This window comes from Passer montanus, unplaced genomic scaffold, assembly GCF_014805655.1.
Source record: "Passer montanus isolate IOZ18808 unplaced genomic scaffold, ASM1480565v1 scaffold45, whole genome shotgun sequence".
In the NCBI taxonomy this organism is placed as follows: Eukaryota; Metazoa; Chordata; class Aves; order Passeriformes; family Passeridae; genus Passer; species Passer montanus.
Window position 1 is genome coordinate 2,544,119 of NW_024369373.1, and position 144,179 is coordinate 2,688,297.

General features: G+C 39.5%; 1 protein-coding gene across 1 annotated transcript; it reads right to left on the minus strand.

The window, feature by feature from the left end:
- Nucleotides 1–39,264: 39,264 nt before the first annotated feature.
- On the minus strand, nucleotides 39,265–99,131 carry CDYL2 (chromodomain Y like 2). The gene is made up of 7 exons (XM_039721418.1): nucleotides 98,811–99,131; nucleotides 66,266–66,860; nucleotides 57,955–58,172; nucleotides 51,007–51,179; nucleotides 46,169–46,379; nucleotides 45,321–45,464; nucleotides 39,265–43,775 (listed from the first exon to the last, which is right to left on the minus strand). Exons 1-7 carry the CDS (start codon nucleotides 98,832–98,834, stop codon nucleotides 43,617–43,619), a joined length of 1,524 nt encoding a protein of 507 aa, XP_039577352.1. The 5' UTR covers nucleotides 98,835–99,131; the 3' UTR covers nucleotides 39,265–43,616.
- Nucleotides 99,132–144,179: the final 45,048 nt, after the last annotated feature.

Here is a 144,179-nt window from a genome sequence, read left to right on the forward strand (position 1 = left end):
ATTACAACTGTCCAGCAAAATCCCTCCAGTTTTACCAGAAAAACACCTGATAACACTGTTTGTAGTGTACTTGCTGGAAAACTAAATGACATTCTGTTTTCCTTAATTTTTTTTTAATTTATATTTTAGTAGAAGGAAAAATATCCTGCTGAATAGCAGCAGCATGGTGTAAGAACAGCAGGGTGAGTTCTTGCTCTGGTGTTAATTTCTTTATACAGCAGGGTTTGTCTCCTGTTAATCTGCAGTGCTGTTAATATATTATGAATGTACCACTTGTCTTTCCCTGTAAACTTCAGTTTGTAACATCCTCAAGGAATTATGTCCTTTGTTGCTGATACAGATGATGTGTAGTTTCTGGACCTTGAAGCAAAGCCTTGATTTAGTTGAGCTGCCTGTACAATTTGGGAGAGGACTAGTCCTGTGAGTTAGTTATTCCCTCTGTTACTGGAAATTACCATAATGAATATTTCCAATGTGTTATACACTTTGCTAAAGCTCCACACCTCATGTATAAACTGTGTTCAACAGTCAGACATTCCTGAATTTGGCACTGTCCATGCTTTAAAAAAATTCATGACATCTACAATTTTTTTTCTGATATAAATGAAAACACACTTCTGTGGAATACCTAAAAGCATTTGAACAACTGGAAAACTGATACTAGATTCTGACAGTTGAGTTGAAAATGAATTATTAACATTAGTGCTTAAGCAAAGGAGATTCTTTACCTGGACAACATAATGGATTGTAGTGCTACAACTTACGTTACACACTGCGTTCTATTAACACGGACTGGAATGGAGTATCAGCAAATCTTAGAGGTCCCATTCGATTGTTTATTTTAGGCTCAGTGATAACCATGCTGCTCATCAACAGAACCTGCCTTGCAGTACATGGAGGTCTACTAAAACACTTGAAGGTGAATAGTAAATTCCCATCCTGCTCCCCAAACCTGCTTAAATTGGTGTCTACCAAAAAATACATAAATAGGAACAAAATATATATTTAGCCTGAAAATGGTTCTTGTGGACCATCATGCTTTAAAATTATTCTTTTGAATTATTTGGTGACATTTTAAAGGCTGGGAACATTCATATGGAGCTATTGCTTTAACTAATGAGACTTTTATTGGTATTCTTAGATAAAACAAGATGCATTTCAAAGATATAAGTGAGCAGAAAAATCTTTTGGGACCATAATTTATCTGGAAAGATATTGCTGATGGCTTGACAGAACTCATTCCCAGTACAGACAGCAGCCCTCCAGAACCTGGAGATTTGTTTCAGCTTGGCAAAAGCGTCAAATGCCTTGAAGAGTACGGGTACTTGTGACTAAGTTAGAGGAACGCTGATAGGACCGTGTCAATCCCAACATTGGGTTGCTGAGAGCAAAGGCCGTGTTTTGTTAGCATGACATTAGCGATGTAACTTTTACAAAAACCTTTGATCGGAAACTATTCATGACCTTTGCTGCCAGCAGCCCGACGCTTGAGTTGTTCGCCCTGAAGTAGATCTGATCTCCCCGCCAGCCCCGGGTGAGGCGGCTGCGCCCGCGCTGCCCTCACCGCGCTCCGGCTGTGCCGCGATGCCAGCGGTCCGGCACTGCCACTGGGAAGCCTTACAGACTGCCGGGAAGAACATTGGGAATGTTTTGGTATTTTCCCCGAGGGCTGGCAGAACTGCTCGCTGTCAGCCGACAGACACCGGCCGTGACCGTGCCCTGTGCGGGGCGGCGGCCGGTTCGGAGCTGCACAAGGCGGCCTGCGCTGCCTCCCGGGGCCAGCCGTCAGCGCTTGGCGCTGCGGGATCACCGCGGTCGGCAGTGCCGTCTCCGCTCGCCGCCTGGCAGCCGGGAACGTCGCCAGGATCGGCGGCCGTGATCCGGCATCCCGCATCCCGTCCCGTGTATCCCGCGTATCCCGCGTATCCCGCGTATCCCGCTCTCCTCATCCCGCATCCCGCCCGCACCGCGCGCTGCGGGGCTCGGCAGCGCCGCCCAGCGGCCGCTCCGTCCCGCGGGAGGCGGGCGGGGCTCCCTCAGGCCGCGCCGCCATGTTGGTGCTGCTTTTGCCGCTGCCTTGCGGTGTTGAGGTGTTGGTCTGTGCCCAACCAACACCGTACTGTGCTAAGGAATGGCCTCAGCCCCTGTAAAAACCGGGTGCTGGATGCTGGTGAAGTGCCATCGCGCATAGATTCTGTGCAGCCCAATCACAGTGTCTGCCTCAGGTAAAACGACATCCACACTCTTTCCTCATGAGCCAAAAGTTGTCACACCTGACCCCCGTGCACTGACATACTCTGGAAATGCTGCTGATTGCTCATTGATGCTGAATTCTGTTGCACAATCCTACTCCTGTTTATCACCCAATTTTTAAATTTATTTAAATGAAGTCCATGTTGTGCTCAGAACAGCGTGGTTGAAATTAGCAAATGTGGTTGGACTTTGCTGTGTCCAGCACTGAGCAAGGCTCTGGCACACTGCCCCACGTGTAGCCACAAACCACAGTGAGGATTGACACTGACAATACCAAAAACCCGTCCCTGTGGTGTTTGGTAGCATTAGAAACTACACCTCACTCTCTTCTACCCCTTGCATTGGTAGTTACAGCTGAGATATTTTAGAAGCAGCTATGTTGTGCCTTAATCCAGGCACTCCTGTTTTTGAAAGTTCAGCAGGATATTGGAGCTGCCTGATGCACCTGGCTCTGGAAGCAGCCAGAAATAAAAGGTCGTCCTCAAAGACAACTGGCATGGATGGAGTTCTGATTTATTAGCAATTCATTTTGTGTAGCATAATGGTTGTTTTGTCAATTGCTCTGGGTATTCTGTAATGTAATTATTTATCCAGTGGCACCTTAGACCATGCATGCAACGCACAAAACAATCCACCTCAGCTGTCTCTGTTAATTGAAAACTGCAGCTTTTAATTCTTAACTTTCCTGTAGCTTTCACAGCTACATATTTTTGTGGCTTATTTAGCTGTGTTTTGGTTTGGTTCATATTCTAACATTCCTCGTAATGAATATATAAAGTACTTTGTGTCTAAGTGGCATTAGTTAGACAGCTGCGGTTACAAACAGCCCACATAATCATATTAAATCAATATTAAATGTGTGCTACTGAATAGTTGTCTTTGGGATGCTGATGGTCCCAATTTAATTTAAACTCCATCCCACTAGTGCTCTAAAAAAACCTCAGAGGAAAACAAATCAAAAATCAAATCCCCAGATGAGTAACTCCGAATGGAATAACAGATCTTTCATAATTGGTCCATAGTGGCTTCATTTAGGTGGATGTACAAGTGTGTGGTGTGTGGCAGCAAGCAGTCCAAAACCTGTTGGCTGTTCGCTGTAAGAGAGGGAACAACTGTGAATAATGGGTGTCAAGATACACTTTTTTTTTTTTTTTTGGTGATAAGATAGTTTATTTGAACTAGGAAAGTAGAAAAGGCTCATTTGAGTTATTTCATGTGAGGAGAAGATACAAATACCAGAAGTTTCTTCAGAAAGCCAGTTTGTCCTCAGTGTGATGCAGCTGTGCCGCTCTTGGTTCTGTTTGCAGAATGGCCAAGAATAGATGGTGAGGGCTGAAGAGGGGCAGCAACAAGAAACCTGACACTTTCCTCTGGAGATGCTTGGTATTCAAAATGGAGACTCTTAAATCATCTGGTTATAACAAGAGCTAGGCATTCTCCTTTGGATTTTGTTTTGTGCTGGGCTTGTGTTCATGGCCTTCTGTTTCTGTGCTTGGGGCTGTGTTCAAGGGGACAAAAATGATTTAGTTGATCTCAGTCTCCTGGTTGGAAAATTGCAGATTATTGCAGGGTGTGGTGCACTGAGTGGAAACCAGTGTCCAGTACTCACTGGAGATGTTGTAATTTTATCTGTTGTTGTTAATTACGTCTTAAAATGTTTTAGGAGAGACTGCATACAGAAGTTGTGTGCTATATGTATTATGGGAGAACAGAAAGTGAAGATCCCTGCAAGGGAAGTGAGAATTCTCCCTTTGAACAGCACAGCAGGAGGGGAACCTAGTTTTCATGAAAATATATCTTTTAATAGATTGAATACCTGAGAAAGAACTTGGGACATTAATCATCGGGACTTTTATTTGTGGCTTGATGTAGTTACAGATCATCAGGCCAGTTTTAGTGTATTGTGGTGCTACTAAGGTGAAGTTTCCTTGTGCCCTTACACCAAAAATGATGCTTAAGAGATGGAAGTCAGGTGAACCTGGGTCTCTGCTGTGTTCATTCCTTAGTTGTGTTCCTTCCACTTGCTGCTGCTCCAGAGGGTGCCCAACAATTCATGTCTGGTTTATGCAAGGGAGCTATTAAGGAATGGGAAGAGGAAGAGGTAAAGGCAGAAATGTTGGACTGTCAAAATTATTAGTAGCATCTAAAACTAGATTTGGGGTAGTGCTGTGTGTGTGCATGTGCACCTGTATCTGTATGTGTAGCTATGTATACATGTATAAAAATTGGTGCAGTGGTGAAAGAAAGGAGGTGACCCATTTAGCCAACATTTCCAGTTTGGAAGGGTTGTGGTTCTTGTTCTCTCAAGCTGTCTGATGGATCAAAACCCAGCAGTAATACAACAGTACAGCCTTAAGGAGGGTGTTCACTTTTACCTGGGGATTTTGATTCACCATATGAAAAGTGAAAAAATATTACCAAAAATCAAGAGTGGAAACAAAATACATTAATCTTTCTGTTGTCTTTTGAGACATTGCAAATAGGCATTTTAATTTAGGTGTGTTTGACTTGGCTTTGACAGTGAGAGAAGCTAAAATAATTTAGGAGCAGCAAGAAGTTTTGAATTATCATCTGCCTCTGTGCTAACCTGCATTTTAGAATTATTTCAGCTAAGTGCAGAATTATGTTCTGAGTCTTAGCGTTCTCAAACAAATCAGATCACTGATGTAATGACAGATGTGAATAGTGTACAAATACAGCAAATAAGAATTTTGCTATTTTTCAGCCCATGGGAAAGGATGACTGACTAGTAGATTTGCATCTAGACTACACAGATGCTAAGCTTTTTTTCTTAAATAATTACAATCATTTATTGTAATAAATGCCTTTATTTCAATTTTTGATCAGCAGTGAGAAGTAATGCAAGTTATTTTTGTTGAAGCTATAAAATCTTTAAAGTAATTATGGCTTACTCTTCAAAATTAAATCACCATGTTTCATCTTCATTTGAGCTTTCTACGAAAGTGGTGATGGATAAATACTTGAGCACAGCCTCTTGGGGTCTGTGGTACATTGCAAAGATCCAGTATTTAGCAGATAAAGCCAAAATCAGCCCAGGGAAGCCTCAAGTCGATTGAGTCCTTTAGATTTGAGCTAGTGATAGGCTCCTCCAAAAGCCATGGTCTCAAGCAGCTGGGAACCTGAGTTCTGATTCAGATCTGGTTTTGTTTTACGACTTCCTCGTATCTTTGTAAGCAGAACCAAAACCATGGTTTCAAGTCTCTTTTGTCCTAAGATTAGATGGGCATTCATGCATGGGCATGAAACTTAAATCCAGATATGGTGGTTTAGGCTTGTGCTAATTTTTTTCTCTTTTTAAAATGAAACAAAGTATGAACAACCACCTCAGCAGCTGGCCACACAAGCTGCCATTTTACCATACCTAAATTGGGATTCTCAGTTTAGTGTAAAATTTGCCTTTAGGAAAGGGAAGAACACAAGATGCTGCCCTGAGACAGTTGGCAGGTGGCGAGCTGATGGAGAAGTTTCCTCCAGACCTGTGCTGGGCTGCTCAATCTTGACTTGAAACCAAGTTCTGGAATGATTATGTGTTACTGCTGCTGAGCAGAGAGTGCTTGCAGCACAGAGAGCAGTTGTACACCTTCAGAGTGGGTGAAGGAATCAGAGTGCATACACCAGCCATTTTCTCTTACAAGTGAGTATATAGACAGGAATGTGTAATTGCTATTGGTTTTCTGCAGAAATTGTCCTCTGCTATTACATTCTTTTCACAGCAGTGTTAGGGAATTCTTTCAGTTAAGCATCTTTTGAAATTGGTTTAAAAAATCAAATTCTTCTTAGTTTACAAATAGGCACTGGCACCAGACTAGTGGTTTTGGGTTTTTGCATGTTGTGGGGAATTGTTTAATTCTCCTTTCTGGGTCCCTTCTCTAGGTCAGCAGCCAGCAGCGAGGAACATCAAGTAAAAATAAAACTCCTATTTTTAGTTCAGCTACATAATGTCCTATTTATAATACTGAAATTTCAGCTACTACCTGGCCCCTTTCAATTCAATGAACCAGCTCTTCTCTGTTAGCCCTCATTGCTCTTTTTTTCACATCTGCCCCTTTTGATTCTTCTGCAATTATTTTTGTAAGTTTGGGGATGCTTTTCCAATGGGGCTTTTAATTCTGCACAGTGCTGACAGCGATCAGTTCAAGTAATTTGACTAGAAATAAGGACAAGTAGCAGCTAGCAGGGGATACTCAAAACTTGACAAAATTCATCCTCAAAATTTTAACAGCATGAAACTCTTGGGTGGGGGGAAGCAGCTGCAATCATAATGGTGTATCACTTGATCCAGATAAATGTTTGCTTCTGCTTTTAATCTCTCATGACTATGAAAACATGATACTTTAACTTCATTTTCCTTAGGATGATTCATGACAGTAATTTTCTTCCTCCCCCCCCCCACCCTTTTTGTTTTGTATAAATTTTAACACAGGCCAGTGAGAGTGAGACAGAGAAAAGCACATACACAAACATCTCCTGGCTAGGCAATAAAGTGCCTAGGATCTGGAAGTGAAATGGTTAAAAGTGTGTTGAAAACCTCAGAGTGTAGCTGAAGTCTGGGGTTTTGGCAAGTAAAAGATGGCTCTCAGCACAGGACCTTAGGAAAAATGCATTTGTCTGAAGGCAGTTTTCACCCTGCCCGCAGTCTTGGAGATAAGGGGGGAATTGGAACAGGAATAGTTCCAAAACACGTTTGTCAGCTCAAAGAGCAAGAAGGAAATGTTGGTGTGCCACTGTGTGAGGTTCTGCTGCCATCAGACAGTGGGCTTCAAAATGGGGATTTCACTCTGGTTAAACCAAAACTAATGTAGAAAAATTTCCAGTTAGAAGCAGCTTATGAAATCAGATAGACCCTATTATCCACTGGGGACCAGACTCTGCAAACATTTTATTTATTTCCTCCATATGATGTATCTCACTTGAAAGAAATGAAATGACTTGTAAACCTACAGCTTTTCAACGGGGTTGAGTCATGCTGGAGACTGATGAGAAGTTGGATGGGGGTGGAGGAGGAGGGAAAGTAATTCTGGTAATGTGGAGACCTTGTCATTGTGTGGCAAAGTTTGAGTTTTAAGAACCACGATTATGCTTGAGCAAAATTTTTGCACGATGTGTATGATACATGGTGCTGAGCTGTGTTGGAAACTGAATAAATAGATTGAGCAAGTACTTAGCCAGGCACGGTCACGTTGTTGTAGCAGAGGTAGCAAAGTCTGATGGCTGGAAACAGCCATTCTTTAGGAAAATGGGGAGCTGCTTTCAAAGAGCCAAAATAATATAAAAGCACAATTTAAAACCCCCGAGCAACAAACCCTGTAACCCACGGCATTCAGTGGCAGAGGTACAGAACACTTTATGTAATTAGATTCCAGGTACAAAGAGCTCTGCATTTCACAAAATTTCAGTTATCTTCTGAACAACAGCAAAAAGCTATTGTTTCTTCTTGTCCTGTTTCATCTTCTTGTTTGAATATAAATCCAAAGAGCGTTCCTCCTTCTCAGACAGCTCTTTTTTCTCTTCTTTAATATGCAGAATAAACAATATAAAGTGGAAATAAGTGAGGTATAAATAAAGGAAAAAGATCTATCTTATGACTGCTCTGTCTCAAAACCTTCATCTGTAGTTGGGTAAAAGATTCCTTTTGGAGAGGAAGGTGATGGTTGGAATGAGGTTAGGTGGGATAAAATATGTGATTCTATTGTTATATTTAGTATTGCAGTACCTGTGAGCCAAGAGAAACGTAGCAGGGTACAGATGTGCAAAAGAGGAATATTTGAGGGTTGTCAGTCCCTGCTTGAGGAGAGACCATATGAGTGAATGAGGTCAAGAGAAGGGTAAAAATAGACAATGTGAAAAAGGGATGGAGTGAGAAGACCCCCTTGGAAAATGTCCACAGGGTGTGAAGGCAGGAGGAGGAAGAGTAGACTACTGAATGGAGCTCTAAAAAGAAGGGCAAGGAGGAAGCCCAGAGTACCAAAGTGAAGTTTTAGGGAGAGATGGGTAATTTGTGATGTCAGAGATATCAGTGGGAGTGTGTAAGAGATTTGGAGAAGGCAGTGTTGGGTCTTGAATTTACAAAGGTCAGCAGTGATGCCTGGGACAGCTGTTCTAGCAGAAGCTTGAAACTACATTTCTGTAGACATGAGGTAGAGACTCACAGCAGCTTCCTGAGTGAAGAGGTTCCCATTTTTAACCTTCTTTACCTTTAACAAGTTATGATCATTTCATGTCTTGTAACAGACATCCTCCAGCTTTTCATTAAGTGACTAATTCTTGCTCTTTATACAGTCATAAATAATGTGTGTTAGATGTGACCATTCCTGGCAAAGCTCCTAGTTCTTTTTCCACAAAGTAACATTTTTTTGCCTTCTACCTAATAACAATCAAAGCAATGAAGACACTGCTATAGCATTCTTGAGGTATTTGGAGTGTTTACTGCAACGTAATACATTCACTGCTCATTGCATTCTCCAAATAATTTCTTTTAAAGACAAACACCCACCTCTTTCCTGAACTCCCTTCCTCCATTCACCTTTCACTTTGAGAAGAATCCTTTCCAAAGCAATCAGCTGGATCTGACCCAAGTACAAATATGCTAAATTATGCTATTGTTCTGTTTTCCTGAAATATTTTTTCCACCCCCCGCCCCCTTGTTTAATGCAAACCCATTTGATCCTGTCCCCTTGGCTTTGTACTATACAGCACATGCATTTAGTGTAGCCTTGCAATTATTTGTGTGCATTTAATTTCAGTATCACTTTTTGTAATTTGTTTTCATAAACTTTTAAGCAGTTTACTTTTAAACTGGTAAGCCTTTCAAAGCTTGTGCTTTCCATGTTTCTGGAGCCTGAAGTGCCACCTTAGTGTATCTACATCCACATATGCAATTAAATATCTTCACTTAGAGACTGGTTTAAGACAGGAGAAAAGTACTATGGAAAACTTGTCATTCATAGACCCCATGGTAATTCCCTCCATTTATATTAGAGAAGAACAGTTCATGGAGGGTGATGGCTTTAAATATTTTCTCTTAATTAAATGAATTAATTGCTCTAGAACATAAAACCACTGGTTGCTTTTGCAAACCTGTGCTCTGCCTGCTGTAGAGGAAAGGTCCTGAAAAGAAATGAAAAAATTGTGTGAAAACAGTTTACATCCATGGATCTTTGATTCTTTAAGGTCACCAGTGCACTGAATAGGATTGAAAATACTCTCCATAAGCACAGAGTATTTAGGAATGTAGATGATGAATGATTTCTTATGGTGATACAACTGTTCAAGCCTGTCTCTGTCTTGGACATTAATGGAACAGATTGGGTTTCTTCCCTGGGAAAAGGGACCAGGGCCTGTCTGTTGGGTTGTATCAACCAGAATTATCAAATAAAACTCAAGGTGAAATTCCACCAGGAAGGCAGCTGATCCTCTTTTTCTGGTGTGTGTGAGAATTATGACTGCAACAGTGCCTTAAACATCTTGATTAATTTTTTTTATTAATATGCAAAAAATCACTAAGATACATGAGAAATACAGATTCCATTTGATATTTGAATATGTATGAGAAAGAGAAGGCTATCGTAGGGGACATCTTCATGTGAGAGAGTCTTATTCACAGGAAATTGGGAGCACAGTTCAAAAAATATATTCGAGAATGCAGGATTGAAGCAGCCAGAAGAGGATGTGTGATGAGAGGCTACTGCGCTAGTAATAAATAGAAATACAATGCTACTGCACCCGGTAATGACATGGAAAACAGAATAGAACTGTCTTCCACTGAGATGGAGATGGTGAAGCAGAGATAAAGTAGGATTTAAGCTTGAGATACAAACTGTGCCTTCAGAATCCAGAGGTTGTTCATTCAGTATCTTGGATACTGAGAACCTTCGAGATACTGCCTCGTCCTTGAATGGTTTAGTAAAAATTATTACCAAATTATTGCAAAGAAAACTATTCTTCTTATTTTGTCTTTAAATGAGGAATCTCAAAAATTATTTCCTGTCCTACATGGAAAACTTCTAATTTTTATTCAATGCTATTCTATAAAGAATAAATGAAGAAGAATGTTGATAGAATTTTGTGGTTTGCTAGCACCTAATTTAAAGTACTGCTTTACTCTGCATCCTCCAGGTTTTCAACTCTAAATCTGGTAGTCCTGAATAGACCTGTTTTTCTGGAAATTTGAATGATTGCTGGAAGTTGGCAAGAGCAATTGTGTAATCACTTTTTTGCAAACTAGGTGGTAAAAAATTTATTTTGTGGAAGACAAAGCAGAGTATGAGTTTGTTTCAGAAAGGCTTTCTTTCTGCCACTGCATATCATGATATTTGTATAAAAATAGCAAAACATCTTGAAGAGAGACGTGCATAAACCTTTGGGCACATACAGAGGACCTGGTTTTCATCTGGGGGTCCATATAGAGGACTGGGAATTCCAAAGTCATTAAAACACCATGAGAGCTCTGGCTTTGAATACCTTTTGGCTCCTCTAGAGCCAGAAGAAGAAGAAAGATGAGCAGGCAGGACTTGCAAAAGGTCGATCCCCAAACCTCTGTGTGATGGTTTAAACACCAAGCTCTTCATTGGCACATTCTTCCCCTTTCAGCTGAAATGAAGCTTGGAGGAGCTGAAGGCTGGTCTGGGATTCTTGAATGCTCTGCTCTCCAGGACTCTTTATCATGTCCCTTTGTTTCCTGGGTTTTTTCTCCCCTTTGGGAGGAAAAAATCCCCTTAATTTGTATTGTGGATTTCTGTTTCCACATGGAGATTTTGTGTGCTTGAGCTCATGTTTCTAAGGGAGTAAACTTGAACGACAAGGAAGGAAAGACTTGTGTCAAAGGCTTAGCCATTAAAATGCACTTAGAAAATTATCTGTGTGAGAATACTGTGATATTGTGAAGCAAGAATATTTCTTACATGGCTGAAGTGAACTATTGACTTAAAGGGTAGAAACATATTTAACTAGAAAAACTTTCAGTTGGTTAAAATAGAATTTGTTTCCCCTTAAGAGTCGTTCTGAATCTGGCCTGTTCAGCAGACCCTTTTTTTGATGTTAATTCATGTTTTGCATATGTGTAAGTAGGACTTGTCTGTTCTGGTGTTGGATGTCCCAGGCTCTGAAGGTTCTCACTTCAGTGGAGAAACAGAGAAAAGCAATAAAATTATCAGGTATGTCTCTCTTTTAATTCAGCTCTGGAAAATCTGACTTGTTCCATCAGTCTGAGTGACAGCTTTGGACAAGAAATTATCATGTTTATTTTACTCACAGTCATCTTCCTCATTGTTAAAGGACAGGCAAGGAGATATTGTTTCACTGATGGTAATGTTCACGGCAGCATAGAAAATTAGCTTTAAGTAGGTGTATTTCTGAAATATATGTTTTTCAGTCCCTGACAGAGATTGGAATGTATTTGCTGTTATGGGTTTAGTTGCTAGTTAACATATTTTTGTGTTTTATTCCTGGGACCTGTTTCACAGATGTCTGTGGCTCATCAACAAGTGCTGTGTGCATGTTTTGCATGGTAAAATTTGGTACAAAAATTAGGCTTCTATACAAACTCCCATTTGTTGTGGGTTTTTTTTGGTTGTAAGTGAGAACAGAGCCATGGTTCTAATAGTTGTTGTCCTGATTGCAAATGGTTAAAATTAGTTTATTCTACACAAAAATAGAATTAAAACAGATAGAAATCCTCTTCATTTACTCTTCCTGTTGAGTTGTCTATTAATGATGGCACATTAAGAAAAGGAGGAATGTGCTATTCGTTGTTTCTTTCCTATTAACATAAGGCAGCTGTTCTTGACCAGAATTTTGAAAAAGCAGTGACATTTCCAGGGAATTATTCCTGATCTGATACTTAGTGCCCCTGAAAATCTAATTTGCAATCTCCTGCATTTTCTAAACTCACTTAGTTTTGGCCCTTTCTGCTTTTTTTGTGTTTGTTTCTCCACGACTGTGTATAAACATAAATAAACACAAATTAGGGGAGTAAGTAGTGTTTGATATGAATATGTGCAATAGAAAACTTCCTCTACCTGACCCTCTAAGGATTATATCCCACTCCTGATGTTGTCACTGAAGATTTTTAGGGCGATGTGATCCATTTTGATTTTCAAGCTGAAAGCAGTGAACTGTGTGGTTCCCCTCGCTGCTTTTCTTCTGACTAGGACCTCTTTTTAGACAACCACAATTCCTTGTGTAGGAGAGTTCTTACATTCCCTCCAGTGTGTGCACATTTTACAGGTTTATGAACCTTTCAGACAGACAGAACTTTTCCTGAGCAATGGAGCACACGGTGTGTAATGGTAGAGGCCAACCTGTGTAACCTCCCTTTTCTAGGAATGAAACTCTAACGACTGTTGGGTCTTTCATCCTTCTGTTTGTGTTGGTGCTGTTGCCTCTGTCAGTGATCTAGTATTGATTAGGGCAGCCATGGAGGCACATGAAGTGGTCAGTGTCAGCTGCTGTCCCTGCTGAGGGCACAGTGTGTGTGGCTGAGTTCTGCCTCCGTGCCAGGCTCTCCTCTAACACACTTCCAGACTCGTGGGACACCGAGCTGGGTAAGCTGTTTTCCTTGGGTAGTTGTGCATCGTACCTAATTCTCTCCCTATTTTTCCCTGAGCTGGCAGTGATTCCAGAGGCAACAAAGCAGCTCATTGGCAATCATCCAGGAAGTATTGCTTTGTTTTCTTTATTAAACTGTGAGTTTAGAAGAGAGAGAGTGGAATGGGCTTAGTTCTAGTAAGATAGAACAGCCTAGAGGGCTTTCTGTGCTACCCCAGCAGTCTCCTGTGTACCACTGGTAATGTCCCTACTGCAGTGTAAATCACTGGGTAACTCAACACACCTTTTATTTAGCTGAATATAAATAAACAGCAGGATACTTGAAAGAAATAACACTCCAGAGAAAACACAATCCTAGTGCAATTAGAGCATTTCTATTTAGATAATTGCTCACAGAAATTATAAGCTTGGATCTAATCCTCAAAGGATACAGAAAATTGGCAGTTCCAGGATGATCTTCTTTCACTCTTTTTTCCCCCTTAATGCATTAATATCTTTGTTTCTCAAACCCTAAATGCTGAATTTTTTTGGCCTTTTTCCCTACTATACTGAGACTGATACTGCAAATGACAAAATAGCAAAGGATGCCCTAGAGATAATCTAATTTTTGAGAGAATCTGTGTAGAGAGAGGAGTGATAACAAGCATGGTAATTTACTGCTGCTTAAAAGAAAAACATGACCTCATGCAGTTACAGAGGGGCTTGCCCTAATTATGGGTGCAGACAAGTTGGTCCCTGGGGTATTGGTGAGACAAGCAATAATCTCTACAAACAAGTATTTACCTCAATGAGACTGTTCTCTCCTATGCTTCCTTTATAGGAGTAGGCTTTTTGTGAATATTTTTTTTCCCATTTCTAAGAGCTGTACCTTGGTGCTCTGGTGAGGAGGGAGAATGAGGATTCTGTTCCTGACTGTCCTGTGAGTTTAGGCAGGTTAACTCCATTCCTTTGCTTTACCCATGTCTATGGAGTGGGGATTACCAGCTATGTGTAGGGCTCTTGGAGTTACTTCCCAGGCTTTAATTTGGTTTCTTTCTTCTCTTGTCTGTTGATTTTTTGAAAAAATTCTTAAATTTTCTGAGACTGAGACCCTTAAAAGCTGGAAAATTTGGAGTACAAAGAGAATTCCCTGTTACTCAGCAGAGTTCCCCAAAGGAATAGAGTTTTGGCCAGAAACAAATATTGGCATATATAAAATACTGGTGTATAAAACAAATCACCCCTGTAATCCAGGTCACCCCTTTGTTCAGTTGTGTTTTCTTCACTGTCTCCTCAATCTTCTGTTTTCAGTGCATTCTGTGAGACATATTTGCACTTGCAGTTTATAGAAACACTTGCTGCTTTGAACACCTGCCAAAAAGTAGATTTCTCAAGGATGAAACTAGAATAAAGATCTTAGTTTTTGTTGCAGTTTATCAGATTAAAGTCAGAAGTTTTTAAAAATAAAACTTCAACAGATTAATTGCTGAAAAATGATTGAATTCATTGATAAAGCAAAATGTGAAGTCAGTTAAGTTGTGTATGAAATACTCTTACTGGTATTGAAAACTGGCCTGGTATTTATACGAGAAGTTTCCAGATCAGAAAAATAATATCTTGCCACGTGTATGAGTAGGAAATACTTACTGGCTAGAGGGGTAAAATACGCCTTGAAGTAATTTGTTCTGTATGCCATTTTTCCCCTGCATATTCCAGAGCTTGGATTTTTTTCACAAATATATGAAAAAATGGGTAGGTATCCATATGCAGCTTCTGTGCATGAGGCCTCTTCCCCAGCTCTTTAACATTTAAGGGAAGGGAAATCGTGTGGGTGTGAAAGTACGGGGGCAGTTTGAGAAGGCACTCTTTAAATGGTATGGGATTGTGTCATTCTCCCTCATAATTTACATCCTCAAACCATCATTTACTTCTTAATCCTACTTTGAATAATGAATATTCATCTAATCTGTTCTTGGTTCTCCCTGTAACTGCCATTGCTGAAGAACATCTTCCCACAGCCACAGAATCCACTCTGGATTTCCCTCCTCAGGACCGCTGTGACCTGGGCTGCAGAGGCTGCTCTGCTGCACTTGAACAGCCTGGCAGGTCTCGGTGCACGAGAGGAGATGGAGCTGCTGGAGTGTGCTGGGGTAGATCTGTCCCAGTGCCCAGAGTAAATTAAACCAAATACAGGCTGAGCCTCTGCCTCAGTGACTGGGTTTATTGATTCAGAATTGTAAAATACAGGGACAGTCTGCTCCCAGTCCTCCCCATTCATTGTCTGTGTGACACTCCCAAATGGGTGCAGAGGAAAAGCCACAACAATTGAGGATTCTTCTGAGCTGAGGAAATGCTTGTTGACAAATTTCCTTGATTTTAATTTTGAATCATGCTGTTAGATCAGGGCACAGACTTAATGGCTGATGAAGTCATCCACATTCTCCATTGTTTGTTGTGGTCAGCTGAGTGTTCACTTGTGCTACGGCAGGACACAAGTTTATGAAGTTGATGTGTTGTTATCAAAGCCTTTTAGTGTGGCCATTATACACCTCCTTTTTTCCCTCCTCTTTAGCAGTCAGCCATCTGCAAGAGCTGTTTGTTGTATCCAAATGATTGTGAGAGGATTCAGTGAGGGTGTAAACAATGACAGAGCTGGTTCCATTAGCAGGGGCCATGCAGAATCAGTGTCCAGGTCTGATTTCTTCCTTCTTAAACTTGTATCACTGTAATTCACATTGAAGTGGTTAACTTCTGATTTACTTGAGCTCAAGTAAAAATAGATAGAGGTCCACACACTGACACTATTCATGTTGATGGGAAACCATTTATATTGCTGCCAAATTGTTGGGGTGTTTTATTACAGTGGCAGTGAATAAAAACCAGAGTAAATTTTGAATTTCACTACCTATTATATGAGAGAAACTGAGCTGTCTTGTAGGAGCAGCCCTAAACTAATTCACAGCAATCATTTATCTTCTTTGTTTTCTGCAGAGATTGGCTGAACATTTTAATACTCATAGTTTTATGTGGGCACTGATTATAAAATATTGTTACCTTTCTCACTGTTAAAACACTTCTCAATGATTATATAGTGTTTGTCCCAGAGAGGAAAACAGTAGAAGTGTTCTCATGTAAAATTTTTATTCCTGTCGCTTCTCAAAGAATACTGAAAAAAAATATTCTCATGAATCTGAGCCTTGGCTGTGAAATTTCCACGTTTCTGTGGGGAGTATATCACAGATGAAGCAGGCATTCTCAGGGGGAATTATACCTCATTACTTGGGAAAGTTAATTGGTACTGCAAACCCCACAGAAGCATCTACAAGATACTTGAGCTGTCCACAGTAACCTCATTTTCAAGCCTTAAAAAGGAAAAAACAGAAAGGCCTGTGGACTATAAGCTGCTGAAGTGAGTGATTCCACTTGATGCACTACTGAATGCTGGCAGGAATCACATTTCCTGTCTCCCCTCATGCTCCATGGCTGCTCAGCTTTCAGATGAAATCTCCTTGGGCCAGGGTCACAGTGCACAGCTTGAGGAACACATGCGTGGAGCGTTGCATGTGGATGTTCAGGGAGGGAGTTTGCCACCAAAACCAGCTGCAGGCTTCTCTGTGTCATCAGATTCCTGTGAATTCATGTCAAAGACAGTGGCACTGGAAGACAGTGACTTGCCTGTATGGAACATATTACAGAAGATGTGAGTCAGAGGAACTCAGACACACCACCATCCTCTGCCATATCAGGCTGCCTAATAACTTAGAAAACTGCCTGATATTTAAAACAGTATACCTGATTTTTCTTTTGGATAGGCTTTTTTTGAAATACAGTGTACTTTTCCTTTGAATCTCCTTTAATGCATATACTGATCTTGTTACAGGACAAACAGAGGCCTTTTATTTCTGTGTGTCTGTGAGGAAGCTCCTCATGTCTGTTCAGTATCCCAGCTCAATGGATATTAAAACTGGTGCTGACAATATCATGTCATCACCATTTCTCTGGAGCTCACCACAATGTTGAGTGTTTCTTACAGTACTGCATTCTAGAGGGCATAAAATTACCAGTGCAGGAAAGGGGATGGATTCTGTGTGAATATAAAAGCAAGATTGTATTAAAATAACACAACAGAGGCTTCTCAGCATTCACTGCTATAGCCATTGTTGCCTCTTAGAGACAAGTGGTTATTTCACACCTGGAAAGTCTGTGTCATCCTTCAAGGTTTTTATGATTTTTCTTACTGCCAGTGGTTAGCACACATCGATAGCTAAAACTGTTCTGAAAGAACCCTTTCTTGTTCAAACTGTTCAATCAGAAGAATAACTGCTGATTTGGGTACTTCAGACAGGTTTTGGGATGCAGGAGATGCTTTTGTGGCAAAGCAGTTTCAAGAAAGTGTCGTTCTCTGCCCTGAATTGTGGCTCCAGCACTGCTTGCTTTGTACCTGTGCAAAGTACAGGTGGAATGTCACTAAATCCAAAAGGCTGCTGCTTCCAAAGGGACAGATCTTGAGGTGGGATTGTTTCTTACCTCCACCTCTACTTTGCATTGCCTCTTTGTATGCTCTCCATGGTCACATAAGCAGCTGTGTAATTCCTAGATCCACACTGCAGCTGTTTCTGCCTTTATATAATTTCATCTGCTTCAGAAGTTCCTGTGCTATAAAATGAAGCTTATTTTTCTGAGCTACAGGGACAGTTTGCTGACCTCAGAAACTATTTTTTGCCAGAGGTTTCTGTGTTGCAGTAGAAGCTGTGTGAACATTCCCTGGGAAATTCTTCCTAGAGGTGTTAATCCACCTTAGCTGGAGGGCAAAGTCCTGGTGGATATTGGTGAGAAGGTGGAGGTGGGTGTAGACTTCAGCTGAATCTGGCAGAGATGTCTGTCTGTGGTTTCCAATAGTTTGTGGACAGGTGCCCATCTTCCAGCCCTGCAACCTATTTCTGTCAAGTTAGAGACCTCTTCTACAGCTTTTTCTTGTACCATGTCAGATTTAGTTGAAACATTTGGGGCAGTGCTTGCTAAGTGTGTCTGAGAAGATGGTGGTGCTGGCACGGTGTTGAAGGATGCAAATTCCTACTAGACATGTGTGTGTTCATAAGGCTTGTGATGTCAACCCTGTGTATGCAGATGTAGCCTGTGTCGGTTCACAGCAACAAAAAATATAGTCCATAATTCTGGAGAAGCAGGAAAAGCAGATCACAGTGAGGATACAGATGCTCTCAGTGTTTTTTCTCCTTTGCACCATTTAGATCAGGCTCTTTCTTCTCTGCTGGTGTCTGTTGTTGCTGTTCTTTAGACAGTAATGTAGAGAGTTTTGGTGTTAAAATATATGGTCAGGATCATCCAGGACAGAAAAAGAGGTAATGTTATATTCCAGCAATAATAAGGGGGCTGGAAGAGCTAAAGAAATGAAATGCTGTGCCACCTTATCAGCTCATCTTCCCTCCTCTCAGCTTGAACTGACACTCACAGCCATGGTATAAAGGCTCCTGGGCAGGGTTAATGTAAAATACCAGCTCCTGGGTAGGTAAATGTAAAATACCAGCTCAGGAGTGAAGAGGCAATGTTGTGCAGGTGGTCTCAGTTGTGAGGCTTCATTGTTTTGTTTGCCCAGCACCTAAACCAGCTTGTGGTGGGAGAGCTGAGGTTGAGTTCTGGAGTTCTGTACTTTGAGGTGACACAGATCAATACACGAATGTTGGTAACAAAGGAAGAGCTGACTCTTGGCTGTCACTTCCATCTGGCAGCTGAGGTCAGCGAGGGGTTTCTTGCAGCGGGGGAAGGGTCCAGTTCATTCTGCAGAACCACAGCACAAGGGGCTCTGGCAGGAGTGCTGATGCTGATTTGAACCACTGAACTGTTATCTCTTCACAGGCACTCTGACTGAGATTGGTTTCCTTGTTTCCCTTTCTGCCTCTGTGGAGCACTGTGCTTGCTTTGAAGAACTCGGGAGTGGAGGAGGAAGTGCGCACACGCGCACGTAAGCATGAACACACACGAGGAAATTAGGAGGAGTCAGCAAAACAAGGAAGAGTCAGCAGCCAAAAGTCATCACAGTGAGGAAAGAGTAGCATCTTTGAGGAAGTCTCATTAGGGGTCCTTTTTGAGTCAAATATATGTTTTAGTGATGAACCTATTGAAAGGCTTACTTATCTTAGAACAAAGAAACGGAAAAGGGGAGGATTCTAGATGGTGCTTTTTTTTTGGACAAAGCTGGCAATATTTGGATGAAGTAGACCTTTATTGTTTTGACAATAAAGTAGTGCTTAAAGCCATATTTGGTTTAGTACTCTTCACTGCAGTATTAAAATGTCCCTACCTTCTGCCCTGAAGAGCTTACAATTACATAGACCAGGCAGATGAATAGGGACGTATGTGAAATGATGAGGATTGTCATTTTTCAAACACAAAGAATAGATCAGTAATATTCAAGACTGTCTATGGTAGTGATTTTTTGAGGGAGAGATTGTTGTTTAAAGGGGCTACTTCCATCAGGGCCAAAGAATATATTGTTCCAGGATACTATATTTGTGAAGTGCCTCAACTGCCAGAGATACCTGTTGTATCTAGTCGTTGTTATGGTCAGTGAGCTCAAGCAGACTGACCCTCAGGGATCTGTTCTGCCCGTGTCCTCTGGATGTTATTGATCCTGCTGCAGTGCTACTTGTTCTTGCTCTTTTGAGGTATTGCTTGCCTGAATAATGCACTTCTGGCTTAATACTAATATTTTGGCACTTAAAACATTTCAGCTAGCCAGCTTTCAAGGAAGGAGAATGAGCTGATGTTTCTGGAATTGAATACTTAGGATATAGAGTTAAGCTGTTCTGGGTATATGTCTCAGAAGGAAAGATTAATGCTGGAAAGAGAAGAACTTAGACTCCAGGTATGGAGGGAGGGAAGGGACTGTCTTGCACTGTGAGTAACCCCCAATGCTTTATTTGCTACTTTAATTCAGCTCAGCTGTACCTCAGCTGTGTGAAGGGAGACAGGAATGGGCTGTATGGAGGGTTCACCTCCACCTGCCATTTCAGTGTGGAAGGGATTAGACATCTCTTCTTGGTTCCCATCACTATTATGTCCAGCCTGGTGTTTTTGCCATGGGTTACAAACATGATTGCTCTGGCCTTACCTTCTGCAAGAAAAGCTCATCCTGGAGCTCTGTGCAGGGCTGTTTAGTGAATGGGTTAAATTTGTCACTGCAGGATTTTTACATGTTTCTTTAAAACATGTTAGTGATGACCAACACCACTGGTGAGGGTTATCTATGCAGTGGGCAGGAGAAACTGAAGAGTTCAGAAAGTTTTGGTCCGAGCTTGTTACCATTGTGTTGCAGAAATGCACTTGCCACAGCTAAGGTGTAATTAGCTTTTAGGTTAATATTATTATGCAAAGGCTTTTGCATTACCTTCCCTAAAGTACACAACAGTTCTTCCTTTTGTTTCCTACCCCCCCAAATTAGACACTGCGCATCAAAAAAGTGCACTTACATGCAGAACACACATGCACTGTTTTTTCTCTCCTTTTTTTTCTTTCTTTTAACCAAGCAAACACTTGAACTCAGACATAAAATTAAATGCAGGACAAATGCTGTAGTTATTATTTGCATAAGCAATAAGTATAATTTTGAATATGACAGCATTATCTGTTGTACTCCAAAGCAGAGATCCAAATCTTTTCTACTCTGACAGAAGCAACAGCAAAGGTTAAAACATCATTTTTCAGGTTCTATAAACCAAACTGACTGATGTGCTGTCTGTTGAAATACACATTGCTTCAAAATTGATGCTGCTGTTAGTTTTTATATGTCTAAACTTTTAGTGATTTGTCTTCCTCAAAGACAGAAAAAAGGGAAGAGGTTCCTAACATCTGCCCATAATTTTTATTATTTTTAATAAAAAGAGGATTCTTTTTATTCTGTATTTCAAATCTTTCTTGATCAAACCCATGCCATTCTCTGAACTGCTTCTCAAGAAGGAAGATAGTGTTTAGCCTTAAAGGCAAGAATTAAACAGCTTGCCCTAGAGGGCCCTAAAGTAATAGAAAGGGTGAACACTTGTAATTATTCATTCTGTGTTTCAGGTTTGAAAAATGTAAGGTAAACCAATGTGAATAGTCTTTCTAAATGGTGAGCAGTAAAATATTTTCTTGTCATGAAAAGGATAGAATATTGTGATTCTAAAGGGGAGGAAGACCTTGGATAGTTTAGATCTGTCTTGCAGTATACTCAGTTTACACTTTTCTGGCCCATTCTGCGTTTTATCTGCTAAAGAGGAAACATTATGTTTCTCATTAAGTGAAATAAATTAACCCTCCTTCTCCCATTTGTGTACTGAAGATAAAGCCATGGCTTGCTGGTTACTTTAGTTCAGAAGACACAAAGCTGGCAACTGAAGAGGGCTTTCTTACTTTCCCCCTTCTGCTTTTTCTCCTGTTCAATAAAAAAAATCATTATTTGTCTATTTAGCATCCTGTGATGCCTGAAGGGGTCAGTTAAGTGCTGTTGCTTGCATGAGGGAGAGGATGAGTGGATTGGAGGGGGAAGGGCAGGGGATGTATTGCCAGCTTTCATTGGCATTTTTCTAACAGCATTAAGAGGCAGGTCTGTGCTAATCTACTTTGTTTTGGCTGAAGTGGTTTTGGTTCTGGTTAGAGGGGACAGCTGGGAGCTGCTCTGAAGGGGCAGAAACCTCTGCAGCTGATGGTGATGAACATCTGGGGATAAACCTTTTCCACCAATACAGTCTTCACAAGGAGGGTGTTCACACCCCAAATTCTTTTCTGCAGGGCTGAAGGAAGGGTCTGGTGAAAGAGATGGCTGCCTGCAAACCCTTGGGTACTCACTTGGTGTGGGAAGCTCTCCATGCTAATTTCCCATTCTCTTTTATTCTTTCCTGTACAGGATATTGGTTCATTGGAATACAGAACCCAAGGAAGTCTTGCTATGAAATGTCTCAGGAAAACACACTTGAACTTACTGTCAGTTAAAGGATTGGCAGAGATCCTTCTGCATGGTTGCAAGGAAATGTTGAGAATATATTGTGCTTTAGTTTCTTTTTTTCCCGTTATCTGAATGACATTTCTTCAGGAATTAACAGCCCCATTTTCCTTCTCTTCTTATCTCTTGATCAAGGCCTCTGAGGATCTGTAGTAGGGTAAAGCAGGGAAGAGCTGATGGCATAAGTTTTGTTTTACAGTATTGCCAATCTGGTGCCCTTAATGAGGCATTGATTAAGAACCTGTGGCATTGTTTTAAAAGAAAAATGAAATTATAACAAAGTGTGAACTCTTATTTCTTTTCTCCATCTCTGCCACCAAAGTTTTGAAGGGAACTTGGCTATGAGAGAGTGTTGGCTCTCACTGTAGTGAAGCAGCTGCTTTCTGCTCTGGAGCAGCAGTTGGAGGACAGATTTTGGCTGTCCCCAGCAGCACTGGGACACTTTCATGTGTGCCTGCAGAGCAAACCTGTTCTGTTTTTAAAGACTAGGAGCAATGTCCTTAAACAGCAATAAATGAAAAGTGTTCCTTTATGTGGCATCTCCTGTGGGTGTATAGAGTGTGCTTCTTAAACTTTGAGTTCTTGATCATGTCAAAAGATGAACCAGCATCTGTTATGAATGTTCTTATTAAGAGAATACTAAGATAAGTAATTTATATGAACTCCTGTCATTGCAGGATTTCAGTACACAATATGAAGCACACTTAAGGCAGGTTAAAAAAAATAGAATATTTTCTTAGATCATCTTCACCACCCTCTTTGTTGTCATGTTTTTGTTCTTGATTTTCATGTTTTGAAAGTACTGTAAAATGTCAAAAGCACAGAGCTTGGAAATTAAAACTTGGATAAGTGATTATCTAGTACAGCAGAAACTGATGTATTAAAAATTATGGAAGCAAATGTGTTTTAATAAAGCAGAGTCTTTGTGCAGATCATAGCAGCTGAAGTTGGTTATTTAGCCTTTCAGAGAGCTGGTATATATTTTATGACAGGAGATTAGAAATGTTATTGAAATGTGATAAAAATCAGCTGCATGTTTTGAAATTAGTGATACTATTTCATCTGGATGCTTTTTTTTTTTGTACAATTCAATGCCTTCTGTAGTGTAGTGCTCACTAGAGGACCTGCAAAATGAAAGCATCCTAAATTTGATGTTTGTATCATGACCAAGGGACAAAATATTTTAGTAGACATATGAAATGAACAAGATTCTCCATGGATGTAAATTGTGACAGCTCCATACATTTTACTAGATAATGGTATATAATTTAGGACTTAAGGATCTTGTTCTGAAGACTTTTTCTTACAATATTTGATGCCATGAATGTTTATCTTTCTTGCAGCCATGATAATCTAAATTATTTGCAAGTATCTACGTTAAAAAATATAAGTAGAAAATGTATTATTTGAGAAGTTTGAGAGAAGGAATAGCTAATCCAAGTATTGCCTTTGAGCTTCATACTTCATTCAGACTGTGAAAATGACAAAATTCTTAGCTGGGACCATGTCGGTTTTAAAACTGAGAAACTATGTTTGAGAAATTGATGTGATCTCAGCTTCCTGCTGTGTTCACTGACACCTATAAAAGGGTATTGAGTGTTGATGTGCTTGAATAGATTAGTGTTGTTTTTAGCAGATGATACAAACTAGTAAAAATCTGATATTGTTTTCTACAGATCAATAAGAAATGAGAACTGGGTTTAGAATTTGTTTTAATATTATATTCTTTCGCTTTGGCTTTCCTTGTATAAAAATATTGTGACAAAGGACTGTGGTTACCAAATCAACCAGCTTCTGCAATGTCATTTTCATCTACCCAACTTCTCAATTTCTGAATTAAAACATAAAAATGAAATAAGTGAAATATGTACAATGAACTGCATTTGTGGTCTTGTAAATGCTGCAAACAGCTCAGAGTGTCCCCAGCAGGTCTGTTTGAGTGTTGGTGCTTCCCAGTAGGTCTGAGGAGATGCAGCTGACTGGACAAGAGGCTTTGGGTTCATTCTAAGCACTGCTGAAGACCATGGGATTGGAATGCAGGAAGCTTTAGGGCATGTCAGAAAAGGAAAGTAAAAATCTTATATTACATGAGGAATATCTTCAGGAGGCTGAAAAAAATCAGTTTAATTTTATCTGTGGTTGTAGGCTTTGCTGCAGTAATCCTTGCACATGAATGCATGCATTCACAGCTGTTTTTTAACATAATAAGCTGTGCACATACCTTTTCTGTTCCACATTGTCTTTCTTCCTCTTCTTTTCAGCAGTAGTGGAAACTGTTCTTGCAGATGCTGATAGTACCCTTATACAAAGACTGGAGTAAGGAAGCCAGGTCTTCCAGTAATAAACACATGGTTCTGCAGGAGTGTATGTGTTTTCTGAAGTAGTTATAGTCAGAGTTCAAAAGAAGCAAGTTATTTTTGGAGGCTTTAGTGATACTTCATGGTTAATTTCTTCTCTCTAACAGCAAGAATTTGTCTGTACTTCTTGCTCCGTGTAGAGCAGAGTGAGTGCAATAGAGAAATTAGGTTCTGTTAAGAAAATAGTGATGTTGAGGGAGATCTGTGATGTAAAATATTCTGCAGCCTCCTTTGTGATGCTCAGAAAATAAGGGAATTTCAGTATATGCATGCCCCTATCAAAAAATGGAAGGTTTGATTGCTGCTTTCCAGCTCATTGTAGGTTTATATGTCAGTCGAATTTAATGATGAGTGGTATCCCTTCTGTAAATGTTTTATGCAAAATGGTGAAAGCACATTGGCAGTTTTACTGGAAAGGTCATCCTTTCAAGAGTGAAATTTGTGAATGAACTCCTTGTACATTAAAATGGACAGGAACTTGGTATTTTGTTTTTTTTCTAATTTTTTAGTTGACCTATGTACAACATTCACACTCAACCACATAGACAAGTAGATTAATTCCTTCAGAGGCTTTTTACATGTTTGTTCTTGGATTATCGTTTTTATTTCAAAACAGTCTGAGACGTGTAGCCCATTTTACAGGTAATAAACTGTAGCAAAGGAAATAAATGACAGTTTATGACTAATTCTGATGGCCTAAATTGTGACACCTAGAACTCAAGTTACCTGTTTTCAAGCCCATGCACTCCCTGATCAGGGAACAGCTTCCAGTGCCGTTGGTCAGTATTCAGAAACATTGTATTCAGTCAGAAGCACTGAAATTGTGGGACATTTGAGTCCAAAGATTTTCCAACGATGAGAAAGTAAATTAGAAATAGGGATGAAATCCCCTTCCATTCTGCAATATGCAGCTGTCCTACCATGTGACTTGCTTCTTTTTGCTTGCCTTCCTCTGCCCTCTCCCTGCCATTTCAAATGTGCTCATGACCTTGGACAATAACATGGCAGCCTTGTCCTCCAAAACCAAGCTGCATGTTTCTGTCCTGAGCACCAGGGAGAGTGGAAAAGAATATTATGAAATTACATAACCTAGGGCCATGTGGAACTACATTATATATGGAATGTTTCTCCAAATACGAGTTCTGCTGGCACCTTACATAGCACCTCCCAAAGTTCTCTGCTTTCCCTTCCCACTGAAGAATCTTATCCTGCCAAATGTGGTTTAGTTCTCTTTATTTATCTGCTGTTCTCCTCCATCTAGGCAGACGACTGGCTTGGATGTGTAAAGTCTGGCAAAGGCATTGGGAGCTGAAAGGAGATCTGCTGTGCTGGGCTTTCCCTTGCTGGGGCTGCCAGGCCAGAGGGTTCCTGTGGCTCAGCTGTGGCTTACTGAGCTGCTGCTGTGCGATTCCCAGGCATGGGACTGTGCAGGAGCCTTTATTAGGCTTCAGGTGTAGTGATTTGTTTACTTAAAGAATAAAGCAAACAATCAGGTTGAGTATCATTCTTAAATGCACTCACAGTCACTTTGTGTAACCTCTCGCTACTTTTTGCAATGAAACCTCTTTAATAGACAGGCTTGCTTTGGGAGATCATACCTTGTACCTGGAACAAGAACATTTAACTGCTTCAATAAAGGTGCACTTAGCTTAGAGTGTGCAAGACAAGTTTGATTTTTGTTCCAAATGCGAAAAATTCAGTTTTTCCAGCCTGGTAGGTATGGGTATGTGCTGTACATAGTCTCGTATGTAAAGTGTGCAACTGTGTTGACCCTGCAATTGTGAATAAAATAAGATTGTTTTAACCTTTGACTATATTTATATCCCTCTACTTTCTTCAGTGCATAAGAATAAAGAGGCATCCTGGAATTTTAGTGTTTAACAGCAAATTCTCTGCTGATTTATAGGTTTTACTGTGGGTTATAACTGTAGGAAAAAATACTGTGTATCTGTGGGCATTGTATTGCATTGATTGAGGAGCTGTATTGAAGCCTTAATCAGTGACACAGAAGAGTGAATTTTTCTATACAAATATCCTTTGGCAATTATTGTTCGCAGAGGTAACAATAGAAAATAATTATATTTTAACAGAAGTTAATATTTCAGATGTGTTGAGTTTATTGTGGGACTTGTGACTTTCTGCAGTTGTCCACAGAGCATCCCAGAGGAATGGTTAAGGTGCATTAAGCAATTCCTATTTGGTGTTTATTTTAAAACATTTACGAGCGGTACAGCACCATAGAAGAGAACATGGCCATGATCTGTGGTTTCATTTGCAGTATATTCAATGGAGAGTCTGCAGTTTGAGTTACCCTTTTCTAGTATAAATTGCCTTTGCTTGTGCTAAATGTGCAATTGAGCATCTGTGGTCATTATGTTTTAATTTGTGGACATTTTTAGTTGTGTGTATAAGTCAGGAGCTGCAAACTAGAACTCAGATTCACATGCCCAGTTTTGAGGACATTTATCTCCAGTGTTGGGGATATGAGCACCTGAACATTTTAAAAATGACAGAGAGAAGAGGGATGATTGCAAGTTGTTGAAATGTGCTAGTGGAAGGGTAGAAATGTTGAAGACTGTGAATAGCTTTACTTTCTTTCCCCTAAGTGAATTCTGTACATTGTAATAAAAGACCAAGTGTGTGTTGGGATGCATGAGGAATTCAGGGAACTGTCCCATCTCTGTCCCACTCCCCAGCCTGTGGAATTCACACTCAGGGGCAGTCAGCAGTGGTCTCTGCTGCAGGGCAGGACATGGGAAACTCCCAGCTAATCTGGCACACACACAGTGTGTTAAAAAATGTTTACTGACTGCTTCAAAGGCATCCCAGTGAACTCACACTGGGGTTCCAGCAGATGTCAGAGAACATTCCTGTTCGTGAATGTGCAGACACAAAAGGAAAAGGCTCAGTAAATAAAACACCAGTCTTGCAGGTGATTCTCAATATGGTGTTTGGTTTATGCACTTGATATTTTCAGGCATGTTCTGCTCAAGTGTAACTTCCTTCATAGGTCATACCAAAGCCCCTGCCGCTCTTCAGTTCAAAAGCTAAAATAGCTTGATGCAGCAAGGAAGCAAACTTCTGAGATCTAGAAAGACAGCCTGGATGAAGTAAGTAACCAACTTTCCCTGGGTGATGTGTTTTAAAGTGTGCTTGGTAATAAATGCTGTGGTTAAATTTAGACTTACACAGTAAGCCTGATTTACAAAATAATTTCTTTTCAGAAGATTTTTTTCTCATCTTGAGGAAGATTTTTTGTGATTTTAGATTTTGAGAAAGATTGCAAAATCTTTCTTTTCCTGTCTTATCCCCATGCCTCTTATCCACATTCAGACCAAATAATTTCTGAGTGCTTTTAATATTCATCAGGTTCACAAGCCAAGGCACATTTCTGATCTTTTTGGACATTTTGTTCCCCCAAACCTCACCCCATTTACTTTTGTGGCTTTCTTCCTTGTCCCTGCTTTCATTTCTCTTTCCCCAGGGTGGCCTCTCTCCATCTTGGATACATTTCTTCTAAACTGGGAACTGCTATTACCCTTCTGGAAAAGAAAAACTGTAGAGAAATTAGAAATTCCTTAGCTATGTAAAAATGCAAGCCATGGACTAGAATGTCTCCAATGATGTAACTGATGACATTTGAGTCTCTGAAATTTCCTGACAGGAACAGGGAAATGGGGATTTGGTGTGCCAGTAATAAAAAAAAAAAATAAAATGTTTTAGGAAATTTCAGCTTTCTTGCATGGTTTCCCCCTGCCCCTTCTACTTTTAGAGGCACATTCAATATTTCTGAGAAATACCAAAGACCACAAAGAAGCTTATTCTTTATGATTCATCCTGAAAAATGGTATAATTTTTATAATTCATAATACCTGAAAGTAGAAATTGCACTCAGTGCTCATGGAATCAGAATTAATAAGAAGGAAGTATGTAGCTTTGCATATGAACAAAATGAACACATAGCTCATATGTTTAGGGTAGCATTTTCAGTGTACATGTGTACATACACTGAAAAAACAAAAAAATTAAATTTATTCATTAACATGAACAATATTTCATGAAGAGAAGTTTGATTAATTTAATATTAATATTTTCTAATTTCCTGCTCTTCTGAGAATCACTTTTAAACAGGATATTGATTCTGTTTACAAAAAGGAGCAGGTTTATTAATATAAAATTGGAGTTGTGCCCAGATGGAAATATGTACTCCCTTGCAGCTCTCTGCCTTGTACTGGAGCTAAATGCTGAGGTTCACCCATCCACAAATAGTGTCTGTCTTTATAGTAAAGGACTTTGGGACTTAATTTTCTTTTAAATGTTTCTTTCTTTGTATCCTTGGTAGATTTTCTGTAGAGAGTACCTGTCTGCTGTCTGCTGAGGGGCTGATCCAGCACAGGTAAATGCCTAGGATGTCAGTGGGGGTCCAAGTCTCTCATCCTGACCTGTGGAAATCAGCTGGGCTGCATCACTGATTTCAGTGCTTACAGAGTTGTGCAATTTCCAAAAGAGATTTGTGGAGAATGCTAGACACCATTCATGTAATATGCATAATTTATTTACAAATATACTTGTTCAGTGACTAATTTCTTAGTCACTTTATTTTGCATTTGCTTAACTGTGGAGCTGGAAATTTGAATTTATCTTGTGGATGGATGAGTGGTTAGTCTGTGTGATAAAAAGGAGACAGAGGAACTTTTTGTGTGGGCTGAGAGTGACAGGACAAGGGGCAGTGGTTTTAAACTGAAAGGGCAGGTTTAGACTATATGGTAAGATGAAATTCCTTCCTCAGCAATTCTTTACTGTGCCTGCCCTGGCACAGGTTTCCCAGAGAGGCTGTGGCTGTGCCATCCCTGGAGAGGTTGGATGAGACTTGGAGCAGTAGTGGAAGGTGTCTCTGCCCATGGCAGGGAGTTGGAATGAGAGGATCTTTAAGCACCCTTCCAATCAAAATAATTATATGGCTCTGTAGAATTTTTGATGGACTAGGGTTCTTCATTGGTTGTCTGGTTTAGGGGGTTTCAGTGAAATGTGCCTGAATATTTTTCAGACTCATACCAAAAGCAATTCACGTGTCACACCATGTGTGTGGAGCACCTCGTGCTGGAGCAGAGGATTGAACCTGGGTTTCATAGAGCTAAACTCACCTCCCTGACCTACTTGTTTCTCTAAGCTGTCTGATTAATTTGAATTAATTTGAACTTCATTTGAAGTATTAACTGATTCACTGGAATTATTTGAATGCACTGATTTATTCAGAAATATGACCATGAGAAAAGTAAATAGCAGATTGCAACAATTGTATATTGCAAAGAAAGGGAGAGCAAATTTGATCTGCTGTGATGAGTCTGAGTTTAACTGTATTGGCTGGAGTTTCATTTGGGGAAAATATCATAACTATGATGATAGAGCATCTGATATTTTTCTGGGAAATAACTGGTCATGTAGAAAAACCTCTCAGCCTCCCACCCTCACAAATAATTTAAATTCCATCATTCCTTGGGGATTTAAACAAACTTCCAGTATGTTTAAAAGGGGCCATTGACTAGAGATGAGTAAGCAACCCTTCTCTTGAGATAAAATAGACTCTTTGGCTGGCAGCCCCTAATTCATTTGTCTTGCTGTCAGTCACAGTGGAAGTATCTTTATGTTTTTTGAATCAAATCTTCATAGTAGTGAACCCAAAAATCAATCATGTGATACCCACTAACAGCTCATTTGCTTATTAATGTAATTGTGCACTCTGAGAACACTCAATTTTCAGTATTTTTAAATTTCTGTGGTTATTTTAACAATTGTTGCTTCAGACTTCAAAATGCTGTGTAAATCAGTCAGTGCATTACTCTGTCCCTCATGTTCAGACTAGTCCCTACTTCCCTTCAAATCACTAAAAGCCCTCTTACCCAATGCCTTTCACTGTGCAGGCTGACAACAAATCCATGGAGTAATTCCGAGTCCCGATTTTGAGAGAAACATTTTATTTCCCCTAATTACCTTTATATAAAAATGCATTCAACCATCCTCTTTGCTTGGAGTAAATCCCTGTTTTCAATCTCTTCCTTCATTGTGCTTTACCCTGTTAGTTTCCAAGCTCTGTATTCATGAAGATGTTTCAGGGTTCTCTTCGAGTTGTAATGATTTGTATCACCTGCTAACCTGTGCTATTTCCTCCTTGTCTTTTGTCTCATTGTCTCTTGATCCCCATTTTTACATTTCATACAAACCTACTGTGTCTGTTTCTCTTTTGTATTGATCTTAAAGACCTCCCTCTCATGTGAGGATTGTAATAAATGAGACTGTACAAAGGCTGGGTAGAGGCTGATGAGCAAAGCTGGCAGATCTCCCATCTGTGGGCTTGATCCATTCAAGTTGGTGAAAAATCTCTTACTGATTTTAGTGCAGCAAGGTCAATATCAAATTTCCATGTATCTGTATTTATAACTGTGTTTCTGATGGTGCATTTTCCTCCTCCTTGGACGGGAACTATCTTTGTCTGCTTTACCACAGCATCTTGGCAACAGAGACAAATCTGGGTTTAGGATCTCATCTCTGTTGTAATAGAATCATAAAATCATTTAGGTTGGAAAAAACCTTTAAGACCCTTGAGTCTAACCATAACACCAAACCTGACATTGCCAAGTCCACCAAGTGTGTCCCTTAATACCATGTCTGCCAACATCAAAGACTGGGAAAGAAAAGAGAAAAAGGATTTGGGTGTTACTGATCACCTTGTTGCCACATTGGAAGTAGTGAATTTGCCCACTGTCTGTTCAGTTTTATAATTCTTAATTCTGTAGATCAGTGAGAGAAAGCAAACACAGTATTGGGATTTATGGGTCAGGACACTTGTCTGGGAGGGTGGGAATGAAGTTCCTGTTGTGCTTCAGCAGTGTCACTTTGTGGATTATTACATCTGGAAACCAAACTGTACAAGGGGAGTTCTAAAGAGATTGATGTGACTGTGTACAAATGGGTTTGAGCAAAAAGAGGTGCAGTAGATGCAACCTGGTCTCTGTTTCTTGGCTGGTGCTGCTCAGCAGTTTCCTTGATGACTCAGTTGCATGGTGAAATCAGCTTTCTGAATCCAAAGAACAGAAATGCCGTTTATAACAAGGGAAAGTTCTTTCTTGGTAATCTGTTCACAAAGTAGAACATTAACCCGCTGAATATCTTACTCCCTTAATACAAATGTCATCTTTCTTAATGTTCAAAGCACAGATTATACACAGGGAAAATTGGGAGGTCTTGCAGAATAGAAAGGTGAACATTTTAGAGCATTAGTTGACTTACAGGCTGAGAACCTCACCCCAAGCATGGGTTCAGCATTTTGTACTTGCTTGGTTATAATTCTTTTTATATCAGTTGAAGATGACCTATTTTTTCTAGTTGTGAGATTTGAATCTCTAAAAAATGAACCATTCTTGTCAAATGAACAAGACCTTCCTTCTGTTTTAAAAAGGCAGTTATTTTCATGCATATAATCTGTGGTCAGCTGTTTTAATTAAATAAAACAGACCAATGATTTAGTGGTTTTGTACATAGTCTGCAAGTAATACAAAGGCAAAAATAATCCAAATCCCTGCAAATCCAGTATCTCGGCCTGTTTTTTAAAAGGTGATAGGAGGGTTTGTGATCAAGAAAGAATGTTTTTAAACACACGGACATGTTAAGAATATGACTGTCTGAAAGGTGCATTACTGAGCACATGCTCACTGCCCTGCTGGACTCGGGCAGTGCTCATAAAAGCAGCACTTCGGTATTTTAAAAGGGATTTTTGTCACAGTTCTAGGTGAGCAAAGGTTTTGCCAATATACTGAAAGCTTGCCAGGGCAGACCCAAAAGACAGGTTCTCAAAGCAGCTCTGTGCATTTGGTACATAATTTCCATTGATGCAAAATTTGAAAAAAATCACAGAAGGAGATGCCTGGTATTTGACTTGGAAGGAGCCCTATTGCTGCCATGTCATTCCATGGATTCCCTAAAACACAAGTGCACCTCTGGCCTTGGGAATTCAGACGGGTTCAGTGGTGTGGAGATGTACTCTGTTAGTTTGCAACTAATAAAATAATTTATGTTGGAAGAGCCTGCCAAGCTTTAGCTTCACAGACAGTAAAATGAAAATATTCACAATTATTATCTATATTTATAAACTATTTGTCACTTTAGTAATTATATGAATGACACTTAGATTTTATTTAAGAACAAACAGGACCTTTTTTGGAACAGGGGCTCATGTTCATGGCAACCTGTCATTAGTCTAAAAGACACCAATGGCTATTATGGAGGAATTTAAAGATTTATAAAGAATATAAAGATCCTGCAAGCAATTTTGGGACCTACTAGATTGTCAGCTACTTACTGCATTTATACACAACTTGACAACTACTGTCATCACAAGAGGAGTTGCTAGAAAATCAAAATATCCCTGCTCTTGTTGTTACTGGTTTTTATCTTCTAGAGATAATAGTATAAATTATATCTGAAATATAAACATTTGTCTATGCAGTATTTTTATTTAATTCCTGTTATGGAGGCAGTCTTGTGCGTTTCAGCTTTACCCTTATGTGTTTTTTCCACTGAGCCTTTATCTTCATTGACACATTTTAAGTTCTAAATATTTGCATTTTCTTTTGGTTGAAATTCATTCTGGCTATGCCAAGTTCCTTTTGCCTACTTCATCTTTTGCTTACCCATGAAGAATTATACTTATCTCCCCACAGATAGCTGCAGCAGAACATTTTGGTACCTTCTCCACCAGGTTTACTCTTGAATTGTGAATGCCTGACCCTTAGACACGTCCTGTGGGGCAGCTCCCCTGTGGTGAGGTCAGTAAGTATTATCCTTCCTCACAGGCTCTTCCTTGTTTTCCTGGTGGTTTTTCATCATGACCCTGCAGAAGAGCTGCTGGCCTCACTGCTACTGCATGCTTATTTGTTCCTGTATGTGTGAAGAATATTTTCTTTTAATTTCTGTAGCTTCTGTGAGAGAAATTTAGAGTGTCCTTTTAAGTAAAAGCTTCTCCTCAGTGACTGAAAGTGTAAGCTTCACAGCTTGCCTGTGCCCTGGCACAGTGGACAGTGTACAGTGGACATTGGAATCCTTTCTGTTTTCAAATGGATTTGCATTGTGCATGAAAACTGAACGTGGTCTGTTGCAGAATGGTTTTGGCTCTCTTTTTTAGTAATTACATATCATTATACTGCTATTTAAATGCAACCTGCCTAAACATTTTGTTAGTACTTTACTACTTAATTACCAACTATTGCTGAAAACAGTCCCCATACTGAGACTCATTCCACTTAAGCATCCATACTAATGAAATGTAACACTCCTTTTGAAGGAATATATGACATTCTGTGGAATGTTTTTTCTTGGTTGGCTCTTGAAAGTGAGCCACTTATTTAGTGCTGAGTATCTGAAATTATTTTAAACAGTATCTGTTAATGCTTTCTGCATAAAAATTGATAATTATATAAATAAAATTCTCAACAATTATTCACATTATCTGGGTGAAGAGCCTTCATACAACAAGCTGTCAAGCTCAAAAGTGTTCAGATATTTCTGGTGCTAAATCAACAGTTGTGTTAGCCTTGTAGTGTCACTATATATGTAATTTCCTTTGCTTTCTGACTCTTCTGGTGTGTTCCATAGGTTCCAAGTGGTGTGGAATGGAATGACATGGAGATGTTTTAATTTCCCAGGGAGAAAAAAGAAAAACAAAAGGGTGTTTGGGTTTAGGAGAAAAGTTAAAGAATTTCCTATTTGTAAATGGATTTTTTTAAAAGAGAATTTTTAATGCAGGAGTGCTGGCTATATAAAATAGTGCTCTAGAGAGTTCTGGAGTTCTGTAGGATTTCTGGGAATTAGTGTTGTTATAATTATGGAAGATTACTTAGAGCCTTCTGCATACAAGAAAGATGTGTCTTGACTTTTTTCCATCAACTGCAAGCTTAATACTGCACACTGACAATCTTTTAAATTTCTGTTTGCTCCAAAATCTCAGATGGAGGCATTTAGCAGCATGCATGGGTAATTTGCTTTCTAAACTGAAATTCTGCAGGACTTGGTTCTCTTCTCACACTTCTGTAGGTCAAGTGCAACCCATGGCAGAATCCTTCACAGTGAGTGACATTGGTTTCTCATGAAGTTATTCTTTGGTCAGAGTTCTGGATTTCCAGTCTGTAAGATGATGAAGGGAAATGTGGTGTTTGAAGAGAAAATCTCCTTCCTGCTGCTGTGTTCTTCTGTGGGACATTGCCATCTTTTAATGTCCTAGATTCTGGTCAGCCATTTGAGCTCACAGTCAGCTCAAATTTATCTCCTTTGGCTCAGATGTGTCTGTGCAATCTGCAGCCCCTGCTGCTGTTGTTAACATCTGGCAGAAGACAGAGCTGAAGGATGGGGGAAAGTCTTTCTGGCTACTCCATCAGGGTTTGTCAGGCTTTGTCTCAATGCCATAGGTGATGGTTTTTTCTAAACTTTGACTTAGACTTTATGAGGGCCATTAGATGGGAGAAAAGACTTTCATAGATCTCTGAAGGGACACTTTCTGTGTTTCCACTGTGGACATACTTGGTGTCTACACAAACTAATTCTTATCTCTGCCATTTCACAGCCCAGGCTTAATCAGGGCAGGCCAAGCTAACAGCAAATGGGTGATACTGGCTGTGAGTTGAGTTCCTGGAGGAGATGGCTCAGGCCATGGAGGTCAGTGGGGCCAGATGTGTAAGAAAACTGCTTTCTGTAGGCATCTGTAGGCTCAAGCAGCAGAGCTGGCTGTCCTCAGCCATAACTGGGAACTGTATCTGTTCCCTAATGGGGGCAAGCTGTAAATTCACAGCTGCTCTATAATTATCCTTAACTAACACTGAAGGTAATAACTGGAGTCTTTTCTCCCCTCTCCTTTCCCCTCCTCCCCAGGTGTCCAAAGTGGTTATTTACACCTGTGAGGAGTGAGTAAGAAAGTAGGTATAAAATGCTGTCATTCAGGTTTGGCAGTGTTTAACAACCTTGTAAATGAGTGTTCAAATCTTCAGGTGGATCATTGAGTACTCATTCAAATATATATTTTTTAAATCCTCACTTTTTAATGCTCTTTTTCCATCCTGAATTGAGTACCTAGAGTGATCATGCACAGTGATGCTTCAGTGGGGAATTTTTTGCAATGGGTTAATTTAAAAATGATTTAGGAAATCTTGTGATTTCATCAACCACTCCACAAGAATACTGTGAAGCAAAGTCGTGTGCACAGATACTCCTTTGGGAATAGGACAGATGAGTTCAACTGTATTTTCATTAGGAAAATGTACTCCTTTTTTATCTGTGCAAGTATTAAATATTACCAATTCTAATGCTCTTGTGAAACCCTTCAGCATTCACTCTTGCCAGGGTTATCACTGGGATTTTGGTCAGAGTAAGGATTTTAGGGCTGCACTGGTATGTGTTCATGAACCTTTTTCTCATTAGTTTGCTGTTTGCTATTTTCTTAAGTGTTTGTCCTAATTTAGAATTTGAGAAATTCTGTGAAATTGCCTGCATTAGTGGTTAAAAAGTTGCAATACATTTTTGCATTTTTATAGCGTACTTTCATTCTGTTAATAAGAAGAATGTTCTCTGAGTGAGGGTTAAATGCCTCACTCCTGCCTTGATTCCCTCCCCTGCCTGCTGACTCACCATTTCACTGGCACACAGCCATGGTGCAGTTGTGGAGTGTGTTTACCAAGTGCTTGAATCACAAATGGAGAGCTGTTGGATTTTCTCATACTTGAAATGGTTGGGAAAAGTTTTAGCCTTTCAAATCAACCACATTGCAGACTGTTCCTTTAAAGCTCAGTTTTAATTTTTGAATATATTTTCAGATGAAAAGCATTTATTTAAAAAGCATCATTTAGAAGGAGACAGTGTCTTTGTGTTCTAACCAGTTACAGCCATATATGGAAGGTGAGTCCTACCAGGTCTAACTGCTTTGGGATATTCCTTTCCAACTGGCATCCATTAGCATCCATTTACTGCTACATGTAAATACCTGAAGAAGAAAATTTGCTGTTTTTCTGGTCTGATGAAGGCAGGTTGCTGGGGGTGGGGTGGTGTTATCAGCACCGTGTCTGGGGCTTTGTCAGATGCCCTGGCCATGGGCATAAGGAGCTTGTGGGTTGCTTTATAGTTAATAAATTACATGGCTTCAGACCTCATTCTGGGAGCAGCCCTATGCAAAGGAGTGATGAAAGGTCATTACATGAAAACTCAGGGCAGCACCACAGATCTCAGTGAGGCTTGCTCTCAGAAATAAAGGGAAACTCTGGAGCCCACAGTCCAGCCAGTGGGATGCTGCTGCCAGCCATCAAAGCTGTGCTCATCTGCCCTTTGGAGCAGGAGCATCCCTCAGCCATCAGGAGTTTGGAGTTGTTGCTCATTTTGAGTGTAATGGGCAAAAAGTAGATGGAAGGGAGTTGTTTATCAGAGTCTGAGCCCCTGAAAAAGTTGCTGCAGCTGCATATAAAATAAACAAGTGAGAGGCTAAAGTAATTAGACATGGGAAGAATTTTATGTGAATTCCTGTATTCATTTAATGCAAGTGATTACCCCAGAACCTGGTGGGCAGCATATGGAGTAAGCAGGCATCTGGAAGGGCAGCAGTAGGAAACTGTAGATCTTTTTTGAGTAATAGATAGTGTAGTACTTATTTACAGACACATCAGAAGCACATTTCTGGATGACTGTGAATAACTTATTTCTAGATGATAGTAATTAACTCAGTTCTAACGAGTCAAGATTGCTGCTTAGTGTTTAAATAATTTTTCATTCTAGAAACTCCAATGTTACATGAAGCTTTTTATTTCATCTTTGGAAGCAGCAGCAGTTCAACAGCCCTTGTTTCAAACATGACTCCTGGTTGCAAAGAGCATTTTTCACTTTTCTCTTCACTGTTGTTCACCAATATATTTCTATTTATGACCAATGTATAAAATCAGTTTCACAGATGTGTTAAACAGTCATCCAGAATTCAAGTTGATAAATGTGACTGAAGAGTTGAGAAAGGTTAAAACACAGCAGGGCATGACTTTCTACTCAGAGAAGTCAGCAAAAACATTGAAAATGTTTCTTTAGAAGCAAGTGAAGTCAGGAGGAGGATCTCCATTGATGCTGGTGGCTCTTGACTTGGATCCATGGGGTTTGTTCAAGTGACACCAGTATCATGAAGTGATAAGGAAAGGTAATACAGTCCAATATAGAATTTTTAAAGTTACTAAATACAAAATGTTTCATTTTCTCAAAATGAAAATTGCCTTCTTTCTCCCATAGTACTCTTAACTGTTCCAGATGAAAATTACTGAGTCACTAGACAGACTTAATAATTGGAATTTAACCAAGTTTTTAACAGTCCTATTTTTATTATATATCTGTAGTGACCAAATTTGTAAAACCAAGGAAAGAGTATAAATTAAAGCAAAGTGGTGCTAACAGAGATTAAATGGTTTGAATTCTAGAGGGGGTTGTTAGTCTGGCTTTTTTAGTAATCTGAAACTCTCCACACTATGACTGAAGATTGGTTTTGAGGTTAAGTCAGAGTTGTGAAGTCATGTTATGTTTGATTAAATTTTACTTCTGAGGGAGTTTCATGACAAATAAGACACCCAAGGAGCGGTGAATTCCTGAAGTTAATATGTCCAGAATGAAACCTGACTTTTTCCTTTGAAACCAAACTGTCCCCTAGTCCAGCTTCTGACAATTGTTTTGCTTTGAACTCCTCCAGTGTTTAAAATTGTCTTTCTGTTTTTTTCACATGCTGTCATTTGCTTTCAGAACCTTTCCTTGTTCTTGCCATGTGCAATATTGTTTCTTTTTTCAAAATGAGAAGTGGCACATCTTAGTGCATGCAGAGCTTTGTCCTGTTTTTATACCTTAATTGGGATTAATACCTTCCTGTTCTTTTATACATGCAATTACTTCTTTATATTTACTTAACAGATTCCTCTTCCATGTAATTTGTGTATTAATTTGCTGCAAAAAGGACTGACATTTGAAAAAGCTTGAAACCCCCTCCTCCAAATATTTGGATGAAGTTTTTAATTTTAAAGAATTTTGCTTTTTTAAAAAATGAAATTTAAAAAAATTAAAATTAAATTCACATGATGACAATTTGTGTCAAAACTAAACCAAACTTATCAATAAAACTGTTAGACAGGAAAGGTGTCACACCCTGTTCATCATGTGCATGTTGCTCACAGTCCATTGGATGCTACAGTAAATTAATTCCTGACAAGAGTCACTGTAATAAATAATTGGATTTGTTGATAGTGAAGCAAGATTAAATTGCTCAATCCTCTACTCCAAATAGCTGACCACAGTTTTTTACTAACAGCGCCTGTCAGTTTAAAGCCAACCAATATAATTGCCAGAACATAATTGTTTCCTTTGAGTGAAGTGTAGGTAATTTTTTCAGACCTCGTTATATAGCTGGGCTGGCTAACCTTGGCTCTCTGTAAAAATATCCTTCCTTTTCTGCCCCAGGCAGAAGTAATTTACAGTTGCTCTTCTAATCACAGGAGATACATGATTGCAAATAGCATTTGTGGGTGTTTTGGACAAAGAATCCCCTGGTGCACAAGAGCCCCTGGCAAGAGTGTTGTCTGGAGCCTTGTGGGGGGCCCACGGACTGATCCACCTTCTCCTGCAGCAGGCTGGGGCTGGCCTGAGTCTTGGCCCTCCTGGCAAACACCACTTCAAAATCAAATTCCTTCATGTGGAGCCAAAATCCTGCCTGGAGCAGCTGGTTCTGGGCAGGAATGCTTTAGGTGCTGTGCACATATCAAGTAGTGGGAGTGATAATGGTGTCCTAGAAGTGCCTTTGTGAGACAGTTCTTGCTGGTTTTCTTGGACTTGATCAAGAAATGGTAATTGAAATGGATCATAATTGATTTCTGAGAGTTCTTAATGCAGTGTCTCTTAGTGCCCTGGGTTTTGCCATTTGAAAAAAATTAATTTTCTTTGAAAAGCCCGCTGTGTTCCTGGTCTCTTTGGAAAGGCAGGAGCCTGTGAATAGTATTATCATATATCATGACTACCACTTATCACATTCATTCTGATTCTGTAAAACTGAAAATCACTGCAGTGAAATGAAGTTTCAATGTTTTTATTCAAAGCAGCTTCTCACAATGTATAAATACTGCATATTAACACACATGAAAAATACAACTTCTAAGGCACCCAGAAATGTGTCCATACACTAGTTACAGGACCATCAACAAATAAATTGTGTACAATTTGATCTAGACAGTCAATATTTGATATATCAGAAGATACAAGTCCCTCAGTACTGTACCAGTTTCAGAAAATATTTACAACACTGTGATATAGGGGTGCCTGTACCCTTATAATATTATAATATGTACTCATCATTACAAATATTAGAAACTGTTTTAGTCTGTTCCATGGCATTCTGACAAAATAACTTAAGGGCCTAATTTGCAAAGTTCTACAATTAATTATTTGTGCAAGTTCTGAAAATAAATTTACATTGACATAACTTGTGAATTTTTGGTTCTTTGCTTCATCTCAGAGGTTTGGTAATAAGCCTTACCAATAGACATGCCATCCTAGCTGAACATCACTCCTTTCCCAATAGCTCAGTGGATACATCTTTCCCCCTTACACCTGACATGGATGAGGATGCAGTGTTTGAAGCAGAAAGAGACTGTTTGATCTTCGGTACAAATGTCAAACTAGTTCACTGGCAAAGGAACTAATGCTTGATTAGAATAATGCAATTCTTTGGTCCTTTGTTTTTTATGGAAGGCATAACATTTTTATTCACTAAAAATCGAAATCCTGTCTGTGAGCAAGCAAGCTAGTGAATGACTTTCAGTGTAGTATTTAAAATAGCAGTAAAGAGATTTAATATGGCTTAAAACATACGGTTAATTGGGCAGACACAGATAACACATCGAGGATAGCGAGTACCCAAATGTACTATGATAAGATTGTCTATAAGTCTCTTATGTAAACTTCTTTAGTGTCTCCTAAAGAGTGCTGGCTTTAGCCAGATTTGACTTTTATAGACCCAGCCACACAAAGCCTGAGATTAAACTACCATGGTTGGGAGCACAAATGCACAGTTTATATATAACAAAGCCCATGCTGACAAGTCTACCTATGTTGTTCAAAAGAAACAACCCGTATTACCCTTTTCACAAGAAAAACTTAAGGCCCTGTACTCTGATTTGCTAACTTTCTTCCAGCAATTATTTGGGGAAGTCCTTAGTGCTGCATAAGCAATTATGCAGCTTTAAAGATTTCTTGTACCTAATGGTAAGGCTTATTCACAAATGCAATGCATTTATAAATTATATTTAAAACTGTAAAGGCTGGCAAAATAATTAAAAAACCCAAAACCAAACATAAAACAAACCCCAACCAAAACTGTTTGTTCATCCCTAGCATTAAAAGAGCATTTTATTCTAATGAAAAACTATTGGCACAAAACCATTATATTATAGATTAAAAGAACAGTTCATAGTAGTGAAAAAGATTGCCTAAAACGCATACCCTAACCTACCACAGAAATATAAAAGTTTATATTTTGAAAATATATACTGTATTAAAGTTTGTAAGCTTATTTATTTAAACAGAAATGTACTGAAATAGTAAACTAAGCAACACTTATCTACAGCAAAAATATACATGCAGGACAACACAAAATAAATTGCTTACCTTTAATATCTACAAATGCAAAACTGTAGAATTTTAAAGATTGTACAAAACAATTTACACAAGAATAAAATAACATACTTAAACAACAAATTGCATTTTTCATCTTAAATACTGTGAATATTAGTAAAGGTACCCAGACTAATATGTACAGTACATCTAGATATCTGAATACCTAGTAAGGATAGAAACACAAGAGAAAATTCAGATTCTGATATTTAAATACTGGAAAAGAAGCTTTCAACATTGTTATTACTCTTTTTTGAAGGGAAAATAGATTCCATGAAAACTAGATTGTAACTGTATAGATATGAATAATTAAAAATGTTAACTATGGTTAGCGCTTGCTTTAATGGAAAAATAATTATAGAAAATGTATTTCAACCATTCCTTTGTCATAAAAAATGCTAAGATACAGATATCTGAAAATTCAGATGAAATGGTGCAGTTTAAAAGATCCAACAATGTAAGATTCTTCTCTGTTTGCAAATCTCATTCGGAACGCATTCCTTCACATTGCTGAGCAATCTTGCTATATTTATCTACAAAAACTAAGCATAGTATTGAAATAAACTTCCTAAAATCTTATTAACACATGACTAGGATTTATGGCTCTCTGGACGGGAATAAAGGAAATGAAGGAAACTGAGGAACCGTGGTACTTTCCATTGCCTTTTTTGATTTTTCTGAAGGTGTATGCTGGAGGCCTGATCGTGCAAACTCATGTGTGTGTGTGTGTGTGTGTGGTTTTCACTCGGGGAATCCCTCTTTTTCCAGGTGACTCCATGTGCACCTGCCCCACCGGGGGCCCGGGGCTCGATCCAACGCACCCCGTGCACTGCTGGCAGGTTGTGGACCAAAGCAAGGGTAGCTATAAAAACAAGTGGTGCATCCATCACTTCAAATAGTTATTGAAAGAGTTCTCTTTCAGTCATTTTAAAATAAGATAATGGTTTAAATAAGTTTTTTTTAAAAAAAAACATTTTAAACAGGCTAATTAGAAGCCAGATTCTGTCTTTTTAATGAAGAATTTCCATGAGAACTTCTTCATTTAGGGTAATGATTTCCTTAAAATTTAGTGGTACAATCAGGGCATAAAAACAGCGCTTCTAATTATTTGTGAAAAAAGAAATGTTACATTAATATGTTGAAGGCTACTGTTTACTGTAGTCACCTGTTCATTAACTTTACAAAGGCTTTGTTGAAATTCTTTATGGAAATGCTGAGGGAGAAAGCTGAGCGGCCTCATTTGCAGAGGTTTAAATCATAATAAGTCACTGAGCTCAAGGATGGAGAGCAAGTGCACAAATTACAAAGCAAACAAATGTGCAAAGCTTCTGCTTCAAGAGGTTTCAATTTGGGCGTACTATGATGGCAGGTGAAGTCTCAGAGCATGCTCCTGTCCTTTCCACAATAACTGCCCATAGCAGGAAGGAACTGAGAGGGATCCAGTGTTCAGAAGTCAGTCAGTGTCACTGAACAGTACTAGGATCACATTCCAAAAGGGCAGATTGGATTTTCCTTGTTTATTGTGGACTGCTTTTATGGATAGCCATAAGTTCTTGTAACAGGTGGTGGGGTGGCCAGATGTGGAGAGCTGGGAAAAGCAAAACAAAACCTCTGCCTCCACTGAGTTCAATGCCTAGCACCTTGTATAAACTGCTGGCCCACACCCAAAGGCCTCCAGAGCAGAAATTATCTCACACCTGAGGAATCAGGCAACTAGACTAAGGCTCAAAAGGATTTGCTTTTAGACTTCAGACCATAAGGGGTGTTTAAACCTGAAAAACAGTACGATGCCACGCAACGGCACCACTCACCCTGTTACTGATAGCCGGCTAACAGAGTATAGTAAACTTAAATAAAGCATCTGGTTGGCGAGCCCTTCAGTGCTCCTCAAGAAGGCAGAAAGTGAAGAGAGACTTAAGGGGGACTCACTGTGTCAGAACCCACTTTTTTTCTCTTAACCCTGGTAAATGAATCTGTTTTCATACATTTTTTGTACAGTTTTACACATAGAGGAGCATGCACGTGGCTGTTTCATTTACTGCCCACAATATTCTGTGGGTTTTCTATATATTTTTTATTTTTCTACTCACTTTGCTGCTAAAAATGTGTTTGCATTCTCATGTGATACCTTTAATTCAGTCAAAAGGGTAATATGAAAATAAGATCTGTGATCAATAAACAGCTGAATATGAACACAAAATAAATAAGTTAAATAAATTTTAACAAAGAAAAAATTCTAGAAGTTTTTGTAAACTAACTTTACATATTATACATATAAATTATCAGATTTTTCAATTAAACTGTTAGAAAAAAATAATTAACATATTTCTAATGTATGGTTTTTGGGTCTACCAAAGGTCATGCTGACCCGGATTTTAGACTGAGCCCTCTGTGTCAGCCCAGATGTGCTGCAACAGCAAGAATAAGTTAAGAAGGACAGACAAAATAAACAAAAGGTGGGTGAGCCTTGCTGGGCCTCAGTGGTGCTTCTCAGCACATGGAATGTAGAGTTGGATGTGGATGAGCAATGTGAAAGATGCAGCCTCTGCACAGGTTACGTGCACTGAACGCCTGCCCACGTCTTGGTTACACGAAATCAAACCGGCTACAAGCAGCTGTGTAGCTCACACAGCCACAGGCATTGGGGTCACGTCACAAATTCCTCACCGATGCATTGCCTCTGCTTCTCAAACATGGTCATGTCTGACTCTGGTCACAACTGGAGCAATTTCTCTTTAAGTTAGGCCAAGATCTCAGACTTCATAAATTTTGTCTTGCAAGTAGCTGAATAATGAATCCAGTCCTTTGGAAGAACTCCACAGCTGTTTTAACATCTGACACTCCTTCTCGTTCACCTCTTCAAGTCCGGACTTCAGGAAGCTCCGCACGAGACATTTGGACTCTTCCAATACCTAAAGCCAAAATACGACTCAGTATTTTATTCTGAATCTGAAAAAATTACTATGGATAATGGTGTGACCAGCATTTTCAGACTTCTGACTCTGTTTGACAATCTAAATAACTCTTTTGGGCACAGAAATTACTTTTGATTTCTAGCCACAACTCCACTTGCTGATAGTCAGCATCTTTAAGAACTGAGGTTGATGGGCCAGTGCCAGGTTTTTAAAAGATTGAGGGATTCTAAAGTACCTTAGTTTATTGAAGGTCTGCCAGTAATAATTCCTACATTACTGATTTTCTGAGGACAAGAGATTTAATATAAATAACACAGAGTTCTGTGGGAAGGGAGGTGCATTCTCTTCACTCAGCTTTGTCAAGACCTTCATGTTAAGCCCAGTTTCTGTGTTGTGGGTTTCAACACTGCTATTGCAAAGTTAACTTGAGTAAATGGTGTTGATAGCAAATCAAGGGCCATATGCATTTTTAGTGGTCTGTTTGTGAACATGTCTTTGAAGCTTTATCTTTGTCCACAAGTCAGCAATGGTCTTTCTAAGACGTCTTGAGAAAATTTCATTGAGAGCCAATAGCAGTGAGGGAAGGAAGAATTCACAGTAAAGCCCAGAGGTTTTCCCAACTCAAATAATACATGTTATATCAGCATCATCAAATAAAATTCTGCTACATTTCCAGAGAGTTTCATTCTCAATGTTTTCTGTGAGATCTAATCTACACTTTGTTTAATTAAAAATCTCTTGTGTCTCTACCTCCTTTTACAGCAGATCTTTTAAATGAAACTGAGGGATGCTGAGACAGTTTCAGACATAGGAAATACAGCAAGAAACTATAACAATTTTCACTTTAATTACTACAGTTTTATTGCAGCCAGTATCACTTTCTTCACTGCATGTTTTTTAAACAAGGATCTGCCCAGAATAGAAGTACATCTGCCTGAAGGGAAAAACCTCTAGGAAGATAGAAGAGGATTTTCTTTCAACTTTTGTGTACACAAAAGGAAAGTTATAATACACTGTGACCAGAATGTGTTCAAATCCCTCTTGTCTGGATCTCACCTCTCCTTCACAGCAGAGCTTAGCTGGCTCTATCCTACCCTTCTGGGATGCTGCGTGGAACATTCTGCAGCAGCAGGAACTGTGCAGGTGCAGAAAGAAGGCAGATTCAGCTGAAATCCTGTCCTGTAGGCCAGGACAAAGTGAAGAGCAAATCTGTTTTCTTACAGGTTTCCCAGTACAGGCGTAGAGTTTCAGACTGTTACACCTTCATGAAGGAAACCTGTGCTAAAATCTTTCAAAATCTGGGGCAAAGAGATTGAACTCATTGAACAAATGCCAATATTGTGAAAAGAAAATAACTCCCCCCAACCCTGATCCCTGAAAAATGAGAAACTCCATGAGCTCACTGATCCCTATCCAGGTTTTCTGATGTCAGCCTTCTTTCACAGGAATGCTTGTGGAAACTGAGGTTCCACATGTGACGAGCCTTGGGAGCACACCTTACCTCTGTGAAATGTCATTTAATGAGGGAGTTTGATTTCTTACCACTGCACTGCAGGATGCCATTTCTTTCACTCGTAGCATCACTTCTTGGCTAAATGTTGTTGGCCAAAATACTTGTGACACCAGTCCTCTGCTGCAGGCTTCCTGTGCTGTCAGCTTTCTCCCACAGAACAACATTTCATTTGCCTGTGAAACCAAAAGACTCTGGTAATCTTGGGTTATAATTCCCTTCAAATTTTTCCCATACTTGCCTGCTATTTTTACGATTAAATTACAAATGTTCTTCTGTATCTTTCCATACTGCAAAATACTTTAAAAGGAGTTTCAGTAGCTATTTAAGGATTGTGCAGGTGGCCAGAGCACAGCATGGGTTTAATTTAAGAGAAATGTGCTGGCATGCATGGTGAATCTGTATTGCTGATCTTACAAGAGTAACTAACTATCAGTGATACTGTGTGGAGAGTCATGGAATCCAGTAGGAAATATCTGTGGGGCAAATTCTGATTTATTATACTGGTAAAAGCTAAGCAGTCTTACTGGAATCATTGTGGATTATCTTTAAAGAGCACAGAGCTGCATCTGGTTGTATTACTCCCCACTCCTAACATGATGCAGACAACTACTCTACAAGGTTATTCTGCTAATGTATTTCTTCACTTTTCTACCATGATGTTGACAATCTTTGCTTTTCAATCTTTCTTGTGTACAGCAGGTGTTGTATATTGAATCCAAGGTTAATTCATGATAAGAAGTTGGTAGTGATTAGATGAACTTTCCACAGATTTCATTTCCATTAAAGACAATTAAGAAAATTGTTTACTTTTTAAAGAGAGAAAGAAGATCAGGAATTTATGAAAGGTTCTTCAGCAATGTGAGGTGGAAAACCTTACCAGTGCAACACCCAGAATTTGTGGGAATGTGTATGATGAGCAGCCAGCTGGAGTGAGTCGGATTGTTGCATATGGTGTCTGAAACCAAGCCTTCTCACTTGCCCAAACGATATCACAGAGTGGTAAAATAGAAGCTCCTAACCCCAGAGCAGGGCCGTTGATAGCAACCACAATTGGCTTCTTAAATTGAATAAAAGCTTTTACAAAATCCCTAAAATAAAAAATAAAAGAAAGATCTTGAATACAGAAGTAACACATAAATATCCAAGTTTAAAGTACTTAATCTCAGAACAATTTAGAACCACAGAAGAACACAACAAATGCCCACTTTTATGAGGTCAGAACTGCAAGATACTTTCTAGTTTGCACATGGAAAAGTCTGCTTATTTTAGCTATTTAATCTTTCTGAGTACCTGGGCTATTGCATAGTTTTGTGTATGCTGTATATGGCCTGATTAAGTGGATTGCACTGAGTGTTGTACTTTTTGCAGAAAGGTTTGGTTGGGTTAGTTTTACTGCTGGACCAGTAACTCCCGAGTTTGTACACACAGCACTTCTTGGTTTGCTCCACAGTGGCTTGGATGGACCTGGTTTGGCTGCTGATGAAATATTACAGTCTGATTATTATTTTTTTTTTAAAGTTCTCTTAAGATCCTGTGTCAAAGGTTACTGCAAGTCCATCAGTGGATTGGGAGATCATCAGTGTTTATGGAACACCAGCAGAAAGAATAAGATGTGCAAAGAGGAGTCAGAGAAATGTTTGAACAGGACGAGTGATCTTCAGTTGAGTCTTCACTGCAAAAATCTTCAGCAAAGCCATTACAAAGCAGATGCCCTTGCTTGACTACCCCAGTAATGTGATGAGAAATAACAGGGAAGTTAAATGTCATCGTATTCATCTGGATGAATGAACTAGAATATGTTAAATTCTGTGCAATGAGAAGATCTTTTAAATAAGTTACCTACCAGCAGCTGTGGAAAGACATCTGTTGAATGGAATGGCCTTTACACCAATTAGGAAAAAGCAAGAGTGTAATTGTGGGCAAATTATGGGCTCCAGCAGCTCAGTGCACAGCAGGTATATGGAGGCAAACGAGATGCTCAGTTACTTTAGAAAAAAGACATGGATAAATCAAATTCCAACCAAAAGAGGAGATTCTGTCCCTGCACTGGGTATTTATTAGATCCAGAGTGCATCTTTGCTGACAGATTTTAGGAAAGAACATTTTGTCAAATATGCCCTTTGATGAGTTGCTGCTTTCCCACTGAGGTCAAAAGGATCCAGGCTTCTGTACCTGAGCACAGGTGGGCCTTGCAGGTTAGAGAGCACATGTGGCAGCTGGGCTGAAGTGCAGGGGCACTGGCTGTGTTTCAAATGAGGACAGAGACTGAGATGACCCAGCATTAAATTTTTAATTAATACATTCTGGTTTTGAAGTCCTCTAGTAAGGAGGACCATGGGAAAATAGAGAATTGATGCAGCTCTGTTCACAGTAGTAAACCAGGAGATCACTGCCAAGACAAAGAGAGTGAAATAAGGAACATGGTTTTTGTTCTGTACAAGACCATTTCTGTCTAGAGGAGAGTAGGGTTAAGGAGAGTTGTGATTCGTTTTCATTGCAGATACAATGCTGTTCCCTTATCTCATTATTTCTTTGGTTGTTTATGACTGAGTAGTGACTGTGGATCATTGCACCTCATTAATTCCAGAATTTTGAGAACCTCAGTAGTTATGTAAGTCTTTCAGACAGGACTGCAGTTGTGAATAGGGATGTGATGAATGATAGGTAAAAAGAAAGCAAACTAAGGATAAATGGTGGCAGTAAATCTGAGGACCCTGTGGAGGCAGATAAAACCAGTGTTGTGGAGAAAAGCAGGAATCATGGTGATAAACGGGACTGGAAGTGAATATGGAAAAGCAATTTGGGATGTGGAGAGGAAACATAATGTAGAGGAAGAACAAAGCAGAACATATTAATGGAGGGGAAGGGTTGAAGGAAGTCTTCATATGAGTGAGCAAGGAAAGAAGGACCTGGAGAGAGTGGAACATAACATTGAGAAGGTGCAGCGAGCCTCTGTTGTGAGGGAAGAATGGGGAGCACAGAGGATGGTAAAATGGATGGGTATGGAACATGCTACCTCTAGGGTGGAATGGAAGGCTACAATATTGGAAGATGATGAGGGGAACAAATGCCTGCCTTTGGTCTCCAGAAGCTGCAGTGACCAGCACTCCATTTGTCTTTGTTTCCTGTTTGATGTGTTGTTTCAGTGGGTTGTCTCTGTACCCTGAACCTGGCACGTTTCCTTGCCTCCAAACCATGGGTTCACACAGAGAGTTTCTGGGCTACAGGATCCTTGTTTCAATTCAAAGCAGTCTTTGAAAGGTTCATTTCACATGACAGCTGTTGTTGCACAGTATATCCAGATGCTTAAATATAGGAAAAAGTGTCTGCAGAAGGCTTCTGGATTTGCTAGAGCATAGCTGGGAGGCTGACCATGGAATGCAGGCTGGGATGCTCAGACACCTCTGCGCTGTTTCAGGTTCTTGCTGCTGGTCAGGGCTTGTAGGTACATCCAGGGCTGTAAAGAAGCTGAGCAAGTACGTTTGTCCTTGTCTGTTTTCTTCTGTGCACACCCAGAATGTTGTGGCTCAGGTCCCACAGAGCTGCCCAGCTGGTGGTGTGAGCCCAGTGCTGGGAATGCCTTCCAGGAGCGTGTCAATCCCAGGGCTCTGCAGCCACACTGTGCAGCCTGTCTGCCCTTTCCCTCCTCCAGGACGGCGTGTGGATGGTGGCAGCTCACACTGGTGGGTCTGGGATGGATCTGGGATGGATCTGGGATGGATCTGGGATGGATCTGGGATGGATCTGTGACCAGTGCCTGCAGAGGAGCTGCAGTGCTGCACATCCATTCATCGCCAACCCCAGTGGCTGAGGGCACGACACCGGTGACTGAACCATTCATGGGACAGGAGACTTGACAGGGATTGGAACTTCAGCTGCAGCTTGTGACTGGTACAGGAGAGAGAGCCACTCTTTGGAGAGTGGAAACACATGGTAACCAAGATTTCAATTTCACTTTGATACAAGTCTAACTTGATGTAAAGCAGTGGAGGCAGAGATCCATGGATGTATTTTAGGACATCCAAACCACTGAAAAAAGCAATGGACATTTTTTCTTCTCTTATTACAGTTTATTTTCCATGAGCTGAGTCCTTTGTTCACAGAAAGCACAGAGAGTGCTAAATGGAAAACGTAGGGTATTGTTTCCAGAAGTACAATAAAAATCTCTTTTCAGTGGGCCTGAAGCCGACATTCTTGACAAGGTACAAGCAGTACATTGTACCAATATTTCAAGAGTGTTCTGTGAGTCCAAGGGTGGAAAAACTGAGTATCACAGTCTGGCTTATACTTATTTGAATGTTGGATTGATAAGTACACCTGTATCTTAGATGCGTGCAAATAAATGTAAACTTATATAACAACATTTAATGGCACAGTTTTTACAAGAATAATATTAAATTTGTATCTTTTGGTGGGCGGTGAGTGTGCCTGTGTTTTCAAATAAGAATAGTGATTTTCTACCCCCACTTTTTTTTTTTTTTTTGGCTCCACTTTTTTAAAAACCCCTCACATTTAAAAAATAAACTTAGGCTGTGTCAGAATAGTGATTTTCTACCCTCACTTTTTTTTTTTTTTGGCTCCACTTTTTTAAAAACCCCTCACATTTAAAAAATAAACTTAGGCTGTGTCCTTCAAAGGGTTTCTCTTTTAAAAAATATCACTCCATTATATTTGAGCATATTTAGGGTCGTATAAACAGCTTGTAACTTACTGTATTTAAGAAGTATCTTTTAAAGTCTTCCAAAATAATTGTTACTTTGAGAATTTCAAAAGTTTTTAACCTGGAATCCAAACTGATCTGCAGTAGTTGTAACCAAGATAATTGGTGGTTAATATACTTTGTGTAATACCTAAACCTGATCTTACGTGATACTAATAAATCCCAAGTAGAGATATCTTGTAAAAAAATTCTTTAATATTCCTTCATAGAATAGCTGCATAAAGTTTTAAAGATCTCAGAAGAATATTTATTTGTAGGAAATGGGGGGGGAAAAGGGACCAAATTGTCTCCTGGTACAGACTGGTGAATTACCATTGGCTTTAATGGAATAATATTGATTTATACTGGAAAATCTGCCTAGTGGATAATAGAACATTTGGTGATGTGTTGTGCAGATTGATTTGCAGACTGCATGTCATAAACCCTGGAATTCTATTAAGGTGAGATATATATATATATAAGGAAAGTTGCATTTTAGTTACAAAAATAAAATTACATTTACATATATATTAAGTAATTTAAATTTAAGAAGAAGAGTGGAGACCCTTCTAGTAAGGTTCTGAAATACAGTGGCAGACTGCTATTTCAACAGAATATGAGTAAGCCATGGATTCCCATTTGGACTGAAATTAATTAAAATTATGAACATTAAAACAAGTAAAAGATCTGCCTTTCAGGAACCATTTTAGAACATGAAGCAATACTGAATTTGGAAAAACAACAACAAAGTTGTATTTGAATTTGAAGGAATGATTTGAAATATTAAATACAGAGAATTAGAATAAAATAAATCCCTATGGATATTTGCACTGGAATAAATGTGCTTTCTTTTCTAATACTGAAAGGTCCAAGTTTTTTTTTACTAAACAAATTTGCAGGACTATAATTAGAATGCAATCAACATTTAAATATACAACATTTTTGGACCTGATTAATATCTTTATCATCACACACTGCATTTCATAATTTAGAGATCATAGGTAAGCTTGGGTCACCTTATAGCTTCTGCAATCCTAGTGCTTTCCTTTCTTCTGTCATTGGATAACCTGCCAATTAAATATGAGTAATCTAGGCCACTACAGAATACACTTCCCACTGCGCTGAGAAGTAAGAGTTTACTGTCATCAGCTGATGCATTGCACAATGCTCTCCGAACTTCCTTCATGATCTGTGGATAAAGAAAAGTAAACAATTCGACATGCATGCCGTGGCAACATCATTTCCCTACTTTTACAAACCTTATTGATTTTGAGAGACTTAAATTTTGGGCACTATTAATAGTTACATAAACTATAGATATAATTTTAATATAGAATGATATTAGAATCATTAGAATGATAACACTGAGAGTTTGCAGAATATTTTATATTTGGCAGTGCTTTGTTGATGTTTTACTAATCCAAAGAGGTTTTAGGACTTGATGGTTCTTTTTTGTATGGGAAATTCTACCCAGCTTATGCTATTTGACTGCAATTTAATAAGTTCAAATATCACTTTTTTATTTTCATTGTGTACATCACTGTATCCTTGGGAACATGTTTATCACAGCAAAAGCCTATTATTAACCTCAACAGCTGAAAGCAAAATCTGTAAACCCCAGTTTTCAGTTCTTCAACTACTTTGGTTTATATGACTTCAACCAGAGCAAAGCAGGACAAGAGGACATCATATACATCAACATGACAAATATATTATTCATTTTTACAGTTTACAAAAGTTAAATCATAAAAGTCCCTTGGAAAGAGACATTTTGCCTTTGTTTTACAACTGGATCAAGCTATTAATTACACCACAAATCAAACCTAATCTGTGTAAAATTGAGCTGCTGGTATTGTAGGAAAATGGCCTTTCACCTGAGCAGAGAATTGTTTCCTAATGATTTTTTAAAGGAAATTTTATTTCATAAACTTCTGATGGGTAACTTGTTTGGTCACAGTTGGGTGTGGTTTGTGAGCTGTAACTCATTTCACCCCCCTCTCCTCTATAATGTGCTCCTCATTGCAAATAATTTGCTCCTCACTGCAAGGGCCCTGATTTCATCTAGTGTAACACCTCCCATCCTAAATCATACCCATGTGTCAAATTATTTCCTATAGACATGGTCCCGCTGTCTCAAATTTTCCTCTTTTGCACCAAAAGATTTGCTGTTGGTGTAAATTTAGGTAAGAGAGAGCTAAATGTGGCTGGGGATTTAAATAGAGTTTCCACGTGAGAGAAACCCAAGAATTTTAGCCTGTGATTATTTCTGTTCACTACCTTCTGTTTCCAAAACTTCTTTAGATCTCTGAAGTGCCTTGTTTAAGAAATGTCCCTGAACACTGAAGTTTTGTTGATGCCACCCCCTGGTTAGCCTTTTAATAAAAATCTTATGGATTGTGCTGCTTTCCCTACGGGTTTGTGTAAAGATGAGTATTACTGGCTGCTGGGACTGGCCATGAGAGAGCAGGTGGTGAACTTTTAGATGCTTCACTTCCACAAGAGCACTTCAGAATGCCTGTAATACTGAGTGTGTGACAGTGGGTGGAAGTGAAGTAATTAAAAGCTGCAGAATTTGGAAGTGTATTTGAAATTCTTATGCAGGTACAAAAATGTCATCAGCAATTTTAGGAGCACTGTTTATTCTGAGTGTCTCAGCCCTCAGCTGGAGAAACACAGCAACACTGCACTTATAATGGGGAAACAAAGGGGAAAACCCCCTAAAACCTTTAATCAGTGTTAAAATAGAAACTTTAGAATATAGTAGATATTAGAATAAAAAAAAAACCCATGTATTTTGGTTTTCCTAGTTCCATGTGAATGCAATGTTATTCTCTTAATTCACTGTAAAAGATCCACAATCTGCTCTTTCTTAGGGTGAATGTATAAATAATATTAGGGAATACATTTTTCTATCCAGTGAGGAATGTTGCATTAGGTATGATGCCATGATGATGCCCATACAGCAAGTTTCTTTTTCATTCCCCTTCCTCCAGTGGTATTTGCCTATCTGCCACCTCTTGCTGTTACCAGTGCTCTGCTTCACACACATCATTCCTGTTACAAACCTGCCTCTTTTTTTATCTTGCCTCTCACTGATCTGGATGAGTGAAGCCATCCACAACACATCCAAATTTTTGAGCAGAGAATTTTCTTGTGAGAAAAACCAATATTCCGCCATCACTGTGTTTTCAGTGTTTTAGAGAGGATGACATTGAGTCTGTTATTGGGAATCAATTTCTCAGGTATGGTTAAAACTGAGAAGGCTTTTGTTACTCTTTTTTGAGCAAGAGGGGAAATTTAGTTCCCCTGCTCCACTTGTTTGTATCAAAAGGAAACCATTATGTTTCAGCATCATCAGACTCCAAAAAGTATGTTTTTTCTAAAGAGCCTCAAGTTTGTCATTAACTTTATCATCCAAAGGTGCTTGGAGGCTCATTGGAATCCAGCAATGCCAGCCAGGTCAATGCTCACTCCCTTGGTCAGGAGCTTTGCCACGGTTCCTTTGCTGGTGCAGTCCGAAATTGCCCAGGTCCCTTTGTCACAACCTGGTCACAGCAGCTGCTGCTCACTGCTGCCTCTGGAGCCTTGGCTTTCCCGTGGGTTATCTGGGGATGGGCATTTCTCCCCAGCTATTTCTATGATTACAGGGAAGCTACAAACAGGAAAATAATTATAAAAGAGTTGTTTTGTCTGCAGGGTTGCATCACTGTGTGTTGAACTGTAGTACTGTAAAGTAAATATAATTTTAGTTTAGAACTGCTCTCTGTTTTTAGGGACAAATTTTTGGTTAATGTGGTAGTGAATTCAGTTCTCAAATACAACCTTTGTCAGATTCTATATTCTTTTTCTTTCTTCCATAGCCCTTAAACCTTTCCCCATCTTGCTAAAACTATGACATTTGTCCAATTAAATTTTATTTTCTCTAGTGGACCAGATCTAATACTACTATTTCCCGAGCTCCTTAGCAATATTCTCCAGATCCATGCTTTTATTAATTAGCCTTTTTATGGCCTTTTAGGTAATTTTCAGTTGTGGGGACAATATTTCTATTTGAATGCATTTGATGAAAGTTTCTGAGGCAGTATTTACAGAACAGTATGGGCCAGTTATTTAGGTTATGATGTTGACTGGATTGCAAATTTAGACCAGACCCAGTGTTTCACTTACTGCTTTATTGAAACACAAATATATAATAAAATTATCACCTTCTCAGAAGCTGCTTATATTTTTAATCCTGTCAAGTAAATAATCTCGTTAGTTCTTGAACAGGACATCTTATATTGCAAAATAAACATGAACCAGTTAAAAACTTCATTAAACTTCTAAGAGCTTATTTTAATGCCTTTTGCTGGATGTAGGAAATTTCCAAAGGTATTTGGTGCCCTTTGCTTTCCATCTTGCTTACATTCTGGGAAAATCAAAGAGCTAGGAATTTATCACCATAATTACACAAAGTATCTTGAACAGAAGTCTCTTGTTCACATAAATAGAAGCACTAGTTAATAAAAGTTAACTTTTCTGAATCTCTGAGGACTCACTGTGATATTCTTAAAGGCAATTATTCTGTATATATTACCGTAAACACAAATTTTAAAGCCATTCTGTTGTTCTTAGAACCTCTTCCCCACTTGTGCTTTTTTACAGAAATAAATTTTGTGTTAGTGATTCTGAGTCCTTTCTGTCTGGCACCTAAAGGACTTGGGAACCTCAAAAGCTGCAGCCACAAGCACTGGCCCAAGCCCACAATTTACTTTTGTGTAGAGAGGAGAACTACAGAGAACAGTAAACTTGTACCTGCCTCTTTTTTATTATTTCCAGGTTAAGAAAAGTGAAGGCAAACCAGTGCTCCATAATGTACCTGGCAGAACTTTAAACCTTGTTATTCACATTTAAAATGTGAAAGCTAATTCCCGTGTATGAGAAGGTACTTGAGGTAGTTTTGTCACTCTTGGGGGGAAGCACTGGCTGTTTAGAGAATGTTTCACTTTTAATTCAGGGGAATATTAACTTCTAGCTCTGTTAATAGTGTTAAATGAGAAGAGCTGATGGGTCCATTTAGTCTGAAACAGAATTTGGATTCTTGAGATGTGCTGACTTAAAACAGCAGCAGCATCATTCAAGAAAGAACTTCAGGAGCAGCAGAAGTCCCACAAGAAAAAATGCCCTAATGGAATGAATAATTAAATATTTCACAAATGTATTTAAAAAGCAAAAGTAGCAAGCCTAAGCTACTGAAGTAAGAACAAGAGGTGCTGATTCGTGACACTGTCTTGGAAGTTTTATAAGCTCTTGTAAAAAATAAGGAAGAATTTCTATAGTGCCCTGAACATTTTTGTAGAAAAAACTCAATTACTAAAGAAGGACTGAGCCAACATCAATCAGTGCAAAGGCTGCTGGAAAGTGCATTGGCACATGTCATGCTAAAATCACCCGCACAAATGGGGTTACTGATAACATAGGATGAAGAGTCATGTAGACTTCTCTAGACTTTAATTTTTTTTTTTTTATAAATAAGTTCTTTGCTATTTTAATTAAACCGGCATAAATACCAGGGGCCAATGGTTGAACACAACTATCAAATTTCATCTGAAAATTCCTATAAATCACAAAGGGAAGCAGAGATGTTGAGGGGTGAGTGGGATTTTGTATAAGCTTAGGTTAAAATGTTTAAAATGATGGTTTGCAGTGCACAACTTTTTTTTTCTTTAACATAGATGGCCGAGTATAACCAGGGCACTATTTAAGCACATCAAATAAACCTGGTCTGAATAAATGATTCATTTGCTATTTGGCAAACATAATTTACTGAATGTCTAATAAAGCTTGAAGTTAGCACTTCTTCACACAAAATGAAACACACTTTATTAATTTTGTAGGAGTTGTGTGTTTGTATTTCATATTCACTGGGGATAAAAGGCATCAAAACTGAAAATGCTCTAAACATCCCTAAAATGCTTTGTCAGTTTGCCTCACCTGTGGCAATGAGTGACAAACTGCAGGGACAAGTCATTCAACACCTTCCTCCTTTCAGTTCCTGAGGTTTTTGCTGTAATTGCCAGCAAGAATGTGAAATTGCCAGTCCTGGAGGTGCTGGATTTTGTGGTGTGAATGATCATGGGCAGCACCCTGGACTGAGGCCAAAGAAACTGTTTCGTGTTTACAGCCTTGAGTCTTCCAAAGGCAAGGGCCTGTGATTGTTCTTGGCCTGGATGAGGTTTAAACAGACAATCTCCACACGGAGAACTCAATACCTGATTAATTCCTGACCATCCTGGTCAGTAAAGTGGTTTTCTAAAATGTATTTCCTGGTTTTCAAGTGAGCTTCAATAAAGGGTCTAGAAATAGTCTACACTGGTGATGCAGGGAGAGGACTATTACATGCTTATCATTTATTCTTCCACAGAGGTGGCTTCCTGGCATATTGAAAACTTTCAAAGGATGAAATGGATTGGTTTGGCAGATCCAAAGAGCCTGAATTAATCCCCTGGTTAGAGCATCTGAACACTGCTGATGTGGAACAGCACAGCCAGCACTGTAAAGGTATGTCTGTATTCTGACTGAACACAGAGAGTCCATGATTTCATATTTTTTCAGGCCCTTGAGCTCCTTCATTTAAATTACCTGCAGTCTCAATTAGTGGTAATTAAGACAGAGATGGAGTGATGGATTTGATGCAATCTAATGCATTTTAAGAAATTAGTGTTAAAAGCGCGTGTTTGGTGTTCTGTGGTAATTACCAAGATAGTCCTTCTAAATATTAGCTATTTAAAAACTAGGAGTGATAAATGTTATGTACCATCAGTTTTAGCCATTTAATTTCACTCAGTGTATTCCTGCCTATGTGTACCTGTGCATTTGAGAAGGGGACTCATCACACCTACCCATTGTAAGTAATTAACTTGAAAGTTACTAATTTTCTTATTGAATAAAATGATTCGTCAAAGTTACAATCTACTCTTCCCTCAGGTGGTGCTCAAACTGGTATTTCATACACTCCTGAAGTTGCTGTGTAGGACACAGAGGGCAGAAAAGCCAAGATGCCCCCAGTGAGGGCAGCCCTTGGAGGAGCTCTGCCTGCAGGATGCTCAGCCAGGCCAGGCTGGTGCTGGGGGCAGCTCCTGGTGCTCCCTCCCTGCTCCATGGCAGCCCCTGTCCCTCCATCAGGCCTTTACTGCCCGTGTGGAACGGGGCTCAGGGGTGGAACAGGGCTCAGGTGTGCTCTCTTCTCTCCAGGACATCCATCCTGATGCAAGCACTTATGGACACCCCTTTTTTTCTGGCATGGGAATGGTGTAACAGGGCATTGCAGCCACAGGGAATGGAAGGAAAAGCCCCTCAGCCCTTCCAGTGATCCATGGGTGTGCTGGGGTAGTACAAACTGCAAGTCTGAGTTTGCCCTTGTGTGTATAATGTTTGGAACAAGGGAATTCATTTTCATCCTTTATATGTTGTATGACTTCATGCAATTCAGCTGAGGATAGAGCCCCTAATTGGTTAAGATTTCATAAATAAATACAGTGATTCAAGAAAAAGTAATTAGGGATCAAGATAGAATTTAGAAAGGCTGTCTCAGGATATAGACTGAAATTCTCTGTATACAACTGGAGCACTATTTAAATTAGTAAAAGGAAAGAGACCAGATTTCTCCTAAGGATAGTAAATATCAGTAACTTCAATGTGTGAAAAGCTGCTTCACACAATTCCATGCTGAAAATACTGATTCTGCCATTCCTTTAGTTACTTTTAATTTTTTTCAGCCATGTGAATTAAAATTTAATTTCCATTGCATTCTTTTGGATAGGAATCCCAAGTGTGAAAAAGTTAGATATGTCTGTACTCCAAATTTCTTTTCTAAGTTCATCAGTTGGGGAAAAAAATACATAAAATCAAATTCCAGTGCAGTGTTTGCAAGATAACCCACCCATTGGGATGGCTTTCTTTGGCTTTTAGGGCTAAACACTTACCTCTGGGGTCAGTGCATTGTTCTCTGAAGTCTGACTCGACAGCAAAATGTGTGTGAAACCATCTTCTTTCCGGACCACAATGTCCCTGAAGCGACAGTTACTTTCATTTTGTCGCACGCTGTATCTCAGTCTCTTATCGAAGACATAATCTTTCTCTCCATCCAGTTTCCTTTTCACAGTGCTGTGTAGATTCAAGCTTCCATTGGCCAGAGAAGAACCTTGCACATGGAAAAAATTGCAGTATAATTACCTCTATACCATCGAAGAAATGGAGTGATATTCTCTATTAGCGTCAATGAAAATAAATAAATATAAAATAACAGGAAAAAATAAATTAAAAAAATGTGCTTGGCTAGTCAAATGTGGCCTCAAGCCATTGTTCTTATTCTGTACTCCAACGTGCAGAACTTTTTGTTCTCTGATCAGACAACCTCTAGACTCAAGGAACTGATGCCATTTTGGAGAGTATCCAGCAGTAGGGAAAAAAGAGAACTGTGAGACGAAAGATATAATTCCTCCTTAAAAACAAGTAGGAGCAATAGTAAGTCAGTTTTAAAAGACAGTTTATTCTGACTTGCTCTGTGTATGAACTGCAAACCATTCCTTTGCTGATGATTACAGTGTTTCTGTAATAGGCAATAGAGGATGACTGGTAACAGTGCCGAGCGGGGGTGTTGAAGGAGCTTTATAAGGTTTGTATGTAATAATCCTTTTCTAATTACAGGTATTTCACTCTACTGCCATTAAAAATAAAGCAGAGACAGGTTGTTGAGGGACAGAGATTAAAGTCACTGGTTTTTGTTTATATAGATACCAGCCCACAATGCACCATTTTTAAGAAAGGCCAAGAGAGAGCTGAATGAAAACACCTTTGTTTGCTCTGTTCTTTACTCCTGCCAAAGCTGACCTGTTCCAGCTCCTGGTTTCAAATAGCCAGGAACTTTTAAAGGGCAGATGACATGAATATTAGAATACAGGTTTCAATTTTATATTTTATGTGACCACCAACCAATTAAAAATTCTCTGCTGGAATAGAATTGAACAGTGACTTCATGACAGATGCCTCTCAACCAAAATCACTTACCCTCATTTTGGATTAGCTATGTTTCAGCCTGATGCTTACGTAGGTAACTGATCTGTCTGACACCTCACAGTTGGCAGTGGCCTGTGGAATTGTTCACAGTGTGTGAAATCCTGTATGTGCACTGCAGTTGGGAGATGGGATGTGAAAACACAGCCCGTGCTCAGCGGTGTGTGACAGGGACTCATGTGGTGTGTGCATGTGGGCACTCACACCTCTACACACAGGGACCCGCCTTGGTGCAGGAGCCTCTTCAGTCAATCAGGAAGCTCTTTTTTGTTGTTGAATTAAGAGATACCATCTAAAGCATTGCCTGGGTTATACTGAATAGAGGATTTGCCTGGTGCAATACAAACATGGCCAAATTCCATTAAATCATCACTTTAAAAAAATCATTTGAAACCAAAAGAGGTGGAAATTTGTCTTCGTGACAAAAAGTGTCTACAAGTGTAGGAATTACCATGCACTTGAACTTTAAAAGCTATGAATAATTTCCCATGGCACTTTTCTTTTTCCTAAGGTTGTTTTTTGATATGTATTCTTACAACAGAAATCAACTTGTGAAATTACTAATAGGACACCCATGTCATTGGGAATAATGTACTGAAACAAATTAACCCTTTGACTGAGGAGGCTATTAAATATTGCATTTCTATTTATTCAGTGCTTAACCAGCAATAAGCTACTGAATTGTGGTGATTTCAAACTCTCAAAAAAGTGTAAAGAATTTAAAAAATCAGAGGCACAAATGCCCATTGAATGGAAGGTGTGTCAGACTAACTGTAGTGATTATCTACCTTGTGTTGAAGATTATGCTACATCTATTTTAAATACAGATGATAAGAGAATAGTAGAAGATTAATTCACTCAGATAATCCAGTTCAACAAAAAGCCTCACACTAATTTTTTTGGTTTGTTTTATTCTTTCTTATGTATTCAGTTTGTTAATGAATGTATGATGTAAGAAACTATGGATCTTATCACTGTATTTTAACTGTCTGGATGCCAACTGAAAGAGTTTTAATCAGAGGAAATATCTAAATTCAATATGAGAGAAACATAAATGAAAAAGTGCCATTTCCAAAAGTGGATCATTAACAGAACAATATATAGTGAGTAGCTGCTTGTTTCCGTGTCTCCAGTGCATCCCTGTAATCCTGTTTAATCCGATAAACTGGAGAAAATGATCAGCACACTCTAAAGACAGCACTGATGTGGAACCAGGCCAATTTAGCACGTCTGCTGTGTGGAGGTGGTGAAGCTCCTGAAAGTCTGCTCTGCAGCCACTGGGATTGTCCCTGCAGGAGGGTCAATAGCCAGCACCTGCTCAGTGCACACAAGGGGAGCAGCACCTGAGTATGTCAAGGTGAAAAACGACTCTGACAGGCAAAAAGAGACATTCAAAAACTCAAAGCAATTTATACTGCATGTGAAACAAATTAAGGATGTCACCAATTAACTAAGGAACCTTAAATACATCTAGGTGTGGTTTTCTGGCTTAATAGTGAGTATTTGATGCTCAGTCTAAGTACAAAAAGAAAACAGAATAAGAGAAAATGCTCTTTACTGGGACTTTAATCTAATTATTACTTTGTGTTTAATCAGCAGTAGAACTTGTGGAATACCTAAGCCAACATTTATATAAGAAGCTTCAATATTTTTTAAGGGAACCTAAGATGTTCCCAGACCACTGCTGCATGCATAATCCTTCTCCAAGAATGGCAGTAAAAGAGGGCAGTAAAGGATGCTATTTAAGGAGAAAATGCAAGCTTGGTTGCTTTCTGCAGTCCTTTCCCATAGTATCATCCCTAAGTGTTGTGCAGAAATATGAGAGGGCTCATCTCTCCTGCTTCCTTCAGTGTTTGCTTGTGGACCTTTTCATGGATTTCTCTAATCCCCTTCTGAGCCTGTTGATGCTGTCTGTCTCCACAGCTTCCTGTGGTATGAGTTTGAGAAGTTGGGTAGCCACTACAGAGAGAAGAGTTTTCTTTCATCTGTGCTTTTATCTGATGTTCCACCAGTTTCAGTGAGTGGTCTCCAGTTCTGCTATCAAAGGATTTCAGGAGCAACAGTTCTGCATTTAGTATATTTGAGGCCTTGATGATTTTGTAAACTTTGATTGTGCTGCCCCTCAGCCACCCCCTCTCCCAGCCTTTTATATTCCTGTAATCCTCTTCATTTTAGCTGCCCATCCCTGCATCTTCTACAGTACTGCACCACTGCCAAAGGGTCTGAGACTGGGGTTCCGTTCTACCAGGCACTGCAGAAAACACATTAGAAATTGATATTCTAAAAGGCTGAGGCAGACAAAGAGTGGGAGAATGTGAGGAAAGATCGCACTGACCCTCAGTGCTTTGGGGGACCTGGAACTCCACATCTGCTTCCTCTGCTTCTGCCCACTGCTGGAGGACACCTCAAGCCCCTGTTATTTTCAGATCTATATTTTCTGAGTGTTTCATCAGAGCCAGTTTACTGGTGCAGTCCCTGTGCCACCACCCTCCACAACAACCCCACTACTGGTAAGAGCAGCCACACCACGAATTGGCCTGGTGATCTGCTCTGGCTGAAAACTCACCCTGCAAAACTGGTTAATTTTCAAACAGATGCTGTTCACCTTGTAGCCTCAAAAGTATTAAAACTGGTGCAGAGGAAGGGAGGGGAATAACAATCAGGATGTCATGGGAAGGAGAGCTGGGCTGCTGCTTTTATTAGCAGTATGCATTTATGCTGAATGGAAAGGATGATGGAGCTGCGGCTTTAATTTTTCTAGGTGAAATAAGCCATGCTCCCTCACTCTCCCTGGTAAAGCAGCTTGGCATTCCTCAGTCTTCCCAACAGCCTTTAACTGCCTCTTTTCTGTCTTTCTTGTGGGTAATGGTTAATACTGTACATACGTAAAAGCTGTGTTCTGTTGATAATTTACTAATAATTTCAGACTTCTCCAGCTAAGGGAGCATCTGTAAGATATCTAAAAGCAATGAGTTTCTATCCAAACTGAGAGAGCAAGCATGTTTGCTTGTCTTTTACTGCCAGTATTCTTTCAGAAGAAATAAAACAGAATAAGCAAAAAAATCAAGAAGAAGCAGTGACTTAGTCACAGGAGTATTTAAATCAAGAGTACCCTGAGACTACAAAGATTTTTGTAATGGAGAAAAACAGTGGTTAGTGATACATGACAGGCAGAAATTCTTCAGCAGATGGTACAGAGAAAGAGCAATATAGAAAAGGAAGGAGAGAATTAAAAGGGGATGTTTTTTGATGCTGTCAAGAAACTTGACAAAACAATAACTCTCAATTACAATATCTGGAGAGAAACAGAAATGTGATAACAGAAGACAACAAATATCATCAGAAAGACCAGTATTGTTAGCTCCTGGGAGCATCAATGGATGCTGTTCACAGAATTTTTCAATATTTTCCAATCTGCAGACCCTTAAATAACTGTCAGTATAGATGATTCTGCTCTCCTTATGGCAGGACATGTAGAAAGTAGAAGACAGTTTTTTGTATTAAAGATCTGTCCCCACTTCCACAAGGTCCCAGGCCTTCACTGGGACATTTTGTGCACACACCTGTAGGTACACACTCATCCTTCTGGGGTAAAGAGCTTTCTGATGGGAGTTTGTCTACAGGCTGAAGAAGAAACACTTGTACCCAAGTGGATTTATACACTAAACCAAAGAGACTGGTGGACATTCATTTAAGGAGTCATCAAAAGCTGGTTTTCAAATAGCTGTTATTTGTTTGAACAGAACTGGCATGCACAGACAAACAAAATAGCTATTATTTGATTACTTTTAGTTTAAATATTACTGTCTATATTGCTTGGTTCAATGCACTGGTGGTTAAATATTATTCTAATATGAAACAATACTGGTTGAGGTTGGTGGGGTTTGGAGACCTTCAAGCATAAGCCCACAATGGTAGCAGAGCTGGGACTACAGCCAAGTTTTCAAATTGAAGGGAAATTTTAACTTTTCCAAATCTAGGCTTCATCTCATGACAAACCTTAATTTTCTATACATATTTTCTGTGCAGTCTTACACTTAGCTGTGAAATGAATCTGACATTAATTTGGGTTCCATACAGGCAATCTCAAAGCTGACACAAATGTCTGCTCCCTTGGATTCTGAACAGGGCTGCCCAGGAGCCACAGCTTCTGGGAGCCAAACCAGGTCCTCCAGGCTCTCTCTTTGTTCCACATCTAGTGCCTGGGAGCCCTGTGAGCGCTGATGGAGCACACCAGGCTTTCAACTTCCAGACTCAGTGGCAGACTGCCTGAAACCTCTGGCATAGCTGGCTGCCTCCAAGCTAAACGTGGGAGTCCTGCCAAGCAGGCTGCCACACTGCTCTTGCTCCCTAGGGACACAGCCGTAGGACCTTGGCTCAGATTTGGAGAAAGTTTTGAAACCCAAGATGTTTGGAACGAAATTTCAGTTATTCAACAAATTGGGCATTTTTCTCTGAAACTTTCTTCATTTGTAATTTGTAAAATTTCAGCCTGGATTTAGTGTGGGTTTCTGTGATAATAATGGGACACAGGGCAGAATCACACTGGCATCCTCTGTGTGAGTGTGAATACTGAGGGAGTTCAGAAAATTGTTGGACTTGGTGAAGAGTAGTGCAAGTTACTTCCACTTGATGTTTCAGACCCTGTATCAGGAAATGTGGCTTCTCTCAAGCTTGCAGGGCAATATTAAGAAAAAAACACAGTGATTTGATTTTGACCCTTCTTCACCAATTTCTGTCTGCTATTACTCAGGCAGTCTCATCTCTCCTCTTTGTGGTCTTCTCCACTCTGCATGTGCTGGATATCCCACAGCAGGACTCGAGGGATTTCTGACCTTGGCAGAGCTGCTGAGTATGGGCTTTTCAGAAAAGAACCAGACAGAGATTTAAAGATCTCTTCCTTTTGCCTACAGAATGCAAGAACACAAGTGATGGATTTGGAGAACACAAAAGCTGTCATAAAGAGCTGCTTGAAAGGAGCGCAGAGATCAGCTCTTGGGCCAGGAGAGAACACCTGGCTGCTCAGGCAAAGCAGCTTTCCACTGAATGAGAGCTCTCTGCCAGAGATTATTCAATCAGGGGTGATGGAGGCCATTCCTTAGCTCTTGTGGGGACAGAGGAGAGGCTCATTTGACCTCACAGTTCTTTGTGAGTCTTCAGTTATTCATTAAACAAAACATTCTAAAATATGGGAATTAATGCATTTCAAAGATACATTTTGTATCAGAACTTCTCCACTAATAACATAAAATAAATTATTAGAAAAAAACTTAATTAGAAAGAGTAAAAAACCACCAAAACTTTATACACATCTGTAATTAGATATGCAAATTGTCTTAAAGAAGCAGGAAACTTTTAAGCATTCTTACATAAGCTCAAACTCCTCAAAATGCAAAAGCCAAAATACACTTTTAAGTGATTTAACTTCAAATTTCATTGGCATCATCAGCAGTACTTATGCATTTAAATCTGACCATGCACTTTTCTAGTTTGGGTGTTTTTAATAGCATATCTGATGCCTAGTTTGAAAGATTCCAGTAGCTATCACATATAGCCAGTAAGACTGGGCAAGGTCAGTTCTCCTTCCCAAATCAAGGAGCATTTGCCAGGTTGCCAGTAGGATGGAAAATGGAAAGCAGGGTGATATAATTTATGTTGACTTCTGAAAAGTTTTTGGCAGGGCAATTCACCAGAAGCTGTTAAGGAAATGAGTACTATCATGGGCTATAGAAAGTAGCTAATAAAAATAAATAGTTGGAACAAATGGTTACTTTTCATCATGTCAAGTTGCCTGTCCCAAGGACCTGAAGGAGGATTAGTTTATTTAATGTATGTATTAATGAGCTGGGAAGAGAAATATGAGAGGAAAACTTGAAGGCAATACAAAATAAGTAGAGTGAAAACTAGGAAAGATTTTGAAGAGCTTCACTGAATCAAAATAAAAAGGTGAATTGGCAACAGTAAAGCAGATTAAATGCATAGTGAAAGGGATCATACATAAAGCTGTGTTCTAAATTAACTGTAACAAGGAAGGAAAAAAACCCCAAGAGCAACTGCGGATCACTCAATGAAAACCTTTATGCAGTGTGTAAGAGCAGAAAAAATAATTCTCCAAAGGTTCTATCATCACTGTATCAGTAAGCAGTGGGAAATCATTTGGAACAGCTCCTGCTGTTTTTAAAAGGTATTAAAACCACCTCCCACACCAATGGCACAAGAAGATACTCAAGACTCTCAGGAATCAGTAAAGCCTTCCAGGAGGTAGGAAGGCTGAAAAGGCTGGGGCTGCCTGCTGACTGACAGGGCATCCTCCACTTCATCCCTTCACAGAGGCTATTCAAAGAAACTAAAGGTCAACTCCCCTCCAACAAAATCCCAAATCCCAAATCCTGATTAAATAAAATGTGCATCTTATTGTTAGCTCCTGGAAATTACTGTCACAAAACACCCTTGAGGCTGTAAATTTGGTAGGATTAAAAACAAACAAACAAAGCATAAAGATTGGACACATATAGATAATGAGAAGCTATTTCATTTCCATGACGTTGAATAGTTTTTATAGAGAATATAAACCTTATTCTTTGAGAACTAAGCCAGTCAGTAAGTATGAGGATTAGAGAGAAATTTCCCCTATATCTTCTTGTTCACTTCAAGACTGTTTGTACCTTCCTCTAAAGTCTGTCTTAAGACTTTTTTGTGTCCAGTCACTGTCAGACACAAGGGCCTGGCTGTTCTGAGTGCTCCTGACTATGACAAGCATTAATGCTGAGGACTTGAAGCTTATTCAGCCACACTTTCCAGGGCACTTTAGCAAGAGAGGTATTAATTCTAAAATAATTCTGGTTTCTCTAGACCACTGGGTTTGAGCACACCTAACTGAGTAGTGATTTGTTACGTGGTGATACACAAACCCAAAGTTGCAGCATTATACATATCTCAGTTGTCATTCCTACTCCATGCCCTGTCCTCACTTCCCATAGGGATTTACACTGCAAATCTCGTGACAGAGCCCACACTGCTTCGCATCACTCCGTGGGAAAGGGAAAGAGAGAAGCCAACTGATAAAAAAAAGTGTATAATATGTAGGGAAAGTGTGGAACTTGTTTGTGTGCTTCTCACCATATCACTTGTGTGACAACAGTTTTTCCACGAGTGGGCCCTGTTTGCAGTTGCTGCAATTAACACCCCCTCCCGCACAGAGGAGTTGTTTAAATCACATACCAATTCCATTCACAACAGGGGAATTGTTACTGACTTCCAACACGCTGGGCAAGTTTTGTTCTCCTTCGTGATCATTTAAATCCACGTTTTGCTGCTGTGAGCCATTCCCAAAATGTCTAGAATCTTTGTCATGGCTGCCATCTCCATTCTGCAGGCCATTATGTGGCTTTTTCAGTGGCATAATCTGTAAACCGCTGGGAGTAGTTCGGTAAGTCACAGTTTTAGCAGCCCTGTCATTTGCAGATCCTGGCTTTGCTGCATATCCTCGTTTCTGTTTTTGATGAGATGGATTAATTCTCTTCCTTTTGTGTGTTGATCCTTTAGACTTCCCAGATTCAGAAGGTCTGTGTGATATTTTCTCCACAGACGACCCTCGGCTTTCCCGCAGTAATTTCGGTGCGCTGCCCTGTTTCCCGTGCCTGGATCGCTTCTCTCTGGTAACGTGTAGTCTGTTGAACTCATCAATAAATTCCTCACAATGGAGTAGGTGGTGTTCAGGTTCCCAGGTGTCTTCATTGCTCCCATAGCCTTTCCACCTAATGAGATATTCCCATTTGCCCTTCTTGTTCTTCCTTTTGTCTACAATCCTCTCTACCTAAAAGGAAAAACCAAAACTGTATTAGAAAGGGTTCCCATGAACAGACTTGGCAGTACAGGAGTGAAATGTAGAGCCCCAGTGGTATTTTGACAGCAAGGCCACTGCCCCTTCTGAAAACTTTGAAAGAGAAATAAACATATCCTCAAATCTAATCTGGGCACTTGCAATAGCTCCAATGTGAAGAAAAAAGACAGAGATCATTAATGAATACACAATTTCTTTGAAATCTGGTTGCAAAATGAGACTGCTGCTTTACATTCCTCAGCGACCTCATTTCAGTCCAACAAAGTGGTTTTTGCTGCTTTGTTTGTTACTGATCATTCTCCTGAATCCACACATGTATTTTGTCCCTAGAAGCTGCTCCAGTCTTTTTTGTGTTGAAACTACCTTGAACAGAGAACTGATGACACCAAATTGCAGTATTTTACAGCAAAGATCTTGTTTGCAGTAGTGTACATCCACTTTGCTGCTTCCAACTTACACAAATTTGTATTTTTTGGAATTCAATATTTCAATAAATACACAAAAATTTTGAATGGACCAACTACAAAATAAAATAGCAAAGGGCATTAAGGCAGGATTTTACATTGAAGGAATGAATTTTATCAGTCCGTGCTGGAGAATGTAATTGTAAGGAACATTTCTACACCAAGGGCTAATGGACTGTATTGGATTGCACCCTAAATGTGAATTAAGAGCATCACTATACTGTGGAACCTGGATGCTGGTCAAGCCTCAGCTAGAGGGAGAATGCAGAGGAAAATCCAAACACACCGGTGGCAGCAAATTGGGATTAAACTGCACCAAGTGAAATTCAGATCAAGTCATTGGGAAAAATGTTGTAATGGCAGTAGGAATTAAGTATTGGAATAATACTTGGTAATGTGAGGAATGTAGGGAGGGTTTTTAGAACAAACAGGTTTTGTTACATATATCTGTCATGAAAAGTCAATGCTGGAGGATCAGTTATGATAAAGAAAATTTCAAAGACTCTGGCAGGTTTTGTTTTTTCATTGTTTAATTTTTAAATTTTGTTTTCAAATATGTGGTTTATGAAGGATAAAGATCTCACAAATGAAAAAAAATCATTATCATTAACCCAAAGCAGTATTGTTAATTTAGAAGAGTAAATAAGTGGATAGATCATGTAACAGCTTTCACTGCTCCTCAATGAAAAAATCATCTCATGTGAAGAACAACAGCGGAATCTGTAAGGAGAATTTAACCTTGAAGAAGGGCAATCACAGCAGTGTAAGTAATTGTTCATTTTAGGTCCCTTGTTAAAGCAAACCAATGGATTAATTCTGTCTGTTCACTGGCTGGAACTGTATGTTCATAGAAATCTTGGTGGGTTCCCCAAAGGAGTCTAAATGTAATTAGCAACTAAACATTATACTTCTATCTCAGTTCATTTACATGGGAACTGTGCTAAGATATCTGTCTCTGAGTCATAGTGGACACCTTCCTCCATCTCCAGGGCTTCCACTGCAGCATCTCAAACAGCTCCTTCCTGTGCTCTGGCTTATCAAATATCTACACAGAACCACCTCAGAAGCAAAGCAAGGCATCCTCTTTACTCTGAATTTAGCACAGTCCCCTTCAGGGTTGCTCAGAGAGGCAAAACAATTAACTGAAGCTCAGCCTGGGCAAGTTTGAGATAATTTGTCTGAAAAGAGGGAAAAGCCTTCACAAAATGAATGAACATTTTTTTTCCCTCATGTGGGCTGTGTGGCTTTCAATTGTCAAACTAATAGTAGACTTATTATGATCTTGTTGACTTTATAGAGAGCAGCTGTCCAAATTAGCCTTGGCTTTAAAATACTTTCATCTTCCTATCAGGGACTAGCCAGAAAAACTGTACATTGAACCACGGAACTCTGTGTGGGCTGCCTATGGATTTGTTACCTTAATTACTGCAGCTTGCTATAGCAAGCAGCAAAACACATACATGTATGTCCTGGGGAAAAAATTAAATTGCTGCTAAACTTGGTAGACCACAGCTATCAGTACTGGAGAGTCTGGGTTACTGCTTCTCTGTCTGTACCAGATAAACAATGTACATGCATTCTCCTCCCTGTTAATTCAGGACTTTGCACTTGGAACACAAACTCTGTGTCAGTTTGGTGCTATTTGAGAGTTGTCTTTTTTTTTTGAGGTACTGCACCAGCTTTGTTCCCCAACTTGCCCACTGAAGGAAGAACCTCAGAAAGAATGGACAAATACTTTTTTGGGATCACATACAAAAACCATCTCTCCACCCTCACCTTTTTTCACTTGTGCACATATCTTTAACTACACAGATTTCTTATTTTCACATCATTGCCCCATGTGAAGAGGTTTTGTGGAGGGTGTTGTTTAATATGGAACACACTCAAGTATTTTGGTGATGAGGCATCCTGCATTTCAATTAGGAGGATAAAAGGAGAAAATATGAGTAGTCTTTGTTCCTGGGAAATAAAATAATGGCAATGGAGGATGTGATCAACCACTTAAACAGGGAGAAGGGAGAATAAAAGTAGTCATGAAATTGGGTCAAATTTAATAAATAGTTTCTGAAAAAACCTTCAGAAAGCAAATATATTTGGGTAAGCATTTCATTACAGCATTTTCAGAACAAAACTGTCAATGTTCAAATTTAACTAACTAAAATAAAGACTAAATAAACTGAAGACAAAATGTTTTGTTTCTGATCAACCCTCTTTTCAGTTATTATTTTGTTGGGGAGAAAATGAAAAAAAAAGTGGTATAATCCAAAATTAGTTTGTTTTCCTTGATTTTTTTAGTTCAACCATAATACCCAGTGGCTTGACTAATGATGCATTAAAAGTCTGAGTAGATATTTTCCTGTCCTCATTAATGCCTCATTGTTCACTAAATGCATCTGAGGGTAGCATCAAATATACTTGACCTCTCAACATGGTCCCTTTTCTATCACAGGGCTTTAAGTTCTTCAGTAATATTTATCCCCTTTAGGTGCCACTGGGAAGTGCTTCAGGGGAGGCATAAATATCAGGGTTTTAGCCACACCTGCTACTGTCTGTCTCATTTTCCCTATCCACAGTCCACAGTAACAACAAACATCACTACTTTGTTTTTTTAATGATGTGTATTTGTTTTAACAGGTACTATGTGAAATAATAATCTTTCTGTATTTACTTAAGGTTGCACAAATCATATCAGTTTTCTTAATGAGAAATAATTCTGTGACAGCGAGTGATTAATAGAAATAATACTTTAAATCCTCCCCTAGAATAAGCAATACATGTTTCTGAGAATATGCAGGAAATATCTAGGGCTTCAGTGTCTGATTTTCCATTTCCCCCCTCAGTTGCATCTTTAATCAGAACTGAGTAACATGTTCCCAAAAGTGACCCTGGTAGTTACAGTTGCCAAATCCATGATTTCACTATATTTGCTTTGGAAAACTAAGGAGTTAAATTTAATAAAAGTGCAATGACTACAAACAAACCTCGTAGAGGTACCACAGTTAAAAGATTGCTAGAAATGTCATGTACTAACACTTCCCTGGACTCTCTCTCCCTGCCCCCGCTGGCTAATTCTGGATGAACTGAGGTTCTGATATGTTACCATATAAATACTTTTAAAGAGAGCAAGTAGAATAAGAACATGGCATCTGTGCAAATGCATTTACAACACACTTTTTAGCTTCCAAGTAGCCTTAAACCTAGCTCTATACACAGCTGCACAAACTAGGATGAAAGTCATAAATAAAAAGCCTTTAAAATATATCTGCATTCTATACTTCATGTGAAATAAAAGAGTACATTAGTGGATTAAAGCACAACTATCTAGAGCTTCATAAACTTAAGTGTTTTGCTTAAATGTGCAGAGTACAACAACCCTACCACCCTTCCTTCACAGAAAATTCTGTGTCAAAATTATTTAACCACAAAATGTTATTGTTTGCTTATAAAAAAAATTAAATCTAGGCTTAGTTAAAAAATGATAATTCCTATGGAATTCTTTCTACAGCTGTAAATATAAAGTCAAAGCACAGCATACTCATCTCAGTTCACAGCTCTGAAGAGCATAAATAAAAATCCTTGTGCTCCCAGAAAACACCTTCTGGGAGATCAGTAAACTTCTAGAAACATTTGGAAGGTTGCATATCTACTTGGTGATTTCCAAAATAAATACATGTCATCTCCTCTTGCCATGCACTTCCATGTAAGCAATTTAAACTGTAATCACTGGTGTTCAGATGGTCTCTGTTAGTGAACTCTTCAGAGCATCACAGCAACTGCATGACAGACACCAGAAAAACTGCCTTTCATTACTATGATTACAGGACTTGTACTGGTTTATGTGGGTTTTTTTTCATTGGAGGTCTTTGTCCCATGTTGTGCCTGAGGGTGTTGGAAGGGTATTTGAAGAAAATGCCAAAGAAGGAAAGGCAGTAAGATTTCTGAGGGAGATAAAGGCCATCTGATTCAACATGTTTGTCTTTTAAAAATGCAGTATTGCCCTACCTTCCCCCTTTTTGTTACCTTTGCTTTGAGAAATACTCTACCTCATTAGCAGTAAATCTTTTGTCTTCTTCACTTTGTAACTTATTTTTGTTTTTCTTGTATTTGTATTTGATTTCACAAAATCTGGTAATTGGAGCATTTGTTCCAGATGTACAAAAATATGGCAACATATCTTCTGAAGCAGCCAGTATTCATGTTAGAAAAATAACAGTGGAATGGCTGCTGGGACTCTCTTCAGAATCTGACCCATGGAGCAGGTCCAGCTATGAAACCCCTTCAATACTAAATTTGTGTTGTTACCTGGAAGGTCACAATGAAAGTGAAAGGACTAGATATTCTTAAAAACAAAAGGGAAGCCATTCTTCATCAGAATTACTCTTAGGCAAAACATCAAATGACATCTTCCCAGGAAAATCAGTGAACACCCCATTAATCTCAAATACAATGCTTTTTATTCAGTTTCTTTTTTCTTTCTTTTTTTTTCTTTTTCTTTTTAAGCATATGGGTTTTTTGTTTTCTGTTTTCCAATTTTCTTAGAATCAGAAGAGATCTTAAAGCTTAGTAAGGGACTCCTGGAACTTCTGCATTTTCACTTGGAAAAGCCTATCAGCCTGGTATGGAAACTACTGGTATGGAAACCACTGCATTGGGTATATGTGTCCTTCCACACAGACATGGAAAGACTCACAACAGAACAAATAAATGCTGTGAGATCTCCTGCTGCTCCCTGTCCTGCACCTGTGATGTTCCCCTCCTGAGAGACAATAACACTGCAGAGGTGTCCTGCTGTGAGATTCCATGGTTGGGGTTTAGATGGAAAACCAGGAGTGCAATGCCATTAGTTGTATTTACAGCAGTGGTGCAGCTGTTAGAAGTTACTGCTCAATGTGGTGTTTTCACATCCCTCTTTTCTGGACCCAACACTTTGCTGCAGAAGTACACTTTGTAAATGTTCGGTATTTCCCTGAGCAACATTTGTGTAAGGGGCCTTCTGGCAGAGGGAGTTTCCCTTCATTAGCAGCAGAGATCCAATCTGAGGGCCTGAACCAACCACAGCTTCCATGAACACTCATATCTTCAGTGACCTTACACCAGCTTTCTGGGAAGTCTCATCTTTCTGTGAAATTCAGTCTCACTGAAACTGAAATTCTGGTATTGTCTCTGTTCTTTTCTGACTCTCTTCAAACGTGTCCTAGTGCTGAATCTCCACTCCCACACTGGGGCCCTGGTTCCCCCTTGGTCCCATCTGTCCCTGCTGCTCACTCTACCAACAGGACCCATTTTCATAACCCTGTCCTCTCATGTTTTGTTTCCAAAAGATATTTCCTGGTCAGAACTTAAGAGCGCTCAAATCTCTCAGTCTGTTAAAGCCATTTCAATCTCCCGCTATAAATTTAAGAATGTAATCTCCATCACTTTCTTTTCTTTAGGCTTTTAGGCTATTGAAGCATATGTGTATAAGCTGTACCTGTGGGGGAAGTGCCACAATCATTGTGGCTTTTGGAGCAAAGAGGAATAAGAATATACACAACAGTGTTGTACGAGGGAAGGTGTTTTTGTACAAACTAATACCATCCCTAGAACAGGAAACTTGACAGATCACACAGGAATCAGAGACTTTTTGGTCAACCAGTATAGTCCCTGTCATTGCAGGCAATTACATCATACAAACCTTTCATATTGGACATGTTTGTGATACAGAACATATTTCTGTCCAGGCCTATTGCTCATAGGCTGCACAGCAAACAGCTGTTCCTTCCTAAATGCATTAATTTTGTTAAAAAATGGTTCAGGCTTTCATTTGGAAAGCAAGCATGTTTTCAAAGTTGCAAAAGAAGTGCATGAAAAAGTCAAGATCTTTTATAGCAGCAGGTTAAGCTAATCTTGAGAATATTCCTTATACAGAGGAAGAACAGGAGTTTTTCCTTTGCAATCCAAGAGTGCATCCATGTCATCAAAAACTGTTATGCAATATGGGGGAGACCTCTTTGGATCTGTTCCTCCATAAAAGCTTAAATCCTTTTGACTTACAGGCATTATCATCACATACAACATTTTGGAAAGCCAAAAAACATGGGGGTATCTGTTTATTTTAAAGCACAGTGGCACATTTTATTTATCAAATCTGTTTTGTTTTGCACAATAAATCAGTTTGTTATTGTATTTCAGTGATAATTCTTGACAAGAAAGCAAGAAGCAGGACAAACCATATTCTTGGTGTTCTTTACGCTAAGAAGTGGTCAGTTCTGAACACACCCACAAGAAACTTGCTGGCACAACTCATTTCTGCCAAATTCAATGGGATTCTCCAGTTTTCTACTATCTGAGAGTGGGAAATGTGTGTTTATCAGCAAAGAAGGGCTCAGCACAACCTAGTATGGTTCTGATTCTGCCTTTACAGTACAAGTCAGCACAGTTATTCCCTATTTACTTATGTGCAAGTAAAATCTAAGTAGGAATCCCTGGGATGTAAACCATGAAGATTTTAGTGTTTTTTTTTTTAAATATTTTTTTTTTATTTTAAAGCAAGTTTATAGGAACAGGAGCATGACTTGAAGAGACTTCTAAGCAAACCAGTGTTTATATGAACAGATCACTGTTCTCTCAGTAGAACTGTTTGGAATTTGTTAAAAATACTCATGTTTCCAAACAGATTTTGAAATGTGTTAAGTAATACTTAAAAAATAAAAAATACGACTATCACTAAAGGAGCTCTTCAGCATTAAAGCAACTCCAGAAATGCAGGAAGCAATTATTAATTTACATGAAAATTTTACCTGAAATCATTAGAAAAAGATTAATGCTGTTTTCTTTTATATTCATTGGCAGTTTTTTCTTCTCTAACTTGTTCAGTTATGGCTTTTTTTGGTGTTTTTTGTACAGTTTACACAGTATTTTTCTTCACCATATGGGCTTCATTCAGATTCAACTCAAGGCCAGGACTTCAGTTCAACACTTTTACATCCATCTCAAAGCTTAGTCAGAAGTGAAGATTCCACATTAAAAAAAACACAAAGGTTTAGCTATAATACAGCATAAACAAATATTTGAACTATTTACTGTACTGCCACTCAGTGAGTCACTGCTTTCCAAATGCTACTGGTACGACTGTCATAAAAAAACCCACATGTTCTTGTGGGGTAGGTAGAAAAATATTTTCTTAGCCCTTTTACAGCAAAGTGGTAAAAGCACAGATTTCTGAAAGCCTTGGTTTTGGGAAGCCCTGCTTCACTACATGTGTCTATAGGTGCTGAGGATTTGGGATTTCAGAAGTTCAGAGAGGATTTACCAACTGAACAGGGAGACTTGCATAGGTGACATGGCAAAGGGGAGATGAGGGACAAGAGGGGGCTACAAGGGGACACTGGTCTGTCCTGTATTAAAGGGCTCAAAGTGGATTGTACAGCGGTATCTAAGGCGGGGTAATACAATAGTTTTGCAGAGATTTTCAAGGATTGAAATGACAGTTTGGTAAAAATGAAGGCTCTGGGTTGGAAAACAAGACAAATGGACAATGAGATGTAGTTACTCTAGATCTAGGATATGAAACAGCAGTTTTTGTGTAAAGACTCTCCAGTGGCAGTATGCATTTTGTAGCTCTTGCATACAGGGAGATATAACTATTTTTTAAATTATTGCCATGGCTTAGAAATTATATTCTCCAATTTAGTACTCCCACTAAAACCACCCTCTGCTCTCCCTCCCCCTCCAACTGGAGACACAAAAAGCAAAGACCACGGGTTGAGATACGAACAATTTACTGGAAACAGCAGTGAGATAAAAATTAACAGTAACAACAACAAGAGGTATAAGAAAATAAATAATTCACACAGAAAAGCTCCCTGTAAGTAAACAATACCAGACAGCTCCCTCTACCACATTTTCTTGACTGGAAGAAACCCCCTCTCCCTGGAAGAGTCCGGAATTGTGTCCCTGGCAATTGTGTGAGGGGGTACAGAAAAACATCAGGGTCCTGGCCATGCCCCTTCTGGTTACCTCAAAATATTAACCCTCTCCTGGCCAGAACCAGGACACCAGTAACACATACCTGACAGAGCAAATAATTTACCTCAAAATATTAACCCTGTCCTGGCCAGAACCAGGACACCAGTAACACATACCTGACAGAGCAAATAAAAAATAATCCTTGGGTCTGAATGTGAAGGAGGATCCCTCCCCATCACTGACATAGAAGGGAGAAGAAAATGCAGAACCTTGTCCATGTTATATGAGTGACTGGACTGGGATAAGGTGATATGAGAAGGATAAATCATATATCCACTTCATACTTTCTATCCAGACTGGAATAAGGGGCAGCTGGTTTGGAACATCCATATAGAAAAAGTAGTAACAGTCAAATTTGTGAATAATACCATGCAGGGATAGGTTTTAAAGGGAAAGGGCTAAAAATAGATGACTTTGTACAATACAGAAGGCCGAGGGGTGATCCTTTGAGTGAAAAGCTGAAGAAGCAGTTTGGAAAGTAGTGGGATAATAAGGGAAGAAAACTCATGAAACACAAAGGTTTCTTTCAGGATTCAGTAGAATTCTTCATTTTTGTGGTTACACAAATGAAGTTAATGTGGTGGCAGAATACAGGAAAGAGCCAAAAAGAAAGGTAGAGCAGAAAAAGGAATAAAGAAACATGCTTTAGGCAACTATAATGGCGTGACAGGAGCACAGAATATTACAACTAAGTATCCAGGATACCAGAGCAACATCACAGAAAAATGGCACAGAAAATTTTAAAAATTATCTGTGAAGAAGTAATTGTCAAAAAGGAAGAATAATACATCATTATCCCCATAGAAATAGTATTCAGATGAGTAGGGTCAGTAGGCCAAGTTTTGGCCTCAATTATTGTATTGGTTTTCACTGCAGATTTAATTTAGGTTTGAGATTTGAATTCTGCCCAGTGTAAAACCAACTTCCTACTGGTGCTTGGAAGGAACAAACTATCTTAGGGACAGCAGCAAAGGCAGTTATGAAAGCTGTCAATGTTCATCAGACAGATGCATCTTAAATCATCTGAGAGTGCAGCTAATGAGAAATCTGCATATAAAATATGGGACAGTGCTGTAAACACAGAGACGCAGGGTGTGCAAGCATGTCTATTGATTTAACAAAGTGTGCTTTGGAGCAATCAGCTGGGCTCTGAGGAGGCTGTTTGCTCCCAGGGTGGGTGAAAGGCACTGACACATCTGGGCTTGTCCCAGTGTCTGCAGTGAGTCAGGCTGACCACACCACACTGCATGGCACGCTCTGGCCACACGCTACCCTGAAACTCCTCTGGCCATGCAGAGTCCCCAGGAGCTGCCATCACAGGAGACAACACAGGTTACCCTCCTGCTGTCCTCAGGCCCTACATCTCTTTAAAGTTGCCTCTGGCAACAGATGGACACGGTTCCTTGATCTCAGTGAGTCCTCTGTCAGCCCTGGTAATTCACTCAAGCCAAGGACTTGTTAACTGATGAGTCCTGAGTTCTTTCAGGTCATCATGATTCCTGATGATAAGGTTTCAGCCAAGTGTTGGCAGTACTTCCAGCCAGACACTACTTCCAGTCACAGGGGTTGCTCTAGATTGGAATCCATTACTCCTTTCAGGGAGGTCCTAAGGAACAACACTGGGGTTTCTCAGGTGGCCAGGTACAGATCTTGCCACCCATCTCCAAATGCCTGCCAGATCACTCCAAGGGTTCCTGTGGAGGCATGTGCACATCTCCGTGCTGCAGCTACCTTCTGTTCCTGCTCAGAGATGGTGCAGACCCATCAAGCATCAGGGTGAGACTGGAACTCTGATGAAGCTGAGGAACCATTTAGAAATGTCTCTGCTCGAAGCACTATTGAATATGTAAACAGTGAATATATTACTGAGGAAATTTTCCATCTATTTGTTAGTCAGATTCCTAACTTGGCGGCTGTGTGAATATCTCAGCTGCTCCTGGATGCATTTGCAGCAATGTGGCAAAGGGCTTTGTTCCATGTCCCTCCGTAGAATAGGGCAATTACAGGATTATATTTTTATAAGTGTAGTTTTTTCTAAGATTGATTCCCGATATTTGTCTCACTGGGACTGGGTTAGTGTATGTTCTTTCTGTGGCACTATGCCAGTCACAAACTGGAGCTGGGGAAGGCTGCAGCTGTCTGCTTGTTCTTAACTGAGGGTTAGTTCAGAGACCAAAGCACGTTGGTGCTCCAACACCCAAACTGTTTTCCAGATACTTCATGAATGGATGCTTAAATTCCCACTTTAGTATAACAAACCTCTGAGTCACTTTTAATACTAAGATCCCACTTGCAAATGGTTTATGAGCTTACAAAAAGGACTTTTAACTTCTAGGACTTTTATGAATTGGATAGCTAATTAATCTGATTCTAATGAGTCAGTAATAATCTTCTGCTCTCCTCACTGTCATACCTAGCACAAACCATACATGTGGTCAAATATCAGGACAGATGTCCTGAGAGGCTGTGGAATATCCACTCTTAGAGATATTTAGAACTTGACTGAGCAAGGCTCTGAGCAACCTAATTAAGTCAGTGCTGCCTTAAGCAAGGGGTTGGATCAGATGATCTCCAAAAGTCCCTTCCAACCTGCATTATTATATGATTCTGTAATACATTTTGCCTAAAATATTTATTAATAACTTACTAATTCTTTATTAATTCTTTTTCACTTAGAAAAGCATCTCCATTTGAAAAACTGAGTTCTGTGCAATCTGTGGAAGTGTGTGTATGTGAATTGACTCAATTAATCTGAGTTCAGATACACCAGGCAGCTGGAAGGGAGCTTCCTACAAGCACCTTTGAACTTCTATCTTTCTTTGACCTGGTACCATTAGGATTTGTTTGACTTCAGTCATAGAGCAAGAGCCATCCACTCTTTGAGATGGACAAAAAGATGGGTTTGAAGACCTAGGTCAACTGCTCATGAGGTCAAAAAGATTTTCTCAGTCATTAAATGGATATTTTTTAGTACTGAGATACATTGTGAAGTCATTCTTCAGTGTGTTTTCAGTGTTTAGATGAACATTGGGTATTCATGGAGTAAGGAGAAGAAGGAATGTGCTAAGCTGGGGTGTTAACATATAACATGCTCCATGGCAACAGCTGTGTATTTGCTCTTTGTTCAATATGATGGAATCAAAGGGATAAGAGGACTAAGTTGCCAAACCTTTACCACAAAGCTGAGAGGAATTATGCTAATCAAAATACACTTGTGTGTCCTGTACCTGTCCTGGAGGTTTGTGCTGAAGTAGTAATAGAGTGTTCTGCAGGATAGGATGCTTAGATGGGGCTTCAAGGTCAGAGTTTGTGTTTCTACTCCTTGTCACCATCTCAGTTGTTCTCTTTGCTTTTATGTGCCTCATCCAAAAAGAACACCACTCTGTGAAGTAATTTCAGACCTGGTGTGGGAAATAGGAAAGGTGCATTGAAATAATCAGTGTGTAGAGCAGTGTACAAAATAAAAATTTTGGGGAAGCAGATCTGTTTTGAAGTGTATTGAAAAAAAAAAAAAGGGAAAAAAATCCAAAGATTACCTTGTGCTGTACATGTGCATTGTGTACTGGTGCTTGCTGCTTTCATGTCACAATTTGGGAGCAGAATATGCAATGTAATGGCCTGATAAGACCAAAAGGTTCCTGGCATGCTTGGGAGGGGTAAGAAACTCACAAGATGAATACATGGGAAAAAGACTACATCGGATTATATGGCTCTGGAATAACATATGGGATTTCTGATCACACTTCAACTGTTGTTTCTCTCCAAAAAGCAGTTGTGTACAAAGGCATACATAGAAAGAATATCACAGAAATAAACAATAAGACCTGCGATGGAGAGGTGCTATGTTCTTAGTACCTCAGCAGAAATACTGATAAATACTGTGAAAAGTTTTGCTTTTATTATGCTTATAATATATTACATGTGCTTATATGCTGTAGTCCAATGAAGGAACATAAACCTCACCCTTTTGGAATATTTTTAGGGCTAATAACTAATGTAAGGTATCTGGAATAAGTTGGTTCTGCCTTCTAGATAGTAAGAAAGTATTTTGTGTTTTGAAGATTTCAAGATGTTGTGCCCATGTTTAAGTTTTTAATTCCAAGGAAACAAGAAACTTTTTGTGGCCATGCAAGAAGGATTTAAACAAGTTTCTTTTTAGATAATCAGATTATTTCCCTAGAGAGTATATATTTCCCCAATTACCACTCCAAAATGTTATTTTCATAGTTACAAAGCACCATGTAAACCTATCCTACTACATGGATACTAATGATCATTACTGTTATTTAGCAGCATTATTACAGGTGGAGCTTAAAGCAGTGAGCACTTTCCTTTAATACTTTCCTTTAATATGTAGTGTGCCACAGCGTTTGACTTGTTCTTGAAATGAAATGGTCACAATATGTTAATCACAAAATCTTGTACAGAGTGTCTGTCAGGAAAGTGCTAATGATTGCCCAGTGTGCCCCAAAGACAGAAATGTTAGTTTTGCTGTGCAAAAATTCGGTGTTATTCTGGAAAAGACCTTGCCCTTGGCTGCTGAATGTCACATGGGCAGCACCGTATGCTCCAGGATCTTTACAGCTCTTGCCTTGCTGATTCCATTAATGCAACAATCATAAATAGTTAGTGCAGGTTTTAAAAGGCAAGTTTGCACCTGTGAATTACTTCTAGAGGGAATCACAGATATTTTATGACACGTGTAAGGATAAATACTGGTTAGATTACACTGGGGAAAAGCAGATGGAATAGTCTCCAGTTTCTCTCTAAATGGCTGGAAAGAGTCTTCCGAAGGTGACAGTAAGAAAAAAGTGTCTGAATCACCTGTACAGCTCCTACACTTTGCTGGAAATGTTCCTTACTCAGATGAGCACTGTGAGGTGTTTAATAAATTCATCTGATGGACACAGAATACAAATTTTTTATACAAGATAATCTGAATATCTGAAATCTTTCTACTTTCAGTTGTTTGGTGACATACCTTCTAATTTTTTAAACCTTTTGTAATACTATATGTATCAAAATGGACAGTCCTGTCCAAGTTAATCAATAAGCCACTTCAATTTTTTTGTAAGGGTCAGAAGTGCAATTTATCTTCAACAAAAAAAATCTATTTTGTCTCATTTTTTAAAAATAGGCTTAAAAAAAATTAGATCTTTAAGGAACAAAGATATTTTTCAGGTTCTCTTCACCCCACAATCTGCATTTTTTCATTTTGATTTGTCTCGGTTTTGAGAGAAATTTCAGGAGAAAACGCCCTGGAATGAGTGTTTCTTTAAGGAGAAAAGGGCTTCAATAGCTCCCTTTTCTTCTGTCAATGAGAGAAATGCATACCAGGGCATGAAAGTGAAAAAACATGTTTATTTAAAAAACCTAAAATCGAATAAATATTGAATTGTGTAAGTTTCCCCCCAGAAACCCAGCTGCAGCCTCCCCGGGCCACAGGTGCTTTCCCCTGGGCGCAGTTCCGGGCGCGGCCAGCAGGGGCGCTGCTGGCTCCCGGCCAGGCAGGGGGCGATGATTCCCCCGGGGCTGCAGGGGGCGCTGTGGCGCCAGCCCGGCCGCCTGTTTCCTCATGGGAATGGTGTGGGATGGAGAAGGAGCTTCCTGTACAAACCCACCGGGACAGCGATCCCCGTGCCCCCTCTGGAGAGCGAAAGGAGCAGAAAACATCAGGAACAGCAAGCTGGAACGGCAGGGCGGGCTCACCTGGGGCAGCAAGCAAGAGGCAGCAGAAGATCTGCAGCTGTAGCTGGACCACGGCACCTCCCAGACAGCGCCAGTGTAGCACAAAGCCTGGAGCAGCTGTGGAGGCACGGCAGGGACTGGGCAGCAGCAGCCCGGCTCCCAAACATGGCAGAGAGAGTCCCTGGGATTGCTCACTGGCGCTAAATGAGAGTGTTCCTGGTCCTGGCAGGCATGCACTGGCTCTGGGCTTCCCAATGGCAGAGCAGCAAAAGAAGCCAAGCTGGCAAGCTCAGTCACAGTGCCAAAGCAAAAAAAGAAAACCCAAACCCAAAACCAAAACAAAAAAACCAACCAAACAAACAAAAAAAAGACAAACCAAATCAAGAAAAAAACCCAAAAAAACCCAGAAAAATAATCAAACCCAACCCAACCAACCAACCAACCAACCAAACAACACCCCAGAAAAACCCCCAAACCCAACGCAACCAACCAACCAACCAACCAAAAAAAGCCCAAACCAAAAAGAAGCAGGACAAACCCACAGAAAGGGCAGGATCCCTGGTCAGAGATACCGGCTGCGTATATCCAGTAGAAGAGAACGTGCTGAAAGGGCTTCCTCCCACCCTGACCCCCAACTCCCTCTGGAAACCCCACCTTGGGTTCCAAACATTGTGACAGACAGCCCCAGAGCTGGGGCAGGGACAGCTGCCACTCTGGACATAAACAAATCTAAAATCCCCAAAATTATATGGGATAATAAACCATCCCCAAGACAAGGTTCTTTCCCTTTCTCGTGCCCATCTAGTCACAGACTCCTAAGTCAGCAACATTAAATCTAATTATGTAAGTAACTGTGGGCATTGTTCAATGAAGGGCATCCAGTGATAATCTAAATATACTGTGTGTACAATGAAAAAGTGTGTAATTCCAAAGAATTAGAGTCTGAAATCACTTGTTATTTGAAACAGCACAAAATACTGGAAGTTTCTGCTCCATTAGAGTGATCTGCACTTTATAGTTTATTCACACACTAGAACTCATTCTCCAACAGTTGGTCACCATGCCTTTCTTCAAACTATAGATTTTTAACCACTGTTTAACATAAAAAGCTAATAATATCCTGTTCATTAAATGTTGTAAAAATAATGGTGAGACAGACTCTGCATATACGAGCTTGAGGTTTCTAGCATTTTAGGTGTTCAGTGTATACTATAATCTACAATTAAAACGCAAAACTATTAAAATAATAGTGACCTGCTGTAGAAAATGACATATGATATCACAATATTTTTCAATGTCACCAAAATTTTCCTTTTTGACAAATGTTTATTCTGTGGCTATAAACCTTTGGGGATATAGTGTCCTGATAACATTAAAAACCCAGAGAAACACAGATTAAAACTCAAATAAAGATCTAGAACAAGTTTTGCATACCAGGGCACCAAAGATGTCCCAGAGCCACTCTGTTAAGAGGAAACCATGTTTCTTTTCAGTATGAGGGCCCAGATTTGTTTATTTGTGTGTCAGGACTTTACTTGCAGGCTCACAGTTACAGATTTGAACACCACAAGGGACAATTATACCCACTGAACCCATCCTGGGTTGCACAGGGATGTGTTCATCCATGTTCTGCATGAGGTCCCAAATTCTGATTTACTTAAACCACATTATTGCAAAGTCATCATGTCTTAATTTGAAGAGATTCACACAAAGTACACCATTGCTGGTAGTGAATCCAATCTCATAAATAGAATGCTATAACCTTAATGTTAAAAAGTGTGTCTTAACTCTGATTTTGAAGGGTAAACTTCCAGCCACTGGCACTTTTTATATCTCTTAGTTAATTTAATTTTCCAAACATTAAATCCTGAAAAGTGCTTTGCAACTTACTGAACAGATGGTCTCAGTGTTTCTTTACATTTTGTAAAATTTGGGAGCTAATGTGATGGCTCTGTCTAAACTTTTGTAGCTGCTTTAGAGTCATATTCTGAAACTTCATCCTAGATGTTAGGGTTCATCACTTGTGTTTAAAGTTCAAATTCATGTTATTTTGTACATTATTGGGAGAGAGCACTTTTATGAAGTGTGTAACTATAATAACTGCATTCACCAAATCAATATCAGTAACTTCTTTCTTAGTTTTATTCCTCAGAAAAACATTGCACCTCTTAAAATGGCACAATTTTGACTAACAAAAATGGAAAAATTGAATTCAAGGAAGATGTGCTCAGTTCTGTGCCCCAGTTTTATTTTTGGTAGAAGAAGTTTATTACTTATTGTCTTAAATCCGTACCCATGTGCTCAGTCACGTGGCCAAAGAGACGTTTTCACTGTGCTGTGCTGGATCACTGCAAACAACTATATAATTACCCACATCTGTCTACAAACTGCTTTACATCTGCATAGATCTACCCTGCTGGAAACAGGAAAACAAGAGCCTTGTTCATTTGCAAAAAGTTCAAGTCCTACATATGTATTTGGATTAATTTAGAGTCATAATACTACCTAAGTGTAAAAGCCTAAAAGGAAGTTGTCTATGAAAGATGTACCTCTATAAAAAATTAACAACTTACCTGAATTTTTTTTTTTTCAGTGTTAGGGTTATAAAAAATTGTATGCCATGAATTCAAAATACTAATTAAACAAATTGAAACAGAACACTCTAGAAGTGTTCTGAAAGCAGACACATGAAACATTGTAGGGAGTTAAATAATTTGAGTTAGTGTCTCATGCATTTTTTACCATAGTATAAAGTACATTCACATTTTTTATCCAAAGAATAATGTCTTTTGGATATATGTGCCCAAAAATAAGAAAGGGGTTGGTTTTGCTGACCTGACAGACCATTCACTAGGCACAAGTGATTCACCATCAGCTGCATTTGGGAAATGAAGACGTAACAGCATTTTCTTCTCAATCTCAAACTGACTAAATAGTTTGCTGAGCCTGTTGGGGTATGTAAAAGAGCTGCTGTCACTTTAGAGCAGACAGTGAACCAAAAATTACATGATTTTCTCAAATGAAATTCATGACTAGTGAATCAATTTCCACTGAAATAACCCAGATCTGCATCATCACGGAACTCCACGGGGTAAATTCAGTGAGTGTTTCCATTAGTGGCATGTGAGCTCCCTGGTCCAGCGCAGCCAAGTGTGAGGGAGACAGAGGGGGGACATCAGCAACACTTTCCTGTCCTTGCAGCACTTTTGTAGCCCATGTGACATTCAAAAATACACCCTGAGTTTAGTTTTGAGGTCAAGTTCTCTGTGGAGTCATCTGTGGATAGCCTGTCATCCTCCAGGCTTTCCTGTGGGGCAGCAGAGAGAGGCAGAGGGATGCCAGGGAGCTGGAGCTGGGCAGGGGCAGGGCAGGGCTGCCAGGGGACTTCCCAAAAACAAGGCTAGCAACATCCAGGGAAATGCCACTGGCAGCACAAAGGGAAGGGATGGGAAGAGCAATGGAGCAGGGCTGAGTGGAGAAGAAGTTCCTTATAGAGCCTTCAGAATAGAACAAGTGGTTTGGGACTAGGAATGGTCTTGAAATGGCTGTGTGTATTGCCCAAATTGTACACTTCTGATGGTGAAGTGACTGCCTTGTCCACATGCCACATGGGAGATTTACTGCTTGTCTGTGCTACACTCACACAAAAATGAGCAGCACAGATCTACCATAAGGAAAGATGCAGCAATCCTGTTGTGTTCTAGGATGCCATCCTTTTCCTGGAAGAGAGACACGACCTTTTGCTCCAGGATCATTCTGGAAAATTGTGAATATTTTCACTTCGCAGCCAAACCCTCAGGTATCTTTTGGTTTTAGATACCTGAAAACATTTTCAATGGCATGTTGGATATTTCCCTAATCATCTCAATCAAAGGCTGAAGATTTTTTATTAGTAGAAGTCACAACCTTACACCACTGGCAGATTATGATAAGTAATTCAAACAGTGTTGTACTTATAGCTGTGCAAAACCCAAGCTCTCCAGTACTGTAACAACCAAGGTCAACTTGGTTGAAGTTCTGTTTTTAAGTGACTTTTATAAAAATATTTAGCCCTAGGGCTTTTAATTTTCTTGGTATAGCTACCATTTGGTATTAAACCACACTGAAATAATTTTATAAAAGCAATTTTTTTAGTTTGACTGTTCCAAAGTAGACTGTCCAAGGATAGATAACTTACAATACACATCCATTAATGAAATTGTAACGTAGCCAGAAAACAACTATGATAGTACTTTAAAAAAAAAATTATACTAGTTCATCACCCTGCTTTGCCAAAAGTGAGATAAATGCTGCTGCAATGAATTTTTCCCTTTGAAGGTCAGTGTCCATACTGTATATGGAATGAATCCTTGCCATTCATGCTTTACAAGAACAATATTAACATTCATGAACATTGCAGCTTTAATCATGTGATGAGTTTGGTTAAAAAAATTCCAACTCCTTATCTTCTGTACTTCTTTCACAAAGCAAATAATTTTGTTTCTATGTGAGTGTGAACCTCCTGGACTTCAGTGAGTGCCTGTGACCATGGCGAGCTGTGGCAGTGGAAGCCCTTTGCAGCACAATGTCTGATCAACTTGATGCTGAGAACAGCTGCTAGAGTGGGTGAGCTACTTCCACTGGGGTTGCTGATGTTGCTGAAATTGGTGCAGGGTAGAACTGGTGCAGTTTTTCCAAGCTCTGCAGTGTACAAGGCTCAAAGGTCAGACTGAGAGCGCTGCTTTGCAGGACTGAGAACTCCAAAGAAACTTTCAGTCCTATATAGGATTTATTAAGCTCATTAAAATAACAGCCAGTCCTAGATGAGCCACAGCTTTACTTACTCTCTGTTGTGGCTCTTGAAACTCAGAGTGTGATTCCCTCACACAATAGCAGTGAGAAGCCACAGATCGAAAGCAGCTGCCACCATGTTTGCAGAGGGGAACGTGCTCTGAGCACTCAGCAGTTTCTGTCCCACAAGTGCTGCAGCCACCGGTTTACCCCGTTCAGAGATGTCTCTGTTTGAGTCACAGGTTCAAGTAACCTTCTCAGAAATGAAGCCACAGACTAGTCACTTCAAAAGGAAAAAAAGCCTCAAAACTGCTGTAAACCAGCCGTGGTTCATCCTCTGCCTCCCTCAGTTAGGCTGTATCTGTCTCTGCAAAGCTGTACTGCACTACTGTATAATCAGAGGGGGAATGAAAAGGTAGGTCTTGCTATCAGTTCTTCTGTGAGATCTAAGGCTTATCACACAGCTCCTCTGCTAACCCTGAGGCTTACTTCTCAAGTACTTTCTAAATCTTGAATAAGTGATATATCAACTGCTAAATATCTGTAGGCAATCCCCAGATATCCCCTCAATGCCTGAGAAAGTGTATGTATTTAAATGTACATCCAAAACATACCTTGGTGATTTCTCAGTACTAAACAATATCCTCAGTGTCTAACCCAGCACTTGGAAAGATCAACTGCCATTACACTGCAACTTTTAAGATGCTTGTTATCGTGGAATGGCTGCCTTTTGGTGGTAACAGGAGCAACAGCAGATGGATATGAAGTAAGAAAGATGTTTAGGAAAAGTTATGTTAAAGCTGTTCTGAGCTCACAAAATCCTAGAATTAATAAGGGAATCTGGACATCTTAGAAAAGTGTTACATTAAAGCAGAATTTATTTCAGTTAACTAAAGGAATTCTGCCTTGTAGTTTGGGGATAAAAAAAACTTTAAAAAATATTGTCCTTGGTTTGTCAACTGTCCTTTGGGCACATATTTTCAAATGGACTGTAGAAAATCAAGGGTTGTGTAAGCTAAGATATACTAGCAATGCAAACTGCATATCCAAAATAAAAACTATATGTAAACTACATCTCTTATTGATCAGTAAGCAAGACGTTTTTTTCTCTGTAAACTAAATAGGCTACAAGAGTAGCAGTTAATAGCAGGGGAGGAAATTGCATCATTCATGGTACAAATAGAAGGTTTAGTTCATGTTAAAAGGAGACCTGCCTTTCTTCTAAACAGAGCAGGTTGTCAGTGGTGTTTGACATGAGTGGATGAAGCACAAAAACTAACAGCAGCACAGTTGCAGAACAATTTGAATCACAGCCCACAGCAGCTTGTCAGTAAGTGGTCACCCTGTGCCGCTGCAATACCTGAGAGGAACTCACTAGAAATACTGAACGTGATGTCCTGTCAGAAAGCCAAAGCAGAGCATGGTCAAACAGTGCAGGAAAAAGATCTGTCATCCTTTGTGGTGCCCATGACAAAGCTGGGGAGATGCTATTCAGCTGGGAGAAAGAACAGTATTCCATCAATTCTGGCAATTTCTTAATGCTTCCTGAGGCAGCAAGAGGCAGCTCATAGGAGATTATCAACTACAACTGGTAGTCCACATGTTGAGCCATGCTGCTCCTCAATGAAAGCACATTCTCAGTGTAACAAAAGATTGATGAGAATAATAATGCAAAGCTTGGGATGTGTACAATGAAAAAAAAAAAGGGGTGTCTTCCTTGGAGTTTGTAATTTTTATTATCTTGATCCATTTGATAAATGCCATACAACAGACTGTTCACACAGGCCTTAGCCAGCAGGGAGAGATGACAAGGCCACCTTGGCATTCCTGCTTTAACCCATCACCTGATGCAATGCATAGGAATGGCAATGCAAGTCATTTACTGCTGGTGAAAAGTCTCCTTCCAATGGCCTCCAAATGCTGAGTGAGGACAGGGGAGGAGCACAGCTCTCTGATGCTCCTGAGTTCCACCAGGCCACACAGGCAGCCTGCTCACTGTATTCTGATGATGTATTTATACTTCAGCTTCCCTAAAAGCACTAACACATCAGCACTAACACATCACTGTGGTGTACAGAATGCTGCAGAAGGCCCGAAACCAGCAAAAAGTAGAGGAAGGAGCTGATCCAAATCATGGATGGGCTCTGAAGGTGTTGCTCAGCACATTGATACTCAAATATTTTCCTCTGAGAGACCCACACTTCCCACGGTTAATTGATGATCACCATTCTTGACACCAAGGGGCAAATAAAATGCAGCACTGGGAAGGCCATAAAAGCTGGCCAAGGGTCTCATCCTTTTCCTTTTCTTGAGAAACCCGAGAGTTTCTCTGTGTGTAGGGTGGAAGAGAAGCTATTTCATTGGTATATGTTAAAACAGATTATCAACCACAACTTTTTCTGGTGTTTCTGTTACACCTTCTGTGTACCATCAGTGCACAGATGATTAGGGCTTCTACTGCACATAAGATATTAACAAACCATAAAGTTAAGTTAGAGGAAAATTCAGTCTTATTGAATTTTGCTACCTGAACTGCCTGTCTATTTAATTACCTATTTCACACTGGTTTTATACACAAAGTCAGAGAAGTGGTCATTTTGCACTTCCACTGTAAAAAATGAAAGAAACAAAATACCCTAAAACCCACACACAAAAACACACGCCCAGAAATAATTTCTTTTTTATTTTTATTGCTTCTTTCAGTTTCCTGTCACTTTTATCACTGTTTCATACCATGCATTTTGCTGACTGTACAAACACTGCATACTGCAGTGATGTATTAATCTGCAGCAAACAGTAGCATAAGGTCTGTAATAGTGACCACACGAATAGAACACTGTCAAGTTCTTCATCATCTCCACCATGTCCTTTTCTGACTGTTGTAGTACAGTACATTGGTTCTGACTTGTCAGCACAGTACAAAATGATGAACCAGTGCTAATATTTACTGGACACAAGTTTTTTCTCAACTTTCCCAATTTTCAGATTGTGGAAAGCTTGAGTTTATGCCCCTGGACTCTATTACAGACTCTTGCTTCCAGTTACTGCAGACAAATCACAAAGTTCTTGCCCCTCCTCAGCCAGTATTTATCATTTCTTCAAGAACTTTCAGGTTATTTCTCCTGGAATCATGTGAAGTCATTTTTGAACATAAATGCAGTTTTCCCTCTAATTCCTGGTATTTAATTTGGGATCTAAAATTTCCCTCCTCCTCCCTGTATAGCTTTCAATATGAGTCACATTCCTATTTCATTTGAAACTTTGCTATGTTGCACCATTGCTGAACCCAAGTTTCCTACTTCCCCTGCTTATGTAGAGATAAATTCAGTCACTTCCCATCAACGAAGGTCTTCCCGTGCTGTGTCATCCTAAATTCATGCATTCCCATTTGCACTGCAGTCTGCTATTCCTCCCTTACATTAATCACCAAAACACTTTGTGATCAACATCTTTGCAGTTTCTCTCAGAACCCATTTACAAGCCCTGTAAGCATTACTGTGCCTTTTCCTTCCATGTGAACCCAGCATTTCTCCAGCACCTTTCCTGTCAGATTTCCTATGCTAAAATACCTGAACCTTATCACAAAAGATTTCTGGAAGACAAATTCATTAGGTGCATTAATGTAATTTCATATTATGCAAAATTGTCCCTTCCCCAAAAAATGAAAAATATGAGAGCAAATTCCAACTGTGTAACATTTAAAGGCAAGTCCATTAGCAGAGTCAAACAAATGTTACAAAGTAGTCTGCAAAAAAATTATGCAATGTCACACTTTATTTTAAGATCTCTCACATTACTAAGAATAATAAGATACATGAGCAACGCTCTTTCCTTTGTTGCAGTGACTGCCAAGTGATGTCACAGAAAAGTTCATTGTATATGTGTGAAAGAATTTGACAGGTCAGGCTGGTCAGTTAGAAATGAGACTGTTTATATGTCAGTATATTAATAATCACCATTTCTGGAAAAAACCAAACCCCCAACAACAGAATAGCCACTTGATGGGTTTGTTGAAAGTTAATTAAAAGTTAGTGGCTTTTTGATGTATATTCAGGTAAGGCAGACTGACAATTCTGTACAGTATTAAGGAAGTCTATGAATCTGATCCAAAACCATAAATGTGGGAAAGCTGTGGATAAACCCTTTTAGATGCTGAAATGCTTTTCTCATAGGAGAAACCTTGTTTTGTTCATCAGAAACATATTATTCCATTAATGTAACTTTCCAGTAACATTGACTCAATCATTTGCCTCATGCCATGCATTTACTGGAATGTTTTCTAGTTTATCTTTAACCCCTTAGGTCCAGTTATTAAGCAGAGCTACACAAGGAGCCAAAACTTCATTTTTATTACAAAATTTTGATTCAATATTACTTTATTACCTCCTTTCTTCTTCTACTCTTTTGTTGTCTTGTACCACACACTGCAACTTGTTAGAAGTCTGGAATAGGCTGCCCTGGACAGTGGAGGAATCAGCATCCTTGGAGGTGTTCAAAAGGTACTTGGGGTCACAACTTAGAGATGAAGATGGTGCTGCTGGGTTAATGGTTGGACTCAATGGTCTCAGAACACTTTTCCAAACTTAATGATTCTGTGATTCTAAATCTAGATGGTGAGGGCTCTAAAGCAGAAACCAAACCCACTATTCAGTTTTGTCTTTTGCTTTGCAAAGATATAAATTCACAAGGGTTAGGGATTAGAATACTGGGATTCAGCTTGTAAGGCTTGTGTGTTTGTGATCTCTGCAGACCATATCAACACCTTAGTCAATAACTATGTTTGTTTAATGACTGTAGTAAGTACAAAACTAAGAACTGCCATACGAGGTCAGACTAAAGGTCCACTTAGCTCAACGTGTTGTATATTCAAACAGAAATTAGTATTGGATGCTTAGGAAACAGCATCTATGGAATAAGTGCTGCCCTTGCTCTGCCCTCACAGTTTCTCATGATTAGCAGTTTAAAGATTGGTTTGTGCTGAAAAGTATAAAGGGATCAATCTGCCAAGAACCTGTTTTACCATTCTTTGAAACCTTTTACAATTCCGATTTTCACAACATCCCATGGCAAAGAGTTCCAAGATTTAAATACTTTAAAGTATTTCCTTTGTCTCCATCACTTACCTAATTATTTCCTTTGCCGCATATTTTTTCTTGCACAATGAGAAATAGCATTCATCTCTGACTTAACTGAACATCCCCCATCTGTCTTTTCTACACCATTCAATCACTTTACCCAGCCAGAAAATTTTCATAAGGTGTCATTTCAGTGACAGCCACTCCATCCCCTGCAACACCCTGATGGTCCTTCTCTGCATCACTTCCAGTTCTGTGTCTCCTGCTCTACTCTGCTCTACTGCAGAGGTAGAAGCACCATGTTCCCCAGGGACACAAGGATGAACATCTTCTCTTTTATTCTCAATAGCTTTTTTAATAACATACAAACTTCTGTTTGCCAGAAGTCTGGTCCCGTGGACAGGACACCCATTAGAAGCCGAAACACATTTTCTGGTTTGGTTTCATTGGAAGGGAGTGCAGCTCTCCACGACAGTGCTGTGATGCAAGCAGAGGGATCACAGGGAGATTCACTTCAAAAGCATGCACGTGATCCAAGTTAAAATACTAACACGGACACACCCAGAAACCTCCCATGATGACTCCAAGATTTCTCCAGAATAGTAACATGTTCTTCAGGGCTCATTTTTATGCATGTATAGTCAGGATTATTTTTCCTTTGATCATTAGCTTGCATTTGTAAGCATTGAATTTCAGTTGCTGTCATTCAGCTCTTCACTGCCAACTTTTGTCTTGACAATTACAATAATAATAATAATCTATAAATTATCAGGAGTAAACATGATTATTTTCAAGTAATTGATGGCTCTGTTTTACAACACAGGTCCCATTACCAGTGTCTGAAACCTCTATTCAAGGACACCTCTCTGTAAACCAGGTGGTCTAAGAGATGACCTAACCTTCTGAACCACAGTTTGGTTTTGTTACCAGCTGCTCCTGTGGGATCTTACAAAAAGGTTTTTTGAAAAACCCTTTACACCAGCCAGAGTCATTCTCCTCTAAATATTGACCCTAAGATCTGTGAGATGGCCTATAAAATGTTAACTCTTGTCCAAACCAAGACATGTTCACATGTATCTTCTAATTCTATTTCTTTTGACAGGTGATACTAATCTGTATGCAATGGTGCTCGGACTCAGCGCTATGTACTCCCTCATATTCCTTCTTAATCCATTTGGTATGAGCACATATAAGTGATTAATATAAGATGATTTCACCAAACCCCAACAAAATTTAAATAAATTCACTGAAGAACCTGAAGGAAGAAAATATCCTCATTGTTTCTGGTTTGCTCCGCTGAAGGAATGGGGTGCAAATTTTGTGGGTATTCTATGAGATATTCTATCTAGGAAAGCTCAAGTAGGGGAATTGCCATTTTCAGACAGAAGTGTCTTTCTGACAGATGTTTTAAATGGTTTTATTTTAGTGTTGTGTTGTAGTCTCCTGCTCATACTACCCTTTACCATTTTGCAAGAATCAGTCTAATTCCTCTTTTTAGCGAGGCATGAGAAGGATCATTCTTTTATACACAGGTCAATCATATCAATTTCTTGTGAAAGTCCTTAGAGATCTAATAGATTTGCAGGAATATTTTATATCAGGACTCGTAATGAGATAGTATTGAAATAGTATTGTAATCTACATTTGCTCTGTGTAATAGAAGAAAACAGACTCAAGTGTATTTCCTTTTAGTGTTACAATATTACCAATGTAGAGTTTTACTAGTAAACAAAGAGTGTGGCATTGTAATTCAACAGGCAGAAACGATGAATTTCCTTTTGTCAAAACCAAAATATTTGCATTTGCATGAATGTACATTACAAACATTTGACTTTAATTATATTGTTCTAATATTTTGAATACAAGAAACAGTTAACTATTTAATATTTTTTTTGCCAGTATCAGGATGCCAGTGCCATAAAATGTGCTGCAAAAATGATCTGAATAATATATGGAAAAAAAGGAACAACAAAAAAGGATTGCACTGATGAAAATGTACAAAGCCAAGAAACTGTACTAATGCTAGAAGTCAAATGAATGGACAAAGAAATGCTATTTACAACATAGCTGGCCATCACAATCACTCCATTGATTAAAAAAAAATAATTAGCCCATTTCCTTCAATATTACACCACATTTAAATTTTGCCATTATTTGAGCTGTCTCTCTCAAAATATTTTAACTTCCAGAAGCAATTACTAAGCAATGAGTTTATTGCTGGATTTTAATATTCAATCAAAGACCAGCCCAAAATAAAGCAGTGTATTTGTCATTCAGGAGGTATTACAAAAAATGATGCAATTTTAATCTTTGGATAGTCATGGGCACTGAACCTGGACACTGAAGGGAAGGAAGCCTGTTCAGTTCAGTGGCTTTGGTGGCACCTTCACTTCAAATGTTCAGGTTTTTAAGAGTGACAAGGGTGTATTTCAGTGTCCCTCCCAAGCAGCAGCACACTTAAGACTTATACCTTGAAGCAAGCTACACTCGAGCCAGATAAAACACTTTATCAAGATTGTAACAAGAAATTAATTGGTTTTGGGTGTCCCAAAATATTCTCAGCAGTTTACAGTGTAATGAGGAAGTTGGGCTTGTGGTTACAGTGATGATGTAGGTAAACAAGACAGTCATGGGCACTGCAATGTTCCATATGCAGCTCTGAACTGGAATTTCTTATTAAGACAATGAATACTGCCAGAGTTATCCAGGTCTGCTTTTGAACCTTGCTTGGTAACTTTAATTTAGAGAAGTCCCATGACGTGGGCAGAGGGGACCTCTGCTTAACTCTTTGTTACCATCTTTATACTTCAATCTATACCTCAGATGATTGCCCAGTTTAGGATTGAGGAATGCAGTCTGCACTGCAAATCACACCACATTTGGAACAGAGTCCTGAAAACTTTCATTAGGCAACAAAATTTCTGGATTTCTACCTACTGAAGTTAATACTGCTCTGAGGTTACTTGATTTTGAGGACAGTTGTCTTCTAAACACTGATTTTGACAACAGATCAGTGATAATGTATTCATAAATAGCTGACTGCCCAAAATAGTTGTTAGTAAAGCTTTTCCACTACAAAAAATTGAAAAGGTGTTACTTACAGACAACCAAATCTTAGAGCTTGTGAGTGCCAGCTCAGTATTACTGAAATCAGCATTGCATCCACAGTTTGCCAGTGCACAGAAGGAGTAGGTGCTTAACTCTTCTATGTTCCCCAAATCCTGTATCAAGCCACTGTTTTCTGCTTGTGAAGTCAGTCCTATTCCTTCACCGCAGAGCAGTTGTATCAATACAGAGGCTGATTTGAGAAATAATAACCTTTACTAAAATACACCATCTCCTTCCAAGTCACCTCTGTCTTAGAAAATATACATGTGAAATAATTAAAAAATAGATTTCTGCTTTTCAGTTCAATAAGCAGGTTTAAGCATGTATCTCTGCTAAAAAGTTACTCCATTGAAAGAGATGCAAGATGGAAAGCACAATGCCCAAAACCTTGCATTTCCTTGTAAAGCAAAGATTATTTTCTAAACCCTGCATCTCAAGCCAAACCGTGCATCCAAAAGTTCAACCCAGTTCTCTCCCATCTGCATGTCTCCACATGTCACAGGGATTCAGCAGCCCAAACAGTGCCATTATTATCTTCAAGTTTTGACTTTGCTGGTACCTGAGTGCAGGTATAAATGGGAAATGTTGCAATTATCTGGAAGTATGTTATCTTTCTAGTGGATCATGTGAGCTGAAATAAACTGCAGCTCATTCTTACACTGCTGATTAAACAGACTAAGATTGAATTGAAATGTGTCACTGTGGTGGACATGCTCCTAGCCATGGGCATTGCATCATTTCAGTGAGAAAATGCTATTTTAAAAAATGTCATTCTTGCCTTCAATGCAATAACTATTGAGTTTTAAAGACTGGTTTTGTTATTGTGATCCAGAAATGTGTACATGTTAAGTCCCCTTCAGAGAACTGGGTGTAATCTTTAGATCACTTATCAGAGGTGTAATACAATCTGACACAAAGGTAAAATACCACTTTAGATTTCAGCTTCCTCACCCCTGAAAGTCTAATGGTGTTCATTGCATACCACCCCCACCAAAATATTAAATTAAAAAAAGCATCAAGATGTGTTTAAAGAGCATCTCTGTAACACTGATAACTGGTTCACATATTCATCAGTAAAGGAGGTTTTTATTGCAGTAAAAAAGATGCTCTGGGCTCAGAAAAAAAAGTTAGGAGCACAGTTCATATGGATTTTTTTTCCCCTCTACAGCCATCTCACAGACTTAAAATACCAGAGTCTGTGAGATAACTGTCTAGGTTCAGGTAATGTACATGAAATTGTACATGAAAAATAAAAAATGTTACTTCAAGTTACTGTAAACTTTAATGTGAAATCAACAAAGTTGGGATTTAAAAGTAAGTACATTTCCCTTTCTGTCTGTTGCCGAAATGAACGAGTGTTTCCTGTCAATGTATCCAACAGAGTATTGAAAAAAACAAGGCAAACCAGGGCAGCCTTACTGAAGACTACTCTGAAGACCCTTTTTGCCAATCCTTTATTTTCAGATTATTATTTCTACAGAAACATGCACCTTAGGTCTTTAATATTTAACAGGTTACCTCTTAAGAGGAAAAGCACGGGGAAAAAAAAAGGAATAGTCCATGACACTTTCACCCACTCATAAAAGCTTGAAATCATAAGCACATGAAAGTCAAGCAAAGCCAAACCAGAATTTCATATAGCCTGAGAATTACACTAAAACATACACCATACTCTTTACTGGTAAAGGGAAAAAAACGTACTTAAAACCATCAAAACTAACACCTACATTTTACCATATAATGGAATAATTAGCTGTAAAGTGTCTTGGTTCTACCACACAGGTCTAGAACTGACCACCAGGAAACACAGAACTCCTAATGGGTGTTCTTTTGCTTCTAGAATAAATCGGTGCCTGTTTCACACTCCTAACCTAAATGTAATAGGAGGAATTACAGATGATTAAAAGCCATTTCTAACTGGAAAAAGGCACCTACCTAACCAAACACTGAGGTTATTTTGTCTGTGATCTTATTTTGCTTCAATATAAAGGCAGTAATTGAATTTATCTTTAAGTTTAGAAGGTTGAAAAGCCTTTTAAAATGACATGACAGTAGGAAATGAATGAACTGACAGGATAATATGCACATCTATGTCTAAAACTTCAAAATTTATAAAAGTTTCTTGGGCACCACCAAAGTATGATGAGTTCATACAGGCAATATACACACTGCACTTTTTCCATGTGCTTTATCAGGGCTTCTACGTCGTGATTGGCTTTAAAAATAATTTTTCAGCCAGTATTACATTCTCCAAATTGCAGAGCTAATTACTGGTCTTTCTTTATGAAGTTCAGTAAGAATCCTTGAAGGATTTGGATTTTACTGGATATTACTAATGAGTGAAAGGGGAATCAGGAGTGCACTATACCTTTGGAATGTCACCATTAGATCCAAATTGTTTATTTACACCCACAGTCCCAAATTATTTCAAGGTAAAATCCTGAAAATGTTTAATGGTTATCTTGTCATCCACATAACATTTTACTTGTTCAAGAACTTGTACTGCTCTGAGCACTTCATCTCACTTGCAAACTGGTGTGGGACATCCGAGCTCTAAGAGCTTCTTTCTAATAAATCCCCTGGGTGCACCTGCTTTTTGGGAAGGGGAAAAAGCAGGGAGGCAAAACTGAGTAATCTTTTAGATGAGCCACTACCATCCACACAGTTGCTACCTATTAGACATACAAACTCTTCAGCTTTCTAGACATTTCTTCTGACCTCTGTCATGGAGAACTTCCCAGTGAAGATACAAAATGCAAAATGCAAATGGATTGATAACTGAAGCCCTGCACACATTTTTGCCACATGCAGATGAAGATTTTACACTATGACCAGTTGAGGTAATTTTCCAAACACCTCACACAACAAGAAAGGAACAGCCATACTTCTTCCACCTACCTGTTCTGGTGGAGACAATTCTTCCATATTGTACAATGATAAGCAACAGTATTTCGAGTGGAGTAACAAAGAAAGGAAGTGATTCAGAGGCTTTGAAGCACAGTACCAAAAATTCATTCCTCCATGCAGATGCCTGCGAAGAGACTGCTTGCAAACTGGGCTGTTGGTCTGCTCCCTCACAGAACACACCAGGTGAGCACTTCAGCAACCTCACTTGGATGTCATACAGTGACACTGCCCACTTCCAGCTACCAAATGCCATCATCTTACAACACAAAGATCATAAAACAGCAGAATTTTTTAACGATGAGTCAGAGGTAAACCAGCATGGCTACCATTAGCCTAAGACATACTAGCTTTACTTCTTTCTAGAACTAATCTAAATGTCTAAAGAAAACGCAAACCACACCAGGCAAAGGTCTTCTATGCAGCCCAGAAGCTACTAATCCTAAAATTGTATCGCTAACTTTTTTGGGTCAAAGTTGTTCTTCACGGAACTCCCACTGGCTGTTCTGGAGTCACAACAGCAATACAGCTGACACACAATATCCTTAAAATTACAAATTAAATGACAGATACTGCAAAATGGAGGGGGGGTGAGGAGGCCAATGACACTATCCAGATCATCATGTACTTCCGATAATTTAACACCACGTAGAGTTTAAGTGCTGCTCACTTCAGAGGAGGTGTGTGTCACAGTAAAATACCACCCTAACAGAGCAATGTTATCCCTTAGCTGTGACCTCTGCTAAAGACTTTGAAAGACAATGACAAAGTGAAAACTGTCTACGTGAAACCTGTCAGATCCTGCACTTCTTGCACTTGAGTCCCTACAGCTGATCATCAAGATCATCAAACGGAGAGTAAGTCCAACCATGTCCAACCAACCACAGCAGCAGTTCTACACCCAAGCACACCCTGATGGTTGAGCAGCACCTATCACTGGCACACAGCTCCAACTGGAAGGTGATGTTTTCTGTCCTAGCTCTTAAACTGTGCACTCCAGAGAACCTCAATGCAAACAGCCATTTCACCAGGAAATGTGGAGCCTGAGGAGGTGCTCCAGACCACGAAGTGTAGGACATCCAGTCATGTTTGGTGTTTTTAACATTTCCATCCCGGTTCCGCTTACTGGAAGTGCATATTTCAAACACCCATGTCCAGCCTGTTTTATTTTTCATTTCAGCTCTCTCCCTTCTTCTCCTCTGGCGTGGCAAGAGTGCCTAGACTCGTTCTCATTTGGGGCATTGGAACTGGGTGCCGGAGGTCAAAATTCGCCTGGGTCTCGCCCGCCGGCTCCTTTTCCCCTGCCTGTCCCCGACCCGGCGGCGGTCCCCGATGCTGCCCCGCCGCTGTCGCGGCCGGGGGGCAGCGCACGCCGGGCTGCGGGGCCGGGGGCCGCCNCCGCCAAACTTTGCGGCCCGCGGGGAGCCGGGGCCCGGCCCGGCCGCCGCCCCCGCCGCCCCCGCAGCACCCCGGGCAGGAGGTGAAGCAACCTGGCGCCGGCTCCTGCACTTTGCACAGCGGGCGCAGAGCCGCCTCCATCCCTGCGCCTCCCGGCAGCGCTAAGGCGCATTTTTTCGCACTAATCTGCACATTCAGCACGTCCAGAGCGCCTATGACTTTACCTGGACTTTCTCCACTCTCCGGGCTCATCACACCGCGATCGCCTCCCCATCCTACCGCTAACTCTCGCTCTCCTTCACTCCTTCCTCCTTCCCTCTTGCAAGGCCTGCTAAGATCAAGCCCGATGGAAAGTAGAGAGAGAAAGAGAAAGAGAGAGGCAGCGGGAAGGGAGGGGAGCCGCTCCATCCCTCCCTGCCCCCCCCCCCGGGCACACACGCCAGCCCTTTTCCCCCCGGCGCCCCGGCCGGCGCCCCCCCGCCGCCCGCCCGCCCCGCGGCCCCCGGTACCTCGTAAAGGTCCCCCGAAGCCATGCTGGGGTGCGGGACTGGGCTCCTCCGCGCCGTCTCCCTCTCTCCACCTCTCCCGCTCCCCCACTCGCTCTCTCTGTTGAGTAAACTGTGTTTTGCAGAATGACAGGCTTTGGGGCTGGCTGTGCGCAGAATCAGAGGCGAGGAGAGCGGAGAGGCAGGCGGCGGGGCTGGCGTAACCAGCAGCAGCAGCAGCTCGGGCGCACAGCGCCGGGAGCCGCGTCTCCCCCGCGGCGGCGGGGCCGGCGCCCCCCGCCCTCCCCTCACACCCCGCCCGCCGCCGCCGCCTCCCGCGCCGGGCGGGGAGAGGCGGGCGCGGGGCCTCGGGCGGCCCTGCTGGCACCTTCCGCCCCCCGGCGCCGCGTGGCCGCCCATGGCCATCGCCGAGGGAGCCGAGCGGGCGGCAGCGCCCGAGGAGCGTGGGCCCGGGCAGCGCTCGGGGACACCTCATTGCCGGGCACGGCGATGCCTCTCCCGCTGTCCCCCAGCCGTTCTGTAGGTTCACCAGCCCACTCGGGGGTATGAAGGCCAGCGGCCTCCCGCCACCTGCCCTTCACGTGAAGGCGGTGGCCGGAATTTTGAAGTGACTGGGGGGCGTGCGGCGACACGCAGCCATCAGTCATCGCCACTTTAGAGCCTCCAATGTCATTTCTTGGAGGAAAAATGCCGCCTTATGGCCACTGGCATCCCCACCATGCTTACCTGAGAGATGGGGAACATGTGAAGGTGAGGCCGAGTGAGCCGGGCAGCGCCTTGCCTGACCAGCGGCCTTCGCCGGGCATCACCTGAGGAGCTTCTCTCACAGGAATCCGGGCCTGAGTGACCCGAGCCCGGACACATTCAAGAGCGGTCTGGATGCAATCCTGTGCCACATGCTCTAGCATGACCCTAGAGCAGGCTGGTTGGAGCAGATGACCCACTAGGGTTTCTTCCACCATAAGTGATGCTGTCAAACAGTGATTCTGTGAAGAGGAATGAGCGTATGGTGATGAGAAGCCGCACTTTGCAGCAGTGATGGACTCCAGAGGAGGCAGGAGCTGGGGTGTGGCAAAGAACCCTGAGTGAGATGCTGGGACCAGTGAAAAGGTAAGGACTGCTCCCTGTGGCGGCTGATGAACACCACGTCATGTTCCTGCGGCTTCGGGCTGTGGAGGATGTGCTTCTCCAGGTAAAGTGTTGAGTGTCCTCTCGATGTTTTATTTATTGGTAGGAAGGAGCACCATGAGGGTGTTCTCTGACCAGCTCTTCACACCTTGGCTCTGTAGCCAGCCAGCTCTAGTTGTTACTGAGTTTCAGAGTCACTGTTCTCACCTCACAGCAGACCTGTGGCAGCCATTCCCTGTAACCTGGGATCAGTGGTGGTTGTATGGTCTGGCTTTGCCACGGTTGTGGCGTTTGTTCATCTTCTTGTGTTTGTCATTTTCCCTTCTTGATTTTCCATGTGAATGTGAGAATTTGCACTGCTCAGAGCACAGGTTGGAGAGGGTTATTGAATGTGATAATCGTTAATAAAAGTCGCTGGTATTGAGCACTGAATTATTTCCAAAATTTTATTTATGACCAAAAATCCTGCTGTGGTTCAAGTGATGTGAAGCCAAAGAGTCTTCTGGCTGACAGGATTCCTTTTAAAAATATGAATATTGGGTATTTTGAGCATTGTCACTTTTTATTGTGAAAGTAGGAAAAACGCATGCACATCCAGCTCTTGCTTGACCCCATGTCCTGAACTGTGAATATTACCTCTGGTGATTATGAACTTGCCAGCTAACCAGTTTAGTATTGACTGAGAGTTCAATAAAAACTATCTAATGGTAATTTGGAGCTCAAAGACGTTTATGGTTTGTGTGGTCTGCAGAGGTGATGTTGGACTCCCAAGGACAAGACATTTTTTTTACCTGACTGTGGTAACTGGAGAGTTGTTCTTTGCTTTCCAATTTGCCAGCAATACTTGGATTGTTGGCATTTGGTATTTGAAGAGTAAAATGTTGAAAAGATAAAGAAATACTGTAAACTACCCATGCGTAGTAATTAATGTAGCAAATACTTCTTAATTCCCAAGCAGTGCATTATTTAATAATCACACCCCGTGGTTTCTTCTTGATAAATCAATTATTTTGTTTTATTGTAAAGTAACATTTATTGTTTACAGTAGCAAATCAGCTCATTGAGTTGAATATAAGAATATATCCATCAATAAGTAGGTGTTTTAACACATCTCTTCAATGTCTGCTTTATTACAACTACATTTTGCAGCTTTCCACAGCAGTAAACAAAATGGCAGTCAGAGCTGGTGAGTAATTTTTCAGATGCATACTAAAATATTTATTTTCTGAAACTGTTGGCTTCCTTCATGGTATCAACACTTTCCAAAGGTCTCTTGAATGAATTAAAAAAAGTCCCTTTCCAAGCTGTAGAAGAGTATAAGAGTATAAGACTTTTATTTTGAGACAGGTCTAATAATCAAACTGTTCTTTCTGGGCTTTGCTGTTCCCAGACAGATGAAATGAGACCAACTCACCCTGTGCCATATTGGAAGGAGTCTCCATGACCCGGTCTATATTTTTGACAATTTCGTTTGCATTGTACAGTGTTTACAGTAACATTGTCAATATTGTTGCTGTGAGATTTACAACCCAAACAAATGGTAGCTTGGAAGTTTTGAAAGGATGAATGCTTTGAAGAAGGGAAACATCTTTTTCCTGATTACTCACTCCTCGTTTCAGAGGGCACAGTCCCTTGGGATGTGGTGGTTTGTGAGTCAATAGTGAGGAGCATAAAGAGAATTTTTGCAATTGTCAAACCCAGGAAAAGTTGGTTATGGTTTTGGTGTATTTCCCTGTGAGTGAACAGAAGACAAAGTTTTAAGTTTTAAAAAATTCAAGTGACCTTCATTTGCCCAGCAGGTCTTTATTGTAACTAGACAGGGCATGCAGTGTTCCTCTGAGTCTTGTGTAAAAAATAGAAATGCTTAAGTTTATGGTAATATTTTAGGGTTTCTGATAATAGATTTTCTGGGAATACATATTTTCCAATTTTATTTGCCTTTCAATGGTAATATCTATGAAATGAAATTGCAGCAAAATCCAGATTGTTGTACAAATTTCAAGCTCTAAACTTAATGGTTTTGCTAAGTATGTGATTATTCATTACTCTTATTGTTTTGCTGCCTTCTCCTATTTCCCATCCCAAGAGAGAAATGCAGGCAAGGGAGGCATTCCAAGCAAGATACATCACATTTGAACACTTCTTTGGATTTGATGGATGCTCTGGTTTCCACTACTTTATTTGAAGGAATTATCTCTCAGTCTGAATAGACTTAAAAGCACAAGTATTCTAATTCCAGAAAGCAAAAATACTGCTGTCATAGCTGGGCTATTGATTTGTTATTGATCACTTAGTCAATCGGTCCAGGGCTATACAAATATGTGGGAACTGTACAGCCACTGACACAGTTCCCTCAAGAAGAACAAGGTGCAGATGAGTATTTTCAAACACCTTGTATGAAAAATTGCCATGAGGGGCTGCATTGGCTCTTGAAGAGGAACAAGAATGATGGGCAATAATAATTAATAAATGGAGAAATTGAGAGAATTCCTGTGCTAAGGTATGAAAATTATATGAGAGAATGGGGGAAAACAAGGCATGAGTGAAGAATAAGGAACCATAGGCGAATGCAAGGAGAAGGCTGTGCAAAGCCTTGGTTGTGTGAAAAAATGGGGGAGGCAAAGGAATATTTTAGCAGCAGTAACTGAAGCAAAAGCAGGGAACAAGGTAGCAAGATGTCTATCGCCAGCCTAAGAAGGGAGGATGATCAGAACATGGAAAAAGTCAGTGAGTGAAAAGGAAAAAAGTGTCTCCGTTCATAGAGTAGCAGATGACAGGAAATGGTGAGCAGCTACTGCAGGAAAAGGAGAATCCTTTATGGCACCACTGGCCTGGATGGGAGATGGGCAGGATCAGGGATTCCCCAAGGCTTGGGATTGTGGTGGCTCCATGCTCACCTGGTGGGTCTAAGGAAGAACTAGGATACCACAGGAAGCTTATCACAAAAATTATCCAAGATGTGAAGTCAAAAAAGGAACTGCAAAACAAGAGGAGGGTGTCCTTGGCATACAGAGAGCATCTAAAAATTAGAAATTTGATGAACGTGAGAAAATTAAGAAAGCAGGATAGTTTTTTTAATAATTGATTTGCATTATTTTGTGACAAGAACTAGGCTTGAGAAAAACCCAATGTACTTTGCTTTGTGCCATGCTGTCTTTGGAAGCAAACAAGTAGTTGTGATCATTTGATTCTGATGCTAAATTAATGTCTTCCTCCAAACCCTTCTTTGGAGCTTATAACATGTAATTACTTGTCATCAAGAGGAAACATTTGAAATAGAAGCTGAAATACCACAGTATAACGAAACAAACAGTAATATATGGAAAACAAAGTAATGCTTTTTTGTTGCAGTACATCTTACACCGTGGAACAGAACTTTTCTAGGGTTGACAGTACATTTTAATGGCTGCTGTTCTGAAAAGTGACTTTACTTCTTTCAACTTTATTAGTCTATTCAGTTCTCTTTAGTATGGCCAATACTGTTTTGCCTTAACTGGGGAAGGGGAAAAAAACTTAGACCCAGGATAAAATGACGATAACTTTGCCTTTCTGTGAACACATTGAGTACCTCCCAATATAGCACCAAAAATAGAATCTTTGCACATTCTTCTCCCTCTTGTTTGCAAATGCCTTTTTTGCCACTTGACATGTTGTCAGAGATAATAAGAAGGTGCCAAAACATTCCTGTTGGACAGTTTGCTGACTTTCCAACTAAGGTGAAAAAAAAAGGACAAAGTGTAGATCATGTATGCAGAAGTCAGTCTCTTTTGGGAGCTCTTGTGTGCATAGAACCTTCAAAACTGGAGCTGATTTTGGAAATCATGAGGTACATCTAACAGGAGCAAATGGCACACATTGTTTTCCTATATTCCTGAACAACAGGAAAGAGTCCAGTATTAGAGGTTTTGGGTTATGGCCTTATTTTTTATGTGGGTTGAAACTGAAGTGTGAAGTGGAGCTCCAGTGGCTTCTTCTGTTAAGCAGCAAATACCAACGTGTGAACACCTAAGAATCTTGTAAGTTGTAGTAGAATATGGGATTTGAAACTTGAAATGAAAGGAGGTTGGGATATGTTTTATTAGTTTTATTTATATCATTTATTTATTAGTTTTATTAATATTATTTATTTATTACATCTGCGCAAGATGTATTAGAACTGTTATAAAGAATCCACAAATAGCAAGACAATAGGAACAGACTAATCTGAGTGATTCTCTTAAGGGAAGACATCTGACATGTTCAGTGTGGTTTACACATAGAGTGCATGTGATATTCAGAGTGATCACAGTGTATTACAGCACATTAGTAAGCTAATTTTTTAAGCTGATTTTTCTCCCTGAATCTTTGCTCTATAAAAATTGCAGTGAACTAATGATACCCAGCCTACAAATATGCAGGGTGTTAGGATCTAGGTGCATAAATGGTATATGATAAGCAATACTATGTTTTGTGGCTTTTAATCATGGACTCAGCTTGCACCTCTGTATTTGCCTCTCACAAACCCTCTGTGCATAGCAGGCAGCTCATGAGGGTTGCCCAAGAAAAGGAAAATCACTGCATGATTTAATAATAACTCTGAAACTATGCAAGGACACATAACATTTCAGAAAATGAAAAGAGTTATTCCTTACTAATGAGAAAAAGTGTGGAGCTAGATCCACCCATGAAAAGGATTCCATAATGTCATTATTTGTGAGGATGGAGAGGCTGAAGCCACAAGGTACCTTCAAGTCTGGTTTTCTGGGCTTACAGGCAAAAACTCCATGATACACTGAGTTAAATACATACTTAAAAATACATTTTTAAGAATTATAAGAAAATCTAGAATAGTGGTGGCTGGAGACAATCTCTGTTGCTTGTCTACTCCAACATTGCAGCTCAGCCCTGGGTCATCTAGAGTGCATTTGCTCATGACTGTCTCCAGTTGGGTTTTGAGTATGGTTGCATAGTCAGGGATGAAATTGGTACCCCAGCTCTGAGGCCCTTTCTCCATCAGTTAATTGACATTTCTGTGGCATTGTTTCTGATGGCATTCTTTAAGGAGAGACTTATTTTTGTGCTTATAGGATTCTTGGGCCTTTGTACATTATGTTAGATTTTACTCAGGACAATGAATATATGTTGTATATCATAGTACAGCCTAAAATATTATTATGAGCTGGTCAAGGATTAGCTACTCTTTGCCTGGAAAGCTAAAATAAGAGCTTTTTGATCTTGGTAAAATGGGAGAAACTGAATGTAGTCCAGGAGAAGCAGCATTCCTTTTGTCGCTGGTCATTCAGAAATTCGTTCTGTGCCAAGTTAGCTGGAGTTTCTAATGGCACACTTTTTGAAAGATTTATGTATGCACAGGAGATTTTTTATTTTTTTAGAAGTGTGGGCACTAAATTTTAAAGGAATATTTTTCTTTTTTATTTATTTTGCTAAGATGTTTTATGTTTGAAAATAATACATGTTTAATGGTGCCTTATCATACAGTGTGCACTTAAAAAATGTGTAAATGTATCACACATGTTAATTATTTTTTATTATAGATGCCTTTAAATACAAGCTAGTGGAAGTCTCCATTTACATACAAGGGCTGCTGGTGGTTTGGTAGTGTCTTTAAGAAGAGAATTATACCTACTGTGAATGAATATGCAACAGGCTCTGCATTACAGTACACACTTAGCTATGCTAATCATTAGGACTGCTTTTTAGGGAGAGGGCTATAAACTTGGTCTTATGGGACTTAGTATTTGCATTACATTTATTTGCAGGAAAAGTACCCTTCCAAAGTGTTACTCATACCATTTTTCATAAAGAACTTGGAAAGTGATAATGTCTTGTTCTTAGACATTATTCTAAGTTTTTATATTGTCTTTTTATTTTTAGACATTAAATATTGTCAACTTCAGAATTGTCAAGAATTCAATGCTTTTTAGTTTTTTAAAATTTTTAAAAATTGTGAATCCATTTGCAATACTGATTTCCAAATAACAAACCATTTAACTTTTCTGTAGTGCCTGTACCAGTGTGTCAGTACAGATGAGATGGCAGCCAGCCCACTTGTGGGAGGCATGAGCTGATCCACAGCCTCCATTACAGTCTTTGTTAAACGAGGATGGCCTGTCTTAGAGTGAGAGAACTCAATGAAAAAAGGCCTAGTTTTAATTAGAAAGATGAATTAATTTATCAGTGTGAATTGAGAGTAATTCTTGAAAAATCAGATAACCTAAAACCCGAGGAAATATGAGAGTCAGGTCTGTACCTTTACACTCAACCCCAAATTTCCTGGTGGTCTTGTCAGAACAGAGCAGGCTGGGAGTGTATTAAAAACCAAAACCTGAAATCTGAACTTTCAGTGAATTTAAGTAGTGATGTCAACATAGAAACAGCAATTCACGTTCCCTGAAATTCCCACCTGGACTCTTTAGCTGGAGATAATGTTGGTAGGAACCAAGGATTACTCCCAACTCACCTCTCACACTTTGTCTTACTCAGTGTTATTCTAGTTCTATAACAGACCATTAATTTTGCTTCTTCATCTGCTCTCTTGGCAGTATGTGACTTCTTACTTTTCAGAGTCCCCTGAAAGCAGAAGTTGGGACTTGGTTTCAGCCTGGCATTCTGGTCAGTTGTAGTTGTACTTCTCACTAACTTGTATTGCTGTGTGTTCCCTCTGTTGTTAACCAGTTAACCAAACCAAATCAGCCTGTCTAAATGCACTGTATGGAAATGAGACCTGAGTTTTGTTTATTTGTGAGTTTGTGCAACTTAGTGTATGTGATACAGATAATTTTTCATTCAAGACAGTGCAGCATATTGGTGCTGATATCATCAGATGACAGTCTTGGTTTGTTTTTTGTTATCTTGAACAGCCTCTGAGTTACACTCGCTTTTGTGCACAAACCAGTCCATTCTCATTCTAATTCTGGGTAATGAAACATATAATCTTCTGTTCTAGTTTTAATAACACAGTTTCAGAGCATGTGTCAATAAGTATCCCCACGAAAACAGCTACTCAATTCCTTATTGGTGTTTTTGATCATTTTTGCTTTTTAATGCAGAAATCTCTGACACGTATTCTCTACCTTGTTGACCCCTGAACTGAATTTGGGTTCTGATGTGGCAGAAAATGCAGAGGTCTCAGGCGAAGGCCTGTCTTCACTGTGAACTTTAAATTGATATGGAGACTGGGACCTCACACCTGATGTCACTGTCCTGGGTAGGGATTATTTTCAACCCTCCCAGCCTTGTTGGTGCAGAGCAGGACAGTGTGTGAGGGCTGTGCTGTGGGAGCACTTGGGTCATTAAAGTGGCTGGAGTGACTGAGAACCTCAGAGAAGAAGGGGCTGAGGTTTTTTTAGTGCAGGGAAGAGAAGGATCTGATAGTGGTCCTAAGTGGTGGTAATAGGGAGGATGTGCCAGATTTTTCTGAGTAATGTATAGCAAAAGGATGTGGTGCAATGATCACAAGTTGTAAATGGGGAAAATATGACTGGACAGAAGGAAAAAAATAATCATAATGAGAGAGATTAGGTGCTGGAACAGATGCCTAGAGAGTTTGTGGGTTCTTCATCTTCAAAGGCTTTAAAGAGTCAGCTGGGAAAGGCCTTGGACTGCCTTATCTAACTTTGAAATTAACCCCTTGAAAAAGAAGGTGGACTGGATGACCCCCAGAGGTCCTTTCCATGCTCAGCTATTTTGTAATTTTATGAAACCAGAGGGAGAGATCTGAGATTTTTCTCCTTGATCTGTAACTTCAGTTCTAAGGATTTTACTCCTTGAAATTGCAACTGTTAACATCGTGTCAGTACATAGTTAGACGAAATAAAAGTGTTCAAATTACCTTGTGTGGGTGGAGGTAATCTGTGCAGCCTTGAACAGCAAATAGTAATTAAACCAGGGTGGTAGCAGAATGTATCCTGTTCTGGAGCTCCTGCTCTCTGCATTGCTCTTTCTTCACTGCCCTGTGTGCAAGTACCAGGGTGGCTTCAGCTGAAGGAAGGCAGGAAGCAAGAGAACCTGTGAGGTGATCATGGTCTGCCAGTTATTGTGGGGATGCTGGTGCTCTACTCAAATGTGTAGTCAAACAAACAAAGGTTAGTAAAGCACACCTGAATTTGGGCATGGCATTGCTAGGAGAACAGTGTTTTCTACATCTATGTGATGCAGATCACATATTTTGCCTTTATTATTTTGGTTTCAGGCTATTTCAGAGTCTGACCCTGAACTTTTCCAGAATATTAGCTGTACAAGGCACTGCAACCCAGGGACATGGTCATTGATGGCTCTTGGGTGTACCTGCCAACACTTGACATTCAGAAAGGGGTAGATTGGCTGATGTGCCTGGTCACTCTCTGCCTTCACAGTCTGGTGCTGTTTGTGGAGCAGGAACTGCAGCCTGAAACCAGAGTTTCTTGGAGGGTCCAGTACTGTTACAGGGGATGTTTCCTTGGCTGCCCAGAGCAGCAGAGACAGTGTTTGAACTGAGAGCTGTATTTACAGCCCCACTGGTTCCGCCCTGCCATGCCCAGGAGCAGCTTCTCTCCTGTGCACAAGTCTCATTCCCTCCCTCACTGCCTGTCTGAACTCTGCCTCACCCACCCGTGGTGTCTCACCATGGCCACGTGTGTGTGTTGTGCTGGCTGCTGTCATGGACTTCTCACAGGTCGTGGACAAGCTGGGCCATGGACTCTGCTTAACTCATGAGATTGCTTCAGTGGCTCTGCTGTCACATGGTGGTGACAGCAGCAGAGGCAGGAAATGCCTTTGGCTCCTTCTGGTGCAGCCAGTCCTGCTCAGTAGCTGCCTCCTTGCTGGCTCTGTCAGAGCAACTGAAAGACAGAAAAAGCAGCTGAAGTGGAGGAAGGCTCATAAAAACAGTACTCTGCTCCCAACTAGAAAAGGAAAATATGTCTATGAAATATGTTTGGAATCTTGAGTTTCAAGTCGAGGTGAACTGTTATTCATGTCACAAAACCAGCAACTTTTTCTATTGGTCTCAAAAGACTAATGCTGGTGGGTGTAAACCCAGAATGTCCCTGTCATCTGCAGAAGAGGTGTGCTTAGCCCAAAGGTTGTGTCTATCAGCTGTCTGCTCCCAAGAAATCCATGAGTACACTTCAGACTTTATGGCTGTTAACTATCACCTTTGTTGGGTAGTAAAATTGCTTACAGAGCAAACCTTGCCTCTACTTTCACATGATTAATAGGATAGAGGTAACTTGCTCATAGCAGACTTTAACAGAACACTGGGAACACTCTACTGATGTTAAATGCGTTGGAAGGTGGCACCCTAAAAAGCAGTACTTGCTCTTGACAGCTGGAAAATTTATTTCCACAGATGTGTAATGAGGAGGAATAATTTCAAAAGTAGAAGATTAATTTCAAATTGAGCTATTTTCCTTCAAATGGACTAATATTTCTTTCTCATGAGTGAAGGCAGACATGGAGGAAATTTCATATATGGACAGAGAATATGTGAAGTTACAGAAAGTATTTCTTACAAGAGGACAGAGACTACTGTAGCAGGAGCCACTGAGTAGTTGCTGTTGGGATCTACAGCAAAATTGAGCAATAACAGATAAAACTGACTCAGGAGAACTTCTGAATCGAATTAATAATCAGTTATGATATCAACTGCTCCTTTGACCTGTGGTTGATCTTGAAAGCTATGCCTGATGGCCTTAAAGACTCTTGCAATGTATTCTCACCTCTTTTCAGTACATACAGCTCTTTCCCTATTCTTTTAAAGAGAATAATTTGCATTGCTGCAGATTTCAGCTATCCAACGAGGGCAGAAAAGTGGTGATCTGTTGAAGTCATAACCTTATCCTTCAGCTAGGCTGGACTTTGGAATGTAATATTGAAGCCACAAGTCTCTTGCTTGCTAAAATGTATTGCTATTGTCCTTCTGTGACATCTTCAGAATGTGTTTTGTAAAGTCAGGCTGACACATTGTGCTGGTTAAAACAACATATAAAGGATTAATTTTCTGGTTTATGTGTCTTTCTTTGTGTGTGTCTGTGATGGATGCACAAGAGTGTCCCAAGTGCACTCTGAATACTAAGTCATTCATAAATGCTGTTGATGAGTGTTCATCTTTTAGGCTGGCAAATGATTCCCTTGCTCTCACTGCCCTTCTCCAGAGCTTCTCAGCCCTGGAGTTATGCAAAAGAAATGGTGGAACAGTGGTGGGGCTCCTCTCCCTGCTCTCTGGCATCAGGTGTATTCACTGTATGAGAAATAGATGTGGTGCCATTCTGATCCATCACCCTGAAATTCCTATACAGAGAGACACTCAGGGTGGAATTTAGAAAGAAATGTATTGGGTAGAATACAAAAAAAGCTAACGAAACCCAACAAAGAACGACCATCTAAAACCCCAAGAAATAGAAGATCGAAAAATGCTTTCTGTCAGATCAACACTACTCTGTTCATCCAGTGATTTTTGCCACCAACTTTAACTTTCATTGTTTTGCAGTTTCCAGGCTCTAGGAAATCATGAGCTTTTTCTAATACTCAAGCTAATTTTCCATGTCTTTATTTTTTTTCTTCATCAAAATCAACATTGACTCACCAAATGTGATTATATAATCTCTGGTTTTTTCTTTCCCATTTTTGATGTGGTATTTCCTCACTTCTTTTCCCAGAACTATGTTTATTATATCCACCAAGAAGTCCACAGGCAACATAATTACACCAGTCTTTGTGTACTATGCTGTTGCAAGGACCTATGTCCCATTGCTTCTGTAGTTTTGGCAGTCAATAAATATTTAAAACCTACCCCCTATTGGTTAAAAACCTTTTGAGAGCTTCTAGAAAATTCAGGCTGATTTCAGTGGCTTTTTATACAACACTTAAAAAACCCTTCTTGGCGTTTTCTGGTTTTGTCCTTAGATCACATACTTCCAGAATTATCAATTTCAAAAGAACCTGAGAAATAAAAAACCCAAGCTTGCACCAGTGCTGTCTTCCTTTTGTTCCCTGCTGGTGCTGAGCTCCAAAAATGGATGCACTGGAGGAGTTTTGCTTAATCCATTTCTTAACTGAAATTATTGATGAATGTTTAATGGTTTGGGCTGGGGAAGAGCAGTGTGGCAGCTCTAGGTTAGCCCTGCAGACCAGGCCCTTCAGGATGCCCATGGACAGTTCATTTTTGCTCTGCTCCTGAAGCTCATTAGGAGAGTGAAAGACCTGTTTTGGGATAAGGGACTGAAAAAGACTTGGCTTGTTCAGCATTGGAGGGGAAAACCAGAGACAATATGAATACCTGAGGGAATAAAAATGGGACAAGGAAAAGAACTACTGAGCTAAAGGGCAGTATTTGCTTATGGAAATAAATGGGTCTAAACTGACTGGAAATCAGGTTTTTATTTTTATGAGGTTCTGGAACAGCCTGAAAATGAAGTAGTGAGTTCAGAAAAAGAACAGCAGCTTTTAAGGTGGAGCTCAATACTTTTATGAAAAGAATTATATAACATGGTGCCTACAGACTGCATCTGATGACTCAGGAGATCCCTTCCAGTCCTATGTTCCTAAATTTTCCTGAGCAATTCAAGTATAAGAAGAAAATGTCAATTTTAAACAATTTGTAACTGGCCTCAGCTTGAGTACAATTCAATGGTATGAAGAAAAGGCACTTTTTATGCTTAAGGGCATTCTGCCTTCTGAGTTTCAAAAACCTGTGGCAACCATGGTAGCCTGTCAAAATGGTTGCAAGAATCTTTTAAAATAGAGGGTTTTAGACATTATAAATCTTGGACTGGCCAATAACAATAATGGCCAATAACAGGGTTTTTAAAAAACTTTCTAAATCCTTCCCCCTTAACCTACAGGAGGAGGAAGAAGAAGCTCCATTTTCATCAGTTGTAGAGGGAATGATTGGTATAATCCTGTCAAGGGAAAATTGGTATAATCCTTGTCAAGGGAAAATTACTGTGCTGCTCTGGATTAATTGTGGCCTGAGACTGGTCTGTAGCAATCCCAGGTCTGACCTACACAAGCATTGTGGAGACTGCACAAGAAGTTTTAAGAAATGTTCTTCATTAATTTGTTGGTAAAACACTTCCTATATTTTCCAGAGAAATTTTGCTACATTTACCAGGTCTGGAGCACTGTTTCAGTAACTAAATTCTCCATGCCCATTACTCAGACTTCCTTTATCAACACAGCTATCTTGTTACTGATTGGAAATGCTGTAGCACTCTGGAGTAGGACCAAATAAACTGGGGGGTGATAAGATGTGTATCAAACCATGTTCTTGTTTGTAAGCTTTTCCTTCAGCATTTGGGATTTTCTTGTGCATTAGGCTTACTAGAAACTCTTGCTCTGGCCTAGATTAATCCCTAAAAACAGAACACAAATTACTTTATACTTGTGGATTAAGAGTCAGTTAATGAGGGCAGTTGGTATTGCCTCTCCAGTTTGGCTGAGTTTCTTATGACCCAAAAGCCTCTCCAAGATTGCAGCTCTCACCTGCAAAAACCTATCTGGGAAATGACTAATCAGTGCATTTTTTTCCTGGCCTAATTGTATTTCTCATGAATCAGCTAAACCCACGGTGGGACTTCGGCAGCTATTTCTGGGTCCCTGAAGGGAGGTGGGGATTGCAGGAAGTTTGCAGCATTGCTCTGCTACTGCAATCAAATTTATCAGTGTCAATGGTTTCCAGGCTCTTAGGCTGAGCATTAAAACCAGTAGTTGCAAGTAGGACATTTTTCAGCAAAACTTTTTTTTTCCTGGAAAGAAAGTGGCTTTTCATTAAATACCATTTTGGACATGGAAGAAGAACTTTTGTTGGGACATCTATTTTTTTACTTAAAATCTGAAAACATGCAAATGTTCTCAATTCTGATAATCAAGAACATGTTTTATACAGACCCCTTTCCCAAATTTAATGAAATTTTTTTGTTGCTGATTAAAACTTGCCATGAAATAAAAAATATGGCTTCCCAGCTGCCCTTGCTCTATACTGTTTGGGTTTCCACAGGTGGAGTTTGTCTGTGGGAATTTTGAATCACTTACATCTGCAATAAATAGGGTAAAAAGCACTTGTAATATTTGCTGAGTGTCTCTCCCTCACCATTAGTCAACGCTTACACAGTCGCATTTCAAAAAACCCCCAATAGAAATGTAATATTTCTGTTGTTCTGTAGTTTAGCACTGACATTTCCTGCTGTGAAAAGGTTATCATTTTTTTTCCTGGTATGTTTCTATGTGAAGAATATTCCAATTTTCAGCTAAAATGCACTGAAAAAACTCCAGCTTTTCTTTTAACATCCATTACTAAGCATTCAAATTCTCCAAAGTGCAGGATGATGCTTTATGCTGGTAATGACTGACTGACCTTTCTATTAACACCACTTCGAAGGCAGTTTAGTGGCTTACCTCTTTACCAAAATTAATAAATTCAGGGTTCCATTAATGACTATTTTGATTCATAGTTCTGCTTTAAAATATAATTATATGTTACTCATAATATTGCTCATACTCCTATGTATTCTGCCTCTTCATTCTAAAGCTGGCCTGTGATGTAGCTGCATTTCCATTTTCTTTTATCCCTAAAGCCACATCTTGAAATCACTGGGGCCACATCATGGCAGCAGAGCAGGATTTGGCACTGCCTCGTCTGAGAATCTCATCTCTCCACACATTGTTCTTATTGTAGCTGGAAAACATATGTCCCATTACTTCTGTTGTGGAAATATCAAGTAAGATGTAGAACGTCAACTGCAGTTGTTCACAGAGAGCATAAAGGCGGGGGAAGCCTCTGGAATAAGTGCTGGGAGCTCAGGAAGAGCTCCAGATCACTTACCATGCCAAATGATGGGAAATTCTGAGACCAAAATCATGGTAGGTATTGTTTGCTTACTGGTACAGAACTTTGTATTTTCTAAAATGGTGAGATTTATGTCACTTTTTCTGTTTAGAAGCCTGTTGTTTGAGAACGTAATGAATATCTTTCCTTTTTTTTTTTCCGTCAGCAAGCAAAGCTCATATTGAGCTTTCAGGTAGGCAAGAAGGTAGTTATGCACTTAAATGTAATAAGTATTTTTATGTGAGTAGAACCAGGATGATAGGAAATTCTAATTCTGCTGCAGCTACTTAACTAAATAATTTCTCTCAGGCTTTTCTTCACACAACTAAACTGAAGCAGCCATGAGTCAGCACTGCATGCTGAATGACTCAGCAGTTTATCTGATTACAGGTATTTGAGTATGACTAGTACAAAAAAAAAGGCAAAAAAGGGCAGAAGAAATGAAGGTATATGACTCCATCGTTAGTACTTCTTTTGTCAGTGCAGGCAGAATGTTGTCTTTAAGTTCAGTGCATTCACTAAAAACTGCAAGGACCCCAGGTATTTGGGTGTTTTTTAATCCTTGTGTCTTGAGGTTCCAGCACTTCTATCTTGAGATGTGTTCATGGTAGACGGTATTTTGTGTCTGCAGACTGGATGTGGCCTAGTTGGAAGTTGGAAACTAATTTCATTACTAATTTCATGTATTTTAATCACTGTTTCCAACAAAGACATGATTTATTTTAGATATACCCAAGTATTTTTTATTTAAAGTTACTTCTCATCAGCAGGCTAAACCAATGATGCTGATCCGTGGTACCTCTCGCTATTGCTCTGTCCATGATTATGATATTTGGCATCCAGCATCACGAACACTTGCCCGGTGCCACAACAAAGGCCAACTGCATTAATCTGTTACACAACAGAGTTTTGTTTAAGTCCACGCATTTTCATTTTAAAGGTCACATTATGACATCAAAGATCAATAAATGGGTAATGTGCTATATTTGTGTGGTGAGTAAAGAGCAGATTAAGAACTGCTATAAAAGGCAATTGTACTTTTTTCAATGGTTACAGCTTTGCATTTTGACTTTTATTTATGCAATTGCCATATTCCCATGACTGCGTCATAAACGAGTTGGGAAATTCAATAGTGTATCCTGGCCAGGTAAATAAATGGGAACAAAACATGGTAATGGCTTTCACATTTTGTATCCTATGTGTTTTATCTCAGATAAATAGACTCAATAAATGTTACAGTATATGCACTTGTGCCACAAATATTGCATTTGATTCCTAATGGGTCATAAAATGCCTTTTGCAAACCTTCAAAAACTTGTCAGCCTGTTATATGGAAAATATATTTCAGTACTAAATTTACTTTACACTATTTGCCCTACTGAACTTGCTCTTGTCTTATGCTTCTGAACTATGTAGATAGTAAAATTTATGTTTGGGTTTGATCTGCCTCTTGGTTACAAAGATCTTAATTCCACTGAAGTGGTACAAGCTGGAGTCTTTACATCCTGTTGCGTTTTAATGTGTTCAATATTATAGTAACATAAGAATAATAATATCAAAACCTATTATAAGCTACATGAATTTTACTATTGGAACATATAAACCAAAAGTAATTTACAATATTGCATCAGAGTAAGTCTAAATTATGTTACAGAGGGCTGCATTATATAGAATGAATCCTCTGTTGTGTTTAACATTTGACCTTGTGGGATATGACTCATGGCATAAACGCAAATGATGATGGGGAAATAGAGGATAGATGCAGCATCAGCTATAGTCTTGTGACTTCTGATCACTTGAAGGAAAATTCAATGAAAATTTAGTGTTAGTATGGTGGTAATCTCTAACTAAGGTTGGTTTTGATGAGTTTTGTGACCATCAACACATTTAATGCATTAATGGTTAAGTCAACTTGGGAAGTTACAGAAAAGCTGAAAATCTAAATTTGTAAAGTAATATTCCATAACTGGTAACTTTAGAATAAGCTTGTTTCATCTGAGACCAGAATTTTATAAACGTTGTTCATGAAAATTGAAGAGCTATTTATTTTAAGTAGAATATGGCATATATTGATAGAGCCAAATGTAGCTACATCTAGATGGTGGTATTTGTTCCACATTTATGTTAGTATTAGGATGATGCAGTCCCAGATGATTCCATTTATGCATAGTGGGAAGTTACTCTAAGTTACAGAGACAAGGCTAATATACAATTTCTCTTAGGCAGTACCAGAATAACCAGGGAATGGCTGCAAGATGTCAGTAAATCTGGGCCACAGAATATTAAAAGTGTAGAATCTGAGTTAATGAAGATCCATCATGTTCACATTATTACATATGTGTTACTGAGGATTCTGTGTGTGTTATTTCTGTGGTCTTTGAACCATTTCTGGTCATCATAAATCTTTGAGGTAAAGAAAATGGATGGTTCAAATGGCAGCATAGTGAAGAGGAGCTAAAGCCTTCAGCTCTGCTCTATCCACAGTTCCAGGAAACTCCAAGGAAGTTTTCTTTAACTTTTATTAGTTTGTAGAAAGTTATTTGATGTTCAGGGTGTGTTGACCCTAATATTGTCACTTAGGTAAATATTTGTCAAAAAAGTGGAATGATGGCCACTCAACTGTCCCTTAGACCTGGTGTTCCTTCAGGGAACGATTAGGAGCCCATCCACTTCCAGCCAAATCTTTCAAAGACTTCCCATCAAATGAGATGGGATTCAGCCAGACCTTTTGGCTGAAATATTTAAGTGTGCTCTTCAAGCAGTAAATTTCAAAACATGACAGGAGAATTAAGTAGAAAAAGGAATATACTTGGGCAAATAAATGTATTCACATTCAAATTAAATTTTTGATCAGAATATTAAAGCCTAAATGAGTTAATTATACTGGTAAATCAGCTCAGGTGTCCAAAAGACAAAATCAGTTAAGCAAATAAATTAAAACATTTAAAAAGATCCACAAGCAAACACTGACAACTGAGCTTACCTTGAACCTGTTCACCCCTGCTCTACTCCCCAGGAGCTCTCCAAAGAAGGTTTGCAAGGCAACTGCCATCACTATTGCTGCACAGCAGGATGGAGATTGATTGGACTGGCTGTTCCAGATGTGATCTGTTCCACCACACAAGAGTAATTTGTTTAAATCCTGTCAGAAGTTCACCACTTTAATAAGAGGGATATTCGTGTAATCTGCAATAATAGTAATTAAAGATTTAAGTGTTGCTCACTTTTGTGTGTCTTACATACATATTCAGAAATAATTTATGTACAAAAAAGTGTCTTGAACTGACTCTCCTGAGGCCAGTGATGTATGTGCCATTCCTTTAGTGAGGTCAAGACTTGGTAAGAGAGAATTATTAAAATGAGAATTAAAATGTGAATTGTAGGGAGACTTGTGTTCACTCCAGAGATAATGTGATAATGCTGCTCCATCAAAGGAGGAGTAAAATGATCCTCAGAGATGCTGATATTTGTCTAAAAACTGGAATAACTCTTTTTCCTGTTTAAAATTAAAGAGTTAGAAAAGCTGTGTTGCTTTTTCTTTGGGAAACAAATAGATATCTCAGCTGAGTTGATCTTTTCCTGCATGTGGTGCTCCCCAAAATATGATGCATGTATGTCGGGGTGGATGCAGCCTGGGATAGAGGGAGGTCTTGCCCAAGCTGTTCATGAGCAAGCACAAACCCTCTTCATGGTGTGACAGATCTTTTGTTGTAGCAGCAATGCACTGGACATGCTTTATGTACTTAACTAGTCCTGAAAAAGTCAGTGACTCAAAGTCTTTTGTGTAGAATGCTCTGACTAGAAGAGTTTATGACGTGTATAATGTCTCATGCTCTGCACTTCCTAACTACCAGATTGACTTTTGCAGCTCAAATAAAATCTGACATGCTGGGTCCTCTGACACAGCAGCAGCTGAACAGCTCTCCAGGGCTGAGGCCAATGGGTTCCCACCTTTGTGTAGCTTAAAATGCTTCATGCACTGGGAGGTCAGGGAACATGAGGTTTTAAAAAGCAAGCGTAGAAGCCTGTTCAGTTTGATTACTTTGATTGTACTTTCTTCTCCTGTTTTAATAGGCAGAATATAGGCTGTTGTCTTGAATCCTCTGACCTAATGTTCAAGGAATTTGTTGTTTCCAGTCATTAATAAGGGCCTTTATTTGAGGTGATAGAACCATTGCTGCTTTAGCTCTGTAAACATTTGTGACATCTTCTTAGACAGAGTTAGCAGCTATAATTTCTAAGTCATTAATCACCTTCTCCAAGACCTGTATTTCTCTGGGCTTGTATTTTTTTTTTTAATATAGGCTGTTCTGAGACTTTTGAAGTTTTCCTTATTATATTGCTAGACTTTTATCCAGAATTTGTGAAAAGCCTCTTTCAGACTTGTTGCTATAGCTCATAGATTCAAACTGCATATATTGCACTTGAGATAGATGTGGATAGAGAAATTTCAAGTGTCATATTCCATTACAGTCTGAAATTTCATGAAAGCTAAAGCACATTGTAAAATTACATTGTCTCTCCCATCATTTAGTTTAAAGAAAGAAAGAGCTCACAAAAATGTCAAAACTTAGTAAACTCAATATTAAATATAATAAGCTTTTGATTTTGGTACTGCCAGAATCACTGGCTGATGAAAATGTTATTTAAAACCTTCACAGGATATTTCTCCTATTTTCTAGCTTGGGTTTTTCCAAGAATTGTTCATATTCCTGGACAATTTGTTGTTAATTCAATGCTGTCATATAGCAAAAATAGCCATTCAATGTATTTAGCTCTCTAATGTACTTCAGACATCAATCACAAACCTTTGCAGGCTTCAGTCTGCTAGGCTGAGCCTAAGTTCATTTAGTTTTCTTGTGGAAGATAAGCTCTGCCTTTCCCATTCATCTTAGTAATGATTTTCTGTGCTTGATCCAGTTTGTGTTCATTTTTCTCCAATGGGGGTTGCTGAGGCTGTGCATAACTCTGGGACAGACAGGAGTGATTCCAGGGTTTTGGACAGTGGCAAAATAGAAATCTTTCATCTGCCATCCCATAAGCTTGAATCCCAGACTCACTGAGTTATTGAAATTGGAAGAGACATCTAGAGAAATTATACTGCAACCCCCCTGCTCAAAGCAGGGGCAGGGCATCACTCAGTTGAGTGTCACTTAGTTCAGTGTGTCAGTTTAATACCCAGGATTGGTCAAAAAAAATATTGGATATTGACAAAAATCAGGAAAAAATAAAAACAAACCAGAACAGTTCAGTGTGTCAGTTTAATACCCAAAAAAAATATTGGATATTGACAAAAATCAGGAAAAATAGAAACAAACCAGAAAGCATTATAAAGTTGCTGCATGTTATGCTGTTTAATCCATAACACTGTAGATAAATTTTTGGTTCTGTGCCTCAAAGGAAATGCAGTAGAATTCCAGAAGATGGAAAATTGTGGAAACAGCATTCCAAATCAAAGGAGTGATGCTGCATCCTCTTGGATAATGAATGAAGAGTGGGACTTCTTAGCCTGTAAATGAAGGATATGATAGATATCCATGACATCAGAGTTGCATGGAAAAAGTGAGGAGGAAATTGCTCACAGTGTCTCCCAGCAAAATGTGGGGCATGAAATGAACGCAGCATCAGGCAGGTTCAGAACAGCAAAAGAAGGTGCTCCTCTAGAGCCATGGGATTCACCTGTGGAGCTCTCTGCCACAGGATTCTGCGGAAAGCAAAAGTTTTCATGAATTTAAAAGCAATTAGAAAAGTTTATAAAAGAAAAATAAATCAACAGCTATTACTTAAGAGACACAATATTTTGCTTAGTAATCTGGAAAAGTATTCTGGGGGAAATACCATTCCCTGCTAGAGTTGTTCTTTGCTGTCTTTGTGTGATAGTGTGCACAGCTTTTATAAGCTTTGGTTTTTAATTTAGAATGAAGTTAAATTTTAAAATCTTGAAATCCCGTGTAAATATTTTTTCTCCTTAGAGGTCTAATTTCTAGAGACCAGTCACTTTGGAAAGTTCTATTGAAGAACACTGGTTTTATGTAATGCAAGAGTATAATGGGCCTGATACTTGTTCCCTTTTACCACTATTATTTTATTGAGTTAATGAGGGTACCTTTAATTTAGAGGGGAAAATAAGACAGTATTATCTCTTAAGAGGGTGAAATTACAAAGACATCAGTAGGCACAAGAAATGTATATTTCCTCCAAAAGATACATGTTTTCTGAGATGTTTCAATTAGTTCACATCTGTGTCCTCTATAAGAAATAGGAAAATTGTACATGCATTTAATGCTCTGAGTTGGCCTGAAAAAAACAGAATAAAAGCTAATTATGTTAATGGCTGAGGGCTAAAATCTCCTTCACTTGAGTGTGTCTTCATGGCTGCTACAAAGGATTAATATTGTAATATTTAATGACCACCCAGAAGTCAGACTTGCCAAGAGTGAGGACTGAATATTTTCATTAATTGCCCAGTGGTCAATTAATGAAGATACGCCCCTGGTCACTCAGTCTCTTCACAGCAAGAGTTCACTCGAGTCTGTTCTGGGATGGGGCAGGAGCCACAGCCTCATTCACTCTGCAGCAGCTCCTCTTGTCATCCTCCTGCTGGTGACTTTGTATCTGACCTCACAGGAGGGAGATTTTGGCAGTGTTTATGTCTTGTACTTTGATAAATATAGTGCAGTAATGTCTTCAGCTTCTTAATAATCTTGTAGGACAGAAGAACATTTTTTTGCCTAAACCCAGTTAGTACAATCTGATCCTCCTGCTCTTTCCCAAAGACATGTCCTACTCAACTGTTCTTGCACTTATCAAGCTAAGTAAATATCTCTGTTTAGAGATAATAATTCTGAAAGTTTGCCTTTAAAGCTAATGGAAATAATTTTTGATTTTGTTTTGTTAAAAAAAAAAAATAAACAGGGAAACCACAAAATTTTTCAATCAAAAGATTTTGGTTTAGAATCTCAAGTTTTGAATTTGGAATTGCTTCCAGGGTGTCTCATTTTGCTATAGTCTTTTCAGAGTTACGTTTCAGTTTTCCTGCCATGGAAGTGCAAGACTCAAACTACATGTCTGTTCTAGAACCCTAATACAGTTTAAAGCCCTCTGTGTATTTCGCAATGATTTTTTTTTCTATTTTAATGAATCAGCATTTTATCAGGAAAAGCCAACACTTTGTGGAAAACTTTTTTTTTTTAAGTAGGAAACAAAAAAATACTCATTTTAAAACCAGATGTAGCCATCCAGTCTATAGAAGGACAGAAGAAGGAAATATTTTGCTTCCATTTTAGAGATTTTAATGTCACCTTTTGACTTAGGCAGATTAGTTCTTACCAAGCTAATTTGTGATTCTTAGGGTCGGTGTTTCCTGTAGCTTGTCAGATCATACCATTGTAGTATTACATCTCACAGTGAGCAGGAGTCTGTTCCCTAATTCCTGTTTTCCCTGTTTTCTGTTAACCTGCATCACCAATGGGATTGTCCAGAGCCAGCCCAGCAGCTTCTCCTGAGCCATCTTTGCTTGTTTCCTGCTGAGGGTCTTATAATGGCTTTTCACTGTTTGCCTGTTCCAGCAATTATTTCCTGGTTTCTAGCCAAACAGTGATTCACCCAGCGTATAAAGGTTTCATTCCACTTCTTTTTTCAGTTTCCAACTTTCTGGTGTTTTCCTGCAATTTCAGTTCCAGAAGACATACTACCTTTTTTCTTCCCTTTTAACCTCCTACTTCATTCAATTTACCATCATTTGTCTACTCCACCTCTTCCTTTCATGCTGTTAGAACAGAGCTGTGCTGCAGAGTTCAGAGGCTGCAGCAGCTTGCATTTAATTCTTCTGTGCTCTTGAAGATTTTTCACATTCATCATGGAGTTTTAAGTTTCACATATTCTCTTCTGTATGGAAAAGACATTGCAGCAGAAGACTTTCTTTTGATGCATGGTCTTAGCTGTGCAGAAGAACACAAAGAACAGCTCAGCTTTGCAAGGTCTCTTTTATGACACTTCATGCCCAGCAATGAGGGCTGGAGCTGGTGATCATAAGGAACAATACTGCACACTTTTTTTCCTTCTCTCCTTTGTTTTAAGAAGGAGGACTCCACTCACATGCAAATAGCAGCTGTTTGCAAGTGAAAAACAATGAATTATGGGGCTGTTCTGTTCAGGAAACAAAATTTTGCTCTAGAATTGATAATTAATTGCAGAAGAGATCTTAATACACACATCTGCTTTAGTGTAAGGCCAGAGGTTTTAAATGCATGACCCTCTAGTCAGAAGTAACAGGGACAAATGTCAAATCCCTATGATTTCACAGACATCAGGAAGGATTTCTTTCCCTCGTTTCAGAGTTCTGGTACTGCAGGTGGCTTTCAGTGGGCCCACTTGATCCCTGACCAAGTAACTTTTGAGGGGAGGAAGAAACATCACTAAAAAGTGGGTTCAGATGAGGCCCCACTCTTCTGAGTGAGAGGATCTTAACTTTGGGTCTTCTTAACAAAGCACCTAGGACTGAGGGCTGTTTTGGTACTCCAGCGTTAATTTAAAAACTGACACCCTCCTGCTGTTGCATCAGTGCCCGTGTGTGTCTCATCTCAGGGTAGTGACTCACCTCCTTTCTCACCTTTCTGGTCAGATTGCGTCACTGGATGTGCTGGAACCAGCTACTGCGATGTGTGGGCTGATCAATAACAGAAATCAGCCCGAATTTGCCTGCAGCAGGTGGATAGTCAGGGACAAAACCTGTTCATTCTGTCCTGAAAGCTGGCTCGGACCTCGAGGGGCTCAACATCATTTGTACCTTCACTGCATTTACAATTCCTTCTTTCTTTGCAGTAAATATTTGTACTTTTAGCTGAGTTAGAACCTAATGCAACAACTGCTGGAAGATGTTTTTTAGGGCCTTGGTAAGCAGAAGCAATTTATTAACCAGATCAAGTGCTGGTGAGGATTCAGTCCCTCACAGAATGGTGGCAAACCAAGCATGGGCAAGGGTGCCTCCACTGCAGGAGCAATCCTTCCCTTCCTGTGAATGCCCTTCCTTTTGTGCACAGGAGTGTGGACTGAAAATACAGTGCTTAATGAATTCTTAAACAACGTTTTTCTTTTAGGATTGAAAAGCAAAACTGACTTGCATATGATGAAAACCACTGGAATAATTTCCTTCCAAGAGGATAAAAGCACACACGTGTACAGCCTGTGAGTTTATGGCATTAATTATGTGGTAGTGATATTTTCTGTGTGACAGAAGAATGAAGTCACGCTTTTATCAGTGGCATTGATATTAGTATTCTTTTTCATGGAAGATACATGGGTGACAAAATGTTGGCATTGCTTAAGCTATTGTTGTTTTATTATGCCACTGATTTTGTTAACATACTGTTGTCATGCTAATGAGTTACTAGTGTTTGTGTCATGGAGGTTTGTTCACAAAATGTACCCTGAATAGAGAAAGTGCATGAAGTACAAAATTTTCATATATGCACTTTTGTATGATTAACGGGAGAAGTTGGTTTTATAATATATATGTAAAAAAATATTAAGATAAGTACTCTGAAGTGCTTACTCAGCCAGTGAACTTTCATAATGAAATGTATTTTTCAGTAACAGAACCTCCTCATTTGCCCTTTCTTGTTGTTTTGCAGTAAAGATGTTTATTTTCAGCTGTGTTGCAAGTTAATAATGAAAACCAAGGGTCACTGAAAGACTTTCTGATGATTTCAATAAAAGGTTTCTTAAAGTCTTTCTTAATTTTGTGTTGTGAAGGGTGAGACTTTGCAGGGAAGTTTCATTGCAGCATCTCCTACAAAACACTGCAGTTCCCTTTTCTGGTACAATTCTGCAGAGGGTCTTAATTGTAGCTGGAGATATGGGGGTATGGCCTGCCCTGAGAATTACATTGCAGACCCCTTCTTGGTTTAATTTCTTACCACCTTTGGAAACTGTGATCCTGACATCTGAAGAACAGGACTATAAATCAGTAGTTACTTTCATCTTATTTTCATTTAAATGTTTATTGGAAATCTTGAATATATATATATGTGTGTGTGTGTGTGTGTGTGTATTTGTGTATATCTGTATTATATATGTGTGTGTGTGTATTCAGCCTCAAATCCCTGTAATTTATACTGCCTGTGAGGCCATTCCTGGGTTATTATTCTGGAGGTGGCTGCCTTCTGTGATCACTGCAAAGCAGATTATGCATAATGCCTATAACTTAGGCTTTATCTACTTACTTTACTATTATTATCAGTAATAATGAATGTATATGAATTTTTCCTTCTAAAGTACTGAATTAGTTCAAAATGTGCATCCTGAGTTCACTTTCATAATTTCGTGCTGCTTGCCACAGTATTTTCACAGTATCTTTCCAACTGCCATTTGAAACTCATTGGGTCATAGTCCCCTTATGATGCTCATGTGCCAGTAAAGAGAATCCTATAAATTCCCTGCTCTTGAGGCAGGGATGGAGCCAATTAAACAAAATTAACAACATGATCAAAAGGGCTGGAGAAGATTTTAAATACTCTCATCAAATATACAGCTTTCTGCATGAAAGGGAGCAAGCACAGAGGAAATACCACTTTTCTCATCTGCTACATATTTTTTAGAAGTCTCACAGTCCAAGATAAGCCCAGTGAATTCTGACCAGCAGGCACACTTCTCTCAGTCTTTGAGATGTTCCTTGTGAAGTTGCCAGAAATGCAAAGCAAGAGTGATAGAATAATGCCGTAACGGAAGATCAAACTCATTCTTTCTGCTACATTACTCTAATTTTTGTAATGCCCTCCCAGGAGCATAAAAGATCCTTGATGCATGGAGCAATGCTGGTATAAATTATTAGCTCTCTGCTCCAATTTGTTCATCCTGGATAGTCATAAAATGTGTTTGTTTCAAACAAAAACCTCTGCTTTCTAATTAGATAACAGTAAACAATTTTCTGTTTGCTTGTTTTTCTTTTCTGTAAGAATATTTGAAGGCAGAAGCTAAGTTATTTTGACTTTTAAATTTATATTTTCAAGGATAAGGGTTTAGGATCCAGCTGTCTATATCAGCATGAAATTATTGAGATTGTTTGTTTGTGGTAGTAAACCAGTTTGTAAAAGACTTGAAGCATAAGCTTTGTGATAGATATTTCCAAAACTATGGTGATAGTATTTACTGTTAAGTCTGGCAATGTGTTGCAAATTAATGATGACTCAATTTTCCCCTTTAAATTCATTCATCAGAATGTCCAAATTAGATTATACTGACTCCAGGCTTTTGCTTTAACAGGCTGTGCAAACCCCTGTGGAAAAACAATAGGAAATTTAATAGGAGCATCTATGGTAGGATTCTACAAGAATTTAATAAAGTCCCACAAAACTTTGGAGATTACCCCTGGAACTAAAAAGTAAGTGATACCTCAGATACACTTTTGCAGTAGCTTGTAAAATTTGATAGCAGTGACACAGCTTCCTAGAAAATTATATAGGATTTTTGAGGGAAAAAAACTCTCAAAGAATCTGAAGACTATGATTTTTTAATTTCCAAAAGAATGTTTCCATGCAGGACTATTCAAGTCCAACCTATCATTAAGATATCAGATCTGTAATGGAAAAACCCCAGGTAGAGCAGAGTCTGTGTCAGTTATTTTTACATTCCAGGCATTGCCACCTCTTTTAGAATGGGGCCACACCTTGTGGCCGGCTTGAAACGTGGAACTAACCTCTGGCTTCAGCTGAGCCTCAGAAAAGAATTTGATGCTTATCACTTCTGCTTGAGCTATTTCCCAGTTTGTGGGGAGATTTCATTACCCACAGCCCATCCTTGGGACAATTAATTCAGGAATTATTTGAGGAGTAAGAAGATTTCATTGGAAAAAAGAGAAGGAGCTGAACTGTGAGAGAGGTACTTCCTTAGAAAGGGTTGGCTCCAAAGAAAGGTGAAAGAACATTCGTATGGGGCAATGCAGGTGGCACCAGAGCACTGGCGTTTGGTTCTGAAGACTCCTTGGTGGGATTCCTCCTCCTTCCCATGCAGGGAAAAATCCCTTCTCCCTGGCTGAGCACCTATTGTACCTTGGGATACCAGCAGGGCTAAAGACATGAGTAAGAAAGCAAAGCAAAAATCTTTCTATTGCTTGGGATGAATCACCTGTCTGGGTGTGGAAAACTTCCTCTGACCTCAGAAATAAAAAAAATCTCAGTGGTAAAATCTCAGTTTTCTGTTAAGTTTCATTACTGGGAATTTAGGGGTAATTCCTATAAAAATTAATAAACAAAAGGTAAGAAATTGCATCTTTCCTTATAGTACATGAACTTGTATAGTTTATAGGTGTATTTTCCAGTCATATTCCATACTGGTATAAAGGAAAAGTGATTCATGACTGTGTCATGCTTGTAGAGGTACAACATGGAACTCAGTGGGTAACTGATTCCAGTCTCTGCTGCCCTGAGCAGTTCCTTGGCCTGACATGCTGCTTGAACATTCACAAAAACAACAGTGATGTTCCTTCTACACATATGAGAAGAGTTGATCTTCCCCTGGAGCAGCAAAGACCTCAAAATATTAAAAAATATAAAAGCAAAGAAAGTGCAAGGGCATCTTAGTTATGAGATCAGTGATGAGAGGGGAGGGAAGAACTCTGTCCATAAGAAATATCTGTATCCATTGGAGCAAACTTCCCTCCCCAGCACAAGATCCAAATTTAGATATTACCTTCACTGCACAGCCATCACCCAAACTCACAAATTGCTGCCCTACCATTTCAACATTAGCACTGGGGGCAAAAATCTACAGAAACTAATTTTCTTCTCACCTTCCACTGCCTTAGGAAGAATCCAGTCAGGTGCCAAGAAAACCAAAATGACACAAAAATGAATGGACATAAGTCAACACTGAAATACAACCACATGTTTTGTCAGCTTCACCTGGGTAGGCTTAGAGGGCCAGCAAAGCCTCTGCTAAAATCATGTGGGTGTTTTGCTCTGAAAACATCTTCATAATTACATAAAAAAGCCCTCACCATTGCCTGAGGAAATGGGACACTCTCACTGATAGCAGCCAGACACTCCAGTCTGCCTTGCAGGAGGGTATTTGCACACTGTGTTTGTCCAAAGGCTGGCACTACTCTGTGGCTTCACAGCTGGAAGTTCAGCCCAGCTGAAGATTCCTGAGGTGGAAAACGTAAGTCCAATGTTCTTTGCTTATTAGCACAGTTCCTGATGAACTGGATCTGGAATTAAGGAGTTTGATCACACAAGATGCAGTTAAAGTGTGAGGAGTCATTTCGAGGTTTGAAGGCTTCTAAAATCTTGCTTTGTTGGGAATGGTTGTTGTTGTTTTTGGGGTCTGATTTCTGGTGTGCTTTTGGTGATGCAGGAGTTATAAATATAATGATTTTTTTAGCTTCATCATTGCTCATACGAGATGAGTTTTGCTGTCATGTTTTTAGTTTGCAAGATGATTATGTTGCATTCTAGGTCATTAATTTTATTTCCCATTTCATTCCACATCCCTATTTTGAAAGGTCTTTGAACAACTGTTCATGAACTTCGTTTTGTATATCCCTAATCACCTTTTTCTTTTCCTTGCTTAGATTTTTGGATTTTTTCACTCTTTCCTGTGAACAGTTTGAATTCTGAGGAGATATTAGAGTATTTTTTGCTCATTTCATTTTTATATTGAAGTACTTCAGTAGGGCTGTGGTTTTTTGGTTTTTAAATTACAGCCATTTCTATTGTTAATATTCAGAGAAGATGGTTTGACCTATAAGCTTGACTTTTGTGATTGTTTCTGGAAACTTGTGAGCCATCTGTTAGGCACTTTAAAGGAAAGTAGATGTCCATAAAACTTATGGAGGCATCACTGATGTGTGTAAATCTGTTTCTTTACTTCTGTATCTTAAAGTTCAGATGATTCAATATTCTGTATTTCCTGAAAGAGAAGCTGCACCTGAATTAAAAATTTAACATGCAGCAGATTCAGCAAAAAAACGATGAAGTGAATTACGAAAACAGAAGGTGTTTTGATAAAATCACTGTGCTGCCAAATGGAATGTGATTGAGTTACCTTAGGAAAGGTCAGCCGTGGGTACAGCTGGTTTAAAGGGTGGCTCTTCCTTTGCAGGCTCTGGTGTCAATAAAAGTAATTCTGGTGTTTTGTGCTTTGGAGGACGTTACACTGTAAGCACGGTTTGTGCAGTAATTGCCTTCCTCGGGATAGTCCCATGTATGAAGCACATTGCTCACAAATAAGGGTTTTCACATGCTGAGAGGAAATTGGCAAATACTTTGAATACATAATAGGAGCTATACCGAGGTTTCCATTAACTACTCCAGTAGAAAAATGTTGCAGTGGTCAAGTATTTTACTATTAAAGTGCTGACTACCAAGAAGGAATGTGATCCTGAAAGATATGACGTCTATTTATATCTGATAAAAAAATGAGGTCCCTGCTCAAAACCAAATGTAGGGGATGGCATTTGCCAAATATATTGTTTTTAGTTTAATCTCCCCATTTATGTCAGTGGTAGAATACAGAGTACTTTACTTCTAGCAGAATGCTCCAAACATGGAATCCCTTTAAAAAGTTACTAAGGAAAAAATGTTCACTCCCTCAAAAGATGCAGCCAATCTGAAATTATTTTTAATATTAGTCTAACTTTGTGAGGAAAAATATGCAGCATGAGAAAAATAAGATCTTATAATGATAATCTATTAATTATACAAGGTGAAAATAAATTTAAATTATTTAAAATATCACAAAAAAGTTATTGCAAGTAAAACATTCAGGAAAAATGGTGAAATACTCAAATTCTCACACATACTGAGAATAATATTATTGGTATTTCTAAAAACATGGTAGAAATTAATATTTAATTGTGCATGACCTACTCTTTTATCTTGACTCTGCTGCTGTCCTGCTGCTTGGAGCTAGAGAAGTAACCTCAGTGGAGGAAGTAAAGTAGACTCTTTCATACTTATTCTCCAGCAAAGCCCAAAGCCTTCATATAAAAGTCATCAGCTTTTATAAATTATGTAAAAATGAGTATCCTTGTTAACTGTTATCTGGAAAAATCCTTGGAATGGATTCTGACATCCTGGTCTGTGTGTTCCATTATACAAAGGACACGGGGTTTGGCCACAGCTGGCTGGGACAGAAATCCTTTGCTGTAGGAGCATTCCCTGCTGGGGCTGCAAAGCTGGCCCTCAGCCCAGGAGCCCTGTCCTGACTAATATCTGCTCTGCCTCCTGCAGCAACTTGAGCTCTGGTGAGGAGGGGATCTGTTTCTGACCAATAGTTTCCTTACTGTGTTCTTAGTCTCCAATACAACTGGAAAGCTATAAAAAAGGAAAACGAGTTCAGAACAATATGTCTCCTCCGACCTTTTTCTTTGTCCAGTTGTGAGTACTGAATATCTTATCCAGAATTCTCATGCCAAGGTTAAAATAATTTCTTCTTGAGCTAGTCCACAATGATGAAGTAGAATTTTTCAGGAGACGGATTGCTCTGAGAGTGGAAGATTATTACATGCAATTCACTCTGTTAAACTCAGCAATAAGCATTGCTAAATTGAGATTTCTCAGTGCTGGGTGGTCATTCTTCTAGTTCTATGGTGAAAAAAAAGGGGATTGGAAACAAGTTCCCTGCTTGGATCTGTTCATCATACCAATCCCTGCCATCTGAGCTCCTAATTATGATTTACTAAAAACTTGGCATGAATCCCAGATCTGCTAAGGAACCAGAATGGAGTGTCCCTGCTGGAATCAATTCACATGTCAGACCATGTAGCAGTTGTGGATCCCAGGGTGTGACACTGCTGGGTGGTGTGACACTGCCCCATTTGGAAATAAAAGCACTTTAATCCCATCATCACCACCCCTGGCCCTGCTGGGTGCTGCACCAACAGCCTCTGCTGGGATATGTGGTGCCCTGCTTGGGGCACTGCCATGGCCACCCTCCTGCCCCACAGCCCCACATCCCCAGTGCAGCTCAGGGCTAAGAGAGGATCCAGCTGTTTGTCGCTGACTTATGGGGTCTGGGAGCAGGGAAGGAGCAGGGATATTGACCTGAAAGTGTGCATAGCATAAGCAAGGAAGCATGAGACAAAGCCCTAGAGGTGAACTTTGTATTCTGTACATGAAAACTGATGTCCAAAAGTATGGTAAAAGGACTGATTTCTGCTGTTTGTATTAGTGATGGAGATGTTTTTCTAAATATTTCACTTCAGCAGCTTTCTGGAAAAATGAGATTGAATGCTAAATTCTGTTATATTATCTGGTAACAATATTGATGTTCAGTCAACTCTGAGTCATAGAATTATGGGATATACTGAGTTGGAAGTTGGGACCCACAAAAATCGAGTCCAACTCCAGGTCCTGCACAGGGCAACAATCCCACCGTGAGCCTGAGAGTGTTGTCCAAGTGCCCTCAGCCACTCCTTTCCACTCCAGACCTTCACCATCCTCATGTTTCTCCTCTGGACACTCTTTTGTGGCTTTGTATCTTTCTCATATGTGTTTCCCAAAGCTGCACACAGGGTTTGAGGTGAGGCTGCACTAGAACAGGGCAATCACCTCTTTTCATTTTTCCTCCCAGTAAAATGAAGCAACGTCATGTTTTTGGAGAATCTTTTGGTTTGTAGTTTCTTGTAAACAGCAAGGTTGGATGGTTTTCAAAATATTCCTCAGTCAGACACCTAGCAGCTCAAAGAACTAAAGAGCCATCGTTCCTATTAGTTATTAAATTCTTGGTTATAGTGTTTAAGAATTCACCTAAACTTTCTGGGACTTATTTTGGGGACAGCACCATTAATGTGAATCTTCCAACTGCGTCACACTCTCAGTTTCTCAGTTAAACAACATGCTTCCGACTGCATTTTTAACATGTATTTAGAAAGGGAAGGACACAAAGCTTACTGTAATATCCTTTATGGGAGAAAAATATCAGAGTTCCTTTTGGCCTAGTGTCAACAGAAGGAGATGACTCCATCTGAAGGAGTGGCTGTTCACTGATCTAAATATTAACCTACAACACTTGGCAGCACAATGAGAGTGTTCAGCTGACTGATTCAAGACTAATACCTTGCACTAAACATATCAAGAAAAATGTGTATTTGAGGTAACTTATGTCTTTTGTTATGCTTTAACTTCATCAACCTTTAAAATAATGAAATAATTTTACTTGCCAGAAAATGTCTTGATGGGCAAAGCTTTCTAAGATTTTTAAATACCTGCCTTCTTTCATAGTTGTAGATGAGTTCTGGAAGACTCTTCAAAGGCTGGGCTCCTCAGATGTATACACTTATAGAATAACTTCAGTATAATCATGCAATAAGTATCCAAAAGCTGATGAGAAATCAGGTTAGAGATATTTTCTTTTCCTAGCACAGGGCCAGTTCTGCCCTTTATATGAAATGCAGGTGACTTCTATGCAGCTGCAGTGGAATTTGACCTTCAAGCAGTGTTTTCCCAGCAATGATCAGGCACCTTCTTTTGTTTTCAATACAGTCATATAAAATTATCACCTTAATTAAAAGGAAGACTGTAAGCACTCCATCTTCTGCCTAATTTCAGAACCCTCTTGCTCCTTGCTTTGTTGAATGAAGATACTGTGTTCCTTTCATACTGCAATATCCTCTGTGTTTGGTAACCCTTCCTGTTCCTTCAGACTGGAGTTATCAGCACACTCAGAATTAGGGCTCACTCATCAGACAACATGGATTTTATAAATTCATTACATTTTCTTCCTCAAATATAATTACATACTTTTGTCTTAATAAAAACTTTGATCTGTAGAAAGAGTTTAAATTGTAATTTGTAACTGTACAAAAAGCAACATTTAATATCACTGTAAAAGTCTCTGGATGCAAAAAATAATGAACAAATAATCTTGGGAAAGGTTGGTGATGCCTACAAAAAAGATCCCCAAACTTCACAGTACTTCTTACCTATAATTACCAACTTTTTCTAGAATGTTGGTTTAACTAGACTTTTGTCTTTGTTGCCCTGTGAGATTAAAATGTGGCAAATGGAGAAGAAGTTAAAAGATTATCTAGCAGGAGTAGACGAAAATTTTGAAGCATAGCCAATAAAAAATAGAAGTAGGAATGCATTGACACTATTAGCAAAGGCATTTTGGGCACCAGCTCCTAGATAAACTACAATTTGGTATTTCCATTTCAGCATGAGAAACTTAAAGAGTTTCCTGCATTCTTAAGTGTAGATTTTGGTATTAATTTTCAGAGCCATCCACCACTTACAACATGCCGTCCTCCTCCTACACAATTTAGCTGTTTCACAATTGTATTGCACAGCAGACAAATTTCCCTTAAGTTTACAAATAATGCAGGTCTTTGGTGCTTTTAGAAAGAAGCCTTGAAGTCTGAGCTCACAGCCCCTCTGACAATTTCATTTTTTGTGGATGAAAATTCTTTGTGGACTTTTCCCTAATTTGTCAATGAGATGATCAAGTAAATGGTGTCAAAAATCCAGCAACCCTAGGAATAGTTTATTTCACACATTTAATTGCATTTCTTGAAATCTGTTTGTTGGCAAAATCTGCTTTTGGGGCTTTGAATAGGTGAAGATTAAAGTCATGCAGAGTGATCATTGCACTCTCCTAGTTCCTTTTTTTTCCCTTTTGAGCATTTTTTTGTGTTAGAAATGTCAACATTGAAATCAGATGTGGCTGTGCCTCCTTTTCTGAGCAGGTGCCAGGTGCAGAGTTGCCTGTTCCAGGGGAGCCTCCTCTCCCTGGCTCCCTGGGGCCGGTGCTCCCGAGGAAGGGCAGAGCCAGCGCCTGACCCAGCGCCTAAAATTAGACCCTGATGTCAACCCCGGAGCTAAGCCCTAACTACTCAACTTTCATAAAACTGCTTTTGTCGTTGCTTGATGCCTGCTGGTCCACTGAGCAAGCAGGTATCAGGGCTAATCCTAAAAATGCATGGTTATTTTTACTGTGACCTTTCGAAACAACCTGGAAGTGGTGCCACTGGGGTCAAACCAGAGCTGTTGGTAGTTCATTAGGCTCGTGTCACTCTGCATTTGCCTCCAAAACATTTCATCAAGTATTCCAAGCACTTGTTTAATGCAATTAATTTAACTCAAGACTACTTTTTTTTTTTTTCCCATTTGGAAATAAAATCATCGTATGTTTTGGCTTTGAAAAAAAGGAGAAAGTAAATGTTTAGCTTTTTTTGGCTATTTTGATTTTTTAAGGGTTGACATTACAAGGTCTGTCTTCATCAGAATGGAAAAATCACTGTTTAGTTGTCACTTAAACTTTACCCTTTAAACTTTAAATATCCCAGTGTTACTTTTTCTGATGCTGCAGTTCTTTCAGTTCTTTTCAAAATACTTCTGTGGGAGTTGAAATGGATGTAAAAACCCCATGTAGTATTTACAGAAATAACTTAAAACTAATAGTATTCTGAAAAAAAACCAAACCAAACAAGCTACCCTGTACTTGACAGCAGTTTGATAATTAAACATAACAATTTAAAAACTAAAAAAAAAGTGCAAAGCAATTTGAAAAGGAAGTAATTTGTATAACTAGCAAATATTTAAATAGAACAGGACTATTTCCTGCAGCGTAGGATCCTTTGCAGAGTGTTTCAAACAGTTGAACTCACAACAGGAAGTAATTTGCTGTTGAAAATAAGATCACATGAAACTCACTGCCTATAGTGATAAAAGGGAAGTGCTTCACTTGGTGGAACTTCTGGTTAATATGAGGCATCAGAGCAGGTTAGTGGCACTGTGTGTTTTAAATTAGGTTGGGATGTCTGAAACAGGAGCAGAGCAGGTATGACAATCCCATGGAACAAGCATTAAATGAACAAAGGTCTCACTGGGCATCAGATTATGTGAAATGGCTGTTTGAAAACATCAAAACCTTTATGGGGGCTGGGAGCGTGGAACCAATCAAACAAGGATGTTATAGATCTCTGCACTGTCACACGCAGGGAAATAATTGATGACAGTGAATAAAATTCTAAGTTCCTGAGCAGGCCAAGATGTAGGTATGGACCTTTAAGGAGAAAAATTAAACAACTTGAAAACCCATTTGCTTATTTCCTCTAAAGTAGCCACTCTCAGGATGACATTTGAGGATACCTGATCATGCAGCTGGATACAGTAAACCAGGATACTTCTAATTTTGAGGTACTGCCCTTTCAGGTGGCAATGGGACAATCTCTTTCAGAGTCTGAGGAAAAACTAAATTCTTAGTATTAGACAGTGCAGAAGGATTAACATTTTTTGGAGGTGATGCACAAAGTCACTTCTGTCAGCTGTATCAAGTACTCCTTGTGTCCAATCTACAAATTGCTTTGGTAAAACAGTGTATTGTAATAAACCTCTATATATTTGATGCTGTGCCTATTTAATGGGATTTTTTTACTACATTGTCACCCTTGAAGGACCTCTGAGACTTTCAAGACTGGAGCTGCTCCCTAACCCACCATCCTTGCATTCCTAGAGAGTTTGAGGCAGGGCTACTGCTTTTCCAAAGCAACTTATGTTATTAAATGTCTAATGCCAAAATCAGTAGGAAGTTTTGGGTTGACTTTGGTAGTGCATGTCTGAGACACATTTGATCTGTTGGTCCATCTTTGTAAGGACTCACTCTTAGGAAATATTTACCCTTATTTATTCATTCTCTGGTACTGCCAGAAATCTTTGACTGGGTGTGGATGATGTACTTGGGCATTCAACAGCAGATTCAAAAATGTGGTCATCTGCTCCAATCTGCACCTAATTCCCCAGTGCGATAGTGTGGTGTTTTACTGACACATCTGTCTCTGCTAATGTACTCTTTTGAATTCAGCAAAAGAAATTTAACTCTATGCTTCGGTGTTAAATTATTATTATAATCTGAATTTTAATTAAATCTCTGCTATATAAACATGACATTTTAATGCTCTCGGTAATAAAATAGTATTTTATTTTAAGTAAGTAGCAAGAAAGATGTTATAATAGTTGAGATCAAGTATATTTGCACTCATTCTACGGGGAGAAATGATATAACATAGTGCTATGATTTATCTTTTTTTTAACTATGTCCATGTTTAACTATGTAAAATAAATGCATTCCTACATTAGTCACAAGAGCTTTCTCAGTGGAAGTGGTGCTGCTTTGGGTCATGTGGTTCATTTGGCCAGGAGACATACAGTGTCTTCGTTCCTTGCTCTCACTGAGGTCAGCTGGACTCTGGCAGTGAAGTCCCTTGGAGTTACCTGACCCTTAATTAGCTGCTCCCTGATTTGCCCAGGGTGTTAATCCTGGAGGGAGTTTCCCTGCCTTCCTGGGACAGGATTGCTCTGCTGGGAGCTGTGCCTGCTCTAAAAGATGAGGATCTTCCAGGGACATGGACTTCAGTCCAGGCATGAATCATTTGTGCAGTTTAAGAAATTTGTCTCTTTTTGTTGCTTTGCCCAGAATCCCAAAACAACAAGCTTGGATTCTGCTACTGAGACGGTCTCAAAACACACATGATGTAAGGGTTTAATTCCCAAACTCCTGCACACTTGGGACTCTCATTAAAATGGAGATTACCAGTAGAGTGAAACTAGTTGAAGTTTTGCTTTCCACAACACTTGTTAATTTTGCAGTTTCAATTCAAAATCATCATTGTCCAAATACTTTCCTTTAATCACAACAGGCCATGCTGACACAGTTATTTACTTAGTAATCATGCCATACCTCAACATTTATGCATATTCATGGCACCACAGAAAAAATTATGGTATAAAAGTTGCTTCAGACCAATGCAATCACATACACTGATAATTTAAATGGGTATTACACAATTATTTATTCAGCCTTTAAAAGGGGAAATATCAGTTACCAAAGCAACTGCTATAATGTGTGTAACTAATGCTATTTTTAAGATAAAGGACATTGGTAAGGCACACATATCAGTATCTCTTAGAAGCATGGATACACTTTGCAAAGAGGAAAAACACCAGGACTATTATAATCACTTCATTAGTAAAAAGAAGAAGTTAGGACCTGTTTGCTATTTCCTTATGACTGAGTTTTATCATCATACTTACAGCATTGTTAAGTCTTCTGACAAGACTTTTAAGTAATATTCAGGAAAAAGCCCAAAGAGAAATAATAATATGCAACAGCAAGGGAAATATGTTTGTGTTCAGGGTAAGTCTAGTAGATCAAACAGCATTTGCAATCTAAAGCATGCAGCCAAACACACAACATTTATACCATTGCAGAAGACTCTACATAAATACAGGCTATGTGGATTCATTTTCTTCCTTTCTTTTCTGTTCCACCAGTAGAATACTGCCCTATCCTTGCTCTGAGAGTTGGGAACATAATGTGCTCTGTATTCCTTGTCACAGAGCAAATGCTTGAGGCTGAAGATGTTTGCATATCACTGTTATGGGCTGAACAACCATGATTCTGTGTCAGAGTGGAAAATAATAGTACATGACGTAAGCTTCAGTAAATCATTTGTGTCCTAAGTGCACTCATAACCAACTTACAGACTTTTAAAATGCCTGGTTTTACTTTTTGTTCTGGCAGTCCAAAGGGCACAGAAGAATATTGAAGAAGAGCTGGGTTTTATTAATCATATTTTAAATATTTTTGTTAACATCCTGTTCATGAATAGACTGACATTTCCTTGCACTCCAGAATTGTTTACAAAATAAGTTTCAAAAAATATCCTGGCCCCTGGCTCACTACAGCTGATACATTGTTAATGCCTAATGTTGATCCAAGTCCTTCAAGCGGGATAAGTGAAGTGATGCTGTGCTGAATGTTATGGCTTGCTTCAAATGCTTTTTGTAAACCTGAAGGGTTGTGAATATGAATATATCTTTCTTTTAGTATTAGACAAAAATCTGTATTCAGAAACCTTGGAAAACTTGGCTTGAAGAATGCCTGCAACTTGATTCCTGCAAAACTTTCTGTCTTTGAACAGCCAAGATACAGCAGTAGTGAAACTGGAGCTAGTGGAGATACTCTGATGGTCTACATTAAAGTTATGTACTGGAACAAGTGTTTTTCTTATGGGGAAAAAATTAATTATGAACAATTTGCCCAGAGTCAAATGCTGCTGCACCTCTTTGAAAGATCAGACCATTCAGACTCTGGGTTACTCAAATAGTTGCTGCTGTGATTCTGTAGCTGAAGAGCAGGGCCCGAAATGAGCCCCCAAGAAATGCTGAACTGATACAAAGCAGGGACCCCCCCCTCTCCCAAAGGCAGTTTTCTGGATTTTCTTGTAAAGGAACATTTTCCCAGCCCTGGGTGAGAAATTCAGAGCTGTGTAAATAAGACAACTTGCAATGAAAGAAGTGTGCCTGGGTTTTTCTACAACTCAGAGTGGTCCAGTCTGTTCAGTTAGAAATAGAGTTGATTTATGTGATATTATTAATCTATCCAGTAAGTTCTTCAGTCATTTCTGTTGCTGGCTGAATAAGGCTTCAAATCATCTGCTGTCCAATTTGATGAATAACAGCAATGTCTGAGCCCGTGGCTAATCCAGCATTAGTAATTTCTCTGCTCAGGTGTGGTATCAGTTTCTCAGTTCAGGGATAGTTGCCTATGGAGAGGTATTTTGGGAGAAGCACGAGCCATGGATCAGTGCATGCATCTTTTTTGTGGCTCAGCTCTGCAGAATACTGCAGGAGAACTGGTGTCCCTGATATCAGGATCAAAATCCACAGCAGGCAAGTCATCCAGGTCCTGCAGAAATCTCTGTTTTCTCTACAAATTGGATAAATCCTGTTGGTCTCTGATAGAAAGTGAGTTGAAATATAATATGCCTCCACAGGACTGGAAATGGATAATCTGGATTAGGAATCCAGGAGTGTGAGACTTTCCCCAGAAAGAGGAAGATGGGAGAAAGTGTTAGAAAAGATGCATCTGTTTTAATTTGTCTTTATTCCCTAACTGTGGATATGAAGAGCTTTTCCTGGCTCCCTCTGCTGGCTATGAAGCTGGTTCAGCTTTTTTTTTTTCTTTCCTTTTATTTTTTTTTTCCATGACAGTATTATTTTTGCTGATTAAAATAGCTATGGCAGCTTTGTGTCTGTCTCAGCCTCCCTCCCTCCCCCCCATCTTGTCTTACACATTCTTCTCTGCTTAAATACACAATTGTTTTTTTATGACTAATTCCTCTTTTCCCCTGTAAGATTATTGTATGATTCATGTTTAAAAATGAATCGATCCTTTTAAAAAAGCATCAATTACTCCAAGTACATAAACAAGGGTGAAAAAAAGAGAAAAATGTGTGAACTTCATAAAATATTAAACAGTAATTTCCAGTATGACCTAACTTTTTGTTAGTGCTGAATTTAAATAATGAAAGAAAATAATTACAGCAACATAGCAGCAGCTGCCCCAAACATGAAATGTTTGTATTATGCTTTATGTAGTGCCTGTTTTCTAATCACCTGAGATTTGAAATGCTGCACCTGCTCTGCAGTACTTAAGCAACAGTAGTACTTTGGCCTGACATTGAATTTCCATCTCTAGAAAATTTAGGTATAAACTGATTAAATCTGACAGTTCTCCTGTAGAGCAGGTAGTAACTACCATCACAGATGGATCCCAGAGCATCCCCAGCCCACAGAAGGGACACTGATCTGTTTAAGGTTTAGCAAAATATCAAGTCAAAGCAAAACCCAACACTTGCTCAGACATTCATTTTCCCTGTGAATTCCACCATCTAGGTGTAGTTTTCTGCCTGATCACAGTTATTATTGTGTGGCTGGGCTTTAGCACATTCAGAGGCATGGGGTGTGTGCTTGGGTTTTGAGTCTGCATGGCCACAGCCCCAGCCCTGTTTCAGGGCTCTGCTGAAGCAGCACCAACAGGGGCTGACCTTGCATGGAAAACCCTCCAGCACTGTGGCCGCTGCAGCAAAAACTGCAGCAGCCAAGGAGCTGCATGCCCCAACTGCCTCTGCTCCCACCTGGAGTGAGGCTCCAGGAAAAGCATCTCTTCCCTTCTGAGAGTCACCTTCCCAGAGATGGGCTCCTGCCTGTCTCTGCCTTTGGTGAGCCCTTTGTGTGGGAAACAAGCTCCTGGGTTAAAGTTTTGTTGTGTGCCATTTTTAACACTCCCTGGTGACTCAGCCCAAGTCCTGTGGGAATTCTTAAACTGCTTTGAGGGTTTTGAAAATGTTGCCTTGTACCTGTGAGGCTCCCTGTGTTCCCAGAGTTAATGGGCAAATCCGTTAGCAGTAGGCAGAAAATTCTATTAAGATTCTTGTGTTAGTCTTGCTGTTATAATATATGGATGCTGCAGGATCTTGACTGTTTCTGCCCTTACAGCTTCCTGCTGAGATGATAATATTGCTTGGGTTAAAAGCTAAGTGGCTTTGTGTATGTACACACTCCAGTCAAATATATGATTGCTAATAATCCGTGTAGATGAATGGAAAAGAGTTTCAGATGTGATAATGCAGAGCATCACTTCAGTGAGAAATTCATGTTTGGTTTGGGATTCAACCTCTGTTGAAGATTCCACTTTTGTCTTAAATTTAGGCTGTTGTTCTCTTAGCATTTTTTGTTGATTTTATCCTCATTAACAAGGGAATATAAACTCAACCTTGAAAGTATTTCTTGAAAATTTTATATAAAACACTTTTCTAGATGTTAAATTGAATTTTTTATGAAGTGAAAATGTTAAATTTCTCATAAAATAAAAGAGCTGCTATGAAAATTATCAAAATATAGAAAATTAATGAAATAGCTTGACAGTTTTAATTTTTTTGGACAAAAAGTCTATATTTTTTTGTGATTGGGGTAGAGAGAGAGAAGACAGCAAATTCTGAGATATTCCAACTTCTCTTCCACCAGTCATGGAAATTGATTTTGGGTGTTGCTCTTTTTTATGAATTGTGTCCAGGCATAAAATCTGAGATCCTGACCTGATCCTGCAGCCCTGGTGTGAGAGCTGGAGTGGTGTCAGCTGGACACTGCAGCCCAAGCTCACCCAGGAGAGTTTTAGAAAAGAGCATGGTAATATTGAGACAGGCTTTGCCTGCTAAAAAAGAACTTGATTTCTACATTTTCACCAAGAGGACAGTGCCATCAGACCTTAATAATCACTGTCTTTTCTAATTGACTGTAAACTTCCCTTATCTGACCTTTCACAAGAACAGACCACACTGTAGAGGAGGTGAGTTTATAAAGTTCCCTAAGTGTTGAATAGTTTTCCAAATTCACTTCTGCTTGCATACAAGGAAAGATTTTAACACCTCATTTGGAATTTGATAATAATCAATATATATAATGCCATAAATCAGTTTTCAGATATCAAAACAAAGTTAAATCAGTGAAGTTACATTGAATTGTTACTGAATTGTTACTGCTGTACAGATGCTCATGGTTTGGTCAGGTGTCCATCACCCCACCTGGTTGCCTTTGCCCCTTTCTATCAGGCATTTGCTGCACTGACTTTTGCTGGAAGAGCTCCTGTGTTTCCAGAGCCCAGGGTAATAGGATCCTGTCTGCTCAGGTAATGAAAAGCTGAAGCTTGATGACAATTTACATTCACATCAGTCTGTTTGGATAAAACATCATAAGTGGTGTGACTTTCATACAGTATATTTTCTACAAAGATCAATAAAGAGAGATTTAACCTGCTCATATTTTAGCAAGTGTTTCAAGTGCATCGTTCCCCTGACTGCTTACACACTTTCAAACCCTTATCATTGCATTTTCTTTTCAAGCCAGTGCAAGGAGCAGAGTCTGTCACTTGGTTGAAGATTTGTGTCTGATTCCTCACGTTTTTTGAACTTATTGGATTAAGAGTATTTCTGATGGAAACAAGATGGCTGGTCAGGGTCAAGGGCAACAATAGGCCACCTCTCAGAAAAGTGACTGTCTTTAGGTGTGTGTGTGTGTGAGATTCTTTCTTGTAATTAATTTTTATTCAAGGGGGGAATCTTTGAAATATTAAAACACAGCTCTTCCAGCTGCTGGGCTTTTTCTGCTTTCCATGGGTGCTGTGTGTGATAGAGCTGTCTTTTCACCAAGGCTTCTCGTGTGACAGATGATATCTATGTATTGCCCTGCTGTTTAACGTGAAGCAAATGGGATGGCTTATCTAATGTGACAGGTACAGTCGTCTGTTGTCAAAGCTGTGACAGGACTGACCGGGATTATCTGGATGAGTGGTCATCATGATGCTGCAGCATGGAAGGTGTGGGCCTCATGGATAAACTGCAGCACAATGAGATCTAGGGTCACTGGAGTGGAAAAGATGAGGCAGGCTAGATGCTAATGTGATCTATAAAGACATCAGACACTGGAAAGTGAAATTAGGATAAAGGTTTTGGGGCTGGAGGTAAGTAGTGGAGGGGGTATGAAATACATACCTCTTGGAAAATCTGGTAGGCATTATTTGCAATAAAATAGGATGCAAGTTCATTTTGAGGTAAGTAGTAGAGGGGGTATGAAATACTCTTGGAAAATCTGGTAGGCATTATTTGCAATAAAATAGGATGCAAGTTCATTTTTCTGCAGTTAGGCAGATGTCTGTGCAGACTGCTGCTCAGCATTTTTTGGGGCTCAGTGGAGGATTCTCCCAGGGCTCGGGCTAATAAGGTGCAGAGGCAAGTGACTGAGCAGCCAACAGTATGAGATATTTTCTCTAAATATAATTGCAAGCAAATGAGCCAAGCATGTCCATAGTTTAAAAGTTGGTTTATTATGTGGCTGCACTGTCCAGTGTGAAATGAGAGTGACATTACTGTAGCATTGATAGAACATAAAATTTTGCTGTTACAGCTATGATTTTCACAGGGCCGCCCAGTGCCACATTATGGACATCTATTGGGGAATGATTTTTTCAAATTGTGTCTGTGTTTCAGCAATAGAAATGAGCAGAAAGAAGGAGCTGGACATGCTGCTGGACCTCCTGCAGCACAGCAGAACACACTCAAGAGCATTTGAGTGTGACAGCCCAGCAGGCTGCAAAGCTTTAGCCAGTGTTTCACAGCATTTTCTTGAACCTGCATCTTCCAAAGCCATACAGGTGGACAAACTCCAAAGCTCTCAACTGCAGGAAAGCTCACAAGATTCCTCTGCAGGAAAACTTGCAGCATTCAACCCATCAGGTGTCTGTCATGAGACAGAAGCTGAACTGGCAGCCTGTCTCACACCTTCTCCAGTGGGTGGGACTGGCAGCACTGCTGTAGTGGTGTGATTGGAAGGGTACATTTCAGTTTCTTTCCAAAGAGCATCTCTGTATCACAATGTAGAGACTTTTCATGGTTTGTAAACATGGAAAGAGTGTGTTGGGTATTCAGAGAAATGGGTTTTCTGCCTACCCTCACTGGCCTGAGAGAATTTATCTACATCATAACCTATTTGGCTTTTCTTGGGAAATGAAGGCCTGGAGAGTAGCCTCAGTGGTTGCATCCTAGTGCTTCTGTTTCACTCTGAATGATCCAGCCTTGTCTTTAGCCATTTCTGTTTCTGTGTTTCAAGGTTGTGGGCACTGGGAAGTTGTGGGTTTCAGTCAGCAGACAGCTTGCTGTTCTGCTATTTAGATAATTTTCCAATAAAACCAGTGTAATTATTAAATACATCTTCCTTATACCTTAGTGACCAGAATGATGTCAAACGTGCTGTGATTATACACAGGAGCATCTGTGGGGTCTGGGAAAGGGAGATGAGATGCCTCGCTGCTATTTTTGGCACTGATGCTTGGTATTTCTTCCATTTGCAGACCCTCTGTGCCATTTTCTGATGACAAAACTGATCCCTGAGGGCACAATTGATATTAATGAGATGTAAATGGCAGATGAGGTGACAGATGACAGTGTCATCAACCAAAGAAATAAAGAACAGTATCATGAATAAGCACAAAACAGTCAGAAGACATAAACGAAGTGTATATAGTATTGTTGAACAGGTTTTTTTTGGGAAGGTAATGCATTGGAAAAAGAGATAATCAGAGCATGAAATATTAGCATGAAATGACTCTGACTATTGTAGCTCTTAGCAAACATTTTTCGGGGTATTTATTGTAGGAGACTGAGTAAGAGAAAGATTATTAATTTATTTATTTAAGAGTGACACTGACAGAACACGTGTGACAATGGAAAGCAGGTATTATGCACTTGCTGTTTAGGAAAGAAAGGTCTGATGTTTTCATGGGTCACCACATGAATAAAAGAGGAGGAAGAAAGATGATATTTAACAAAGGTCATGAAAGCTTTAATCTGGAAGCCTAAGACATATGTCTTGGCATGTTGAATAATCTTGAAGTCTAGTAGAAGATGAGATTTTCACAAGGACTCTGTCTTGATGTTTACAGACTGGTTCATACCTGTCCAGCCACTGGCAATCCATCTAATTTTTTAATCACTAAAACATGTAAAAGCTGCTGTCTAACTCACTGGTGCCCTTAGAAGCCCAAATTTGAAGAATGGGCTGAGCTTATGAGGATTCCATATGGATAATTCATTTTCCCCCTCATTCTGGCCTAGATACTCCAGACATTTTGTCATAGTGTTTTTGTCCTTTTTTTTTTTTTAATATATTTTTAATTTTTATTTTTTAATACCCCATTGGGTTTCTACAGATTTCTGGCTCCAGCTCTGTCTGGTCAGAGCTGTTAATCCTCCCTTCTGCCCTTGCCACAGTGCTCTTTCCTGCAGAGAGTTATTTTGGAAGCACAGCTGCCAAAAGCAAACAGAAATTTACCTTTGCCCCACACTTTATTTAAAATGTGCTGTTCTGCCTCACTGGGGCACAGGAGTCACTTCTCTGGGGTGTCATGGAGCCTTCCCAGCTCAGCAGAACCTCTGCAATAACATCTCTGTGTATTTTTTCTCTTCTCTGTCTTCTCCTCCTGTTCTTTGTCCTCTCAGCTCTACTTTGGAGAGAGCATTTCCAATGAGCCATACAGGAAGTTACTGCTTTTGGCTGCACATGACAAATTATTAACAGGAGTGGTATCAAGCTTATAACATGTTCTTGTATCAATTAGACAATGTATGGGATTATCATAAAGTTCTGTGCACTTGTTCTCTTAATTATTTCCTTAATTAATAATGACTGTCTTCAGTGCCTCATTGATGCTTTTGTAATAGCTCCTGAAATTTAGATGGTTAGCACATTTGATTGAATTTCTTTTCAGCTGAAACTTCTGTGTGGTGTAACCTTAAATGTGGCTTTTTTGGTTAATATATATATTTTCTTGTGTATGATACCCAATAATTTTATGTTGCAAAAATAACTTGCAAAGTTCCAAATGGGGAGAGACTGATACGCTTGCTGTCATGTAGGTTTAGATCTCAGCTTCATTAAGGCCTGGTGAAGTTTGGACACCCTTTGTGCCTCAATAGAAGGAAAAAATTCCCTGTTATTGGATTTAGCCAGGGAGCTGCAGTTCTGTTATTTCTCCAGGAATGGTATCAGTTGGATCCCCCTCCTCTTAAGTCACTGGCTTGAATCAGCTGGATCAACTTCTTTTGGTAT

Excerpts from the sequence above, each read along its gene's own strand:
- CDYL2 (XM_039721418.1), bottom strand. The coding sequence starts at position 98,834 with ATGGCTTCGGGGGACCTTTACGAG. Across the intron at positions 66,861-98,810 it reads CTTCGGGGGACCTTTACGAG|GTAGAGAGGATTGTAGACAA; the intron begins GTACCGGGGGCC and ends TTTTCCTTTTAG. Across the intron at positions 58,173-66,265 it reads CCCTGTTGTGAATGGAATTG|GTTCTTCTCTGGCCAATGGA; the intron begins GTATGTGATTTA and ends TCCATGTGCAAG.